General features: G+C 42.3%; 1 protein-coding gene across 1 annotated transcript; it reads left to right on the forward strand.

The window, feature by feature from the left end:
- The first annotated feature begins 41,445 nt into the window (after window positions 1–41,445).
- Window positions 41,446–119,314, forward strand: xpnpep2 (X-prolyl aminopeptidase (aminopeptidase P) 2, membrane-bound). Its single transcript, XM_055643744.1, has 22 exons — window positions 41,446–41,610; window positions 44,011–44,107; window positions 53,446–53,531; window positions 55,502–55,612; window positions 56,986–57,049; window positions 65,008–65,115; window positions 65,200–65,277; window positions 69,283–69,429; window positions 71,131–71,232; window positions 72,080–72,161; window positions 78,413–78,608; window positions 80,564–80,653; window positions 81,728–81,837; window positions 82,614–82,691; window positions 92,325–92,396; window positions 97,016–97,076; window positions 98,416–98,485; window positions 101,573–101,677; window positions 103,674–103,736; window positions 109,808–109,884; window positions 112,042–112,140; window positions 113,708–119,314. The coding sequence occupies exons 2-22, from the start codon at window positions 44,059–44,061 to the stop codon at window positions 113,906–113,908; spliced, it is 2,049 nt and encodes a 682-aa protein (XP_055499719.1). The 5' UTR covers window positions 41,446–41,610; window positions 44,011–44,058; the 3' UTR covers window positions 113,909–119,314.
- The last annotated feature ends 10,872 nt before the right edge of the window (window positions 119,315–130,186 follow it).

Raw genomic sequence — 130,186 nt, forward strand, 5'->3', positions numbered from 1 at the left:
TGGTTTGTAGTTCCATTGGATCCTTTGCCTCACCTGATACCCACCTTTCTTCCTTTCACACGTCAGAGATTGCAAATTTCAATAACTTTCACTTTATTTTAGGCTGTCTTTGCTGATCTATATCTTTGTTTACTACCCATTCTGACTTTATTGTCTGATCGTAAATAATAAATCCTTGCCAAAGATCTCACACAACATCCCCAACAATGCCCCCACCTCTTGCTACCCGGCCACAACTGGCCCTTCCTGGCTACAACCACCCCTTACAGTGTTTCAGCAATTCTAGCAGTTGGCATAATAAGAAGAGCTTCTGTCGCCTTCATCTTGTCATATTTATGTCCACTTCTGAGGCTAGAATCTGAACCCATTTCAGATATTCAGGATATTACTTTATCTGCAGGACAACCTGCCCCCACCTTGGAGTCAAGGTGTCAGTGAGTCTTAGCTTCCCAGTTATGGGATCATTCCAGGTCGCCACAGGACATGTGTGCCATGTTTCTCAATTTTCTTGATTAATAAGGCTGTCAGGGGTGTTTGTGGGGAAGGCAGGTGAATGGGGTTGAGAGGGAAAGATAGATCAGCCATGATTGAATGGCAGAGTAGACTTGATTATCTCAACTTCAGACACAGGCCAAATGGCCTAATTGTGCTCCTAGAATTTATGAATCAATGAACTTAGGAACTTGCTGCTTGTGGTAGCAGCAGAGAGGTCACTGAGGTTCTTTACTCATGAAAGGAATATTCAATTTTTTTGGTTTTAACCGAGGAGCGAATGGAATGGTGTACTGTGAACTGCCAGCATATTTTGCTTCCCATGTGCACTTACGTGCACTTAAGAGCTCCATTCAATAATCTATGCCCATCAACAGCAGAGGACTCAATTTCCTAAATATCACTGAAGATTGGAAGAATTTCATGCTGGTGAATACCATTGTCCTCCTAGCACCTACAACTCCCTCACCAGTTCAGGACACGCTGCTGCTCACTTTCAGTGGTGTCAACTGCCTTGTAAGTTCTAGCTCTCTAGAAGTCAAGAGCTTTGGACTGGTGTTCAAAATTAATGGTCAATATTCACAACAGATTGCAATGCAACTATTGATCAGATTTACATATATTGGATAGGAAGATACATTGGAGGGAGGGAATTACTTTTTCAAGGCAATGAAGTCAATACTCATTGGACAAGGCAAACTCCATTGTGTAACTCCAAGTGTAGTTCTGTTTTAAACATAGCCCCAATTGACCATTTAGATCAAAAAACATAATCATTGTTTCAATCTCCAGACCTGGATCAGAGATGGATGACACACCCATCTCACAAGAGTCTGGTCCCTTTTGTCTACACTTTTATTTTCAGAGTTAGTTGTCTGCTCAATAAAAGATGACCCTGCTTGCAATGAACACGAGTGAGTGGTGGGAGCAGGAGATAGAGAGGTTCACTATGTTGACAAATGAAGACCATTGAGCAGGTTGGGCCTTGGAATTTACAAAATATTAGGCTGGCTCCATTAACCCAGTCAGATGGAGAGAGTAGCCCTTCTTACATGACTTATCTCAGGCCATTCCCATTGTATTAACCTAAAAGGAGCTGAAGACCTCATGTCACCTGTTCAATACCTGTAGAAGTTTGAAACCCAATGATTCTTATGCCCCATTGCTGCCCCCTGTTGCACCACATGGCCAATTGTAATGTAATCCCTCTTGCCTTTTGCCCCTTCATAACTCCCCTCTGTTCCCAACATCATAATAAATGTTTTATATCCATTTTTGTATCCAATTCTGATGCAGGGCCAGCAACAAGAAATATTTATTGTTTTCCTCTCCACAGGTGCTTGATCTGCTGAGTATTTCCAGTCTTCCTTGTTTTTTGTTGAAGATTAGAGGATATCCTGACAATTATTCTGTCCCATTTCAATCTGCTTCCTGATCCAATCCTTCCTTTAAACCAAACCTTTGTTGTATTTCTGCTCCTTCTCTCTGTTTCCATTTTTGCCTCTTTCTATTGCAATTTCTTTCTCTGAAGCCTTCAACCTCATCTGTATCCTAAATTGGTCTTTGACCAAGGCATCTGCATGTAAAATTGTACTCCTATGTCTTCCCATCCATTGGCTTTGTGCTTCATTCATTAGCAATCATTAGAAACATTTTGAAGTCAGAGATAGATAGATTCTTGATCAGTGGAGGTTATAGGGAGAAGACAGGAGAATGGGGTCAGAGGTTATAGGGAGAAGGCAGGCGAATGGGGTTAAGAGGCAAAGATAGATCAGCCATGATGAATGGTGAAGTAGACTTGTGCTCCTATCACATGAACTTATGAGCTCAGTAACTATCTACGTTTTTGATACAGGCTCCTTCCCAGATCAAGGGTTTGGTCTTGTTTTGAGCAAATTCTTTCTTATTTTTTCCATGGAGTCTGTTTATCTACTTCTATCACTCAGTCAGTGAAGTATGTGAACTGATCATGTGTGAAATAATCACCACATAGTACAACTGATACAGCGAAAAGCCATATCAGTTGGCCAATACTACAGTAAACCAGCAAATGTGAACCAACAGTGTTCTTCCAGGGTAATGTTATGAACCTTTACTTTGAAGCTGGCTTTCAGCAGAATGAACAGGGATTGAGTCCGTGGGATTGCGAAACACTTCAGGGATCAAGATGTTTGAAGGAACATGACGAATATGAAGATGCATGAAGAATGGCCACGCTTTAGGGAGAAGCAGAGGGTAGAGACCAAAGATACATAATGTAGAGCAAGAATAACACGATCCACATTCAAGTAAGAAATGAAATTACCTAGAGCATATGGTAGATAACCATAAACTATAATGAGTTAAATGAATAGCAAACGTTTATGAAAGTAGTAATAGATGGTTTCTGGGAACAGATGAAACAATAGTGCAACGATATTATAATGTCCAAAAACAAAACAATTAAGAAGCAACGGCATAAACATCTTTCCTACTATAGAAAGGATAAATTATGCCATGAATAGCAAACATTATAAAGCAATAATGTAAAAGGGAAACATAAATGAGTTTGAACTAATGAGAAAATGATCAACTCTATAAAACAAAACAAAACTATCCAGAAAATATATTTTTTTCCCCCTGTGAAAGTTGCCCTTGGAGTCCAGTAAATAGTATGTGAAAGGCTGACTTAAAGCCAAGTTCAGTACTCAACTCATTTGAACTATTGTATAATTAAATTGTTTACTTAAATTGGGCTCAGAGTTATAAAGTTAGTGACTAAAACTAAGACAACGTTTGCAGTTGTCACTTGGTGCAAATAGAACATGTGATAAATCTCTCAGACACTGCAAAAGACTGTTGAAGGGTAATAATATTATATATGATGGCTTTTTAAAAACACTGACAGACCACGTTTTATTGCATTAAGTTATTCACAGATTGTACGCAGATGGAAATCATTAAAACCAACTGGAAATAAACCCTGAATTCCATTTGTCAATATTGTGGTGGTACTGTGGCCTGAACCTGTGTATCTACATTGGAGTGACAAATGTTCATAACTTCATGAAAAACTGCTTCTAACCATGATTGCTGCCAAGCTATGCCTTCCAAAGAATTTGACCTAATCCTGCAGTGAATATTAAATTGATAAGTGTTGTTAACTTAATGCTACATGGATAAATATTTATAATAATAAATGTATTTTAAAGCCATTTATTTGTGTTATCTTTCATCCATGCCTATAGCTTGAATGATGATGAATTTGGAAAAGTTTGAAGATGATACATTTTGAAGTTGTTAATGAATGATTTTACTTCGGAGTCACGTGAGTGACTACGTGAAGAACCCCGCCAGGACGCATGCGTGTCATATCGCGACACGCATTGCGAAACAGTCATGCAGGTGGAACGACGTTCCCCCTCAGCGGCAGAATTTAAAAGCCGGGAACTGCAGGTAAGAAATACTCTGCGTTTTTTTTGTTCCACTTACTGTGTTACAGGTGGAGCCAATGGACAGGACAAAGAAAAATAAGAAGGCTGCGACAAAGCTGGCGGGGGAGGACCGCGGAATTGCGGGCAGCCAGCAACGGCCAATGGCACACGAATCGCCCGTAATGGGAACAGCGGTGCCCGACTTCGCCCCCGCACCGGCCAGATCTACACCGCGGCTGGGCGGTAAGGCAAAGCAAAAATCTGATATAGTCATTGACTCCGATGAGTCCGACTTTCAGCAGCCGCGAGCGGCCAGCGATCGAGAGCATTGGAGCCGGTTGGAGCGGCTTAGGGAGCAGCCGCGAGCGGACAGTGACCGAGAGCATTGGAGCCGGTTGGAGCGGCTGATGAAGCAAATGCTCCAACGTGACAGGCTCCGGGAGATGGAGGCTAGTCACTGTGGGCAATTTGTAAGTCCTACAGCAGTACCTCTTGTAGGGCTGCACAGTGCTTCTCCCTCGTCAGAGGGGAGTACTGGGGGTCAATTCTGGGCTGACCCTGAAGAGGGGTTTGCAGAACAAACACCAAGTGTGCGAGGGGTGCAAGAAAATGAAAATTTACTGGACATGGTGTCCCAATTCATACAACCAGACCTAACTGGCCAAAACCTGGCTGCCAGTATTGACTATATGTCATTTAAGCAGCTACAAGGACAGGCATTAATGGACACCACGGCAAGACACTTACCACCAGGGAACTGTACATCACTGAATGTTCCCATTGTAAACCAGTGCATATGGAAACACGTCGGAGCAGCAATTAGAGCCAGGGACTTGAAACTCCAAAAAGTACTGAAGGTCCTAACAGCGGGAATTACAGCTTTCGCCCGCACAATAGATGAAAAAGACATGTCACAGGATCAACAGGATGCACTTGCTTTATTCTGTAACACCCAATACGAAATAAACAGTATTAGGAAGAGTGCCATCCAACCCGCTTTAGACCCTAAATTTGCAGGTCTGTGCAAACCTGGAACCCCCAAACCATCAATTCTACTATTTGGAGGTAATCTATCCAAACAAGTGAAAGAACTCGATGAGGAGGCAAAAACCCTGGGGCTCATCAAAGCAACATCAGCTAAAACCTACTTCGGCCACAAACAGCACCCTTATGCACCCACCAGTCGAACAAAACAAACTGGTGAAAGCTCGAAGGCCAGGTACACCGAACGTCGGTCTTTTTTAGGCCATGGCCCAGACCGGCCTTCGTGGAAGATGCACAAACCCCCAACACCAACCCAACCACAGACCCAGACACCGGCGCCTCAACGTCCATGAAGGATACCGAGAAAGAAGTAAACCTACCACTGGTAACCATGGAGGTAGGTAGGTCTGGTTCCTTATGAATTAAAGGGAGCATGGAGGTTGGTGGGAGATTACACTTCTATCTGAATGCATGGAATAAGTTAACTACCGACACTTATATTTTAAGCAGTATCCAGGGATATACCATAGAATTTATACATAAACATAACCTTCCAGTTCAGCATGTACCGAACCGAATGCTCGTGCTTTCAGGCAAAGAAAATCAAAAGCACTCGCTGAACTGGAGCAGCTTTATGAAAAAGGGTTAATTGAAAAAACCCAACACGAATCAATGGAATTCGTGTCCAATATCTTTATCAAAAACAAAAAAGATGGTGGTTGTCGCATCATCATAGATTTGACTAATTTGAATACTTTCGTACAATATATTAATTTCAAGATGAAAACCTTTGTTACTGCTAAGCAATTGATTTCCAAATGTTACTACATGGCAAGCATCGATTTAAAAGATGCTTACTATTCAGTACCTATACGAGGTGACCACAGATGTTACTTAAAATTCAACTGGATGGGTCAGCCCTGCAAGTACAGAGCACTACCTAATGAGCTAACATCAGCCCCCAGGCTGTTCACAAAAATTTTGAAACCAGCCCTAGCGTTTCTGCGGAAACAAAAACACATGGTGATGGCATATCTAGACGACATACTTATTGTGGGCAAAACTTTGGAATTGGCTAAACAAACGGTAACAGCCACAAAACAATTATTTGAAAAACTGGGTTTTATCATCCATCCAGTTAAATCTAAATTAACGCCTTCTACCACAATGGATTATCTGGGGTTCACCATGACTTTGCCTAAGGAAAAGGTTACAGCCTTAACAGAGACTTGCAGTAACCTCATTGACATCAGTAAACCATCCATCAGATTGGTAGCAAGAATAATTGGCAAAATAGTGGCTGCCTTTCCAGCCACACAATTCAGACCTTTACATTATCAAAATTTACAGAGGGCAAAAATACGAGCACTCAAAATTAATGGTGGTCATTTTGACAGACCAATGAAGCTACCAACCGAGGCCATAATGGAACTAAAATGGTGGAAAGATAACATTCGGCATTGTTCCAACCCAATCATTAACAGCAACCCGTCTATGGTACTACAAACTGATGCCAGTGCACTTGGTTGGGGTGCTACCAATTCCATCTCCAGCTGTGGAGGTAGATGGAATGCACAGGAGGCATCATTATTACAAACACTGGGCATAAACTACCTGGAAATGTTGGTGCATTCCATGGCCTTAAATCATATTGTTCTGGGTTATATCACCAGCATGTTAGACTATAAATTGACAATACCACCGTGGTAGCATATATCAACCAAATGGGTGGAAACAAATTGACATCATGTGACAATCTGGCCAACACAATTTGGCAATGGTGTATCCAGAAAAATATTAGGATATCAGCTACCTACCTACCAGTTAAACTAAATTTAGTGGCAGACAACAGGTCACGCAAATTTAATGAAAACACAGAATGGATGTTGGATAAAAAAGTATTTGCTGATATTGCAGCACGGTATGGAACACCAGATATCAATCTATTCGCATCCAGGCTTAATCACCAGTTATCAAACAATGTTCATGGGAACCAGACCCTGGGGCAGCGGCGACAGATGCATTTTCGCTGCATTGGGGGAGATTGTTTATTTATGCATTCCCTCCTTTCTGCCTCATCAGTCGGGTATTAAGGAAAATACAGCAAGACTCTGCGTCTGGTATTTTGGTAGTACCCGATTAGCCTACTCAACCATGGTTCCCTGTGATACTCGACATGGTATTAGAACCATGCATCACCATCCGGAATAGACCAAATTTACTGGTTCATCCCGTAACAAGGGAAAGCCACCCATGTCATAACGATATGAACTTATTAATTTGTAGAGTTTAAAAGCACCTCTACTGCACCTGGGACTGACGGACCGAACAGTGGACATTATTTCAGCGGCCCACAGACAGTCCACCAAAAAACAGTACCTGGTGTACATCAGGAAATGGGAAATGTACTGTCACAACAACAACATCAACCACAGCTCAATGAACATCCCGTCTGTTCTGGAATTCCTGGCAGGCCTCCATTACGATGAGGGGCTCAGTTATAGTGCCATCAACTGCGCCAGAAGTGCTCTGTCAACCTACCTATGGCAAGGAACAGAGCGGCATTCTGTTGGGACACACCCATTGGTAACTAAACTTATGAGGGGAATTTTTAATGTCAATCCCCCAAGAACCAGGTACTCTCAAATATGTGATGTGAGCATTGTACTGACCATGCTAAGGAACTGGTCTCCAGCTACAGCTCTGTCCCTACAGAAACTGACACTGAAAACAGTCATGCTGATGGCCTTGGTCACAGCACAAAGGGTACAGTCGCTACATAAATTAAGACTGGACAACATGACTTCTTCATCTGGAAACTTAACTTTTCACATCAATGAATTAGTCAAGCAGAACAGACAGGGGTCAGCAGGCCTACAAATAGAATTTAGGGCCTACCCGACAGATGATCGTCTTTGTATAGTAAGACACTTACTTTTATATATGGAGTATACAAAAATCATCAGATGCAAAGAAATGGCACTTTTAATCAGCCACAAACAACCACACAAAAAAGTGACAGTCCAGACCATCTCGAGATGGCTGAAACAGGTCCTAATAAAGGCTGGAGTGGATACTAACATTTTTAAATCTCACTCCACCAGGGCTGCACCTACATCGGCAGCTATGCAATTGGATGTTCCGCTGGACCAAATCCTCAAGACAGCAGGGTGGTCAATGGAGAAAACTTTCCAACGATTTTATCACAAACCAGTAATTAAACCTGGAACGCTTGCAGAAACAATTTTAAGTTCTGTAATATAATTTTACCCCATAAATAGAGGCTATAATTTGGTGTTAATAAATTTATCGTTAATTTCAATGTCGAATTCATGTCTAATAATGTTAACACTATTCTTCCCATAATCATCAAGGCAGATGTGATGCATGGACTTGTTTCAACGGCATGAAATCACAGAGCTTTAAAATCTTCACGTAGTCACTCACGTGACTTCGAAGTAAAATAGTAAGATTAAACGAGAACTTACTGGTAAGTTCTCGTTTAATCTTATTATTTTGTGCATTTCTTTTGCATTAAATCAGAAATTATTTTAACCTGACACAAAACTTTTCTTCTGAGAAATGCTTAAATTTAAAGTTATTTTAGGTCAGAGAAAAAAAGCAAGAGGAATCACCTTGGCAGACTTGCCAAGGAAAATATCATCTCTCTCCCTCTCTCTCCCTCCCTCCCCCCATCCTTGTGTCATTTTGTGTCTACCTTCAATTTAAATCACCATCTGCAGTTCTTTCCTACACATGTCTGTCTGTCTGTCTGTCTGTCTGTCTGTCTGTCTGTCTGTCTGTCTGTCTGTCTGTCTGTCTGTCTGTCTGTCTGTCTGTCTGTCTGTCTGTCTGTCTGTCTGTCTGTCTGTGGCACAGTATTTCTAGTGAAGAGTGGGGTTGAGTAATAGCTTTCAGATCTCTCTCTGAAAACATGCCTCCTTTGGAAATGAATAGATTATTGCCAGATCCCACAACAATAACATGATAAAGATATGATAACTTTTATTTAAAGCTGATGTGTGAAATAGAAATATATAAACCCATTTGAAATATTGTACAATTAAATTGTCTATTTACATCAGGTTTAGGATTACAGTAATGATACATTACAAGGAGGGCGGATCAGTAATTAATATAGTCCCATAAGTAGAAAAACAATGTGAATTTATCTTATCAATGAAAACATACTGATATTTGTGAATAAATAGAGGTATCAAATATAGTTAGATAGAGCTCTAGGGGCTAGTGGAGTCAAGGGATACGGGGAGAAGGCAGGCACGGGTTATTGATAGGGGATGATCAGCCATGATCACAATGAATGGCGGTGCTGGCTCAAAGGGCCGAATGGCCTCCTCCTGCACCTATTTTCTATGTGTCTATGTTTCTATGTTTCTATATATTTCCTTGAGAATGAAACACACTAAAATATTTTAAAAGTCCAATGATATTTTGTGTTCTTCCAACATGCATATATAAACTACCGAGACAGATGTGTACAGCAATTCGTTCTTCCCCCGCACAATTAAAGCATAGAATAATCTTCACCCTACCATAGTTACCCAACCAGATACAACTAAATTTAAGGTGGCTCTTTCTTCCCAAATACCCTTTCTGGCTTACGTCTTCCCTCCACCACCTCTAGTTTAAATTCCATTTGGAACATTTTGGAGGACCAAGAAACTAAGAAACAAGAAACCAATAACAGAAATTATATGATATGGCAAAGATCTGTGGATACAGAAAAGACCAACTTCAAAGAAAGTTGCCCCCAAAGATCTTACATTTCTCTGTGGTTTGGACTTTCACACCAATTAGAGTCATAGAGTGATCCAGTGTGAAAACAGGCCCTTTGTCCCCAACTTGCCTACACCAGCCAGCAAGTCCCACCTGCCTGCGTTTGGCCCATATCCCTCTAAATCTGTTTTATCCGTGTACCTGTCTAACTGTTTCTTAAATATTGGGATAGTCCCAGCCTCAACTACCTCCTCTGGCAGCTCGTTCCATATACCCACTACCTTTTGTGGGAAAAAGTTACCCTTCAGATTCCCGTTAAATGTTTTCCCCTTCACTTTACACCTATGTCCTCTGGTCCTCGATTCACCTACTCTGGGCATCTACCTGATCTATTCCTCAATTATGCCTGAACAACATTTCACAAACCCAGAAATTCTACCATTGAGGAAATAATCCCACATAATAACATGGGAACATGCCACCTCCAATGTTAATGCCATCATGGCAAATGAGGGAGAACCTTCTTATAGAGGATAGAAATGGATGTAGCACACTCACCCTTATTTAGTTTATTGTTATGTGAACCGAGGAGCAGTATAAAACTTTTGTTGTGTGCTAACCAGTCAGCGAAAAGATAATACAGGATTACAATCGAACCATCCATCATGTATAGAAACATGATAAAGGGAATAACATGAATAATGTTTAGTTGGATGTTGAGAGTAAAGACTAGAAAACGTTTGGTGACTTTATCTATTCCATTTGGCAGACTTTATTCTTATTTAGAGTCAACTCCAGCTATGGCTATAAGATGGGAAGGATATTATTTGGCCTCTAGTACTCTACAGTTATTAGTGTCTCTGCTCTCTTTAAGAACAACTATATATGTTTAGAACTAATTTGGGTGAGAATTCAGTTGACACACTTGATAAGTTTGCAGATGACACCAACATTGGTGGGACAGTGGACAGTGAAAAAGATTATCTAAGGTTGATCAACTGCCAAAGTTGGCAAAGGAATGACAGATGAAGTTTGTCAGCTAAGTGTGAAGTGATTCATTTTGATAAGTTAAACCCCAGCACGACATACAGTAAATGACAGTGTCATGGAGAGTGTTGTAGAATGGAGAGACCTAGGGATATATATGAGATTGGTGAGACAGATAGACAAGGTGGTGAAGAAGCTGTATGACATACTTTTCTTCGTTGGATGGGGCATCGTGTACAATAGTTGGAATGCCATGTTACAGCTGTACGGGACGTTGGTGAGACTGCACCTGGAATATTATGTTTGGTTCTGGTCACTATACTATAAGAAATGTGATTATTTTAAAGAGCCCATAGTAAACATTCATAATGCTGTTTGTGGAACTGGAGGGCTTGAGTTATAAGGAGAGCCTAGGAAGACTGGGGCTGTTTACCCTGGAACTTTGCAGTCTAAAACTAAAGGGCATAGGTTTAAGGTATGAAAGAAGGGTCTAAAGGGGAGACAAGGAGAATGATTTTCACGCAAAGGGTGGTGGGTATATGGAACAAGCTGCTGGTGAAATGGTGCAGGTGGGTGGAAATTACAATATTCAAGACGTTTGGACAAATTTATGGATAAGAAACGTTTAGAGAGATGTGGGCCAACTGAAAGGAAGTTGAACTAGCTCAGGAAGTCATCTCAGTCAGCATATTCGAGGTGGTCCAAAGAGCCTGCTTCCACCAAGTCTCCATGGCTCTAATTGCTACTCAACATTTAGCTCTACATTCCTATTCAGTTAGCTGCCGGCAATAGATCCAATCCACCTCAGAGCTCATAGTGAATATAATTAGGTGGAGTCCTAGTGGACTTGATCATTCCTAAAACATAAGCAGAAAGTTCACAGACTGAGCATTTGGAATCTCACATTAAGTTATCATTATTTGAACAGTGATTTACCTGCAAAATAGAATGCACTGACCCACTTCAGCATGTCAGGCATGTCATTAATGGTAGCTCCTATGAGTTCTCCACCACTTTGATAATAAGTTAAATATCTGATGGAGTGAAATAGTTTTTTTTTCATTCCTCACGTAATAATGCAGCTGCCATCAATAGCATACGCAAAGGAATTGTTCAATACATTGAAAGTATGCATTCTTTTGAAAGAATGTAAGTCAATGACGCATTTCTTTAAAAATAATTATGTCTGTCTTTGACAGCTGCCAATTCCTTTCTAAATTATTAATTTAATCTTTAGTTAAATCATAGAAAACTATATTCCTAGGGACAAGAAGAATTTGCAGGAAGTGACACTACATCCTCAGTAGCTTCCAGGACGGCTGTGCAGCAGTTTGCAGAGACAGCTAGTTCCATGTGTCATAAACTGACTTTAGTCCTTGGGAGGCAGATTTTTCCGATTTTCACTTGCACATGCTGCATTAGAAGCTGTTGAATTCCTCAAAGGAAATCCTTAAGGAAATGCTTCAGCGCACGATTTAATGTTTCCAAAAGAGTCACTGATCAAGAATGTCATCCTGCTATGTCCGATGCCACAGATGTTGTCACTGTCAACACACTCTGGAAAATCCTCAGAATATATTTAATCAGACTTTTCTTGCATTAAACGTTATTCCCTTTATCCTATACCTGTACACTGTGGACGGCTTGATTGTAGTCATGTATTGTATTTCCGCTGACTGGATAGCACACAATAAACGCCTTTTCACTGTACCTCTGTACACATGACAATAAACTAAACTAAACTAAACTAAACTAAACTAAAGTTTATATTTCACGCACCTCAAAGCTTCTCTTCTGCCTGTTAACTATTTTTGAAATTATGTTACTTATTCACCAAATTAAAAAAGTGCTGAAGATTGTATTGATGAAAATGGTGCAGTTATTATAAAGCTGCTGCCTCACAATGCCAGATACCCGTGTTTAATCCAGACCTCAGGTGCTCTCTGTGTGGAGTTTGCATGTTCTCCCTGTGACCCCATGGGTTCCATTTGAGTCCTCCGGTTTACTCCCACACCCTAAAAACGTGTGGGTTTGTAGGTTGATTGGCCTCTAAATTGCCCCTCGTGTGAAAGTGAGGAAAGATGAGGAAGTGGGACAACATAGAACCAGTGTGAAGGGGTGAGCGATGTTCGGCGTGGACTCGGTGGGCCAAAGGAGTCTGTTTCCATGCAGTATCTCTAAACTAAACATTCCCCCCAAGCACAAGGTCCTGTAAAGTAACTGATCCTACAAAGGCACCAACTGGGAAATATTATTCAGTTAGCTGGTTACAACAAAGACTTTATATTGCATTTATTTACTTTCTTCTCATGGGTAGCTTTTAATCTATTTAAATACATTAAAGGCAGCCTAAATATAGCAGAAAGCAATGTGGTTCAAGAGTATTGCATGTTCATGCTTTGACCTTGTCTGTTAGACTGTAGACTCAAATTGGTGTTGTTGATTACAATCACTGTCGGTATTCCTCCCTGCTGAAAATATAGAACATTTATCGCCACTAATAGATATATCTCCCTGCAAGTCAAAGAGCTGATGACAAGATATAGTGCCATTTCTTTCCTGATGACCCAAGTTAAACGTCGGAACACCCAAGAGCACACAAAGGAGTTTTATTTTCCCATCCCTTTTGGCACAATCCAAGTATGTTTGCAATCTGTAAGAGTGTAGTTGAGTATTTTTCTTCAGGAGTTTTGTACAATGCCTGTTTGTCCATGGGCTCATGTGATTCTGAACTGATCTTAAATCCGTGTGCATAGAAGGTAAGAAAGGCTAAAATATATAATCAAATAATTGGAAAGTCACCAAGGCACTGTGGCGCAGTGGTAGAGCTGCTGCCTCACAGCGCTGGAGTTCCAGGTCCGATCCTGACCTCAGGTGATGTCTGTGTGGAGTTTGCATGTTCTTCCTCTGACCATGGGGTTTCTTCCAGGTGCTCTGGCCTCCTCCTGCATCGCAAAGATATGTCGATTTGTAGGTTAATTGGCTTTTATAAAGTGCTCTTTCTTTATAGGATGAGAAAGTAAAATAACATAGAACTAGTGTATGGGGTGATCAATGGTCAGTGTCGACTCGGTGGACTGAAGGGCCTGTTTCCATGTTGCATTTCCAAGCTAAACTAAACTTCAAATAAGTAAAATGGCCAAGAATAGTTCCTCTTGTTGCTCAACTGCTGCAGAGGGGAGGCTGAATTATTTCTTTAAAGTTGATGTAGGAATTTCCAGGGTCCTCAGTGTAAATTTTACCTGGACTTAACCATAGTAATTGCATCAGGAAGCAGACCCAGGAAACTCAAGCATGACTCTCTCCAGAGCTATTACGAAGTATGTCACTGTCTTAAGCAAAGCAACAGCGCTTTGAAGAAATTCCAGAACCTTTGGCTACTTTTTCAAACAATAACATAACTATTTTCAGAAACTGCAAAACAGACCAGGGTTTCCGCTTTGCCTGAAGTCAACTACGCCAGGCCAAAAAAACTGAAAAATTTGTGTTTCCATGATTTATTGAAATGTGTTAAAAAACATTACACAGATGCTGGCCCCACCTACAAAAACTGGCCGTGACCCCAGAATGAATTCCACTCTTTTACAGGCTTTCAAGGAAGCATTTATCAAACAAACCATTTTATTAAGCAGTAAGGGTTTGAACAAATTACTTTAACTGAGATCCCACCAAATGAATAGTAGTTATAGTTTAAATTAATTTAGAGTTACATAATTGAGGTGGTGGAACTTAATGGATCAGGCAGCATTTGCGTGGAATAAAAAAATGTCGACCTTCTTCCCCTCCCCCACCCCAGAGATGCTGCTCCACCCATTGAGATCCTCCAGCAGATTGCTTGTTGCTCCAGATTCCAGCATCTGTAGCATTCTCTTAAAATTACTTATTTAAAACCAATAATCAAACTGCACTACTCTTAAATTTGTCAAAGAATAATTGAAAAATATCCAACTAAAAATAACTTGAGACAGATATTTAGACTATTAAGTGAAACCACGCTATAGATGTGTCTTTGATTTATTAATGTCTCATTGGTGCCAAATATTTGTATCTACTGCATTCTAAGCTTGGCCTTGTGATTAGCAGTCTTTGTGTTATACAGGCCCGGATGTTTCACATCCAGATTCTGATCTTTTCTAAGGTCAATGCTTAAAGTTAAGACATAACAATTGACCTCGGTGCACCGAAAGTGCAGAGGGGAGAGAAATCACTCCATGACTCCACTCTTTATCAATGCCCTCTTTTAATGTGCATGTGGTGTCATCCAAGGACAGAAGTGGTATTTCATCTACAGCTGAACCATATAACCATATAACCATACAACAATTACAGCACGGAAACAGGCCATCTCGGCCCTACAAGTCCGTGCCAAGCAACTTTTTTTCTCCTTAGCCTGTCTGCACTCATACCATAACCCTCCATTCCCGTCTCATCCATATGCCTATCCAATTTATTTTTAAATGATACCAATGAACCTGCCTCCACCACTTCCACTGGAAGCTCATTCCACACCGCAGCCACTCTCTGAGTAAAGAAGTTCCCCCTCATATTACCCCTAAACTTCTGTCCCTTAATTCTGAAGTCATGTCCTCTTGTTTGAATCTTCCCTATTCTCTAAGGGAAAAGCTTGTCCACAGCCTGTTGCTTTTTCCTGAGCAAGGTCACACATTAAATTAATCACAATCAAAACAGCAATGTGATCAAGTCCAGCACAAATACATACCTCCAGGAAAACAGATAGAAGAATTGAAATCAATGAAGTTTTGATGATATTTCAATCATTGGAGTTCAAAAGAAGAAATCTTTGAGTTAGACACTTGAACTGTGAGGGATCATTTCTATAAAGGATGTTTCTGCTGGTAATTGTGTACATTTATTGCTGGGACATTATTTCAAACAATTGTATTACTATATTAAATCACCCAGTAAGTCCTCGTGTTTGCTGCTCAAACTTGCAGTGAGTCATTTGATCTTTCAAACGCCAAGTGAGTTGTTACACTGATAGTGGGGAAGGGCAGTGAATGTCATGTTTTATAAAGCAGAACCTTTTGTGTTAACACTGCACCAAGTTCAAATCACTTTCGTTGACACTAAAGCAAGCCATAGCCATATCAGGCAAATTAAATTCCTGAAGTTACCAGAACCTCTAACACGATAGCAAGTGGAAACAACTCTATGAAAGGCATCAACAGCACATAATATATGCCTAAATTTAAAGCAGCATACAATAAAGAATATACTCCAAGGACATGCAGTGCCACATGGTGATGAACAGAGGAAGGAAAATAGGAACAGGAAGAAAGTCATAGTTTGTTTGGTCACTTTGTTAAATTTGTCCCTTAACTCTATCCCTTCCCAATTTACCATAGTGTATCATTGGAATAAATGTAAAATTGTTGGAAACTATTATGAGCATTAATATAGTATTTATTGTCACCCAAGATGTGAGATTGAGGTTTTCATGTTGTCTTTAATCTGAAATTGTTGGTTGAATTCAAATATATTAATTGTGTGTAATTTAACAGTTTAATTCAGCACTATGGAATGAGCAGACCGAATATAGAATGAGCATTGATGACTAATGATGTCTTGGAGCTTTTGAGAAGTTATTTTATTGAAACATATTGATCTTGACATTTAATAGGGTAAATGCTGGAAGTTTGTTTCCTCCAGAGGAGGAGTCTAGATTTATAGGACAGAGACTTGTGATAAGAAGGCAACAGTCAGAACCCTTTTCCCAGGTTGGAAACGTCTAACACTAGAGGGCATAGCTATAAGGTGAGAAGGGGAATGTTTCATGAAGATGTGTAGGGCAAGTTTTTTACACAGAGAGTGGCGGGGGTCTGGAATGCATTGCCAGGGTGGTGATGGGGGCAGATACAACAGCGGCATCAAACATTGGGGACTGAAGGCCTGGGCTGCACTGTTCGATGTTCTAAGTCTATGTCCAATGGCACATGCATTGGAGACTGAGATAAAGAGGAATTTATTCTCTCAAAATATTATGCATGTTTGGAATTTTCGATCTCAAAACACTGTGTAGGATGAGCCATTAAATATATTCAACTTTGAGAGAAATGTTTAGGTGACTGAAGGTTTATGAGGACCAGGCAGGGAAGTGGAAATGAGGTTGAGGTCCGTCCAGCCACTGCCTTATCGAAAGGAGGAGCAGATGTGAGGTATGGTCAACTAGTACTTAAGTTGCTTTCTTTCATTTTTGGGGGGACATGGTGGTATCAGACTATACTTGTGAAGTGAATTTAAAAGGTTACCATCAAGATTTACTCTAAGTAAGACTTAATGATTCTTTGCTTAAGTTGAAAATAATTTAAATTTTCAACATAGCGTAAAAATCATTCATATTAAAATGAAAAGGATGAAAATAAGATTGATCAAGTGGCACCAAGAGAGAAGGAAAATTTAGCAGAATCCTACAAAAAAAAAATGAGAAGACATGGTGAATATCAGTGAAGTGCACATCAACACGTTAATATGGAAATATCATCCTTCTGTCCTCGGTGAAACAGAAATATTATATTGAGTTTTTTTCCACATACCTGCCTAAGATTGCCTGCAGTATTAATAGAGTCATAACTGAAAGCCTGAGAAATTGATTTTATTCTGGGCTAGAGAGATTTTGTTTACAAAACTAAATGTGTTTAAAAATAAATTAGATAGGCATATGGATGAGAAGGGAATGGAGGGTTATGGTATGAGTGCAGGCAGGTGGAACTAAGGGAAAAAAAGTTGTTTGGCACGGACTTGTAGGGCCGAGATGGCCTGTTTCCGTGCTGTAATTGTTATATGGTTATATGGTTAAAATTCAGCCTTGTAGCATCCAGTGTCTTGTGTTATGGGTATTATGTTGATTCCAATACAGTGCCTGATGTGGGCCAGAGTATTCACAATGTAAGCTATGCTAGCTGCCAAATGTGTAAGAGTGTTCGCATCTGCATGACCAAACTGTGCCAGAACTGTGCAGAATAAATGAAGGGTTGAAAGATTTGCACTGGCTGCTGTGTGGATTTAGTGTTGTTTGAGTTATTTATGTTGATAAAGTCTACAGGGAATGTTGTGGCAGGGATTGATAGATATTGTCTTAGCCTCAAACTGTTAGTTTAGTTTAATTTAGTTTAGAGATGCAGGCTGGAAACAAGCACTTGGACCCACCGAGTCGTTCCAACCAGCGATTCTCCTATACACTTGTTTAAGCCAATTAACCTACAAACCTGCACATCATTGGAATGTGGGAGGAAACCAGAGCACCTGGAGTAAATGCATGTGGTTTGCTATGTCGCTCTTCAAGGGAGATGCTAAATGCATTTCGTAAATGCATGTGGTCACAGGGAGAATGTACAATTTCCATATAGACAGCACCCGTGGTCAGGATTGAACACGTGTCTCTGCCGCTGTAAGTTAGCAGCTCTACTGCAGTGCCACTGCGCCGCCCTTCTATGCAAATCAATTGCTCTCTATCATGGATGTATAACCACCTTGGAGCATGGCATGCTGCAAGATAGGGCATGTGGTGCTAGATTAAATGCTGCATGCAGAAGGAGTGGGAGAAGGAAGTTATAGCAGGAAGTTATATCCATCCAAGATGTTCAGAGCGGTTTTGCAACCGGAGTATCTCTGTTTCAGTGAAGGCAGCCCCACTGAAACGTGCAGGATGGTTTGGCACTAAACCTTTAGCCCACAGGATCCTTCCAGACAGAGGCAGCAAATGCTAACAACAGTTCAGAGTTTGCTGTCAGCTCACACAGAAGGAAGGTCCCTGAATCGCTGCATATTTCAAGACAGAGTACAGTATGTTTTCTTCAGTCTTGCCAGTTTTCCGGTAGTGGCGGCACTGTGAAACGGCTGCGGCTCACCTGCAGTCTGTCTGTTTTTACTTTTTTTGTGTTGTTTTTTTTTGTTTGGGGGGGGGCTGAAACAAGGCTTTCTGTCTCTCCCTTCGGGGGAATGCAACTTTTTTGTCGTATCCCCCTTCTCTTCCCCCGCCTGAGCTGAGGCCTAATGGCGGAGCTGGCGGCCTCCAACCTGCGACTGACCTCGAGGCTCAGGAGGTAGAGCCAGCCAGGACTTACCAACGCGAGGCTGGCCGTCTCCGAGCTGCGGTGATGTTCGGGCAGCGGCACAACTCGGCGCTCCAGTGAGAGCGGCGCGGGGCTGAGACACTCCTGTGTGGGCGGCCCGGCTACCGGCTGGAATGCGCTCCCGTGTGGGCGACCAGGGTCCCGGCTGGAATGCGCTCCCATGTGGGCGGCCCGGTGCGGGGCTGAGACGCTCTCGTGTGGGCAGCCCGGTGCGGGGCGGAGACGGTGCTCCGGTGACTGAGGCGGCGTTCTGGCAGCGGCGACCTGAATCCGGGGCTGGCCGCGGGCCAGTGGACGACATCGTCGGGAGCTCACGGGTCACAAGCTGTTGCCTGTTTTCCGGAGCTCCCGTGGCAACAGCTGCGTCCGCTGGACTGGAGGGCGGCAGCTTCAACCACCCCCGGGCCGCGGAGCTTGAACCGCGGGACTGACTTACTTTCGCCCGGTGGGGTATCGCCTCAGTGCAGAGGGAGAAGAGGAGGGAAGAGACAGTAACTCTAAGACTTTTGCCTCCATCACATTGAGGAGGTGCTTGGTGAACTCACTGTGGTGGATGTTAATTTGTGTTTATTGTGTGTTGTTATTATTACATGTATGGCTGCAGGCAACACCATTTCGTTCAGACCGAAAGATCTGAATGACAAATAAAGGATTCAATGCAGACAAAGCAACCAAATGGCTTCACAAAGATTGGAAGGTTTGCACAATGCAGGGTGCCACACAGGCTGCCAAATGGCAACCATGGTGAACTGCAACCAGAACTCTGTCAACTACTGTATGAATGGTGTATGATCAAAGGTAGTGCATCATGCAGCTAACTCCCAGTGACCTTACAGAACACATTCTGGAGTGCCTGATGTGTCTGATATATTTCAGCAGCTGTGGCAAACCAAGTATTGGGTACAAGGTATATATCACTTCTGCCAACAATTCTTCTTTTAACTCCTGTACCTGCCTTGTAGGAAGCCTACACATAACAAAATATACAGTCTCTTCTGGATTGCTATGGCATTTTGCCACCCACTTTGAATGGTGAAAATCCTCAGCTGTGATGGCTCGAGTCTATTCTTGCATGACAAAAACCTTAGTCAACCGTATGTAGCACCAACATTTTGGGTGACTTTAGCATGGCACAATGGAAGCTGAGACATTGGGTCCACATGCTCCCACTCTTGTGCTGGGAATGATAGACTAATTACTGGGGGAACTCTGCGAGTCAGGCAGCATCTGTGGTGAGAATGGACAGACTGTGATTCCACAGATGCAGCCTTTCCGCCATTTGAGTCTCTTCCACTATTCAATCATAGCTATCTATGTTTCCCTCTCAACCCCCTTTTCCTGCCCTCTTCCCGTAACCCTTAATCAAGAACTTATCAAACTCCATTTTACAAATACCCAGTGTCTTGGCTTTACAGCTGACTGTTGCAATGAATTTCACAGATTCACCAGCCTCTGGCTAAAGAAATTCTTCCTTATCTCCATTGCCAAGGTGCGTCCTTTTATCCTGAGGCTGTGCCCTCTGGTTCTAGACCCTCCCATTACTGGAAACATTCTTCCCATGTCCATTCTATCCAGGCCTTTCGTTATTTGAATGCCAGGTAACATATCCTTTCTTTGCAAATTTGATGTATTTGTTTGAGTTTAAAAGGTTAATAAATGACCTAATCACTGTCTTTAAAACTGTAAAATGATTCAAGAGGGTATTTGCAGAGAACTTATCTCTTCTGGTGCCAGAATCCAGAAAGAAATAGTTCAGTCAAAAAATTAATTTGGACCACTTAGGAATGAAATCAGGAAGGCTATTTTTCATGTAAAGCAATTTGAAATTGGCACTCTGCCATTATAAGGCTATGACTGCCAAGTCAACTGAAATCTTCAAGACAGCGATAGATATTTCTGTTAGCCTGAATTTTTATCTATGATAGCTGAACTTTTCAAGGAGCAAGGATCATGGAAAAGCATTTTGTGGCACAGATCAGCCACAGATTGCCAGAGAGAACAGACCTACTCGAGCAAATTTGATCTATTTACATCCCTTCGAAACAATATCACGGTGCCTTTTACTACCGCGCTGAAAACGTTGATGTAGTTCTCCCTTGGTTCTGTAGAGATACATTAGCCTAGATTGTAGATTTAACGCATGGAACATGGGTTGAATCCAGAACCATCTGAAGAGTGTCTGCTACTAACTGAGCCAACCACAATTCAATGGAAAGAAAAGACAGCGAGAAAGGAATAGCGTTGAAATTCCAGACCTCAGACCGTGTCAGACACGACAGAAAGGATATCTCACATCTCTGTTCAATACAAACCTGCCTCTCTGAAACAAATTAGTGCCAGGACACTGGGAGGACATAGTGTCAGGTTGAGGCTAAAGATCAGCATTGGGGAATCAGTGGGGGGGGATGAGCAGATCACAGGTTCAATACAATGTTGGGAGGAAGGTCTGGAACGATAACAGGTAAATATGGAATTTACTTCTAGTGAAACCTTCGATTCTCCAGCATCTGCAGTTCCCTCTTAACCACATTGTGAAGCCTTATTTGTCCAAGGAATGCCCATTGATAGTCACTCCCAATAGAGCTTGGTCCTCTTTCTCCATTATTGTTAGAAATGCATGGGGAATAATAACATGTAATGGATGCGTGGTGTACTGTATTGGTTGGATTTCTGGCGTGACTTGGGTTAACCTGGCTATGTTGTTATTATGTTATACTCTATGTTCAATCATTTGGCACTGAAATAATCTCTAGGTACATGTGAACAAAGGACAGAAAAAATAAATTAAATAGTAAAAGCAAGATGTGGATTTGTACGATGCATGAGGTTTAGAGGAAATTGTAAGTGCTGTTTGTTCTGGATGTTTTAAGCAGAAACTCAATTTTTAGGAACAATTCCTGGCATGTGATAGGAATGTAGAAGTGAATAGAAAGCAGTAAATTAAAGCTTTTATGAGGTTTCAGTGTTTCAAACTTATTGAGATGTTTGGCAGTCTTACACATGTAGTGAAAGGAAGGATTTGGACATAGTGCAGTAAGTTTTAATAGACAAGAATAATTAACACTATAACTGTGGATGCCTTGAAATTCACTCAGTGATTTTGTGCACGGTATAATTAACTTTTATTGAATTCATGGATAATGACTCCTGCGAATTTTTTTGTGGATCCACCATACCTGTGAAATGCATTTGTAGTGGGATCACCAGTTACACACAGTGATGTTAAATAATGTGCAATACAACTTCTCACATCATGCAAAGTTAGAATGTACATATGAAGGCCACAAAACAGCACATACCTTGCACACTGAAGAAAACCTTAACTGGAACATTGAAGCCTATCTTACTCTTAGGTAAAGGACCTCACTGGTTCTTTCAAGGCAACAAAAATAGTGTGGGGAAAAAAAGGCTTACGGTACGCTTGCCTTCATCAATTAGGACATCTAGTAAAAGATTCAGGAAGTGATGTTGCAGCTTATGAAACATTGGTTAGGCCACATATGGAGTTTCTATTCATTTCTGGTCAACCTTTTATAGGAAGTTCATAATCGTAATTTATTAGCCAAATATGTTTTGCAACATACGAGGAATTTGGTTTACCAAACAGTCATACCCAAAAAGCAACAAGCCACACAGCTACATAAAAATTGACATAAACATCCACCACAGCAGCTCCTCCACATTCCCCACTGTGATGCAAGGCGATAAAGTCTTATCTTCTTTCCAACTTTCCTCCCGCGTTTGGGGGAGTCGAACCATCCGCAGCCGGCGAGTGAGCTCTCTCGTCGGGGTGGTCTAAGCTTCCCCTATTGGGGTGGTCGAAAACTCCTGCAGCTTGGAGTTCCTGAAATATGTCCCTAACCAGAGACAGTGAGCTCCATGATGTTAACGTCCGCAGCTCTCGCAGGTTGGAGCACCAAAGGCTGACACCCTGGCAAAGGGATCGCCCGCTCTGAGATGGTAAGTCCGCAAGCTCCACGGTTTTGGAGCTCTATAAGTCCCAGCAAGAGGCTGCCAACTCCTCGATGTTAGGCCGCAGTGCGAACGGTGATACAACATGGTAAAAATGGCATCTCCGTCGAGAAAAGAGATAAGAAAAGTTTCCCCCACTCCCCCCCACTAACCCCATATAATCACATGTGCCTGGATTAAGGATTTCCTCACAAACCGTGCCCCAGACTGTGAGACTCGGCCCCCACCTCTGCCTCCAATCGCAGGTTGATTACCGGTTCCCCACAGGGCTGTGTGCTAAGCCCCCTCTTATATTGTTTTCTCTGAAACTTCGGAGGCTGAAGGACAACATTGTCGGGGGTGGTAGTGGAACCATATACAATAGTGACATTTAAGGGGCTTTTAGGTAGGTACATGAATATGCACGATTGAGGTAAATGAGTCACATGCAGACTCAGGAGGTTAGTTTAACTGGGCATCATTGTCAGCACACGTATTGTGGGCCGAAGGGGAGTTGGAGTCATCCATATCTTTCTCTTGCTACCTTTATTACTTTTCTTACGGTTCACTTCTTTCAGTTCTTTCTCTTGCTGCCAATGTCATGTCTGACTTCCTCTGGACCACTTTACAGGCGTTCATCAAGATTTATCAGGCTTTTAAATTCTTTTCTGAGGGTCTTTATTCTCCACTTTACCATCTATCATTCTTTTTAACTGCACCAATTAATCGCTCGTCCATCGAGAGCCTGCTGACAAACTCCATTACAGCATGGTATGGCAGCTGCACCATGGCCAGACTATCCAGAGGCTTCAAACTGGGTAAAAATAGGGCATTAGGATCATTGATTTTCCCTCTCCCCTCCATGATGGACTTCAATTATCCATAATTCTTCCATAAACCAAGATGCTAAAGAACACAGCTGCCCATCCTGTGTTTCTGTACAGAAACTAGAGGGATTCCCCTTGCCTTTTGCTATAGAATGGATCAAATCCAGGAATAAAAGACTCAGTAATAGCTGCTTTATGAAATTCCCAGGTTTCTACCATAAAGTCAATCTTCAGACATGTGATTCTGGGATCTGCAATTTACACTTCCGATAGTATATATATATATGATGAGAGGCGTAACGAGGGTAGAAAGACAGAGCCCTTTTTCCCCCGTGGAAATGTCAAAAATTTTGGGCAAGCTTTTAAGGGAAGAGGTGCAAAATTGTATATGCAGAGATACGAGCAGCTTTCAGTTTCACAGTAGCGGTGGGTGGCTGGACAATGCCATGGCATATCATATATGCATATATATAAAAGTGGATGCAGATAAAATAGTGGCATTTGGAAGTACATAGGCATTGACTGGATGCAGATTTGGAAAGCGCTGCAGATCAGGTATAGGCAGAATGATTAGTGTAAAATAGAGGTTCTTGACTATCGGAGAGGTTGGACATTTTTGTGTCCATAATCCCTGAAACTTCAGGCCTTCTGAAAATCCAACATTGTCAGGGGTGGTAGTGGAACCATATACAATAGTGACAATTGCTGGTTACAAATTTTTAGGTAGGTACGTCAATATGCACGATTGAGGTTTCACCAATCCATGCACACTCAGGAGGTTAGTTTAATGATCATTGTCATGCCCACGTCCTTAAAGGGGAGTTTCATCCATATCTTTACCTTGCTACCTTTATCAGGCTTTTCTTACATAGTTCACTTCTTTCTCTATCTTTCTCTCCTTCCTTAATGTAGTACTCTTCCTCTGACCATCTTTACAGGCGTTATAACGATTTATGAGGCTTTGGAAGATGACTTTACCTCTTCAAAGTCTTTATTCTCCAGTTTTGACCAGGGTTTTCAGGTGATAATCTATCATTCTTTTTAACGCACCAATTGAATCTGTAATGGTCACAGCACATAGAAAACTCATTCATAATGCAGCCAGACTATCCATCTATGCAAACTTTGATGAAAAATAGGGCATTAAGGATGTGATTTTCCTTCCCCATTCTTCAATTATCCATAATTCTTCCATAAACCAAAATGCTAAAGAACACAGCTGCCCAAGTGTGTTTCTGTACAGAAACTAGAGGGATTCACCTTGCCTTTTGCATTAGAATGGAATATAGATGTGAATAAAAAACAGAAATTTAAAGCTTTTTATGAAATGTCCAGGTTTCAAACCTATTGAGTCTATCTTCAGAAATAGTAATTCTGGGATCTGCAATTTACAAGGCGATAGAAGGATATAAATGATGAGAGGCGTAACGAGGGTAAAAAGACAGAGCCTTTTTCTCACCGTGGAAATGTCAAAAATAGGAGGGCAAACCTTTAAGGGAAGAGGTGCAAAGTTTAACAGAGATATGTGGGGCGTGTTTCTTGCACAGATAGCGGTGGGTGGCTGGAACGTGCTGCCAGCAGTGCTAGTGGATGCAGATAAAATAGTGGCATTTGGAAGGTTTTACATAGGCATTGACTGTGCAGATATTGGAAGGCTGCAGATCATGTATAGGCAGATGAGATTAGTGTAAAGAAGGGTCTTGACCCGAAACGTTGCCATTGAGTGTCCATAATCCCATGAATGGTTACAGGCCTTCTGAAAATCCAAATACACCACTTTCACCGATTCTTGTTTATATAATCTGCTGGTTACAAATTCAAAAGACTAATAGGTTCGTCAAACACAACTTCTCTTTCACCAATCCTGAACAATACAATGATAATTGTAATGAATAAATGCCCTACTACATCCTTAACCACAGATTCCAGCCTTTACCCTGCAACTGATGTCAGGCTAACTGATCCATAGTTCCTTGTTGTCTCTATCTCTCTCTCTCCTTCCTTAAGTAGTACAGTTACAATGATATCTCACATTGTGAGAACCATTTTAGAGTGAGTGGAACTTTGGAAGATGACATTTACCTCCTCCAAAGACTTGGGTTGCAGGTCATCAGGTTTTGATAATTTATAATTCATGAAGCTGAATATTATTAGAATGCATATTATCTGCATATTGACACAAAAAGCTGGAGTAACTCAGTGGGTCAGACAGCATCTCCAGATATGCCGAAACATCACCTATTCCTTTTCTCCCAGAGATGCTATGTGACCCGTTGAGTTACTCCAGGTTTTTATGTCTAGCTTCGGCAGATGAGATTAGTTTGTCTTGGCACCAGATATTGTGGGTTGATGGACCTGTCGCTGTGCCACACTGTTCCACGTTCGACATACCCAATACTTGCCATAATTCTAAAATTAGCTACGGTGGATGGTTATTTCCATTGTTTGGTGCAGTTATCTAGTGCTAAGGCTTTTTATAAATGAATTTACTTATTTGTTGTGAAGCAACAATTAACATCGAATAGGAAAACAGACAGTGTTAATTCCCTCAATCAGTAATACATTGCTGCACTGGAAAACTGACTGAGTTGTGTCAAACATCAGAGCAGAAATTATTTGTTAAAAGCTATACTCTTGGAAATGGATTCAATTTCCCATTTGCACAAATTTCCCATTTGCTCATAACACACAGAATAATGGTTTGCCCAAGGTAGATCATACCAATCTCAAAACTGGCACAATACTACCATGCACAATTCTCCATTGTACACCTGACATTTGTCCAGCTTCAAGCATGCACTTAATGGCCTCAGAATCACCACAACATACATTTCCTTCACTATCAGTAGATGCTGAAGATCTTGAGGGCAGCCTGCAATCTTGTTGCTCATTGATCGGAAAACTAGAAGCACATTGTACAGGGATCGGAAAGGTCATGGTGATGATACTGATGTCTTAAACATGGTGTCTGGCACCCTCAGTTTCCACTTGTCACCACTGATGTAAATGAGTCAGTGATGGGCCATTCACTCAGTGCCAGCTCTTAGTGCAAGTCATCTAGGGGGTAGCATGCAACAATCAATGGCTTCTAGATCAGTAAACCTCCCGGGGTTTGTCCATCTTGAACTGAACAGTTTTCCACAAAACCTGAGCAATATTCACAGTGGTGGAGGTCATTTCAGACCTTCCCCATGAAAGCTCTGAGGAATTAAGGTGCACCCTTCCCTGTCGCTGCAATATAGACATCCTAAGCAGCCTAGAAAACATAGTGGTTAGTGCAAGTGGCAAGACCACTAGGGGCGCCGCCATTGAAGGCAGCCTGGCTGATCAGCCAACAATCCTGTGCCTTTTTTTCTCTTTTTTTTTATTTCCCTTTGTCTTACAAGGGTGTGTTCTGGAGTTTCTTCTTAACTATAGCCATGAACTGGGAGGACTCAACTACCTCTCGGCAGAGAATTCCGAGATTCCCCCCTCTCTGCCTGCCAAAAATCGGAGTGACCTTTCTCGGCCGGGGACCCGGACCCCCCTTTCAGCAAACTGTGAGTCACAGCTCTGGAAATTGATGCGGAGCGGCCAGCGATGCCTTGCATGTGATCGCCGTTTGCCTGCTCTGGATTGCTCCCGCTGTTCCAACATCGTGCAGATGAGGGTTGAAGAGTTCCCAATGCGGGCCCAGCTGACCTCGAAATGTGCAGCCAGTCCATAACGAGCTGAAGGCCGCCAAACAAGAATCTCTCACCCTGCCATCGTGCCCCATGAACTCTTTCAGAGTGCGAATTACTTTGGAAGCGGCCGACTCGGTGGTCCAAGCACGGAGGTTGACTCCCGCACCACGTAGGAGTTCCACCCCGGCGAGCAGGCCCTGTGAATGACCGGGCACAAAGTGAGAGCGATTGCGGAGGGCTGGGGAACCCCTGTCACAGCATATGAACATTCCAACAACAAGCCAGCTCTGTCTGACTTTAGTGTAATTCCTCACAGTGGGAAACGTTGATTCTGCTGTGTGGGGATGTTCTGTGTTGAACTCTATCGTGTGTTGTGTACTTTATTTTAATTGTATGGCTGTATGGTGAACACACATTTCACCCTGTGTCAAGAACTGCTTTTCTGGATTTAATTGACAATGTGCCCACTTTAATATTACTTTCATTTGTTATTGGTTGCCTATTTTAAAGAAACAGTCCCTGCCTACCTTTTTATTTTCTATTCATCTAATTTTTCAATTCCAATGAATATTGCACACATTTACCCAGCACCTCATCCTATGAATTATCTTGGTTGATGGCTTATACCAGGGAATACCTGTCCTTTTTTGCAAGGAAAATATTGAATGCGCATTCCACATCCCCATGGTGCCACCAAGTGCTTTACATCCAGTGAACTATTTTTGACTAAAGGTTGATTTTCCAGCATAGGAAATGCAGTAAATTGGCTGTATACAGCAAGGCTCCACAGGGCATCCAAAGGTATCAACTGACTACACACATGTTTCCATTCATCTTCCCCATTCTCAGTTTGAGACCATTGCATGTTTTTTTTTTTCAGACCTGATATTGTTGTGTAATCTTTGCATCAAGGGGAAGATTTATACTTTTTTTTCCCAATTGACAGCATTCTTGTCTGAGTTAGAGGTCATTCATTTCAGAGAACTGTGCACAACATCTAGGGTGCCTTTGAGAGACTAATGCATTGTTAGAGGTGCCGGCTCTTTAGAATGAAACATTAAACCACATCTGGCCTCTTGGGTAAAATGCTACTCTGAAAGCCAATATCTATCCCTTAACCAAGTCCAAGTTCAAGTTCAAGTGAGTTTATTGACATGTGTCCCTGTATTCAGCACACAGAACATAGTAGGCATTTACTACAGAACAGATAAGTGTGTCCATATACCATGATATAAATATATACACACATGAATAAATAAACTGATAACGTGCAAATAACAGAAAATGGGTTATTAATAATCAGAGTTTTGTCCGAGCCAGGTTTAATAGCCTGATGGCTGTGGGGAAGTAGCTATTCCTGAATCTGGTTGTTGAAGTCTTCAGGCTCCTGTACCTTCTACCTGAAGGTAGCAGGGAGATGAGTGTGTGGCCAGGATGGTGTGGGTCTTTGATGATACTACCAGCCTTTTTGAAGCAGCGACTGCGATAAATCCCCTCGATGGAAGGAAGGTCAGAGCCGATGATGGACTGGGCAGTGTTTACTACTTTTCGTGGTCTTTTCCTCTCCAGGGCGCTCAAATTGCCGAACCAATTGGTGACCCCAACCTGTCTAGCCGTCGTTAGACAAGAGATCATGCAGGAGGACTACATCCCCGCAGAATCGGCTGGCACGAGGCAGGGCTCACCAGGCATCAAGCTACCTTCCTTATGGCCAGATCAACCTCAGGTGTGGTTCACCCAGGTAGAGGCACAGTTTCATCTGCATAGAATAATAGTGGATGACACAATGTATTTTCACATGGTGGGAGCTTTGCCACAGAACTGTGCCTCGATATACACAGGCTGCCGTATATCAGAGATGAGCTGATGATCGCAAAGTATGAAGGTTTGAAGGCCCTGCTGTTACATACCTTCGGTCCCAGCCGTAGAGACAGGGCGGCGAAGATCCTCCACGTGGACAGGGTTGACGACCGGCGGCCATCCACCATCATGGCGAAGATGCTGGCCCTGATCGATGGGCATCGTCCGTGTCTGTTGTTCGAGCAGGCGTTCCTGGGACAGATGCCGGACGAGGTCCGCTTAATGCTCGCCGTGACCGATTTCAGCGATCCCCAGCACCTCGCAGAGAGAGACGACGAACTGTGGACCCACAGACGGCGGGACATTTGCTCTTTCTCTAGCCCCACTGCCACGGCGCGGGTGCAACCAAGACGACATCGGGATGAAGGTCAGGATCCGCCCAGTGCCAAAGAAGCATCGCCGCAGCCAGAGGTGTACAGCCGACGGCGTTGGTGTTACTACCATCTCCGCTACGGTGTGGAAGCCCAAAGATGTCGAAGCCCCTGCTCGTTTCAGGGAAATGCCCCGGCCGATCGCCCATAGAGGCAAACGCGATCGGCCCGAACGAACGCCTCTACATCCATGATCGCCACTCCTGGTCGACTCCGGTGCCATAACCAGCATCCTGCCACCGACCGCCCGTCCAAAAGCAGGTCGCAGCATGGGCCTGCGCTTGTATCCCCTGTCAGACTTCCAAGGTGCAGAGGCATGTGCACCCGCCTGTGCAGGATTTCGCTGTTCCAGACGGCAGGTTCCAGCACATCCATGTTGACCTGGTGGGTCCCTTGCCATGTTCGTGTGGGGCCACTAACTTACTAACTATCGTGGATAGGTTCACCAGGTGGGCGGAGGCAATACCATTGACCGATACCTCCGCTGAGGCTTGTGCCCGTGCTATTGTCTCCAATTGGATTGCTTGTTTCGGGGTACCTTCAGATATCACTACCGATCGTGGGGTCCAGTTCACGTCCTCCCTGTGTTGTGGCATGGCGCAGCTATACGGCGCAAAGCAGCACCAGACCACCGTGTATCATCCGTAGTCGAACGGTTTCATCAAATGGTTTCACAGACACCTTAAGTCGGCGTTGAAGGCCCAGCTCACCGGCCACGATTGGGTTGACCAGTTGGGCGTCCGCCGGCTGTTTTTCCGCCCTCTGCACCTGTTACCCCCGGTTATGTTTCACCGGTCCCCTCTGTTACGCCCGTCACTCGTTCTCGTTTGTTGCGTCCCTCCGGTTCTGTTTTGCCGGCTCCAATGTTACGCTTGCGCCGCAACCTTGGACTATGCGTTCCAGTCGAACCGTCCGGTTACCCGGATTCTGTGGGGGGGTGGGGGGGGGCATGTAGCGGCGCCTGCTGGCGCATGCAGATATCGAACCTGGCGTTCGGAAGCCGAGGTCACGTGACTCGGGAGGGGCTGCTGTTTTCGCGTGGTTTCGCTTTTGCGCCTCAGTTGTTTTGCTGACCGAAGTTGAGATCAGACTTGTTTGCAGAGACCTGTTTGCCAAGGAGCGAGTGTGTAAATAAAACCGTTCAGAAAACTTGGTTGTCGTTTCCTGCATCTGCCAAAATGTCATATATCTTCAAGGGAGATATCCTGGGCATACTGACCAATATTTAACCAGCATAAGATATTTTCCTGAAAATTGGTTTGGTGTAATGTAAAGTTGGTTCTATCTGTGAGGAAGGTCTATCAGTAATTTTCTTAGTTACCCGTAAGTCGGGTGTCTTTTTCTTATTGTAATAGTTATAAAATATTCTCATTATCATTTGTTTCTAGCTCATTTGGTAGATCCTGTGGTTCAATTCTTGTAAGCAATGCTTGGGTGAAACAATGGGGAATATAACTAACAACGACAATCTTTTTACATTAAAAAATAATTTCCTTTGGAAGATTATAATTGTCTGCATTCCTTACTTAATTTAACACTCACTTTCAAGTTGCAAATATTCTCTCCATTTTAGCCCAACTACATTAGGGTGTGGGATGTATGCGATCTCTTGTGTGTTTTACTCCCACTCCTTGTGGATCCCTTTTGGCTACGTAGTTTCAATTTACAAGGCGTTTCTTCATTTTCACACTCAGTTCACCATAATTCGAGACACATTATCAATAATGACACTCTTTCTGGGCCTCTCCCTAATCACAAATGGAATTGAGCGCCTTGCAAATGAATTGACACACAGTATTATCTATGCCTTTTTGTGCGGATGGTACCTTCTCTAGTTAATTGCACTTTGCAGTAGTTATGATGCAACAGTGTGTAAATTAAACCATTGTATTGCTAAGAAGGAATAAAACACACAATTGATAGACAAATTCCTGCTGGCTTTCTTCCTAATTCGAATAAAAAACATTGGTTTCCAGATGCTAGAGGCCATGTTTGTTGAAGCACACTGCCATCTACTGACTGAAAACTGGAACATTATTGTTTATCACGAGGAAAATGTTATTGAATCGTTAATGAAACAATCAGCATTTTCAACCAATTCTTGATATTTTAGCCCAAGATCAACCAAATGATTTGTTTTTACATACTCCTGTTCTGTACTGAATTAAGATGGGTAATATGTGAACATTGCAATGGGCTCATCATTCATTTACCTGACCACTAATCGATAGCTATCAGGTGGGAATGGCTTGATGATCTGAAATCAATTATGGTTGAATAACTGTTAAAACTTAGGATTGGTTATAAAGGAGTAATTAAAAAAATAACTGCAGATGCTGATTTATACCAAAATGCTTGAGTAGCTCATCGAGTCAGGGAGGTTCTCTGGAGAAAATCATTAGGTGTTCTTTCTGGTCAGGCCCCTTCCTCAGGCTGATTGCATGTGTAAGTTTATAGAGAGAGGAGAGGGGAGAGGAGAGTTGAGAGAGGTGGTGGAGAAAGGAGAAGAAGATTCAAGAGTGGGAGGATAGGGCAGCCTGCAGCTGACGTTGGTCCATATACAAGCTCCAAGTCAATGTAAGCTCTCTGACTCAAAGGTATTCATATAAAAGAGATAGTTCAATATGCAACGGAAATAACTTATGGCGTTCATCTCTGAAGTATTTAGGAATTATCTTTAGTGCAGAAGTACTGAAGCTTGTAAGAATATTGTATTTTTCGACGAGGCCACCTATCATTCTCCTAAACTCAGAAGCGTCTAGGCTCAGTCTGCCTAATATTTCTTCATAGGACAATCCCACCCCTTCCCAGTAATCAATCTTATACTTTCTTAAACAGGAAATCTAAACATACACTATATCCCAAATGGTACCCAGACGTGGCGTCGAAGGATGAGAGGACGAAGCAAAGAAGTGGAAGCGAAATAACCGAACGGAAACAAAGTCGAAAAGCCAACTAACCGAAAAGGTGGGCCGCCTAAAAGCAAACTCACCGGAAGGCCTCTATGCCGAAACGCTAACTCACTGAAAGGCTGCGTCGCCTACAAACCAACTCACCAAAAGCCAAATAATGGACATGACGTTGCCGGGGGTGCGGGACCTGTCAGCGAATGGTCCAAACCCCGCGTCCATCACACCACTGGCTGGTGGAGACGGGAGTGTGGGGGTCATTTTCCCACGCAAGCCATAGGTGACTGGGCACTCTGAACCCGAGCACCAAGTTGTAAGCGGCTGAAGGAGCGCATCCCTCGGGACAGCCCCCACTCTCCAATGACCACGACTGCCCTCCGCCTCATCTCCCCCCATGCCGTCGCACTGTGACGGGCTGTGAGTCAGCAGCGCACGCACACACACGGGGCCGGGTGGAACAGAGGTGTGGGACAGGCTGGTCCCTCCCTCCGCACTCGCAGAGTTACGGACCGCAATGCACCTCCATCGGACCCCAACCTTCACACCAGGGTGATTCACCCCCAACACCCACATCGGGTGATTCACCCACCACCCCAGCCGCGGGGACAGACGGCTCGGGGCATTGGCAGCCATAGTAAATCGCTTTTAAAATATGGCGGGACACACACAAATTCCCTGGCAGGCCGATGACAAGTGTGCATGACAACAAACAATTTTATCTCCTCCCACTACCCCCCTCCCCCACCCCCCACCACCCTTGACAATAAGAAGCACGTTTTATTTATTGTTTAAACACAGTAATACCGTCTGGTTGCCTGTAACACCGTCTGGTAATGCACACAAGTTCAAAACACCAGATAATCTGTAATCTGTTTTAACCAAAGATGGACACAAAAAGCTGGAGTAACTCAGTTGAACAGCCAGCATCTCTGGAGAGAAGGAATGGGTGACTTTTCGGGTCGAGACCCTTCTTCAGACCTGAATGGTCTCAGCCGATGAAATGAGACAACAGTCACACCAAAGATAGACACAAAATGCTGGAGTGACTCAGTGGGACAGGCAGCATCTCTGGAGAGAAGGAATGGGTGCCGTTTCAGGTCGAGACCCTTCAAACTCAGTCTTCATGTCTGTAGAATGGTTTCGGCATATAGTTCCAGCATAGCGGCCTTTCAGTAAGTTGGCTTTTAGACGTCCCACCCTTTCGGTTAGTTGGCTTTTAGGCTTTGTTTCCGTTCGGTTATTTGGCTTTGTGGCGTCAGCCTAAACACGGGCCACTCATGCTCGAACCCTCGTCAGGAGATATGAGGGCGGGCACGTGACGTCATCGGCTAGAGGGAGTGTCCTGGTACTTAAGGTCTCTCACCTCGAGACCTTGGGAGGAGTCAACCGGTAGCTGAGCCCGTGTGAACAACCTCACTCAGCTACAGCAACACTGTTATTATAGTTAGCGCACCAACCTAACGTGTCACCACTGAATAAACAACTCTTTGAACCAGCCTGACGTCTCACCTTTATTCACCACGTTTGGTGCCGCTACAGCTTCCACTTCTTTGCTTCGGCATCTCGTCCTTCGACGCCACGTCGGCACACGATCCCAAATATGATCTGACCAGAGTCCCATGTGTTCACAGCAACATGTATTTACTCTTGTACTCAAATCATCTTACAATAAAGGCTAACACACTATTTGCCTTCATAATTGGCAAGTTAACTTCAGTGGAACTGAAGGGTTGGTACAAGGGAGAAGGTCATCCTTGTGGAACTGGGAACACACCTGGTGAAGGAAGCCGCCGAGCCCAGCCCTTGCTCATCCCCCAAAGACTGGGAATCAGAGAGGAGGCAGAGGGAGACAGCGATGGACACTGGACTAAAGGCCTGGTAAGAAGAATGAGGTGGGTCTTGCCTTCCACGCCTTCAAGATCGGCTGCAGGAGGCTGCCAACTCCTCATCCCCTTCCTCCTCCACCCCCGGGAACAAGGGCTGAAGAGGCCCAGGCAAGCAGAGGGACGATGGTTCATGGCATGACTGGAATGGAGGCAAGAAGTTGCCAACGAGCCAGTGTACCTGGGACTGTAAAATGGCGCCAACATTGCACCTTTTGCATATAGATCTAGTGTGTTGTTCTGTACATTCTGTACTAACCAGTGGATTGTGCTTATGTATGGTGATATTCTTGCTGATCTGTATGCAAAAAAAGTATTTCACTGTAAATACACTATTTTCCCCGATTCTTGTTTATCTAATCTGCTGTTTACAAACTCAAAAGATTAATTGATTTGTCAAACACAACTTCTCTTTGATAAATCCTGAACAATACAATGATAATTTTAATGAATGAACACCCTATTCCATCCTTAACCACATATTCCAGCCTTTACCTTGCAACTGATGTCAGGCTAACTGATCCATGTTGTCTCTCTCTCTCTCTCCCTCCTTCCTTAAGTAGTACATTGATAATTATATCTCACATTGTGAGAACCATTTTAGAGTGAGTGGAACTTTGGAAGATGACATTTACCTCCTCCAAAGACATGGGTTGCAGGTCATCAGGTTCTGATCATTTATAATTCATAAAGCTGAATATTATTAGAATAGTTATGTCTGCATATTGATACAAAAAGCTGGAGTAACTTGACGGGTCAGACAGCAGATCTGGAGATGTCGAAACATCACCTACACTTTTCTCCAGAATGCTCTGACCTGCTGAGTTACTCCCAGCCTTTCGCGTCTTTCTTCGGTTTAAACCAGCATCTGCAGTTCCTTCCTACGCAGTAATGTCTGCATGTTATGGTCAATTAATTTATTCTTTGGTAATCTCCTTACTGTTATCAATTAATATAATAAATTACCTTTTTCAATAATCCCCAATTGATGAAAGAACTTTAAATTTTTAATTAAAAGTGAGACAATGTTTAGTTGAAGAGAGACTGATAAGCTATATTCAGAGACACCACGTTGCTTGGGACCTGGCTTACTAATTGTTTAAGGAATAGGATAATTAGGTGATATTGTGATACGATACGTGGAAAGTTGTCCGGATCGGAGAAGGGGAATAGTCTTTGAGCAAGATAAAGCATGATGTGCGAATTGTAAGTTTATTTTGAGAGCCTTGTGAAAAATTTGCATATTCTCTGAATGATTAGAGTAAAGGCTTCAATCATAGAAACCACTGCAAGGTAAAACAAAGATCACAAAAACCCAATCAATGGAATATTGGAGACACGATGTCACCCATTTGCAAATAATCCTCACAATATTATAAAGAAAATGATATCTATTACCCAGGGCCGGCCTTAGAAGGTGCGGGGCCCAATTGGGAGCAACTTTGGTGAGCCCCAGGTTCCTAGCCAAGGTCTGTCAGCCCTGTTATTTAGTATATATTATGAAATTGTACACTGAGGTGCTATGGATTATACACTGTCTTAATCTCTCCTGCTCTCGTCTGACTGTCAGTACCTCCGCTGGCTTCCAACCTTTACCATAGCTGCTAATTACCATTAAACTGCATTATTCCACGCATTATTTAACAAGGGTTTACTAATATTCTGTATGGGCTCTGCGGTTGCAACCAGCTCCTTGCAATCAATGTTTCAGTCTGTTGTCAGGAAGAATGTCCCGAGGTTGATGATGGGAGGGAGCGGGCAATGTGACCTGCTGTCACTGCCGCCACGTTTTCGCCGCACGGCTGCTCCCGGCAGCATCTCAAGCTTCAGCCCTGTGAAGCTGATATTGACCACTCTTTTTCCGACACACTTGTTAGTTACTACACGTATCAATTGCAGCCGTGGCTTACCACTGGGTTCTGTATTATGCACACACACATGTTTTGTGTGCGATTGGGGGGAGAAGGGGACATGATGTTTCTGTTGATACGATGGCTACAACAGGCCTTCATAACCACCTGCAGTTGGGACCATGAAATGGCGCCAACACCTGGTAACTATTGTATATAGACTCAGTGCCTGTTTCTGTGCATTATGTGCTAACCTGGCAGTGTACTTGGTTACGACAATAATCGCACTGATCTCTAGGCAAAATAATTTCACTGTACCTTGGTAGACGTGACAATGAAGGAACTATTGTGTCCATATGTTTATGCATGTGAGTGTGTGGCATAAATCAAACGCTATGTCATTTGGTAACTGCTGCTTTTGGGAGCGGATGGCGCTGTTTGCCTCAGATGCACTTTGACTGACTAATTCCAGATAAGTAAGAGTCAGCTGCTCCGTCAGTGAATATCCTGGTAACATCTGGCATGTGTACACATCCGCTGGTGGGATCACTGTAACTGTCTGAAGTAAAGTTGTAGTAAAGGGTCCCCGGTGCCTGCCCCGGGTGTAAAACACCGGTAAGTGTGGGTGCAGAAAGGAATATGGGAATAGTATCCCGGAAAGTGGTGACATTTTTTAGAGTTAACCGCGGCGCAGTGTTGTTGTCGGTGAGGAATTTCACCTGCTGGGGTCGCTGCTGAGGGGATAGAGTGTGTTGCCCACCAGCTTAGCGCGGGGGGCCCTTAGGCGCGGGGGCCCAATTGGGAGCAATTGGTTTAAGGCTGGGCCCATTGATAGTAATATATAAAACACAAGGTACAACTGCAATAAAGACACAAGAGGTGGATTTTGCACTGTTCAGGGTGGTTGAACAGTGATAATCCAAATGGTTTTCCTCATTGGTAAATTTCTTGTGAACATTAAAGACATGATATGGTTGTGAACAATGATCTTTGTTCACACCTCATTATTTGTGCTATAAGGAAGTTGTAGCATGTGCAACAAGGATCAGGGTAATGACAAGCAGCTGCAACGCTTGCTGTTTTTGCAATCTTTGAACTTTGTACAATTGCCACTCAGTCCCTATTACTACATAATGAAATGTTAGGCAGAGTTGGAAGGGTTCTGCAATATCAATATTCCATTGTATTTAATAGTTCATTAGTTTGTTGGTAAATTTCAAGAACTAAATGGTATTAAATTGTCGATTTATGAAGACCGGGTTGCTAATAATGTTGGGACAGAAATTAAACATAATCAAATATTCATAACTTAGAAATTAGCTTACCTGCCATTGTTTATCTCAGTGTTATCCATCTGTAATTGTACCTATCTTCCAATGAAACATTTAGAAACATTTTGGGGCCATTTTGAAACGCTCCAGAAATTCTGCCAGACTTCAGACATGTTTCCAAATCCAAACCAATTTCCTTGTTACATCGCGTCCAATTACTTTATTCCCATACAATATTTTATTTTTAGAGCATTGCAGATGAAAATAATCAATGCTGCTTTGATATTAACCATTGTTGAAACAACCGTGTCACCATTGCAGCATCAATCTGTGGTAAAATTAGGATTAATCCTACCCCATCCCCACTAACCACTCCCCAGCCATTCAGCTATAATACTGACTCACTGATTGTCCTTGTTCAGTACAGGAATCTCCTTCCAATTGGCCCAGTCCCATTTCCCCCATCTTCATATAATGTGCCCTCCATTCAGTTACAACCTTCACCCTGCCTAACTGCTTATCTGTTCCCTAACCTGACTCTATTCCTGAACCAGATACTAATTTCTTCCAGTGACCAGGCTTTGAGGAATCAAGAAGTGACTTAACACTGTGACAACATTCTAGCATGTTTCATGTGCCACGTTATCTATTTGACGAATGCTGTAAAGGCTCAGGTCAATGGTGTCTTCCAATGATGTGGGATTCAGCAATGTTAATCTCATTGAATGTCAAGGAGAGGTGGTTAGTCTCTACTCTGGAGATGATCACTATTTTTCATATCATCCAGTGCCTTGATAGATTTTTTCTAAGTTGTGCATGAATCTGAACATTGAAACTATCCACTTAACACTAATGGAGGAAGGGCCACAGATGAGCAGGTTTAATGTATTTGGTCTAGGATACTACAATGAGGAACTCCTCTAATGCTGTCTGCTCAGATGGTTGCCGACCAAGAACATTAAATGCCTTGCTTTGTCGGAGCCAGAGCAGATTTTTCACAATGACTTAAAAACTGCTGGGACTTTTTGATGTAACACTCAAACCAATGTTGCTTTGATGACATGAGGAATCACCCACTCTTTTGGATGAAGGTTGTTACGAAGAATGGAACCGAGTGATCTTGGGCAACCCAAAATCTGCATTGTTGAAGGCAATTGGTAAGCAAGTGGAACATTGTTTGTGACTATTTCCATAATTCTGCTAATTACTGCATTAATTAATGCATGCCCTTATATTCATTCCCTTCATTACAAACATGATAGGTCTGGTTGTCTCGTGCTTTGATTGGGAACTGCTGGCACGGGTCAGCCAAACCTGGGCACAGGCCTGGACCAGTTCCCAGAGGATTGTGTTTTTTGAGAGTCAGCATTATTGAGGTCCAAACTCTCAGCAAACACAACAAATCTATAAACATGTACATAAGCCGTATTTTATGTTTATATTGAGTGGTTATAAAATTAACCCTCGTAAATTGCTAACAGTAAAGTAAGTCACACTATTAAACCAACAGTTGAGTGACTTCTAACTGCTGACATTTCTAGAAATGGGAATTCAAAACGGCAAGTTTCATTGATGGTCCAGTCCAGCATGAATCTTTTTCAGGCAAACATCACACTGCCGGAGAGAATGTACTGGTTAATGCCAAATTGGATCCTATTCGAGTTGCAGGAATCTATTTGCTGATTTATCCCAACGGATAACAACAGATAATCCTCTGACATTTTCGCCACCTCTAACGGCATCCCACATCTTCCCATCTCCTCACCTTTTGGCTTTCCACAGAGACCACTCTCTCCATAACTCCCTGGTCAATTCGTCCCTTACCACCCAAACCACCCTCTCCCCTGGTACTTTCCCTTTCAAATGCAGGAAATGCCATACTTGTCACTTTACCTCCCCACTTGACTCCATTCAAGGACCCAAGCAATCTTTCCAGGTGCGGCAGAGGTTCACCTGCACCTCCTCCAACCTCATCTATTGCATCCACTGCTCTAGGTGTCAACTGCTCTACATCGGTGAGACCAAGGGCAGGCTTGGCGATCGCTTCGCCCAACACCTCCGCACAGTTCGCATTAACCAACCGATCACCTGGTGGCTCAGCAATTCAACTCCCCCTCCCATTCCGTATCTGACCTTTCTGTCCTGGGCCTCCTCCATGGCCCGAATAAGTCCCACCGCGAATAGGAGGAGCAGCACCTCATATTTTGCTTGGGCAGTTTGCACCCCAGCGGTATGAACATTGACTTCTCCAATTCAGGTAGTCCTTGCTTTCCCGCTCCTTCCCCTCCCCTTTCCAGCTCTCCCACAACCCACTGTCTCCGCCTCTTCCTTTCTTCATCCTGCCCCCCCCACTCCCACATCAGTCTGAAGAAGGGTCTCGACCGGAAACGTCACCTTTTCTTTCGCCCCATAGATGCTGCCTCACCCGCTGAGTTTCTCCAGCGATCTTGTCTACCTTCGATTTTTCCAGCCTCTGAAGTTCTTTTTTAAACAAAATATCCCAATGGATGAGTTTGAGTAATACATAGAGGGAATACCTGAGAATTCTTTCATTGGTATATTAAGTGAATATGCCAAAGAAAAGGCCAAAAGGTGCCTTGTGTATAGTTGTTCTAAGGCCAGTAGTCTTAGGGGAACATCTTCTGGCTCTACCACAGTACTGTGGTGTTATTTGAGTTTCCTTGCCAACCAACGCCAGGTACTCCCCATCCCTCTTAAAGCTTTGAGGTGTGAGCTGGTCCGGTATGGGAAATAAATGAGAGCCCAAGTTCTCGGACAGCGGTCGACCACATCACACGGACAGCTGACAATGAAGTCCACAGCTGATTTCTGGTCAATACCAGCAGCCTTCTGCCAGCAGTTAGGCTTGACAGTAGACATCTAGAGCGGACTCAAGCATTGAGAGTCATGTGTGATTGGAGCTTTTTTTAAATTGCACACCTGCAATAGGAGGACTGTGAAGATATGCATTTCTGTTAGTGGTCAGCTGATGGTCTGGTGTGAAAATAATGTGACCCATTTTATCCAGAGATTAATCTAAAACAGCCCTGTGTGATGCCACTCTGTCTGCCTCCTTTGCATTGAACAATTGATACATTACCACTCTTAAATAAGATGCCAAAAGAATAATCATGTTTTTTTAATGATTCCCCTCACCCCTCCAAAACGGCCGCTTTCATTCACATGTACAGTGCCAGTGACCCGGGTTCGATCCGGGCTGTGGGTGCTTATATGTATGGAGTTTATACACCCTCTCTGGGTTTTCTCCAAGATCTTCGGTTTCCTCCCACACTCGAAAAATGTACGTTAATGAGCTTCGTAGAGGTGTAAGATTGTACCTAGCATGTGTAGGATAGTGCTAATGTGCGGGGATCGCTGGTCGGTGCGGAGTTGGTGAGCTGAAGGGCCTGTTTTCACTCCGTATCCCTACACTAAACTGATCTTAAAAAGACAAGCCTACCGTCCCTCCTGTTCACTTATTTTTAGATCCAGCTAAAAGTGCCATTGCAACTTATGTAATAGCTGTAAAGCAGGCATCAACAGGTGTAGATATTAATAATTTGGTGTACAGTGCTCCTTCTCCTCAACCCCCTCCTTCCAGATATTGCTCAGAATTTTCCCTCCCAATCAGCTCTCTGTTAACTCTTTAAATACCAGATGGTGAATAGCCAGGTTTAACTTTGGACAGAAAATATTGAAAGTTTCTGTCAGACTGGTAGGGTTAATTGTTTTTATCATTTGCATTGAACTTCTTAATCCTTAATTAGTTTTATTTGCAATTTTATTAACAATCCTTTGGATCTTGCCTGCGAAATGTCTAATAAACGTAATAGATAGCAATATCTTAAAGTAATGGCATTTTCTGAATTTTCACTCAGATATTTTTTATGGTCTTTTAAAGCATTACTTGGGGGTTTGATGATCAACCCAGGATATCATTACTGCTGGGTTTTGGAAATCACTTCAACTTAATAATGCTGTGACCATTGCAGAATGAGCCATTGTCTTCCTTCACGTATACGCTATTTTAATCACAGGCTAGGATAAAAGGAATCAATAAACATTTCACATGATATGCGGAATATGTCCCCTCCTCCAAAGCACTTCCGTAATAGAAATACTCTCTGAGATTTGAAATGGCGAATAACAGACCTCCCACTTTCTACATCCTTCCTGAGAAAGAAGGACGTAGCCAGTAGCCAGCTTTCACTGTATGGATAAAACTGGTCTAATATCTCCAGTGGATTATCTTTGTGGATTGGAGTCCTGGCAAGCACGGCAGTGAAAGAGTGGAGACAAGCAGTAAATGCAGAAGCAGTAAGTTGAACCTACAATTCTCATCCCTTCAGCTACAGAAATACAAATAATCAAGACGTTTTATGAATCCCTCATTTTTTTTCTGTCACCGCTCAAAGTTACTTTTGCCCTGAGTCTGCTGTTTCAAAATGTTGTCTGCTTCTTATAAAATGTTTTTTTTTGTGGTGTCCAGTGAATCAGGCATCACAGAAAGCAGGATATCAGATATCAGGTATTTGATAACATGGTGCTATTTAAATGTATTTTAAAAATAGCTGCTCTTTTTTAATTTACATTTTTATCCTCACCATCATTTACAGCCGAAAAAAATATAATGCACATTGATAAAAGTAGGGAGGTAATGTGACCCTGATCTCCAGCAGCCCCCAAAACCAGGCAATGAGAAGTGAAAGATTCAATGGTTCAATTGTGCTTTATTTGTCACGTGCAACTGTATAGTGAAATTCTTTTGGCATATTTACACGTCCAAAGGCCTGTCCGTCGGCGCACTCGGTCTACTGGGGATGTTTCAATTCCAGATAGGCCTCAGGCTCCTGCAGGGCCTCCTCCATCGCCTTCGATCAGATCGGCCTGCCATCTTGGTGTCCCATGGGTGCTTCCTGTAGGCGATCTTGAAGGTGCTGGAGCCATTACCCCGCCCCTTGCTCCTCGCGTCCGACGTCTCCAGCGGTAACACGGTCCATCGAGACTGGGTCCTCCGGGTGGGTTCCCAGTTCCCCAGACCTTCGCGCCGAGTCTTTGGGTCTTCCAGGCACGCATCACGGCTGCAGCACCTAGGGAAGTTGTAAGAAGGAACTGCAGATGCTTTTAAACCAAAGATAGACACAAAAAGCTGGAGTAACTCAGCGGGACAGGCAGCATCTCTGGAGAGAAGGGATGGGTGATGTTTTGGGTCGAGACCCTTCTTCAGACTGCTTAGGGATAAGGGAAACGAGAAATATCGACAGTGATGTGGAGAGATAGAACAATGAATTAAAGATATGTAAAAAAAGTAACAATGATAAAGGAAACGGGCCATTCATTGTAAGCTGACGGTGATGTGGTGAGGCCTTGGGAAGGCCTCTGCTGCACGACACTTTCCTCCACACGATTAAATTCCTAATTCTTGAGTTGAACGGCTCTCATGGAGAGAAGGCAGGAATATGGGATTAGGAGGCAGAGATGATTGAATGGCAGAGTAGACTCGATGGGCCGAATGGCCTAATTCTTCACCTATAACTTGTGAATAACCTGTACTTATTCAAAGCCTCATCAGGCAAGAATTATTCATGGTCAGCCCATCCAATCTGCATTTACCACAGTGAAACTGAGAAAGCTGCAGTGTTAAAAAAAAATATCTGTTCCTGAGATCTTATCAGATGAATTGTAAATTGTTAGTTTAAATGAAAATGACAAATTCATGTCAAAATAATATTACAACATGATGGCACCAAGTTACTAAAAGATGTCCCAAATGTTTATTTTATAATTATCCTAATAACCGATGAGCTAAATATGTCATTCCTTCTGTCATATGAAAACATATGAGCATGGAATTAGGAAAAAATGCTGATTGCAATAAATTGATCAATGGTCTGATTATCCTGCCCAACCTGATAAATCCTTTGGAGTTCTAAATTCAAGTTTAAATTTTTAGAACTTCAGCTAAGTTATGGAGTATTCCCAAGAACTGTATCTCTGGCTTGTTCCAGTTCTACGTTCAGGGGGTATGGAGAGAAGGCAGGTACAGGATACTGAGATGGATGATCAGCCATGATCATATTGAATGGCGGTACAGGCTCAAAGGGCCGAATGGCCTACTCCTGCACCTATTTTCTATGTTTCTATGTTTCTAACTTTGCACAGTTCTGATTTTAAAAAAAGTCAAAAATCAGAAACAATAACTTTCTCACTTCTTCTTCCTCCCTCCCCTTCTCCCCCCCTCTCTCCCTACCCATCCCCCATCTGTTGCTGCCTGATGTATTGCATTTACTTTTCCTTTCTCTAGCATTTTCTAGATTTCTGTTCTTGTGCATGACGCGGTAGTCATGGCTTATAATTCAACTGCTTTCCCATCCTTCTCTATTTATTTTACATCATATAACTGGTTAAGTTTGGCCTGATCATTCATAGTTCACTCTTTGTGCCCTGTTGAACTTGTTACACGAGGAAAAAAATGAATCCTAAATGTGTAAAGTCATAATATCTCAGTGGTGATTTGAATCTTTACACCTTTACTCAATCTACTTTTATTTCATCATAATAATCAGACTAGATTTTGCCTGATCTTCCTTTTACAATGCAATAAATCTTAATGTAAGTACTTCTAACATTAAGTACATGTTTATCACCTGTCAACAGCATACCTACGTGACCTTGGCATGTCTTATACTCAGTTTGACTCATTGTATTTTTTCTCAGTTGACTGTGCTGACTCCATTGTGTAAGCTAGCAAGCTTCATTTAAAGTATGAAACTTTTCTGGATTGCAGTCTGGACATGGATTCTGGTACTAGAAGGTGAATACATTCATTTGTTTAAAGCTAAGTTGCAATATTATTTCATTCTTACCATGATAATGTTTTTCAGCTAAGATTTCTTAAGAGTTTTAAAAATTCCTTTTTGAAGAGAAGTTGCGAATAATGTATGTTCCTTATTCGAAATTCTATAGAGTGACAGTACGTACTGCAAATTAATGTTCTAATTGATAAAGTTTACAATTATTTAAAATTATTGCAAAAGTTCCTAACTGCTGAGTGCTTCATTGAAGCTAGAAAAAAACAACTGATATTTTTTTACTTGCTGTGACAGCTTTCAATAGTTTACCAATTGGAATGATCTTTTTGGGTTAATTGTTCTGTATGAATAGACTGGGTTGAACATTGTACTAGAGATGTTATTTATTATTGTCTTAGTCAAAGATTGTTAATCAGTTTTACTCAATTTAACTTTACTGAACCAGGCATACTGGAATCATTCTGTTATCTATGTTATGACTTGTAGCTTTTGGTGATATTAGCACAGCCGAAAAAATGTGTGCATTTGTACACATACTTCAAGGTTGTTTTCTGTTCAGTTTCCAACTTGCATGAAACATTCAGCACTGACACTGGATTCACCACAGCATCTTGGGACAGGAATTTAGGTTAAGAAAAACAATAGGGGACAGAAAAACAGTGGAATACTGTGGTGACATTTTGCCAGCAGCACCACAGCAAAGGATCAATGACAACAGTTCTGAACGTATTTAGATAAAATAAACAACACAAACCAGTGCTGTAACTGTCAAGCTGCTGGTCCATTTAAATGGATTAGCAGTATTGCGAAATACCCACAGCAATGGAGTTACCGATGGCAGGGGATACCCCGGTCCCACGGATGATCGTGAGTATAGTGTCAGGAAACACCGCGGAGGCCTCCATTGTGTTTGGATATGTGGTCGACGGGTCATCCTGTAAGTAAAACTGAAGCGCAGGGGACTTGGTCCCCGCACCACCCTCGCTACCATTGTACTGGCCAATGTACAGTCCCTGGAAGATTAAATTGGGTACTTAAGGTAGACAAAAATGCTGGAGAAACTCAGCAGGTGAGGCAGCATCTGTGAAGCGAAGGTAATAGGCAACGTTTCGGGTCGAAACCCTTCTTCAGACTGATGTGAGGGTGCGGGGGGGGGTGAGGAAGAATGGAAAAGGTAGAGCCAGAGGGCCGAGGGAGAGCTGAGAAGGGGAGCAGAAAGTAAGGACTATCTGGAATTAGAGAAGTCAATGTTAATACCGCTGGGGTGCAAACTGCCCGAGCGAAATATGAGGTGCTGTTCCTCCAATTGTGTACTGAGGATAAAGCTGTTTTATCAAAGGGAGATGACGGATTGCTGTGTGCTCAGCCCTCCAGGCTGAAGCGTTCTCCATTCATCCCCTGGACCAAACAAAGAAAGGGAGAGGAGGTGGCGTTTGCCTCATGGTAAACACTTTGTGGTGCTCAGATGTAGCGATCCTGTCCAATTCCTGCTCTCCGCACCTGGGACAGCTGGCAGTGTAGTGCCATCCCTTCCACCTCCTGAGGGAATTCACCCCCATCATCATGACCGCGGTGTACAACCCACACCAGACAGACGATTGTCTAGCACTGGAGGAGCTGCTTGCCGTGGTCAACAAACAACAGACAGCTTACCCCAACACATCTCCTCTCATAGTCGGGGACTTTAACAAAGTCACTGGAAGAAATCACTTTGAAACCACCACTATCAAAGGATCCAACACTCTCGACCACTGCCTTTCCACCATCAAAGATGTCTACATCCCTTGCTCCCACACAGGGAAATCTGACCACCTGGCTGTGCTCTATCTTCCTGTGTATAGGCAGTGACTAAACAATACAGCCCCAGCGGTGACGACTGCACAGAGCTGGCCAGTGAAGGCAGAGGAACAACTCTGAGGTTGCGTGGAGTTGAAGACTGGGCAATGTTCAAAAACTCAGCAATCACAGTTGTTACTGACTTCATAAGGAAATGCATAGAGGAGTGTGTTCCCATGAAAACCATCCGAGCATTCCCCAACCAGGAGCCTTGGATGAACCGGGAGGTCGTCAATCTTCTGACCAGATCTCATGCATTCAGGTCTGGTGATGCAGATTCATATAAGAAGTCCAAATATGACCTTGATATGGTCATCAAAATGGTTAAATGGGAATTTCACTCTAAATAGGCAGATGTTCGGCAGCTGTGGCAGGCAGGGCTTGCATGCCATCACTTCCTACAAGGCAAAATCAAGTGGTAGTTCAAGCAACAAAAGCCATCGCTCCCAGGATGAGCTCAATGTGTTCTGTGCATGCTTCGATCAGGAGAACACTAATGTACCTTCTCCGGCTACCGTAGCCCCCAAATGGTCTTGCAATATCAGTCACCGCAACCGACATCAGAAGATCCTTCAGGTGGGTGAACCCTCGGAAAGCGTCCGGACTTGATGGTGTACCTGGTCACATTCTCAAAACATGGCATGAGTTTTGTATTCTTGCTGAAGGCTTTCTGACAACAGCCGTTGCCCTCTATTCCCAAGACAAACTCTATTTCCTCCCTACCGATTACATCCCTTTCTTTGTCAAGCGTCTAAGATTGATCCTGGCACTTCATAAACCCAATGCCATATTTGATCCAGAGTGTGATCCAAATGTGTTTTAAACTATTTATTCATGCAGTCACTCGGACAACCTATTTCTACCTCATAACATCACTTGACTTTGTGCCTCAATTCTTCTTTCACACAAATGTTGCAGAAATATAGCATGATTTTACATTTAGATAGTTGAGTCAGATGATTATTTCAGCGGTAGCATTGTACAGTGCTGTGGGAGCTCCTTCATGTTTGTGGATTGGGTATTGCGTCTTGTGTTTCCTATGGTCTTTCCTGCACGGACACTGTTTGGGATGCGAGTATTCCAAGCAAAGCCATAATTGCTTTCCATCTCCAAGGGACAAAGAGTTTGTTCTTGTACTGCATTAAATTTTCCATTACTCATTCAATTATCTACATCTCCCAGATGGCACGGGTGTCATTTAATGCTGACCCTTGACAAAATGCACTGCGGTTACTCACCTTGACTACTAACCTCCATCTCTAGGAAGACCAAGGTTATCAGACTATCGGCTGCAGGTCCACCTCCATTTTGTGCACCATGCTCTTGGAAATATTGTGCGACTGTTTTATCATTGTTAAGTTCAACTAGACTAAGTGGGACCCATCGGTTTCCAGTCACACGGGAGGCCTGGTCCCCCAACGCAACCCATTCCCCCAACGCAATATTCCACCACTCACCTATAGTCCCTAACTGTGCAGGCATGGCCCCTTTTCCCTCATCCCCGAGCACTCCCTCCCCCTCCTCTTCATATGTGGGAGCGGAGGAAGGGAGGGAAGGGAAGTGGGGTGTGTGGACGGGGAGGTGTAGGAAGGGGGGGGGGAGGGTGGTGTGGGGGGAGGGCGAGTGTGGAGGACGGGGGTGTGTGGTAGTTGGGGTGTGGGGTAGTTGGGGGGAGGGGAGAGGGGTAGTGGGTGAGGGTGTATGTATGGGGGGGTGTTGGGGGGGAGAGGTATGGGTGGGGTGTGGGTGTGTGTGTGGGGGGTGTGTGTGTGTGTGTGGGTGTGTGTGTGTGTGTGTGTGTGTGTGTGTGTGTGTGGGTGTGGGTGTGTGTGTGGGTGTGTGTGGGTGTGGGGGTGTGGTGGGGGTGTGTGGGTGTGTGGGGGGGGGGGGGGGTGTGGGGGGGGGGGTGGTGTGTGGGGGGGTGGGGGGGTGAGGGGACGTGAGGGAGCGCGTGGGGGTGTGTGTGTGTGTTGGTGGGTGCGGGGGGGAGTGGGGGGGGGTGTGGGGGGGGGGGTGGGGGGGGGGGGGGGTAGGGGTATGTGGGCGGGGGGGTTATGGGAGCGGGGGGGTATGTGGGCGGGGGGTGGGTGTGGGGGGGGGGAGGGCTAGTGGGCGGGTTGATTAGTGTGTCTCTACTCTATATATATCACCACGCCGAGTTTAGAACTCACAGTTTTTTATTTGTAATTCCACAGAGGAAACACCTTGTGCTTTCGCCTCAAAGGCATACATCTAATCTAAGAGAGAGAGACAGGGAGAGACACGCAGGCTTATGGACGGGTTGGGATGAAGATCCGTACTGGATTGCATAAGGAATGTGCAGCATACATAATCAGTGTGGTGATATATATATATAGTAGAGACACATCAATCTACAAGAGAGGAGAGGGGTGTGTAGGCGGTGGGAGTGCCACGGGGGAGAAGGGGGGCATTACGGGGAGAGGGGAGGAACCAGTGAGGGGGACCAGAGGGGTAGTGGCTGGAATTGGCTGGGCGCTGGTCGTTCTCCTCCGCCGGAATCAGGGTCTCCGCTTTCCGTTTGGTGACATCTCTGATTCCGGGCTGGGCTGGGTCTCCGACACTGGGCTGGGTCAGGTCTCTGACCCTGTGCTGCTTGAGGCTGTGCTGCTTGGGGCTGTGCTGCTTGGGGCTGGGCTGCTTGGGGCTGGGCTGCTTGGGGCTGGGCTGCTTGGGGCATCGCTTTGGGTTGCTCCAAAGATTGTATCCGGTTGGAAACCACCGCCGGCCATCCTCAGCTCCAGTAAAGAAGTGATGGCGCTGAAAGGGGCAGATTGTCATGCGTTGTAACAGGAGAAACGACCAATCCACACGGCGCCGACTGGCAGAAGAGATCAATCTGCGCACGCACGCACGCACAGAAGATTTTTAAACCTCGCTAATTTTTACGACATTCAACTGATCAAAACGAAACATGGTGCACTCACAGCACAGGAGAACGGTGAGCGAACTGGTGAAAAAATCATAGCACTATCATGAACCGTTTTTGCGCCAATAGAAAGACCGCCAAACCGGAAGATAACAAGATCAGAGTTTTAGTTATGTATAGATTTTAGAATTAGCAGTGTGGGTGCACCTTTGCCAGAAAGACTACTGTGGTTCATGAACGTGGCTCACGTTCATCTTCTCAAGGGCCTTTGGGGATGTACAACCGATTCTGGCCTTATAACCATATAACCATACACCAATTACAGTACGGAAACAGGCCATCTCGGCCCTACAAGTCCGTGCCGAACAATTATTTTCTTCTAGTCCCATCTATCCGCACTCAGACTATAACCCTCCATTCCTTTCCCATCCATATACCTATCCAATTTATTTTTAAATGATAAAATCGAACCTGCCTCCACCACTTCCACTGGAAGCTCATTCCACACAGCTACCACTCTCTGAGTAAAGACGTTCCCCCTCATGTTACCCCTAAACTTCTGTCCCTTAATTCTGAAGTCATGTCCTCTTGTTTGAATCTTCCCTACTCTCAATGGGAAAAGCTTGTCCACGTCAACTGTGTCTATCCCTCTCATCATTTTAAAGACCTCTATCAAGTCCCCCCTTAACCTTCTGCGCTCCAGAGAATAAAGACCTAACTTATTCAACCTTTCTCTGTAACTTAGTTGCTGAAACCCAGGCAACATTCTAATAAATCTCCTCTGTACTCTCGCTATTTTGTTGACATCCTTCCTATGATTGTGCGACCAAAATTGTACACCATACTCCAGAATTGGTCTCACCAATGCCTTGTACAATTTTAACATTACATCCCAACTTCTATACTCAATGTTCTGATTTATAAAGGCTAGCATACCAAAAGCTTTCTTTACCACCCTATCTACATGAGATTCCACCTTCAGGGAATACAGCCTTGCCAGTGATACATCCCTAATAAATACATGCAAAGAAACAAGCATTTCACCCACTAGGTAATGTTTACTTGTGACGTATTGTGAACTACGACGTATTACAAGCTTCATCATTGTGGTAGATTAAGAATGTGGCCCAGAGCTCATGCAGCGATCCTTAAGGTTCCCTAAGGAACAATGCTCTGGTTTTTGGTGGATGGGAAACAGTTATTTTCCTACATTTGCTGAATTGTAAATTAGTAAGCCCCTTGGCAAAATGCAATGCAGATACTCACCTTGACAGACATCCCAGACAGTGTTAGTAAGCAGGTTTAGTATGAGTTAATACACATGAACATCTAACATAAGTATAACTGAAATGCAGAGTTTATTACTTTTACATTCAGTGTAGTGGAGTCTGAAATAAAATAATTATAAAATACCCTCTGGTCCCACCCATTGGTCAGAACCTGATACCCCCGTGAAGTTATAGACTGTTGAACTATCTTACTCTATAAAATGCTGTTGAATACCAGACTGAATCTCTGCCATGGATTAAAATAAAACATTGTGCAGTTACAGCAGCAATAAAAGTAATTACTGGATTTGATTAAATTTGTAAATGATTAAAAGATCACCATCACTTGCTATCTAGTCTGATAGTGCATGACGACTGAAATATTCTGATCTGTGATCTTAAATTAGAAGGCAAAGTACTGTTTACAAGTTAATTCTCTAAAGGGCCTGCCCCACGGGCGATTTTTCAGTGGACTGCCGGTGAGTGTCAAGCTCGCACAGTTGCTGAAAAACCGGGAAGTGGAACGGTGACTGTCAGAGTGGAACACACAGACACAGGCACAGGCACAGACACAGACACAGGCACAGGCACAGGCACAGACACAGACACAGACACAGACACAGAGCCAAGGCGGGGGCCAGGGAAAGCGGGGGAGCACTGTCTGAAATTCACACGGCGCAAAGCCAAGGTGATACAGACACACACCGCGATGAACAGCAAGGTTAAGACGGCTAACGGTATGTCCTTTAACAGAGCGGGGAGGGGAGAAGGGGAGAAAAGTGGGGGGGAGAAGGAGTGGAGACACTTGTAAGAAGCCAGACAACTTGTAATAATCCAGAGATACACAGCTGTGAAGTTCGGTGGGCATTTAACATTATCGGCGGTTTTCCTTGGTTCTGAAAACTCGTGCTTACATTTTGTTTCCCACAATGAGCCAATGAAAATGCCCGGTCAGCAAAGGAGATTAACTAAAACTACCTACGACTACCTCGACTACCTCCAACTACATGGCGACCCCACTATCACTGCACCTATGACTACAAATGTATCGATTTTCTCCATGGCGACCAATTTTTAGTCGCAGAAAAATTTTCAACATGTTGGAAAAATTTGCTGCGACCATACTGAGGATGCGACTAGTTCCCAGAATGCGGGAACTCCTCGCAACCATGAAGGAGACTCACCAGAGACCACCAGCGAACATGTGGCGACCATGTTGCGATCATGAGGCGAGCGCAGAGTCTCCTGCACTCGCCTAAAAGGTCACCTGAGTGGGACAGGCCTTTTTATGATAGCAGTTCCTACTAAATAAATTTAAATTCAAAATTATACACGTGCAGTATGTACGAATGAGTACATTGATCCCTATCCCTGCAATCTTAAATGTAACCCTTTTTTTCTACAACTGCAGTACATTTTACTTAAATAATGTTTTCTTAAAGGAGTCCATTGCTGCAAATTCAGACTGACATCCGAACAAATTTTCAATTTACTATAATTGGGAATACTATTTTATTTCCAAAATAAAAGATGTTTTGCAGTTGAAAACCCATTGGAAAATTCATGTTCTTTTTGTAGAGCATGTATGTCCCTTTATGAGCTGGTTGCAAGCATCAGATCTGCTATAAAGTGCAAAGTGTGAGAGGAACTTAGCAGGTAAGGCTGATTCCAGGGGGAGAATGGACAGGTCACATTTCCGAATGGGATTCCAACATCCGCAGTTTCTTGTTTCTCCATCATATCGTCTGTGTTGTCTTGTAACAAAGTAGAGAACTTGCAACACTTCCATAGGAAAAGTCAGACACAGAAGGAGAGGGAGAGAGGCACAATATGACGGAGGGATAGAGGTGACAAATAAGGGAAGTAATGTAGCTTTTGTGTCTAAGTGCCAGGGAAGGTTTATTGGAAGAAAATGTATTTGCTGAGTTTAAATAAATGAGGGTAATTGCATCAGGCTCACTTTGACATATCTGGTGAGATCAGAAGATTTATTGTAGCTGCTCTGCCAGATGAGTGTTATTGCTTCTGATGGATTCATTCCTAGCAACCTCACTCTAGTAGTACTCACGAGAGGCTCTGCAGGGTCTGCATGGATCCCTTGGACAATGGTCAGCTATCCTGCAGGTGAAATTATCCATCTTGCACGCCAGTTCCCTTTGACACTGCCTGGGAGCATACGACCTGCTTTCTGCTATACCTGCTGCAACCATCTGCAAGAAATGAACAATCTCCGGCAGCTGGAAGGGAGCTGGTTATTTTGCACCCATACATTTTTAAAGGCTGTTTAAAGAAACCAAGCAATCTTTTAGTGCCAACAGCTACAAGGAAGTCAAACGGCTTTTACATGACATGCATGAGAAACCTTGGCTAGCTGCTGTTCCTGTTTCTGCTTTCCCTTTTTGAAACTTTTGCAAAACATTCCAGACGATTTCTGGATCGTGTACTTTTCTTGTTTCCAACGTTCTCGGCCTCTGGCACTTCCTTCTACAACTGAAGGAAAGGTAAAAACAATTCCTTCACCTCCACCCTCACCACCATCCAGGGACCTAAACAGCCCTGCCTGTTCAGCCACACCTCTCCATCCTGGCCTCCTGCATTCTGTGCTCACACTGTGGCCTCTTCAACACTGGTAACCCATGTGTAGACTAGGTGCTGTGCAGAGTTCTGCGACTGTTTGTGTGTCATTGCAGACAGAGCACAAGTCTGCTGTGGCCATCTTGAACTTTCAGTTTCATGTCAGTTTGACTTTCCTTCCCATCCCCCCAATGACCCGTCTGTCCTCGTACTTTTCGGTTACTGCAGAGAGACCAAACACAAAATTGAAAGGCAACATCTCACACCACTCTTGGGTAGCTTATAGCTGATGATATAAACATTGCATTTTCCAATTTCAAGTCAGCCACATCTACAGTGCTCTTCTTCCACACACATTCACCTGCCCACCTTGTTTTCATCTCCATTTATTCATCTTGCCCATTCACTCATTCCCTCCCTACAATTGTTTCCATCCACTGATCATCCCCTCCCATCTGGTTCCATCTATCACTTACCAGCCTCTATCCACCCCTCTTAACACTGGTATATACTAGTAATCTTTCCTCTTCCCTCGCAGTCTTACTGCAGGCTCTCAGTTTTTAACAGATGCCCTTGACCCGTTGTTCTTCCCGCTTTCTGTCTGTCATTCCAGATACTAGGATTTGCAGCCTCTTTGGTCTACTGATTTAATTTTCTCATTACCTTATCAATTGTACATTTAGCTATTTCCTAATTCAACATGGGTATCATCAGTTAAATCGATTGCTTTGAACATGTGTAAATCACATTAATGCATTGATGATCATTTTTCTAGGTTTGCTCTTGTTGACAAGCAGTCATCCTGTTCATTCAGATGAACGCAATGCCGCTCTGATGAGAAATTGCACTGCAAAGCCTCCCGTAAGTAGCCAAGATAATTATCTCTTTGAAAAGAGAGCCACATTAAAGCTGCTTCATAAGTGCTAGGAACAGAATTAGGCCATTCGGCCCATCAAGTCTACTCCACCATTTAATCATGGCTGGTTAGTGTGTGATCTGCAGTGATAAAGTTGCAAATTGAGATGATATGAAAAATCTGAGGTACCATAGTTCCTATGTCTAGGATACTTAGAAATTATGGCTACTATCATCAGTCAAGGGTACATTAGTACTGGAATAAGGATAGATGAAATATCCTGGAGTTCTATTGGATTGGGTGAGGATGTCCATGGAAATTACCAACCTGATGTTTATTTTGCCTTTTCTGATTTCATCCTTCTTGACTTCTATATTATCATAAAACATTAAATAAATTATGTCATTGTTAGTTAACATAATTTAAAAATTGAATCCAAAAATTCTAAATTAAGTTTATCACATAATGTTTTATCACTATTACACAAAGTTTATCACTATGACACAATGCCACAGAAGATGTTCCAGGAAAACTGATAAATCTGAGCTTCCCACCACTTCCTACTTCTGCGGAAAATTGAGTTTAGTTAATTTTAGAACAAAACAACTGGGAGAAAGATATTTCATGGCTTGCTTTACAAGCAAACAAATGGCATAATAAAAGCCCTGTCCCACGGTACGATTTCATTCCAGGAGATCTCCCGAGTTTGCCCCGATTCGAACTCGGAGATTTACGGTAATGGCCACTCATCGGTACTCTGGGCTTTCGTAGACATTTTACAACATGTTGAAAAATCTTCACGAGTCTTCACGTGCTTACCTGCCATTAGCGAGTCTTCCCAAGTACCTGCTGTTAGCATTACGAGCCGCTAAGAGACGTCCCCAAGCTCTGACGTACCCGTTACGTTCATTCTCCGTGCTTACCACGAGTTTGATTTTTTTTTTTAACTCGAGGGAGCTCTTGAAATGAACTCGTACTGTGAGATAGGGCTAAAAGAAATTCCTGTGGTTCTGGGGTTTTGCAGGCCTGTCTGAAATATAAAGGGTGGGGGTGGAGCACAGTGAAGCTGGGAAAATGTATGTCACAAGCAAAACATTTTCCACCCATTGGTTTCCTCTGTTTGCTCCCACATCCCAAAGGCATATAGGTTTGTAGATTAATTGGCCTCTGTAAATTGCCCCTAGTGTTTTGGGAGTGGATGAAAAAGTGCAATAATATCGAGCTACTGTGAGCAAGTGATAGATGACTGGGGTGGATGGTGGACTGAAGGATCCGTTTCCTTGCTGGATCTTTCAAACAGAAATTAAACTATTCTGATCTGAAATTCTGAAGATGCTTCAATGTAACATTTAACATTAATGCCCACACAGGAAAATTGCAGCATTTAGGTCCTAATGAATTCAGTTACATAATTTTCAGCAATGACATTAGTAACAGCAAAGTAAGTGAAACGATTAAGCAAATGATCTTCTCTATATATTTAAGAAAAACACCCATTGCAGGGCATTTTTTAGCTGTGGTCATTAGATAATGGTCAGGTCAGAAATCTTGGCTTACTTTCACCTCTTTGACTGGAGAGACTGTGGCCAGAATTGTCCGAAATCAGTTATTCACTATACAGAGGATCAAAATCTAAATTCATTGACTGAAGTGGCTTTACATCACATCATATCTCATATGAACCCATTAGAACAATGTGGGATAGTTGCAAAGGGACAGCCATATTAACAGAATACTGTAGTTTTTGTTTCAATAAATGGTAAATAGTTTAGGCTAAAATATATTCCCCATTTTGTTTAATAATATTTCTGCACAAACTTTGGTTTTATCTCATAAAAGGAATATATAAAGAATGCACGATACTGTGAAATAAAAATTTAAACTTTGAGAAATCTGACTACTTTATCTGACTTTGATAAATCAGAATTGATAAATTCTTAACTACTGAATTTATGTTGTATTCTCATACATTTAGTACGTGCCTTCCAACATAGTCAACACCACAGTCCGTTTAAATGCTCTCAGGAATTTGATGGATGGACACAATATCAGTGTATATGTGATTCCTGCCACCGACCCTCATTTGGTGAGTTTCCAGACCATTATTTAAAAGATTTATTTGTATCTATTTAATCTGAAACGATATAACAGGCTGCACTTTCCACCCTCCTCAAATTATGCTTCCTGTAATAAACCTTGGTGTCATCTCCTCAAGGTTGTTACACTGGCATTATTTCTATGATTGATGGTTAGCATCTATCGGTCAAAATGAAGAATTTGAAAATTTGAAATACTCTCAACACCTTACCAGTTCTTTCAAACTCAAAACATATTTATTTGGTCCTATATGTAAATGTAAATTAATAGCATTTTCATATTTGGTGATTCTCTGCACATGCTTAAATCTATAATTCAACTATTCATTTGGTAAATCCATAATCATTCATGGAGATTGAAGTCCACCCTATCAAATGCTTTGCTTAAAACAAATTAGTTACAGCAAATTACTGCTAACAGACAGCCAATTTTAGTTTTTAATGCAGTTCATAGATTGAATCCAACTTAAAATATAGCTAACTACACAAGTTTTTCCCAACGCTGATCAGTACTGACATTGGAGTGAACTGATGATAATGTACGATGATGCATCATTGACTTCAGAGGCCGGTGACTGGTTGCACTGCCGTTAGGCTATTACAGCCCTGGCACTGCTCAATCAAGCTATTTGTCTAGCTGCAACGTCTGATGCTTGACTGATATCAAGGGAGGGTGTGGAATTATGTCTGATACTGAGACACCACTGATTAGAGATATTCGTCTTCTGTCACATTGTGTATAATGCTGACACACTTCTCATCATTACAACACTGTCAAAAACGACTACCGATGTGTTTTTTAACTCTAAGGAGCCATGTTTCAGTTCCAACGGTGATGAATTAACTAAATATAGACACAAATTGCTGGAGTAATTCAGCAGATCAGGCAGGATATTTGGAGAAAAGGAATAGGTGGTGTTTTAGGTCGGAACTCTATTTCAGACCTAAGGTTCCAACTCGAAACATCACCTATTTCTTTTATCTAGAGTTGCTGCCCAACATGCCGAGGTACTCCAGCATTTTGTGCCTATGTTTGGTATAAACCAATATTTGGAGCTCCTTCCCACACTTTAATTAACTAAGTTTGGGAACATTGCAACAGCATCCATTGGTTTTAGTCATTTAAATGTCATGATATGATGGAAGGAATTAAATGTAACAATTTTATTTTTCAATAAATCAGACCAATTGAATTTACAGTAATTTTGGCAATGTACATTCACAAAATGTTGTGTTTCTAAAGATACTCAGCAGACAATTGGTTTATGTCCCAATCAATCTTGGCAACTTTGATCTAAACCCAGTAATCCCTGGGGGTGTTCTTCATAACTGGGGATTGAGTAGGATTTATATTCTTTTTCAGAGTGAGTATATTAGCCCTCGGTATGCACGAAGAGCCTGGATGACGGGATTCAATGGATCTGCAGGTATTATTGATAAACAAAAATGGGTATTTCTGTTTGGCTGTGGCGGTTTTTACATTTTGGGAGGAATGGTTTCATTCTTTATAGAAATTCTACCTTCTTCCATGAATGCACCAAATGCATGGACAAGCTTAAGAGCTTGCATAGCTAAAGGGTCAAATTATTATAGTCTGATAATGTAAGGTGGTGCTACAGTGTGGGCTTCAGAAAAGACTGATAGGTTGACAGTGGAAGTAGTGAAAAGTACCATCGTATAATCTCGCAGGAAGATAGACATTGTCTTACTAGAAAACCTACAGGTAACTTCCAATATATCAACCTGATCTCTGCGAGCATCATAATGATTAGGATTTTATTGGGGTTCTTCTTCACAAAGTACTTTAGCTAAAATTGTCTCATTTCTGGAACTCCAGTTTCCCTGACTAACAAATTCAGATAAACCTCATGGATTCCTAAACAAACCACCACCTGGTAGGATGTTTCATCACTGACCAAAAACAATGCAGCAATAAATGAAGCTGAATCCTGATTCACATCTTAGCAGAGCTTGAAACGTAATTAACTACGAAAAGGTGTCATAAACAGGTTTTAGGTTTGTAGAAAAGGTCAAAGGTTTCAAAGGTCTTTTATTGTCATGTGTACCAATTAAGGTACAGTGATATTCAAATCACCATACAGCCACACTAAAAAAAAGCAACAAGTCACACAACTACATAAAAGTTAGCATAAACATCCACCACAGTGGACTCCCCACATTCCTCACTGTGATGGAAGGCAATAAAGTCTAATCTCCTTCCCTCATTTTCTCCCATGGTCGGGGCAGTTGAACCATCCGTCGGGGTGATCGAAGCTCCCGCGTCGGGGCGATCAAAGCACCCCGTGTCGGGGCGGTCGAAGCTCCTGCTGCTTGGAGCTCCGGAAGCCGGTCTCTAACCAGAGACCGCGAGCACCACGATGTTAAAGTCCGCAGACTGCCGCCATTGGAGCTCCGAGGGCGATCCTTGGCATAGGGATCGTGAGCTCAGCGATGTTATAATCCGCAGGCTCCCGCGGTTGGAGCTCCCGAAGTTGGTCTCCAGCAGAGGCTGCCAACTCCACAATGTTTAAGCCGTAGTGCGGACGGAGATACGATACGGAAAAAAAATCGCATCTTTGTCGAAGTAAGATATTAAAAAAAGTTTCCCACCCTCCACATAAAACAAGCTAAAGAACACTAAAACATACATTTAACACATACTATTAAAACAACTAAGAAGGAAGGGACAGACAGACTGTTGACAAGGTTGCCATTGCTGGCGCCACCTGGACCTATTGATTAAAACACCTAGTTGTAGTTAGCAAACTGTCACAACTACAGCTGCTCAAAAGTATTTCATTTAATTAGTCATGACCAAGAAACATTTCAAAAGTTGTGATATTTCATTAGTTACATTTCATTAGTTACTAGGACAAAATATGCATAGTCTCAATTAAAATACCTCCTTCTCCACCCACACAAAGGGCAGAGGTATGAAAATCAAAAGCATGAATCAGCAACCATTTTTAGTTATTACAATGCTGGGCATAATTATAAATTAAAAGGAAAGATTTGACATTATAAAGTATATATAATGAGGAAGTGTGGATATAATAACAGGCAAAGAGGGTGCATTCCTTTAATTGTAGCCTCTCTACTTCAGGGTTGCCTACACCCTGTCTTAGAAACGATACTCCAGATTTCATCACAATAGTGAAACAAGAGACTGCAGACACTGGAAACTGGCACAATAACAATCTGTTGAAGGAATGTAGCAAGTGGGTGAAAGGAGTTGTCAACATTTTGGTTGAAACCTTGCATTAGGACTAGGGGGTGATAGCCAGTATGATAATTACTCGTTTCTAAGCATCCCCCCAGTCTAGTTTCAGTAAAAACGCTAAATCAAGCATTTGAAACAACTACATTTTATTTTACCAAAAGCGCGTCACAGATCACACACTGTACCTATCCCATCGTGGGTTCGATCCTTACGTCTGCCTGTTCAAGCCCTCCAGGCCTCGCTCAAACAGAGGCACTCCAGAAGTTCACGCAGTCCTGAACGCTCTTCCAGAAGATCGACGCTCAGCCTCATGTTCGCGGACTTTTATATGTCCCGGGACCTCGAGGGGCCAAACCACGTGGGGGTGGTCTCTCAATAACCGAATTACAGATATCAATTAACCCCATGCATAACAGGCCTTTCCCTAAACCAATGATACAACAGTTCATTACATTGTATTCACACCGGACTTCGAGATGAAGTCAACTTGGAAACATTTACTCTGCTTAACAGAAAACCCAGACAAGGCTCAACACCTCATCCAATCAACACTTACAGTCAAACACTGCAACATTATTTACAACTATATACAAGGTGTATGCCTAGTTTGCAGCCATCCAATCCATTCGATGCATTTTGCACCAGATTGATAGGGTTTGTAGATCTTCCCATTCTTTGCTTGCAAATTGTATCTAAGCTCCAGACACTCTGGCACCTCTCCTCAGCTTGTCCCAGCTGCGCAGAGAGTAATTCCAATTTGACCAGATCTTGCAGCAACCCTGAAACTTAACCCAATTTTGAAGTCTTAACTGCTACAAGTTAGCCAGGATTAATATTCCTTCCTTTTATCATAATGATAACTCATCATTAATGATAACCAAAGTGGCTCAATAATCAGCTAACCAGATATATGTAAGTGTGCTTTACATTTCCCATCTGTCAGTAACACAAGATGATGATGTTTCTTCTCAGAATCTTGTCAAGCATCCCAAGTTTCATGGGCATAACTTCACACGTTTTGTCCGAGGAGTCTTCACCTCCCGAGTTTTCGTGGGCGCGAATTCCCTCCATCTGTGTTCCTGCACAGTCTTCCATCACCTTCCACATTCAAACCTAAACTCCATAAAATCCTAAGAAGCTTGGGACAAAGCAAGTTACCATCATGCACTCATGCTTACCCACACATTTGCTATTCCTATTTCACTTGATCCTATCCCTATTCTATTATCTATCAAACATATTATATTGTACTCTATTTTGTTCCCTAATATATTATTTATTATTCTAGTATTGAAACTAATTAGCCTTCTTCATACTCACACGATGTTATACTATGGATATCTGATGCCAGGTAATCATATAATTTCAGCTAGGTTCGGTCCAGATTCCCCTACAGGCATGACTTTAATTTGGAGCAAACCATGATAATGTTCCAATTTAACCAAATTCAGTCTCAGCCTTCAATTTACTTTTTCGAATTTCAATGCCCAATTCCTCTCTCATTCCACAGCATTGTAGCCGCCAATTCCTGTGCAATTCCCAGCTGTTCAAATTTAAACAATCAATTTCTTTTACTATTAATTTTATCCTAAGTCCAATCAAAAATGCCAAATCCAGGGACAATTTCTTTCCACCTTGATAATATAAGCCTCTTTACCATCAAGGGTTAAACAATTCAAAAACATCGGGCAAATACACATCGGCTCCGCTATTCCCAATACAATTCAAGTTTCCCCTACAGTTAACCAAGTCTTTCCTCCAGTGCTTCTTATTTATGTAAGCACTCCTCACTATGGTAACTCGTTACTATACTGATTCTCCACTATGTTGGTTCTTTACTCGATTAGCTCTTACTATATTACCATGTTGGCTTTGTTCTCTGTCTAGGGGTTCTTGCTTTTATTCTATTAACTTTGTTCCTTGTCTAGGGGTTCTCATCTCTAAGTAACTCTTCTAGATGGTTAGTTTTGGTTCATCCGTGGGGAACATACATTTTCGATCTACCTCGTCATTTTATACTACCACCTTACGTTTCCAGGGTATATCTTAATTCCTGACATCTGCTAGGGTCTGTCCCTTCCTTAATGGTAACTAAGTGATCCAGTCCTATATTCGACTATCTCCTGTGGGTGAGACAAAAGAAGAATGCTAAATTAACAGTCAATTCTCTAACAATTCTAAGACTGCATCTCATAAGCCCTCTTTGAATTAATTTACTTATAACTAAGTTTTGGCACAAAGTGAGTATTTTGCCCCAGATCACAGAGAAATTCCTTTTTATTCAGATCCAATTCTAAAGAGGAGCCATCCCAACAGTCATTATAAGTTGTCATTGTTATTTATTTTGGAGATGATTGAAGTGTCCTTTATTCTCCTTCCTTTTATTCCTCCAGTAGCAAGGTGATACTAAAGTTGGGCACTAGGGTAGGTCCTTTTCTTCCTCCTTTCTGCAGATGGTATCGGTTACTAGGGAGTGGAGATACGGAGGAGCATGTCGCTCTGCCTGCTGGCCTTCCCAAATGTCTTAAAGGGGCAGGACAGTATCAATTCTTCCTGCTGGTCACCTTTTTCTGGGGAGCTGCATTACCTTTCCCTGTCTTCTTCACATTCTTAGGGGTCTGTGCATTCTTTTACCTCACTCCCCAGATAGTCTCTTGTTAACACACTGTCCTGCAGGCACAAAACTTTGCAATACAATAATTCAATATATTTTTTCCCCACTCCCAATCCTCCTGCACGAGTAAGCTTGTTGCATCTCTCCCTAGTGCCATTTCCATTTCTCAGCTGTTATCTCTTTTTACGCTAGCTACTATGTTCCTTTTCTTACTTTCTTTATTGCCCCTTGGTTTTTCTTGTATCCAGCTAGGTTCTGCCTTCTCGCTGGGCACTCCATACTCCAGTGATGTGATTGGGTGCAGTTTAAACAAGCTCCTTGATTTACAATCTTCTTTGCTTTAAGGGGTTTTCTGGGGTAGTCATAAGAGGGTTTATAATTTTCTTCCATTCAATTTCCAGTTTTTGCTACAATAGTACATTCAATCCGCTCATTCTGGTAAATTATTTGAGAGGGATCTAGGGTAGGGGTCATGTCTCCATGCCCACAATTCCAGGGTAGGTTGGTGAGTCAGGACGGAGAAAATGGGTTGGATTGAGTGAACGGTGTGTGATTTCTCAGTTCCTGACATTCGGGCCGTCTCTCTCTCTGATTTCTTGGGTCCCAGTAGTTCCTTGAATTAAAGGACCTCCCATAATTCCTTGGATTTCGGATGTGTCTATATTCTCTCGGATCTCTAAATTCTTCTTAATCCTGGAAATCCCTTCTTTGACCCCTCTCTTTCATCCGTTCCTTCGTTGGACAGATGTGATTCCAATGTCCCATCTCTCCACAAGTATAGCGTTGGTTAGGCAGCATTGTTGGTCTTATTCTAGTTCGAGTTTGGTGGACTTGCACCCTGCATGAAGTGGTATGAAACTGTACCTGAATTTGGTGGCCTTGCACCCTGCTTGGAGTGGTAGGAAACTGCACCTGAATTCGGTGGCCTTGCACCCTGCTTGAAGTGGTAAGAAACTGCACGTGAATTTGGTGGCCTTGCACTATGCTTGAAATGGTAGGAAACTGCATTTGAATTTGGTGGCCTTGCACCCTGCTTGAAGTGGTATGAAACTGCACTTGACTTTGCTGCCCTTGGACCCTGCTTGGAGTAATATGAAACTGCCCTTGAATTTGGTGGCCTTGCACCCTGCTTGAAGTGGTATGAAACTGCACATGAATTTGGTGGCCTTGCACCCTTTTTGAAGTGGTCCACTGCCCAATCCATCATCGGAAACTGCACTTGAATTTGGTGGCCTTGCACCCTGCTTGGAGTGGTAGGAAACTGCATTTGAATTTGGTGGCCTTGCACCCTGCTTGGAGTGATAGGAAACTGCACCTGAATTCGGTGGCTTGCACTCTGCTTGAAGTGGTAAGAAACTGCGCTTGAATTTGGTGGACTTGCACCCTGCTTGAAATGGTAGGAAACTGCATTTGAATTTGTTGGCTTTGCACCCTGGTGGCTTTGCACCCTGTTTGAAATGGAATTTCAAGGAATAGCAGTCAGTCAACTGCCAGCCCACCAGCCGTGTGATACTGGCCAGGAGAGAGAACCTCAACATTTTTTAAACACTAATAACTCTTTTATTTTTCATCGATGGGAACAATCCCCTTGTCCTGCACAGCGGAGGGGAACTTAGAGTAAGATGCCCCAAAATCACAGCCGTAAGTGGCAGCGTTTTTGTCTAAAATCAATATACAGAACCACAGGAAGTGGTCAAGATCAGACTTTTAGTAATATAGATTACGAGTTCAAATCGCAATCTGAAGATGGCAGCACCTAATTGATGTTGATACTTCAGGGCGTCCTGCACTGTTGGAGATACCATCTTTTATGAGTGGTTCAATCCAAGCATCTGCTTCACAGGCGGATACTGGGATGTTACGGCATTACTGAAACAATAGCAACAAGTTTTACTGGGCTATATTTGTCTCTCAAACAGAATTACTTTCTGTGTGGATAAATGTATAAGATTACTAGACTAAGTGGGACCCGTTGGGTCCCTGTCACACGGGAGGCCTGGTCCCCTAACACACCCATTCCCACAATGCATCCCGTTTCCCCCAACACAATATTCCACCACTTATACCTACCTCCCCCCCTCCAAATCCACCCCTCCCTGTCCCGCTGTCCCTCTACTCCCCCCTCTATCCCACATTGCCCACCTTGGAGCCCTTCTACCCCCTCCCTATCCCCTTGCACTCCACTGCCCCTCTACTCCACTCCCTCCCTCTCTTACCCCCCTCTCTCTCTCTCTCTCTCCCCCTTCCATCCCTCACCCCTCTCTCCTCTCTCCCTTTCCCCCCTCTCATCCCTCTCTTCCCCTCCAACCCACATCCCTCTCTCCTCTCTCCCTCTCTCCTCTCTCCCTCCCCCCTCTCCTCTCTCCCTCCTCCCTCCCTCCCTCCCTCTCCCCTCTCTCCTCCTCCCCCTCCCTCCCTCATCCCTCCCTCCCCCCCCCTTCGTCTTCTCTCTCCCCACCACCAGAACCTACCCAGGTCGTAAGGTAGCGCCAGGGCCTGGAACTCGGCCTGGTTCTCATACTCGGCCCGGCCCTGGCTGTAGGCGGCCGAAGCACTCGCGGACTTGGGCCCCGATGGAGCTGGACTCGCTGTGCCGGGGGCGGGGTGAGAGTGGCGAGCGGCTGAGCCAGAGCTGCCCACAGAACAGAAAGCGGAGGCTGTGCTGCAGGATGGCGGTGGCCGGATGGCCCTCGAGGCGCTGGTACACCTTGACCCAGGCCCTGGGCTTGGGGACGACTCCAGCCCTCAGCTCGGCCGCCACCTGGGCTCCAGTCCAGGCCCAGACTTCATTTCCGGGCTTGTCCCTGACCCTGGACCCAGGCTCGTCCTTGTTCGCCCATTCCTGAGTGACAGGAGAGGAGACTCATTTGCGTGGCGGCGACTGACAGCAATATGCGCATGCGCGGTATTTATGATTTTTAAATCTCGATAACTTTTACAATATACCATCGATCGGAACGAAACTTGTTGCACTCGCAGCATAGGGGAATGGTGAGTAAAGGGATGAAAAATCACAGCGCTATCACGTATCGTTTTTGCGCGAATAGATAAACCCCGCAAACCGGAAAAGCACAAGATCAGAGTTTTAGTTATGGATGGATGGATGGATAGATAAGTTTATCTAGACATTTTTCCAGGACCATTTGCCAATTGCCCAGTTTATTATGTACTGTACATAACAACAATGACTGACATTCTAGGCCATTTCATTGTGTGTAAAACAGGTTGACCTAGCCTGCATTCAGAAAATGAGATACAAATCTAACTTCTTGTTCTTTGAAAGTACAAAATAACCTAAACACACAGGGAGCAAACATTAATTCTTGATCAGAAGCCATACGCATATGTTTTGTGCCACTAAAATTTGTTTGTATTGAAGAACATTTTGGAAATTGATTACAACATGAAGCCACCTGCAAATCTGTATAATTAACATTGGCAACTAAAGAAAAAAAAATTCTTTAGTAAAATGCTACAATTCACTGCAGGGTACAAATCAAACAGCAACAGGTTGCCTACTCAGGAGTTGTGTCTATCTGATTTTTTTATAGGTATTGCAGTAGTCAGTATGACAAATGCCGTACTCTGGACAGATGGACGGTACTGGATTCAAGCTGAACGCCAGATGGACTGCAACTGGGAGCTCAACAGAGGGGAAAGTGAGTTAAAAAACAATGTGACTTTTTAGTGAATATTGAATGGCCTGGTTTCATTTTACTGACGTAAATATTGTTCTTTCTTAGCAACGATTGTCAATTGGATTCTGCAACAAACAAAAGAGGGAGAAATAATCGCTGCTGATCCCTTTCTGTTTTCAGTTGGTAAGCGTTCATCATTAAAAAAAATTATTTGCAGTGCAGGCACGTCACGTTTTACACAGGGGCGACGTACTTGAAAAGCAGCGTGTTTGTCAAAAATGCGTAAATTAAACATATCCACGACTATGTTCTCTGCAGTAAAATTTACGCATTATTCCAAAGATATGAGCATGTAAATCAAGCTTTGGTATTAAATGAACTAAAGTGTTATTTCTACAATGCATAGATCAAACACAGATAATACGCAAGGTGCCTGTACTCTGTTAATTTCCAACGTATTTAATCAAGATTCTGTTCAATCTCTAATTCTAACATACTTTCCAAGGACTCCCAGCCTGCACATCATACGTTGTCTAACCTTCTTCCTGCAATCACCAAAGATTGAGGAACCCAGGGTGGAACAGTGATTATATTCTCTTGCTTTTGCGAATTTCATTCATTGGCTGGAAGCACTTTAAAGTATCACGTATTCCCAGGTGCTATACCTTTCTTTTTATACTTCTTATTCATTCCAAATTGATGTCTTTCCACATCAGAATCCAACACCATGTCCAACAATGAAGAGCATATTTGTTTCTGCTCCTCACCTTGACCCGTCCATGTTCTGCACCTTTTCATCATTGATAACTACAACTGAAACACAGCAAGGCCTTAATTCCCACCAACAATCCCCTCCTGCCCCTTGCTACTGTATTCTATTCCAGTAGCTGCACCACTGATGGCATGGACAGTGTTGAAGCCAAACGATAGAATGGCAGTGGGACAAAAAACACTTAAGAGCAAATAAAAATATGTCTGAAGCTGAGAAAGTCTGAGGGAAAATAAGTGGAATAGGTGGCTCATTGAATACAGACGTTACCACCAGGGGGCGCCGCATGATGCCAGCCTCACAAAAAGTCTGTATTTTCGTCTTTTTGTTTGTTATTTTTAATGTGTTTTAAACGTTTGTGTTAATGTTCCCTGGTTTGTTTTATGTGGAGGGTGTGGGAGGGGGTCGAGGGAAACTTCTTTTCAATCTCTTACCTTGCCGGAAATTCAATTGTTTTCGTATCTCCGGTCGCTCTGCGGCCTAATATCATGGAGCTGGAGGCCTTGCTCAGGGCTGACTTTGAGCCCCACCGCGGGGATGTGTGAACTTACCATCAGAGCCGATCTCTTGCCTGCGACCTGCGGATTTCACCATCGAGGAGCTTGCAGTCTCGGATGGAGACCGATGTTGGGAAGCTCCAAAGTTGCAAAAGGTTCGACTACAGCCCCAACCCGGGTTTGATAGCCTGGCGCGGGGAACTGACATCCCCCCCCCCCGATGCAGGAGCTTGATCGTCCTGATGGGAAGTGATTCAAAGAGTTTGTGGCCAGGGTGAGAGGGGTCAGAGATGATCATACCCGCTCGCTTCCTGGCCCTTGCAGTGTACAGTTCATCAATGGCGGGAAGGTTGCAGCCAATAACCTTCTCTGCTGATTGGACGATTCGCTGCAGCCTCCAGGTGTCGTGCTTGGTGGCTGAGCCAAACCAGACCATGATGGAGAAGGTGAGAACAGACTCTACGATGGCCGTGTAGAATTGGTCCATCGTTGCCTGTGGCAGATTGCGCTTCCTCAGCTGCCGTAGGAAGTACATCCTCTGTTGTGCTTTTTTGACTGTGGAGTCGATGGTCGCCCCCCACTTAAGGTCCTTGGAGATGATGGTTCCCAGGAACTTAAAAGACTCCACAGATGTGACTGTTGTGTTGTTGATGGTGAGTGGGATGAGGGGAGGGGGAGCATGATTATGATTATGATGAAACAAATGATAGTTGATTAACAAACGGGCTGACACAGAGTCAATAAAATGTCAGGAATTAAGAAGCAATGGTACATTTTCGCAGATATAAAGATCAACGGAGAAAATGCATAAAACATAAATTTAGTGTAGATATTTGAAATAATTATTTTACTGAGTGGAAAGCTTTGGAAGTAATTTTGAGGTCAGGCCATCATGAAGAAAACACTATTGAGATTCAAAAACAGGACAAAAGATGTAGGCAGTAGAGACTTTATCAAATCCAATTGGCCAACATGTACTGTCCTTCCCTCATCGCCAGGGTCATTTCCCAGTACAAGGCCCATTTTAGTCCTCAAGTTGTATTATCTAGATTATCTAATAAGATCTACTATCTTTTTCAGAAAATCCTCTTGGATACACCAAACAAATTCTGCCCTGTCTAAGCCTTATGCACACAGTCCCAGTCAATATTGGTGGTTAAAGTCACCCACTATGACAATCCTTTTGCATCTTTCCGCAATCTGTCTACATATCTATTCTTCTATCTCCTGTTGCCTATTGGATGAATGCATCTTTTTTTTTAACTCTACTCCTATTTCCCCAGAGGACAAACCCTCCAATATGTCATCTCTGAGTGCCGCCATGACAATCTCCCTGATTTGTAAAGCCTCCACTTCTTTTACCTCCTTCTCTATCACATCTGAAACATACTGTCGAAACCCTGGAATGTTGAACTACCAGTCATGTCCCACACGCAACCAAGTCACGACATCATAGTTGCAAGCATTGATCCACACTCCAAGTTCATCTGCTTTACACACGATCCTCCTAGCATTAAAATATACATATTTCAACCCATCAGTTTCAACATATCCCTTAACCTCTTCCTGCCTATTCTTCCTTTAAGACTTACTGGTCATAACCTTTACCTTCTCATCAGTCCTTATTCTGATTATAATGGAAAGATATAATATTAGAATGGTAAGTAAAGATCTGGCACAGCAAGAAGGGACAAGAGATGATTAACCAGAAAAAAATTATACCATAGAAACACAGAACATAGGTGCAGGAGTAGGCCATTCAGCCTTTCGAGCCAGCACCGCCATTCAATATGATCATGGCTGATATTCCACAATCAGTACCATGTTTCTGCTTTCTTCCTATATTGCCTGATATCAGCTGTAAGAGCTTCAGTATATCCAACTCTCTTTTGAATTGGCCTCCACTGCCTTCTATGACAGAGAATTCCACAGAATCACAACTCTCTGGATGACAAGTTTTTGCTCATCTCAGTCCTAAATGGCCTAACCCTTATTCTTACACTGTGACTCCTGGTTCTGGACTCCCCCAACATCCGGAACATTTTTCCTGCATCTAGCCTGTCCAATCCCTTAAGAATTTTATATGTTTCTATAAGAATCCCTCTCATCCTTCTAAAATAAATGATTGAGAGAAGACCTGACATGCTCAATTACTGATAGAAAAACTTCAAAATTCAATTTCTGATTTTTAAAAATGGTAATCAAGTTGGAAACATACTGTGATTGTATATATTGAATGGGAAAAGGGTGAAAAAATAGCAAAGTTGCTCTCTGCAGGTAACTAGTGTTGATATTTATCATCCGATCTCATATTTCAACAAATGGAAGAACAACCATTATCTTTGAGACTATGTTTCTGCAAATGGCAATATCCTCATAAAAAAAAAGAGAAGAGAATGGGAGAAAGGAGTGACAGACTGTTATATATGGAATACTCCACTAGATGATCTCACGTTAAATAGTGGCAATAAAAGTGTGTGAAATATATCCTGTGATTTCATCAATGGTGATGTTTGAAGTTGATACATTAAAATAAAAATATTGAGGACAATTTAAGGTATATCATTGAATTTAATAGCATGACGATAAAATGTCATAGTTAGTAATTAGGATGAAGGAGTGTCTTCATGTGAGATGTGTTATGCCAGAAAAGAAATCTAAAATTGCAATTCCACCTTGTTGATTCAAGAGACATTAACAATTCCAGTACACAAACCTAACAGGAACAGTGAAAATCTTCAAAAACAAAAGAATTGTTGCCTTTTCTCTAGCTTTGCCTTGATACTCCAGAATGTAATGCACTTGCAATGAACATTGTGATAAAGTGTTGTCAATTTTCTTGATTTTATTTTCCACTATAAAGACACATTTACTCTATATTTTCAGAGCAATTAATACATTGTGATTTTTTTTTTTAAACAGACCTGTGGATAAGTTATGAAAAGGCTTTGGTTCAAGGCAAACGACAATTTGTTTCCAAAGAATCCAACTTAGTAGATATTATCTGGGGTGAAGAACGACCACCTGAACCGACAGACAATATTTTTAAAATTCCTTCTGAATTCCTCGGTAAATTATTTCTTTCATTTTTATGGATGAAAACGATACTCTTACTTTTTTGACTAATTTTTAAAACAAAATTCATTTTAGCTCTAACCTGTAAAGACATAATTATGAAATGTACCCCTTGGCATCCAAAGGCAAGTCAGATGCAAACAACCTAACAGGAGTTTAATGAGCAGTTAGCACTAGGTGAGGTGAGCCAAAAGCCTGTTTCTGTGCTGTGTTTCACAGTGACTTCAAAGTTACCTCAAGTTTCTGCACAAGCTGGGAAATTTGCTGAGCCATTGAGCATCAGAAAAACTCTGGAAGACAGCTTATCCGCATGTAGGTGAACTTAGGTTTGATCTTATGTGATGCCAGATTCCTGAAACAAATACTCCACACTAAGCAACGGTGGCATAATGGTAGAACTGCTGCCTCACAGCACCGAGTCCCCGGTTTGATCGTGACTACGGGTGTTGTCTGTGTAGAGCTTGTACGTTCTACCTGTGACCATGTGGGTTTTCTCTTAGTGCTCTGGTTTCTACCCACATTCCAAGGACGTGAAGGTTTGTAGGTTAATTGGCTTTTGTAAATTGCCCCTAGTGTGTAGGATGCAAAACTTGTGCAGGTGATCAATTGTCTGTGTGGACTTGGTGGGCCACAGGGCCTGTTTCCACACTGTATCTCAAATAAAAATACACAGAATAGGAATAGAAACATAGAAAATAGGTGCAGGAGGAGGCCATTCGGCCCTTCGAGCTAGCACCGCCATTCATTGTGATCATGGTTGATCGTCCCCTATCAATAACCCGTGCCTGCTTTCTCCCCATATCCCTTGGCTCCACTAGCCCCTAGAGCTCTATCTAACTATCTCTTAAATCCATCCAGTGACTTGGCCTCCACTGCCCTTTGTGGCAGGAAATTCCATAAATTCACAACTCTCTGGGTGAAAAAAAAAATTCTCACCTCCCCTTTATTCTAAGACTTTCTCCTGGTTCTGGAATCGCCCAACATTGGGAACATTTTTCCTGCATCTTGCTTGTTCAGTCCTTTTATAATTGTATATGTTTCTATAAGAATCCCCCTCATCCTTCTAAACTCCAGGGACTACAAGCCCAGTCTTTTCAATCTTTCCTCATATGACAGTCCCGCCATCCCAGGGATCAATCTCGTGAACCTACGCTGCACTGCCTCAATCACAAGGATGTCCTTCCTGAAATTAGGTATCCAAAACTGTACACAATACTCCAGATGTGGTCCAATAGTATCTAATTACTGCAGGGAGGTTACATGGAAACAGTATTTTTTTTTCCTCTTGACTGCTTTACCTGAAGCCTCACCAGGTCTCACCAGACCCCTATACAACTGCAGAAGAACCTCTTTACTCATATACTGAATATTGTGCAAAATAACTGGTGAAGGTAAAATTAGATGCTCTCTGGAAAAATATCTTCATATAAAGGACCATCATCAATGAAATTATCTTTAAGACATTTAAAAAGGTTTGTAAGTTTTTCCTTTCCCTACATGAGTGATTGATTCAAATATAACTTACCTTGTATGTGTTTATGTTCTGGTCCATGAAAGCTTTTCCCAAATAATAAAATATGGAATTAAGATGAAGACCTGCTTGAGAGCAACCCTTTCATTTTAAGACCTGACTGTACTGAAATGCAAATACATACAGGAGTGGGAGCTTTTAATCATTTGTACATTGTATTGCAGGAAGAACATGGCAAGAAAAGGTGAAAGAAATCCGTGCAGAGATGAAAAATAACCTTTACCAGCCAACGGCACTGTTAATCTCAGCACTGGATGAAAGTGCATGTGAGAGCTATTCCTTTAGATAAATATATTTTTCTCAGTTTAGAAAAAAAATTGAGATAAATTATGATGAACAAATGCGGGCTTTGGATATGTAGAACATTTGGTGAATGAATAAATATCCTGTGGTGGGGCTTGAATTTATACACGATGTTAATGTATACAGAGCTTTAATCTGGCAGGAACATAAAATGCTGGAGTAACTCATTGGGTTAGGCAACATCTCTGGAGGACATGGATAAGTGACGTTGCAATTTGACTTCTTATACTAAGTGGTTAAATTTACTTCCCTTTAATGAATACAGCATTTCATAACATTTTTCTAATTATCATTCTATTATTAGAACAAATTTTACTGCTGACTACTTTTGCATAGTAACTTGATTTCTATCAGAATCTTTGGACCCAGTTCCAATTCTGATTTTGGGTGCTGTCTGGGTTTATTTTCCATGTTATCTTTGTGATCACGTTGGTTTCCTCACACACCCCAAAGACATGCTGGCAGGTCAATTGGCGAGTGTAAATTACTCCTTAGCATAGGTTAATGTAGGACAAAATCAAAGGTATATTGATGTGCATGTATAAGAAGGTATAAGTTGTGGGTATAATAGGGAAAATATGCAAACAGGGAATGTGACTAATGGGATTGCTCCCTTGGAACCAGCAATGAGCTGATGGGCTGATTGGTCTCCGTCCGTGTCGCTAAAAGGATAGGATCAACTAAGGCATTCTCTGTAGAAGGGGATAAGAATTAAAAATTTGCAAAAGCAAATACATGATATATCAATTCTAACAATTGTGCAAATACTACTTGTTATTAAGATAATGTTTCCTGTACGTTTTCATCCAGGGCTGTTCAACTTACGAGGGAACGACATTCCATACAATCCTTTCTTCGAATCTTACACATTGTTGACTGCAGATTGGATAAGGTAATGTTCACACTGTGGCACAGCTAAACTAAACTTGAGTTAAAAGTAGAGATATAAGGAGTTGCAGATGCTGACTTGCAAAAATAAAATGCACACAAAATGCTGACCTTACTCAGCATGTCAGGCAACATCTCTGGAGGATATGGATCAGGACCCTTCTTCAGACTGATGTGATGGTGGGTGGGGGGGGGGGGGGGAGAAAGCTGACGATCCCACCACCCCTTTCCCCTTCCTCCCGTCTCCTTCCATCCATATAACCATATAAACCATATAATCCTTCCATCCATAACCCATCCTCTGGCTTCACATTTCACTCCTCTTATCTCACATCCTGTTGTCTCCTTTTCATCTCTATCCTTTGTCCACCTATCTGTCTATCAAACCCCCCTCACTTGTGTCCACCTATCACTTGCCAGGCTTTGCATCACTACAACCTGTGAAAAAAAATTACTATTTACTATGAGACATTGTTTTCTATTGAGCTCAGAATTCAAAGGGAGCCTCCACACCCGCTACCAGCTTTCTTTCCCTTCCCTACAACAATTGGTCTGAAGAAGGGCCCGGGCCTGAAACGTTATCTATCTATGTCCCGAGTTACTCCAGCACCTGATGTGTTTTGTTTTGAGCTAAAAATGATCAAGCAACTGAACAAAACTTACAAACAACCAAAATTTTGCACAGGAATTACTGCATTAAAAGTACCAAATTAAGTGCATTAAGCACACACACACAACACTCACAATAATGCTTTAACGTCCATAATGGTCACTGTATGGATTCGGCATTGTCCATGTGTATGCCGTAGCAACACGCTAATGATGTGCATCAAAGTGGCATAAAAACTGAAATATTGTACACACATAGAAGTTAATCATTAATTACTTCCGTAATGATTAGTCATGAGGGCATAAAAGGGTGGGGAATGCAACTTCCACCCCGACATCCCCAATTGACATGATCAATGCAAGCCTGGACTTTGTGCCCTATAGAAAACTGGGTGTTGCTGTAAATGGTGTTTAGTAGAACATGTTTCTGCATTTATGCAAAGGGTGCTGTTATTGCTACAACAGCCTAGATTTATTGGTGAGCCATCTCTTTGAACAAAGGTGCTTTAAGGAACTTTCACTGTGTTATTCAGTGGGGAGTTTAGGATTCATACCCAGCGATACTGAAGAAATAGCAACATATTTCCAGATCAGAAAGGTGTGCATACAGGAGAGAACATTGTAGGTGGTGGGGAGGGTCCCTTTGAATTCTGAGCTCAATAGAAAACAATGTCTCAGAGTAAATAGTATTTTTTTTTAATTCACGCAAAAGTTGTGGAAATCTTCAGCTCGGCCAGTAATTATTGACCATTCCTAACTGACTTCAGCAGAGGTTTTCTAAGTTATTTCAGGTACCATCACCTACATTGTTATAGTTCTGGAGAGACACTGAGTTCAGCCTGAATAAGGACAGCAGATGTACTTCCCTAAAGTAATCTATCTTGGTTTATTTGACAAACCCATGGGCGTTATCATTAATACCAGAATTTTTTATTCTAGATTTACCAAATTCAAATTTAACTTCTCAAGCTGGCAGAGTTATTATTGGTCTGGGAGGGCCTGAATAGAGTAGAAAAATGGCAGATCTGATTTAATACAAAAAGTTTGAAATAGTGCAAAACAAGATATGAAGTATGAGCAGAGGGTCCTGGAATTCCCCTTTATTGACCGTGAAGGGGCAAGGCAAGATGTATTGGATACTTTACTCCATAGACGGGGTGATTCATTAGAATGCTTTGTTTTGGCATCACTTTAGGCTATGGAAAGAACTTAAAAGAGGCTTATCGGTTACGCCAAGGAAGAGGGCCTGGTGCAAACTGCTAGTTTACATGCTCAATATTGATCATTTAAAGTAATATTTTCTGGTTAAAAAAGGGAGAACATTATTTTCTCTAGATGGGTCTCTAGATAGTCTAATTGGTACCTTAATCCCTTATATGAAATTGTGTCATTGCCTGCAGCCATCCTTACAAGGCGAATGAATAAGCTTGTTTTTGCCAATATCATACTCCATGTGTGAACTTTTGCCCACCCGTTTAATTTATCACTACAGGCTCTGCAATCTTCTCACTATTTACCTCATGCCAAAACTAAATTCGACAACATCAGCAATGATCCATTCATCTAAGTAACTAATATAAATTGCAAATATTTGAAGATCCATCACTGAAATACAGTGGCAATTAACTCGTAGATAGACACAAAAAGCTGGAGTAACTCAGCGGGACAGGCAGCATCTCTCGAGAGAAGGAATGGGTGACGTTTTGGGTCGAGACCCGTTTTCAGACTGGTTAGGGATAAGGGAAACGAGAGATATAGACAGTGATGTGGAGAGATAAGTTACTGCCTGCAACCTGATAATTCCCCTTTTACCCTAATCCCTGATTTTTGTTAACTAGTCAGTTCTCCATACATTGCCCGAATCCTATAAGTTTTTAGCTTATTCTGTAATATTTTATATTCACCCTCATCGACAGTTTCTGGAAATTTGAGTATACATCTACTGATTACTCTTTATTTAGTCAGCACATTACTTCACCAAAGTAACTTGCGGAACCAATGTTTAATCTTTAACCATTCATTGCTAGTCAGTGTTTATAAATAAGACATCACGCCTTAGAAATTCACTAGCATATATTTTTTCTTTACAGCATTATGCAATTGAAAATTAATTTTAATTACCATGTTGTGCAATAGCAACATTTCTATGCATTGTTTCATTCCAGAAATGTGACCATATACATGACTGTATGAGTCACCCTTGCATATCCCAGCCAGAGACCACACCCTTCACAAAGAGGAAGATATTATTTCCATTTTTAGATCATTGCATGGGGACTTGGTCTAAGCTGCTCCAACAACAACCGTTGTTTGAGCCTCCCAAGCCAACTATGGTTTACTAATGTGTAGGAAGAAACTTCAGATGCTGGTTTAAACCAATGAGTTTAAACTATAGTAAACCATAGATAGGCACAAAAAGTTGGAGTAACTCAATCGGTCAGACAGCATCCCTGGAGAAAAGGAATAGGTGACGTTTTGGGTCGAGACCCTTGTCTGAAGAATGGACTTGTGTTTATCCAGCTCTTTGTGCTATACTGGATAAACTAATGCTATACTGGATAGGGATTCTTGCAAGACCAGCCCCATCCTTACCTTCAATCCTTCTTGATACTCAACCCAGTACCAATCCAAACATCCCACTGCTCCCTACAAACCACAATTTTGGTACCCTGATCTTTTGACATTCTGATCCTTCATGATCCCCTAAATAATGCCCTCTCCACTACCTTGAGACCACAGTTCCTAACCCCCAACAATAGTTCTCCCACTAATACTTCAATTAGACTAGGCACCTATCCCAGCAATCCCCAAGGCCAATTACCTCATCGGCACCCTTAAACCTTGTCAAATATTCCACATCCCAGGCCTGATCTTCAGTGGAGATCTCCAGTCTGATCCTTGCCTCATAGATCTAATCTTCAGTGAACATCACCACCCGCCCACTCTCCACCAAACAGACATTTACCTTTCTCAGCAACTTAACCCCACAACCCAATCTTTGTCCTCTAGTCTAGGCTCTCTCTTTCCACTCTCCTCAATCCTGTCCCCTACACAACCTACAATCTCTACAACGTAGTCACATTTTCTATTGCAGAAAGGTGCAGCATAATTTCACGGATGTTTCAAGCCTCAGGCTTTTAGTACAAGACTTGAGTGTGCCTTTAGTGTATAGTTGTGGGCCAAAAACATTCTACTCCAATGTTTAAATTGCACACCATTTGGGTGCACTAGAATTCTTAAACCAACATTTTCACAATTTCTTCCACTTCAAATAGTGCCCCCTCATTTTGGGATATCTTATGTATGTGGTAATAGAAGGTTGTTCTTCTTTCCCAAACCCTATCCAATAAATATCTCCACACCAATGTGAAACTAATATTTTAATTTATGTTTGTTCTATTATTGTCATGTGTAATGAGGTACAGTGAAAAGCTTTGTTTTGATGCTATTCAATCAAATTATATGCTATACATAAATATCATCAAGTCAAACTCAGGTGTAATAGGTAGAGCAAAGGGGAAGTTACAGAGTGCAAACTATAGTTCTCAGCATTGCGGCACAACAGTGCCAGAGACAAAGTTCAATGTCCACAAAGCAGTAAAAGTGAATCGGCCAGTTCCCTAGCTAATGGAAGGAATGTTCAGAGTACTAATAACAGAGGGGAAGAACCTGTCCCTGAGTCTAGTGATTTGCACTGTCAAGCATCTGTATCTTCTGCCCTATTGGAGTAGGGAGAAGAAGGAATAACTGGGGTCGGAATAGGCTTTGATTATGTTAGCTGCTTTTCTGAGGTAATGTGAAGTATAGATGAAGTCTATATGGTGGGAAGTCTGATCTGTGTGGTGCATCCATATTTCTCTGCGATCTTTGCAGTCTTGGGCAAAGCTCTTTATATCTTAGTACCATCACTAGAAACCTACGTTTGCCCTATCCAAAGGGTGTTTTGATGATGCTTGCTTGTGTAAAATGTTTTCCTTGAAAGCGCCGATCTGCAGTAATGGAACAAAATAGTTGGGTTACAGAATCCTGCTGGGTGCTTATGGCCTGGAATAACCAATGGCTGGATAACAGTGTTTCATTATTTAGTTTAGAGATTCATCATGGAAACAAGCTCTTTGACTCACCGTCCATGCCGACAATCGATCACCCATTCACACTAGTTATATGCTATCCCACTTTTTCATCCACTCCCTACACGCTAGGAGCAATTTACAGAGGCCAATTAAGCTACAAATCTGCACATCTTTGATATGGGGAGGAAGCCAGAGGAAACGCACGTACTCACAGGGAAAACAAGCAAACTCCACACAGACAGTACCTAAGATCAGGATCAAACCTGGGTCTCTGGCGCTATGAAGGTGTTCTTATTAAATTCTGGAATTATATGTTACAATACCATTTTTGGAAATGACCGTTTGATTTTTCCCTCATTCCCGCTTGAGGATAAGGCATGTTGGAAGATGCACAAACAGCCAGAGGAGGTAACTGTATTAATCCTTTTCTGACATAACCTGCCTCCTTCTCCACATTGAACAATAATTTGAACAAGAATAGCTCATGTATCTTCTTCCCCCCCACCCCCCATCTGGATCAAAGTAGAGACCACATTCATGTTCTGTCTGGGAACAATAGACTCCTGTACATTGATGCCCAAGGTCTTCACAGGCTGAATCACAATGTTCAAGAGATGGTTTCTATAGAGGGTAAGGAAAACAGAAAATGCCATAATTGGTCAGGCAGCAACTGTGGGAAGTGGAAATGAGTTAACATTTTATGTCACAGACATCCCATCAGTTCCACAGATGCAGCTTGATCTGCCCGTTTATTTCCAGCAGTTTCAGAACTTATTTCAAATTTCCCACATCTGCAATTTGAATTTTAATCACTTTCCCTGCATTATAACAGTGCATTGGAATAGTGCTGCTTTGCATTATTGTTTACACTTAACTATTTATAATCTGGGCATGGAGAGAGGATGTCACATTAAGAACACACAAAAGATGTGAAAAATTATCACTTAATTCTTATTTTCTTCCCATTTCAGGTAATCCATTAGTTTGACATCACTGTGATGGTTTACCCTCCAATAAGTTCAAACAATGTCTATGTCATTCTTTTCTCTGTGTTTGGGCATACAACAATTCAAAATTGATTCAATATATAATCAATGGGAGCACAGTGGCACAGCAGTAGAGTTCCTGCCTCCCAGCGCCAGGGACCCAGGTTCTCCCTGTGATTGTGTGGATTTCCTCCAACATTCCGAAGATGTGCAGGTTTTTAGGCTAATCGGCTTCTGCAAATTGCTCCTATAGTATGCAAAAGGTGGTTAAAATAGAACTAGTGTATGGGTGATCGATGGTTGGCGTGGACTTGGTGGGCCAAAAGCCCTGTTTCCATGCTGTATCTGTAAACTAAATTAAAAGCAGAAAGCACTGGCTCAGCTCATTTAATCTTGGAAAATTAAATGTTTCTGGTCACTACTGTACTGAAAACTATTGTATGTATGTGTACAAGTATTGAGGCAAGGATAAGGTATTAATATAAACAAATAAGACAATTTACAACATATATAAATGATCTAACTAACAGGTTAAAACTGATGCATTGTGTCCTTTTTGTTGTCTGAATTTATATTTTAATGACCAGACTGTTTGTGAATGAATCACGACTGCCTCCAGACATTAAAGAATACTTGAATGCGCATTGTACCACAGCTGAGTGCGTTCAACTGAAGCCCTATGACCAAATCCAACAAAATGTGGAAGAATATGCTAAAGGAAACGTTACCATCTGGATTGGTCAAGAGTACACAACCTATAGTGTTTATAAAGTCATTCCTGAGGTAAATTCAATGCATTTTTCAATAAATCCTTCTGCAAATACAAACTGAATATACTTTCTACTTCCTGAATATTTGCAATATTGAGATCACTGTTCACTCTCCTCTTAACTAAATTTCTCACCATCATCTTTCTCCTGTAGTATTCCGAGTTGAAATGGTAGTTGATTGCAGCATCCAGGCGTTTAGTTTAGTTTAGTATGGTAACAGGTCCTTCAGCCAACCCAGTCCACACTGACCATCCATCACCCATTCGCGCTAGTTCTATGTTATCCCACTTTCTCATCAGAAATTTACAGAGGTCCTTTAACCTACAAACCTGCACAACAGTAGTGTTGCTGCCTTACAGCAAGGGAATGCAGCGCCAGAGACCCGGGTTCGATCCCGACTACGGGTGCTGTCTGTATGGAGTTTGTATGTTCTTCCCGTGATCTGCGTGGGTTTTCTCCGAGATCTTCGGTTTCGTCCCACACTCCAAAGACGTACAGGTTTGTAGGCTGTTGTTCAAGAAGGAACTGCAGATGCTGGAAGATCGAAGGTACACAAAAATGCTGGAGAAACTCAGCGGGTGCAGCAGCATCTATGAAATAGGAAATAGGCGACGTTTCCGGCCGAAACCCTTCTTCAGTCCATAGATGCTGCTGCACCCGCTGAGTTTCTCCAGCATTTTTGTGTACCCAGGTTTGTAGGTTAATTGGCTTGATAAAAATGTAAAATTGTCCAAGTTGGCGATATGCAGAGTACTGCCCCACCGACTACAAAATTCAGAAGGTTCACAATAATGGCCCTTTTTCAGCTAGGGTCTCGGACCTGAAACATTAACTCTTTTTTTCTTTCCAAAGATTCTGCATGATCTATGAATATTTTCAAAATTTTCTGGCTTTATTTCTAGCTTCTGAATTTTATAATATTAAAAAAAAAACTATTTCAGGTTAATAATCATTCATCAAAACCCACATGTACTGTAATATTTGCTGTAATCTTGACATTTTCAATATCTCTGCAGTCTTTAGCACTGTTGATTACAAACATTATTTTATATAGATCAGTGCAATAGCATGCGACATAGGAGCGTCAGCCCATTGAGTCGGAATCCCCATTCAATCATGGCTGATCTATTTTTCCCTCTCAATCCCATTTTCCTGCCTTCTCCCCATAATCTTTGACAACCTTACTAACCAAGAACCTACCAATCTCTGCTTTAAAAATATCCAGTGATTTGGCCACCACGCTGTCTGGGAGAATGAATTCGCCAGATTCACCAAGAGCAATAGACCTGTCCTTAACTATTCTTACCCATCAACAAGCATCTCCAGCAATGGTTTCTCAATGTGCTCCATGTTCTACCTCTAATGTCCCCAAAGATAAATTGTGATCCTCTTCTCATTCAGTCACATAATAATTTACTGGCACTTAATACATGAACAGTACTTCACAGAATAGGTATAAATGAATTATTTTCTTGGAAATAATTAGTTTCTACAATAATATAAAAGATACCCAGTTCTTCCACTAAAGCATTTGATATAATGCCTTCCTATTCGCTAAACTCAGTGGGCCAAAGGGCTTGTTTCTGCATTGTATAAAAGTCTAAAGTTTGGCACAAGGAATTCAACATGTAACATTCAAGAGCTCTTCACAAGCTGTCTTTGGAACCATCTATAAACTTTGATGCAGCCCAAAGAGCAGTTCATCAAATGTCACAATTCTTAATAGGGTGACAGCCTTATGGTAATAAGTAATGTTCACATTAACATTACATATGCTTCAAGACTGCAAACTAACAAATATTTTGAAATAATATGAAAAAAAATATTTGGATTCAGATTTGTTCTCATTTCCATTCAATAGAAAAAAAAGTTTCATGCTAATTCATTTCTAGTTTAAAAATTACGAATTCTACCTCACGGTGATAAGTCTGAAAATCAGTAACTGATGTAATTTCCCATTTTTTGCAGTCAAAATTAGTAATTGATAAGTACTCTCCAGTTCAGATTTCCAAGGCTACTAAGGATGCAACGGAGCAGAAAGGGATGAAAAGAGCCCATGTAAGTACAAAATGACCGAAGCCACTAGGGTGGTTGAGCTGGGATCTAAATTCCAAGATGCCATGTCAATTCTGTGCATGTATCAGTAATGATAAATGATGGTGTTTAAGGGACACATTTATTAGGCCAAATAATTAATCAATGCAAATCGATTTTACTAGAGACTGGTAAAGAAATTTAATTTCTACTCATAAACAACCTTACCAAAACTAAAAGTAGTATGAATTTATTTTACTTTGAACTGAATATACTTATAGCCATTTTCCCCTGAGTACAATACTGAAATATCAGTTTATATCAGGGGTTCAAGTCAGGTTGCACCCTAATCAATACCTTAAGGTTACTGACCTTTTTGTTGTTTTGTACTTAATGAACAAGTCAATGAATTATGTGTAAAACTGAAATCCTGCTTGGGAAATTAGATGTGTCCATAACCAGTATAAATTACTTTCACAAAACAGCTGAAACAGAGGAAGTATTCACAACGGGATAATCCCAGCAAAACTATTTGTCTTTATGATTCAACTTCAATGATGCATTGCCTGCATCCAAATCAAATCCACCCAGAAAAACAACGGATGGGAGAGGAGGGTGCTTTGAAGTTATTTTCAGCGATACTTGCTGATGAATGATTTGATGAATTCACATGTAAAAATTGCAGTGTGCGTTATTTTAAAGTCTGGTAAACTACTTATATTTAAGAAATATTTAGACAGGTGCACGGATAGGACAGGTATGGAAGGATATGGGCCAAACACAGACAGGTTGGACTAGTGTAGATGGGATATGATGGCCAGTGTGGGTAAGTTGGGCCAAAGGGCCTTTTTCCACACTTTAAGATCCTGCCTCTACTAACAGATTGCTAAATTGGTCAGAGTAATTTCTATGCATAAGAGGAAGCCATTAAAGAGCTGGAAAAGTCCATTTCAATTCTGGACTGAGAGAGCGGGATTGTGATTGTGTTGTTGTTGATAGTAGGAGACTATGTGATAACAATATTGGTATTCCTTTAGGGGATAGGAAAGGTTGGGATAATTATGATATACTTGCCTTTATAGCTGCTATTTTCCTCAGGTGCGTGATGCAGTCGCTGTCATTAGTTACCTTGTGTGGCTGGAAAAAACTATTCCAAAAGGAACCGAGACTGAACTCTCAGGTGCACATTACTTAAACAAGTTGCGCAGGTAAAAATCTTACATAAACTTTATATAGAAATACAATGTATGTGCATTGGATGATCCCCAGTTTGAATAGTAGCACTAAAATATTTAAAAAAGGAACTGTAGATGCTGGTTTATACCAAAGATAGACACAACATGCTGGAGTAACTCAGCAGGTCAGGCAGCATCTCTGGAGAAAATGGATAGATGATATTTCAGGTTGGGACCTTACTTCAATCTGTAGAAGGCTCAATATACCCAAAAAAAATCTTTGCACATATTTTATTTTACTGAGATATTATAACTACGAAAAAGCATTGGAGATAACGAATCCTATAATTTGCAATGTGATCATTTGTTTTATGGAAATACATGAAAGGCCAGTATGAAAGCACAGACTATATCTTGTGAAGTCTAAACTCTCATCCCACTGTGATATGTTTCAGTTTTTACTTTTTATGAGAGACATTTCTGAGAGGCCTTAATCTTTAGCTCCAAGAGAAAAAAAAAATGATTGTAATGTTATCAGTATAATCCCAGAATCGAGTGGTGGTAACGCTACCATTAAAATTACCTACTATTGTACCACAATACAATATTTGAATTATCTTAATGTATTGTCATCACCCATTTAAAATAGTGATCAGAGGAATCTCATGTAAATGAATGAAACTTCTAAGTCCCATAATTATCAACTAAAATGTTCAGATCTTGGATAAGTGAAAATAATTTTACTGTGTTATCATCACGTTAACAATCAGTACTAAAACTGAGGATTGATTTCTCCTGCACCTTTACAGTGAGCAGAATCATTCCAAAGGGCCCAGCTTCGAGACCATCTCAGCCAGTGGGTTGAATGCAGCTCTTGCACACTACAGGTCAGTGGACAGGAACCTGGGCTGTCAGGATAAATAATTAACTGATTCTGACGAGACCACTTGATCAGCTCAGTACGGCAACAGGTATGATTCATTAGCATTGTGTTTCCACACTAGCCATATCTTGTTGGCTGCAGCTGCCAGCTCAGAAGGTAAGTGCAGCTTCAGTGATTTGAACTGAAACATCCCAAAGTTGGGCACATAAAGTCATAGGCATGAAGCTATACAGCACAGAAACAGGTCCTTTGGCCCATCTCATCCATACTGAACAAAATGGCCTGATCAAGCTGTCCCACTTACCTGCACCTGGCCCATTTCCAGCAGTATATGGTTACTTGGTCCAGCAGCATAATCAAGGACAGGTCGCACCCTGGTCACTGCGCCCCTCTACCATCAGGCAAAAGGTATAGAAGTGTGAAAACGCACACTGCCAGATTCAGGGACAGTTTCTTCCCAGCTGTTATAAGGCAACTGAATCCTCCTACCACAACCAGAGAGCAGTGCTGTACTACTATCTACCTCATTGGTGACCCTCGGACTATCCTTGATCGGACTTTGCTGGCTTTACTTGCACTAAACGTTATTCCCTTATCATGTATATATACACACTGTGAATGGATCGATTGTAATCATGTATTGTCTTTATGCTGACTGGTTAGCACACAATATAAGCTTTTCACTGTACCTCGCTACACGTGACAACAAACTAAACTAAACTGAACTGATATTCTTCCCAACCTTTTTTGTTTATAAGAGGCCTTTCACATTTCTGTTAAATGTCGCAATTGCACCCACCTCCGTCACTCCTCTAACAGCTCGCTCCAGATACACATTCCTTGTGTGAGAAAATGTTACCTCTCAGATCCCTAGCAAATATTTTCCCTCACTACCCTTGGGGAAAGACTATGCCCCTCATGATTTTATATATCACTATAAAGTTACACCTCAGCCTCCTACTCACCAAGGGGGAAATACTCAGCTGACAGAGCCTCCAGACCCAGTAACATTCTCGTATATCATTTCTACAGCCTTTCAAATGTAATGACATGCTTTCTACAGCAGTGCGATCAGAACTCTGCACGTTACTACAAATGTGTCCTTACCGCCATCTTATAAAGCTGTAACATGATGTCTCAATTGCTGCACTCAATACCCTGACCAATGAAGGCAAGCCTACCAAACACCTTTGAATGTCATTGATAACTTTCACAACAGATACAACTCGACCTTTCTCTCCTCAACCCAAGGTTTCCAGCTTTCATAACCTCACAGGGGGAGGGGGAGGGAGGGACTTCAGGGACAGGGCTCGATGTACATCCAAACAACATTCCTGGCACCGTAAATTAGTTTTGAAATCTCATTTCTTCACCACTATTTTGTCTACCTGCTCACAATTTGCTTTTGAATTAGAACGTCTAATTCACACTTCCTGGATCACATTTTACACTGCTCATTGCAAAATCTTCAATTTGATTGTTGAAAGAGACCAAGTTGTTTGCCCTGTTCAAACAGGTTCCAGGCACTTGTCAAAGGGCACCTGCCGTTTGCATGATGCACTGGCCACAAATTACAATTAAAAAAATGCCTTAAAAATACCACAGGCAGGTGCAAGCCTTACCAAAAGTGCAACCATGGTAATATTCAGCTCATTTTATCGTCAAATCAAACTATGCTATTTCTTAACCAAATTTGCACTATTTTTTTTAATCATAGAATGATTTAAATCCAAGGGAAGCTTTTCAGTTTCAATTATTTCTGTGGTAGAATTAATTAATCCCAGTTCCCTGCTCTTTCCTCACAGGCATGTTTACCCCCTTCAAATGCTCTCTTTCCCAAAGTCACTGACATGAGTTTGCTTCCACCCTTTCAGACAGTACTTTTCACACCACCAGCCGACATGTAAAAGGTAGCCTGTACTTGGCTGATTAGGATCACACTTACATTGTCTTCATCTGAAAATGTGATCCCGCTTGCCAACTCCCTGGGCTCTGATGGCAATGTCCTGCCTGCTGAAGTGTAATTCCGCAAGGTCTTGTCTGCTGTATAACTCCGTACGGTCCTGTCTGCTGTGGAATTCTACCAGGTCCTATCTACGGTGTAATTCGGTGATCCTGTCTGATCTGAAGGAGGTTCTCGTCCCGAAGCGTGACCCATCCATATTTTTCCAGGGATGTTGCCTGACTTGCTGTGTTACTCCAGCACCTTGTGTCTGATCAACCTGTCTATTACTGGACATGACATATCCCCTGCAGATGGCGCCAGATGACAAGTGATGTTGGGAAGGAGACGAGCAGTGTTCTCAAACCTGTAAATGTACCTGGGAAGTTTCTCTCCAAGGTCACTCACTTGTGGGCCTACCTCTATGAAACTGTTCACAATTTGGCAGTCATTTTTTGTCCTGCCACCTGCCAACATTTTTTAAACCTTGCTTGGGATGCAAGTTATGTTACTTTCTAGCCAATTATCAATTGGCTTTGCGTAGGAACTGCAGATGCTGGTTTACACCAAAGACAGACACAAAATGCTGGAGTAACTCAGCGGGACAGGCAGCATCTCTGGAGAGAAGGAATGGGTGAAGTCATCCATTTCTTCTCTCCAGAGATGCTGCATGTCCCGCTGAGTTACTCCAGCATTTTGGTCTATCAATTATCTTTGGTTACTTTCCTATTTGCAAAGATTTCTCACCGACTGCAGGGCTATTGCTGCACCAGCTTTGATGTATTACAATCATGGTGTATTCTCTTTTACCCTTGATTCTTTGTATATTTTTCGCACTTCTTAAGATGGATTTGAACCTTTGGATCAAAATATATTCAAGGTTTACCGTTACTCAATGAGCCAAATAAGATAGAACAGTACAGTACAGGAACAGATTCTTCAACACATAAGATCTGTGACAAACATGATGCCAAGTTAAACTTATCTTCCTTGCTTGCATGTGATCCATGTTCCTCCAGCCCCATGTGCCCCTTTAATAGCCATTTGCATGTCACTATCATACATAAATTCAGACATACTGTAGGAGCAGATATAAGCTATTTGACCCATCAAGTTTGCTCCAGCATTCAATCATAGCTAATCTATTTTCCCCTCCTAACCCGGGACTAGGGGAGATTATGTGTTCAGCACGGACTAGAAGGGTCGAGATGGCCTGTTTCCGTGCTGTAATTGTTATATGGTTAAATGGTTATATGGTTATAACCCCATTCTTCTGCCATCCCCCCCATAAACTTTGACACCTTTACTAATCAAGAACCTATGGATCACCGCTTTAAAATGAATACCCTCTTCAAAGCCTCCAAATACTTCCTTTAATGGGGCAGCCAGAACTGCACACAATACTGCAAATGATTCTAACTCTATATCTTTAGTCTTGCTTATCACAATTATATACGTTTTATACTTCTATTCTGCCCTGATAGTCACTTTTGGTGCTGTAAGTAAAGGACAATTATAGATGAAAACATTAGGAATAAATTATTTAAATGACTTTGTTAATCATTAGTACTAGTTTACCTGATTATGAATTGCAATTTCAAAAAATAATGAGGATTTTGATACCTGTGTTGCTGTTTATTTCTAGTGCCTCTTCCTGCCGTAAGCTGGATATTTGAATATTTTGAACAATATTTATGAGCTAATTTTCAACCTTATCAATGCAGACCCAGAAATTAGGTTGTTAGCGCTGTTTCTTTCTGTACTCTGCACTTGAAAATATTTTCTTGTGCACCTTACATAATGTCATGCATCAAATAGCACCCTTTCTCCCATGGACCAAAGGAACAAAGTTCATATTCATATGGTCCTATGACTGTCAGTCATTTGGGTATTTTTAAGGCAACTACTAACACAATATTGGCCTAGGCTGGGCAATGATCTACTTACCTTCTACACAGGCACCAACCCTCACTTCCAATCCACTCATACATAGATGATCTTTAACTACAAATCCCTCCACCTGCCCCTGCAATTCCCTAACTCACTGATTTCCCCCCCAACATTTCTGAGCACTGCCCCCACACAGTTCCAACCATCCCCTTCTTCCCTCCCCTCACCACTTCCCCTCAGTAAGGTAGAGATTTTCTGCCAGCTTTATCTTAGACTTTAGAAGTACAGCATGGAAACAACCCTTTCGGCCCATCAAGTCCCTGCTGACCAGCAAGCACCCGTACACATGCAGAGTACTACACACTAGGGACAATTTACAGAAGTAATTAACCTACAAACCTGTACATCTGTGGAAAGTGGGTGGAAACTGGAGCACCTGGTCACAGGGAGAACCTGGTCACTACTCGGTCACAAGGAGAACGTACAAACTCCGAACAGACAGCACCCCTAGTCAGGATCGAACTCGGGTGCTGTAAGGGATCAACTCTACCGCTGTGCCACTGTGCCCACCCAAGCTAATACAATCCAAACCAGCCTCCATTGTCTAAACCCATCCTGGCCCAAGTCCCAATAAAATCTCTAACCATGTTCTAGTGAGCTCACATCCCCTCTCCCTACCAGATTAGTCCTCGATCTCAGTTGTCATACTTTTCTTTATCTTTTTGGAATATGACAGAGTTTAATGGCAGCAGTATGGAAAGTGCATAAGACAGAAACTAATGTTCTTTTTTAATATACTAACTAGATGATATAATAATAATAATAATAATAACTTTATTTATAAAGCGCTTTTAGACAACATCAGTTACCACAAAGTGCTGTACATGGGAAGTCAACAAAAAGTTATTACAAACTACTAAAACCATTAAGACGACAGGACTATAAAAACAGTAAAAATTAAAAGACATTAAAAGCACTAAAACAGGAACAATGTCTCAGCCAGTGTCGAAAGCCAGTGAATAAAAGTGAGTTTTTAGGGAGGATTTAAAGATGGACAGTGAAGGGGCCTGTCTGATCTGCAGCGGCAAGGTGTTCCAGAGTGCCGGGGCAGCAACAGAAAAGGCTCTATCCCCTCTGAGCTTCCGCTTTAGACCTTGGTTAACCATTACTGATACTATGGGTAATTAGATAAAATACACTATGTTACAAAGCACATAATTGCCAACTGTCACATAAATCTACAATTGCACCAGAGACATTAAACAGGTGAGTTGCTATAATTTGAAGCACGTGGCCCTTAATAGTCCTCTGAAGGACTGACAAGAGCGGTTAGTGGAAATATGTCATGAAAGATTAACAGTCAATTAGTTTAGAGGTACAGCATGAAAACAGACCATGTCCACCCCAACCATTAATCACCCGTTCAAGCTAGTTCTATGTTATCTCACTTTCACATCCACACTCTACACATCAGGGACAATTATAGAGACCAATTAACCTACAACCGTCTTTGAGATGTGGGAGGGAACGGGAGTACCCAGAGGTCACAGGGAGAATGGGTAAACTGCACACAGCCAACACCCGAAGTGGGGATTAAACCTGGGTCTCTGGTACTATGAGGCAGCAGCTCCACCAGCTGTGCCACTGTTTCACCCTACATTGCTTTTAACATGAAGTAAGTTGGCCAAATGTCCCAGGTCTCTGGAAATTAGAAAGTCTAATGACATTGAGGGTTGAGGCCAAGCAGGAAAATTGTAGCAAAACTGTACCAATGCTACGTGAATATCCAAATATATATGTCAATAGTCAGTGTGGTGGGGTTCAATCCATGTGAAAATATTAGGCATATATAGAGAGATAAAATATGCATGTTAAACTCACCTTTCAAAATTTGATCTCATTATTTCAACAATATTGAACTTCTGAAACAAACTTGCATGTGCATACATTACTTTTAAAATATTTAGTGCATGCAACAGAGGATGACGTTCACACCCATTCTTCTCCCTCGCCTCTGCTCCTGCCAAATCCAGCGTTAATCAATAGTGTAGGAAGGAATTGCAGATGCTGGTTTACACCGAAGGTAGACACAAAAAGCTGGAGTATCTCAGCGGGTCAGGCAGCATCTCTGGAGAAAAGGAATAGGTGACATTGGGTGTCAACATGAAACGTCACCGTGTCCTTTTCTCCAGAGATGGTGCTTGACTCACTGAGTTACTCCAGCTTTTTGTGTCTATCTCAAGGCTCCAGCATTAATTAAAACTGATTTTCTCTCCACTGTACCAATGCTACGCAGGAATCATCAAAAGAACAGAAAATCTGACCTCTGCAACTTGACATTTAAAATAATTTGCCTTTGGACTTTTAAACAATAATGGAAAGGAAGATTAAAAAAAGAGAATATCATAGCAACTAAAAAGTAGTTTTAGAAAATGGGAGCAACAGCAGTGCAACCTGCCCATAATGTCCCATAAAATCAAAGAACTGTTGAAATAAAAGAAAAGCTAATTTTTATGTTTCCCTAATATACTCTTACTTTAATATGCACTAAATATCATTCCACTTAGGTTTGACAAGTTTTTAGCCTTGCCAGTAACCAAAATAGATGAAGTTATTCTAACCTTAAACCATCTCCCCATCTGTCACAATAGAATGAATCTGGAGGTCAATGGTTGAATTCTAATCTTAACTTTCAAAGCAATTAACTTAAACAGCTTAAAAAAAAATCCCCGACCCTCATGCATATTTTCATGGGGCACTTTTTAACTAAAGTGGTCAAAATGTTTAAAATTTGTAACGCATACATTTAAAAGGGGTTGATGACTTTCTTTTTAATTAAAAGTGTGAGAATGCTTGTTTTCTGATAATAAATAGTCCTCTAATGCATTTACACCCTTGGAAATTGGATATTTCTGAGCACTTCCTGCAAGATAATTCATAGGCTATTAATCATAAGGAGTAAAATGTACATTCCACATTTTTCTGTTAGAAGAGGAATATTATCTCTTGCTGATATTATCTCTTGTGATTTGTGGTTGGCCTAGTTTGCATGGAAGTCAACGTTTTTATTACCTCTGAGACATTTTATACAACTTTGCAACACTTGGGCAACAAATTATATCATGGGCAGTAAATCACAGAGTCAAAGAGCTGTACAGGGCATTCAGCCCACCTTGTCCATGAGAACCACATTGACATGCTGGGATATTCCTATTTCCTTGAATTTGGCTCATCAACCTCCTAACTCTTCCTAACCAGATATCTGTCCAAATATATTTTTAAAGTTGTAATTGTATCTGCTTCTATAGCTTCCTCTGGCAACTCATTCCAGATACAGACTACCATCTGGGTCAAAATGTTGCCCCTAAGGTCCCTCTTAAATCTCTCCCCTCTCACCTTAAGCCTATGCCCTTGAGTTTCAGAAACCTCTACTCTGTGAGTGTTTATTTTATGCATATCCCTCATGATCTTGTACACCTAAATAAGGTTACGCCTTTGATCTCCTACATTGCAATAAAACAATCCCATATTATCCAACCTCGTGCTATATCTCATGTCTCAAGCCCAGGCACCATTCTTGTAAATCTTTTCTGCACCTTTTTTCAACTTCCAGACACTTTTCCTTCCTATAGCTAGGCAACCAGAATTGCATACTATAGTGTGTTCTCACCAACAACTTTTACAACTGCACCATTATGTTCCAAATGTTTGTACTCAATACCTTTCCCAATGAAGGCAAGCATGCCAAAGGATTTCTTCACCACACAATTCACCTGACTTGCCATTTTCAGGGAACCATGCACCTGTACTCCTCGATCTCTCCGTTCTGCAAAATTCTCCAGGGCTCTACTACCTTGTCCTACCTTGGTTTGTTGTACCAAAGTACAACACCTCATACTTGTCATACTTAAATTCGATTTTCCATTCTTTAACCCTCATTCCCAACTGACTAAACCAGAGTGATACAACACAGAAATAGGCCCATTGGCTCACAATGTCCATGTTGTCCATAAAGTACACATCTATACTAATCTTATACTATATACACATCTATACTAATCTTATTTACCAGCAATTGGTCTGCGGCCTTCTATGTGTTGGCAATGCAAACACTTGCCAGATATTTTTTAAAGTAGAATAAAGAGGACATATCTTTACTAAATAGCTCAAAATAATCCCAGTGATTTATTGTAGGTGCTAAATTGATAGAAAATAATGTAAACTTTCCATTTGTGGAAAGTCCTGGACAATCAATGATGGTTGGAAACACCACTGTCATGAAGTCAGTTCCTTGCTCCCATGGCCAATAATTGTTTGCCGTCATACTAGGTTCACTGTAGTTGTGAACCAGGGGAAATTTCACTTTCAGGCACTATTTCAATGTTGTTTTAACACGATAAGGGCAAAGTTCAGATGTTAGGTGGTTAGTCAGCATTGTGGTAGGCATACAAAAGTGAAATACTGGCCTTTCAAAGAAGTTGTGATCAAATTCAAAACAAACACATAGTGAAAGACAAAAAGAAGCGTATGCATTTTGTGTAGGTTCCTCAGATACACTTCCTCATCGTATCACATCAACAGATATCTATAATAGATGATATTGAAATTGGGTTTGAAAATGGTTATTAGCAGATCGAGTTAATAATAGAATTAAGCATTAAAATTCCATGAATTTATTTCATTCATTCTTATGTTATAGCATCCCTGGCAATAGATTTGGTGTCTATTTATTATTACTGTTGAGAGGGTGGTAATAAGCTGTTTGTTTGAACCTTAGTCCTTGTGAGTAATATAACAACATATTGCTTTTGGATAGTAATGTCCAGAATTCAAATCCAGGAAGAAAAAGGGAACAATTCGGTATTTCCAGGTCACAATGATGCGTGACTTGGAGATGAACTTGTAGATGGTGATTTTTCCTAATGACTGCAGCCTTTTAAGTGGTAGAGTTTATGAGGTTAGACGGTAAGAATATCTTTGGCAAAATACACCAACGCAATTTGCCAAAACTTATCTTACCTTCCAGTCTTGCAACCTTAGTGCCTTAATGCACCTAGTGCTACCACAACCTAGTGGTAGACAGAGTGAATATTTAACACAATGAATGGAATGACAATGAAGCTACTGCTTACACTGAACTTCCTGAGTGTTGTTGGAACTGGAGAAAGGTGAAAGCTATTCCATCCCAGCTCATTGATTCTGCAAAAGATTTGGATGGGGCAAAGGATACCCAGTCTGCAATGTGTTCTTGGAGCTACTGTACTTTCATGGCTGGCCCTATTAAGTTCTAGATAAAGGCAGACCTGAGATGTTATGCAAATGTTGTAAGGAGGAACTGCAGATGCTGGTTGACACCGAAGATAGACACAAATGCTGGCGTAACTCAGCATCAGGTCAGGCAGCATCTCTGGAGAAAAGGATAAGGTGATGTTTCAGGTCAAGACAGACTGATGAAGGGTCTCGACCTGAAACATCACTTATTCCTTTACTCCAGAGCAGCTGCCTAACCTGTTGGGTTACTCCATCATTTTATGTCTGTTATTCAGATGGGTTCAGTGGCGGTAATGCCATGGCATGTCAACAAAGAGGGCCAGAAATGTGTCTGTTGAATTAGAATAAGAGTACCATTTAATGTCTCAATTTCAATATTTTGAGGATGTAGAGGAGGAAACATGCATTTCCTAGAAATTCAAAAAGTATGCTACCATATTTTAATGCAGTTTAAACTCATTGTTCAAATCTGAGGTTGTTTTCCTGGATCACAGTTACCAGTGTCGATAATGTCTTATTCATTTTTTTGGCTAGTCCCAATGAAGAAAACCAAAGAAAGCTGACACCAGATGAGATGTACTTGGTTGATTCTGGAGGACAGTACCTGTAAGTTTCAACATCCACAAATGATTGTATAAATTACCAATCCATCTTCAGCTAATCTCATTTTTATATGATAGAAATAATTCATGTTGGTAAAGATTTACCGTATCTGTGCTGCAGTGTAGATTCAGCAATAAAAGGTCACCTGCTTATGTGAAAAACTGAGGCATGATCAAAATCTGTGAATTTATCTTAAAACAACAACACAGAATCATCAGTGACTATAGCCAAGGTTACACAGAAAAGCTGGAGAAACTCAGCGGGTGCAGCAGCATCTATGGAGCGAAGGAAATAGGCAACGTTTCGGGCCGAAACCCTTCTTCAGACTGATCAGGGGTGGGGGTGGGTGGGGACAAGAAAGGGAAAAGGAGGAGTAGCCGGAAGGCTGGAGGGTGGGAGGAGACAGCAGGGGAGCTGAGGAAGGGGAGGAGACAGCAAGGACTAACAGAATTGGGAGAAGTCGATGTTCATGCCCCCGGGGTGCAGACTCCCCAAACGGAATATGAGGTGCTGTTCCTCCAATTTCCGGTGCTGCTCGCTGTGGCCATGGAGGAGACCCAGGACAGAGAGGTCGGAGACGGAGTGGGAGGGGGAGTTGAAGTGCTGAGCCACCGGGAGGTCAGCTAGGTTATTGCGGACCGAGCGGAGGTGTTCGGCGAAACGATCGCCCAACCTCCGCTTGGTCTCACCGATATAGATCTGCTGACATCTAGAGCAGCGGACGCAATAGATGAGGTTGGAAGAGATGCAGGTAAACCTCTGTCGCACCTGGAACGATTGCTTGGGTCCCTGAAAGGAGTTGAGGGGGGAGGTAAAGGGACAAGTGTTGCATCTGCTGCGGCCGCAAGGGAAAGTGCCCGGGGAGGGGGTGGACCGAGAGGGAAGGGAAGAATTGACAAGGGAGTTATGGAGGGAGCGGTCTTTGCGGAAGGCAGATATGGGGGGAGATGGGAAGATGTGGCCAGTAGTGGGGTCACGTTGGAGGTGGCGAAACTGACGGAGGATTATTTTTTGTATGTGATGGCTGGTGGGGTGAAAGGTGAGGACTAGGGGGACTCGGCCCTTGTTGCGAGTGCGGGGATGGGGAGAGAGAGCAGTGTTGCGGGGTATGGAAGAGACCCTGGTGCGAGCCTCATTTATGGTGGAGGAGGGGAACCCCCGTTCCCTGAATAGTGAGGACATTTCAGATGTCCTGGTGTGGAGGTGACTATAGCCAAACAGGTTCCTGGTCAATTTTCACTGCAAACATTGTATCTTGACTGTCAAGCTTCATTGGAAATCAAGCTCAAATATTAAAGGGCCTGTCCCACGAGCATGCGACTTGCATGCGGCAAGCGCGACCTAAAGGGCAGGTCCCACCAGCATGCGCCTGCATCCGGAAAGTACGACCAAACCAGAAGTGGGAGGTCGCATGCCCGTGGGACAGGCCCTTAACTCATCCTACCCCATAACTTCAAAACATTGGAAATCCCTTTCTTTGTTGGTCATTCAGTCCAACTTTTTCTCTTTTTATTATCTCAATGAAGCTGGTATTACCCAATATTTTAATGAAACACGATGAAATGAACGCATCCAATGATTTAATCTGAATACTGCAGTCTAATGTGGATAAATGTGAGGTTAACCACTTTGGTGGCAAAAACAGGAAAGTAGACTATTATCTGAATGGTGGCCGATTAGGAAAGGGGGAGATGCAACGAGACCTGGGTGTCATGGTACACCAGTCATTGAAAGTAGGCATGCAGGTGCAGCAGGCAGTGAAGAAAGCAAATGGTATGTTAGCATTCATAGCAAAAGGATTTGAGTATAGGAGCAGGGAGGTTCTACTGCAGTTGTACAGGGTCTTGGTGAGACCACGCCTGGAGTATTGCGTACAGTTTTGGTCTCCTAATCTGAGGAAAGACATTCTTGCCATAGAGGGAGTACAGAGAAGTACAGAGAAGGTTCGCCAGACTGATTCCTGAGATGTCAGGACTTTCATATGAAGAAAGACTGGATAGACTCGGCTTGTACTCGCTAGAAATTAGAAGATTGAGGGGGGATCTTATAGGAACTTACAAAATTCTTAAGGGGTTGGACAGGCTAGATGCAGGAAGATTGTTCCCGATGTTGGGGAAGTCCAGAACAAGGGGTCACAGTTTAAGAATAAGGGGGAAATATTTTAGGACTGAGATGAGGAAAACATTTTTCACACAGAGAGTGGTGAATCTGCGGAATTCTCTGCCACAGAAGGTAGTTGAGGCCAGTTTATTGGCTATATTTAAGAGGGAGTTAGATGTGGCTCTTGTGGCAAAAGGGATCAGGGGGTATGGAGAGAAGGCAGGTACAGGATACTGAGTTGGATGATCTGCCATCATCATATTGAATGGCGGTGCAGGCTCGAAGGGCCGAATGGCCTACTCCTGCACCTATTTTCTATGTTTCTATGTTTACTGATTTACTACACAATATTTTGGAGCTTCAAATGCACACTAGTAGTTAGGAAAATAGAAAGATGCCTTTAGACAGTAGAGTTAGTGGTTGGGGTGACACAGATTTTGCTATGTTAATCCTCCATGAGCTTAAGGAAGTTATTTCAAATTATCAACAATTTTCCTTAGATTCCATTGTAAATAAATATAATTTATTTTGGGTTAATTGAGCAAAATTTCACTCCATGATTAAATACATTCTTTTTTTCCCCATCTAAACCATTCTAAAGAATGCACCTGCAGCATGGGTCTTTTAATTGATGAAAGCAATGGACAAATATGAGTTGACTAATGAAGAAACGTGGTGGAGATAGGTTAGCATTTACTCCTGGATAGAAATAGCATCGTGTTAAGATCTGTGTGTTTATTTGGTGCTGGAATTGTAGCGATATTGATTTTTTTTTTGTCATGTGTAACAAGATACAATTAAAACCTTTGTTTACATGCTATCCAAGCAAATTATAGTATACACGGGGACAACTTTGTGTTGAACAGGGCAACAGGGCAATATATGTAAAGGATAGATATCTAGATCCTGGATCTGCCATGTTTTTGTTCCAGTGCAATGGGATCCAATATGAGAGGATAATTGACAAAACAGCAGTTGAAATGTATTTATCCACTCCACACATTCATACCTGGCTGCTCCAAGAATGTGCAACATTTTTGGGTCTCACTATAGTCCCAAGAACTATTTCAACGATGAGTCCATGACCTAAATAGTAATGAGTAAATGAAGTTACACTTTTGCAGGCCATACAGCAGCTTTTCCAATATCTAGACCAACCTGCTTACCATTTGGTAGGAACAAAAAAGAATAGTAGACAACTAGTTTTAACCATAAGTAAAATATAGCCAAGTGCAGATAATTGTTCTTTTTGACTGGACTGCACAAAAACAGTTTATCAAATACTATACAGTGTAATATTATCAAACAATATCTCATTTAGTCAATCACAAACATATCTTTAGTCTCAAGAAGGAAATGCAGATGCTGGAAGATCGAAGGTACACAAAAATGCTGGAGAAACTCAGCGGGTGCAGCAGCATCTATGGAGCGAAGGAAATAGGCGACGTTTCGGGCCAAAACCCTTCTTCAGACTGCGACCTCTCTTTAGTCTCATGTATATTAACTTTACCTTTTATCATTCAAACCTTATCCAATGAAGACACATAGAAATGCATTACATGATGCTCTAAAGTATTAAATAATGTTCTTAAAGTTAAAAAACCAACAATGAGATACCTCATACACAGGGAAGGGGTTCAGTGGTTGTAATGATTTAGACCCAGGAACATTTCCCATATTCTGAATCTCTTCATGAACTTCCCCATTTTTTCTCATTCACTTCATTCCAATTTGCAGGATCTAGCTTTATAGAAAGCAGCTGCTATGTTTGCCGAGGAAACAGCATGAACTGGCAGTATTTCAGATTTATTGTGTGGAAAATGTTTTGGGATATTTCCGAAAATGGGAAATAGTTGGAAGGTTACAAGGGCAGTTGCCTATTCCAGTACAAGTTATGCTCATTGTGAAATGTTTCCTTTGCTCCTGATTTCCATTTGACCACATTTGCACATTGTATTTACAAATGCTTTAAAATACAAAAAAAAATTAAATCCTGTTTTGGTTTAGATAAAAGTAATGACTTTGTAAAGATTGATTTATCAGAGTACAGTTTTAGCCCTTGCAAATAACGTATAAAACCATTTAAAGTGACTTAAAAAAAAACTACACAATGCTATTGACTGACTGGATTGGTGAACAGTATTGGTAAATTTAGTAACATCAATATGTCTCAACAAAGGTCCTTGGACTCATAGAGATCCAGTTTATTTTTTGAGTCTTCCTCAAAGATCTGCAAATATTATCAGGAAGGTTCTAATTAATCCTGAAGGTGGTGTATGGTCCTGGATGAGATACATTTTTAACATAATATTTTTAAAGCTATAACAAAAGAATGGTAAAAATTCTACTTTGCTAAACATAATTTGTGTCTTAAAATTCAATGGAAAAATGCCCAATTGCTTTTGCTGGAAACACTTCTGAGAAGAAATCTAATTGGAAGTGGAAGAGATGGTCAGGCACTTTGGGTCTTTGTTATTTGAATGCTTTGTTTTAAACATTCTTGCTTTGTATTAAAAACTCAGAGATGGAACAACAGATATTACCCGTACAATACATTGGGGAACACCAACTGATTTTCAAAAGGTAGGTGAATTTGGAATTCTACCAATCTAATCATCTGATGGTGTTGATTTCCACGAACACGACTCCAATTTCATTGTATCAGTCTGAAATGAAAAAAAAAAATTACCTATTGAGCTTGCCAATAGACCAATTTCAAACTTCAAATGCCTTTGGGTTATTTTGATCCCAAATAAAGAACCGATAGATTACTAAAATTGTTCTCAACATCCCCAACAGTTCATACATATCTTGCAAAAGACAAATCAGTAAGCTTCTTTTGTCTTCTTCCCAATATCCGATAAAGGATCTTTGATCTGAAACATTAACTTTGCTTCTCTTACCATTGTTTTAGTCAAACCTGCTGAATACTTTGACCACTTGCTGTATTTATCTGACGCCCGACCTACTTGATGCCATGAGTACCTACGACTAGCATCACAGCCTGCTACGACCTACCTACGACCTCCTACGACCTCATGACGACCATGCTGCGAGCATGAGTCAAGGCAAACTCGGCAGAGGTTGTGAATTAGGTTGTGAAACTGGGACAGGCCCTTTAAGTGGATTCTCAGAGTTATCAATAACTCCCAGACAGTAAATACTACTTACATGTGCAGGATTTACTGAGCCGTTGGTATTGGACAAATTTCCACCCATAGTCGCCCATTTACTGCATGTTGTATTACATTTCCAAACTTCCATTAAAGAACAAAATCCCTGTGGCATTATCAACCGGCAATTCAAATAAAAGAACAGTTTTTTTTTACATATTATTTCCTTGGTTTCCAATGTTGTACATTGAACATTCACATCAAGAATCTGCGGAATCTGTATTAACATTTTTTAATTCTTGGTGAATATAATCTCCATAGCTGCAACAAATCTACAAAAGCAAGGCATTCTAAATCGCAATGATAGTGGCGTCTTCATCCTAATTTTGAATTGATATTGTGTCTGAAATATACATTTTTTGTGTCCACTTTATGGCATTTTTATCCAGAATCCTTATCATAAGGATTTGTGTAATTGTCTCCAAGTCTTGGTCTTTGTTCCTCTATTTAAAGGAACCATTATTATGTTTTTACTTTCTCTTATATAAGATATTACTATTACACACTGAAACTTTAATTGAACTGTAATCATTTTTAAAGTTTTTTTTAAATTATATCTTTATTCAAAATATTCCATTGGAGTAACTGTTCTATACTTGTGTATTGAACAAAATTCTGAAATTGGGCCAAATCATTTAGAACTGTTGAATTTAATTTAAATGAATAGAGATCCTCAATTAAACACAAATTAAACTTTCATATTAGCTTATGGATTTAGAATGAATCATGTACTTTTAAATCGTTATCAGGAAGCTTACACTCGCGTGCTAATGGGACAGATTGACACGGCTCGATCTATCTTCCCTGCCAGAACAAAGGGTAAGGCAGTGAATGAGTGAACAAGCCCAGTTTATGATTGCATGCTTTCAATATAAGGTGTGTCTGCTGGTCATTTTTATGATTAAAAAACTGTGTGTATGCTGACAATAACCAATTAAGTCGAAACAAGGAACTGCAGATGCTGGTTTATCAAAATAGACTAAAAGGTGCTGGAGTAATTCAGCGGGTCAGGCAGCATCCCTGGAGATTAGAATATAAAAAACAAGGATGTAATGCTGAGGCATTTATAAGGCACTGATCAGACGGCATTTGGAGTATTGTGAGCAGTTTTGGGCCCTGTATCTGAGGAAGGATGTGTTGATGTTGGACAAGGTCCAGAGGATGTGTACGAGAATGATTCCAATAATTATTTGGGTTAACGTATGATGAGCGTTTTAGGGCGCTGGGCCTGTCCTCGCTTGAGTTTAGAAGGCTGAGGAGAGACCTCATTGAAACTTACTGAATAGTGAATGGCCTGGATAGAGTGGATATGGAGTGTATGTTTCCACTAGTGAGAGAGTCTAGGACCAGAGCCCATTGCTTCAGAATAAAAGGACATACCATTAGAAAGGGGATGAGGGGGAATTTATTTAGTCAGAGGGTGGTGAATCTGAGGGATCTATTGCCACAGAAGGCCGTGGAGGCCAAATCAATGGATATTTGCAATGTGGAGATTGACAGATGATTAGTATGGGAGTCGGGGGTTTTGGGGAGAAGGCAGGAAAATGGGGTTGAGAGGGAAAGATAGATCAGCCATGATTGAATGGCGGAGTAGACTTGATGGGCCAAATGGCCTAATTCTGCTCCTATAACTTATGAACATGGATAAGTGATGGTTTAGGTAAGGAACCTTCTACAGACAGATAACTCATTAACCTCATTTTTGCAATAGATAGCATTAATTAGTTTATTTCTGTGTCCACTCCAGATAGCAACTTGCCCAGTTCTATCCAAATCAGACATGTTTGATTAGTTTGGATATTTTCCATTCTGCTGCAACAATAATCAATTTGAATGATGTCCCTCCCTCCATTCTATGGCAAGAATCATATTTCTCTGGTTTAAATCTGAGATATTTTTCGTCACAAACCCATTGCAATCAGTTGACCAAGAAGTGCTTCAGTTAACTTACTTAGAAAATGTAGAAATGTTATTGACTGAACAGAGTTAAAATATGTTAATATTGGCTATGACTGACATTTGTAAATCCTCTCGATCTCATCAGAAAGCAATATTATGTGTGCTTTTAGAATTTTATGCATGATGTTTAGGGTCTTTTTAATCTGTGATATCATGCATCAGTCAACCTATTCTGGCATTTCCAGTTTACCGCATAGATTGTTACACCACACACAGATACAATATTGTGCTTAAAACCTCCCTTACTTTGAGTTTTAAACAGGCTACTCAGTTAAGGAAAATCTTGTTTTATTTTTCTGATTTAATCAGTAAACTGGAGTGGTTTATAATATTACTGAGGTTATGCTAGAATTAAATGCAACACTAGGTAGGTCACAATTTGAGTATATGTACAGTTCTGGAAACCTGAATGCATGAAATATATGATTGTGTTGGAGAGAGTCAGGATGGGGAACATGTACAAGTAAGTTGTCTGAAATGGAAAGTTGTGCTCTAGGGAATGTTTCATGAACTAAGGTTTTTTCTTTGGGTCAAAAAACTCTGAAGGGAGACTTAAAAAGGCGCATAACAAGGTTAAGAGCAGCTTTGATAAATAGAGAGGGCATGTTTCATAGTGTTATTGAGGCATAAAGTCTGGAGATGGTTGGTGTGGATCTAGTGAGCTAAAGCCCCTGTCCCACTTACGTGTCCTTGGCAAGCTAATTACGCGACCTTGTCGTCGCGTGCAGGCGCGACGGTCCTGCGAAGGTCGCGCGCGTCTTCATGCTCCCGCACAGCCGTCTGGAGCACGTGACGTCATTTGAAGATGGACACAAAATGCAGTCTTGACCCACAACGTCACCCATTCCTTCTCTCCAGAGATGCTGCTGGTCCCGCTGAGTTACTCCTGCATTTTGTGTCTATCTTCAATTTTCTTGGCCCCGCTCTGGGAGTAGAAGTGGGGGCGGACCGGATCCGCAACAGCCGTGAGCCCCAGGCCGAGCTCGGTGATCGTTTACCTGCTTCTGCTGCTGTTGGAGGTGAAACGTTGCGTCACACCATGAGTTTGGGCCTGTCCCACTTTGGCCGTCAGTTACTCGACAGGCCGGTGGCGCGCGAAGATTTCGTTCGGTACAAAATCCTGGAGCGCCGCCCGATACCACGCACAACTACATACCCCTCCGCGCTTCTCAGTGGGACCGGCCACACGATGCCCATGCGCCACAATGCGATGACGAGATTGTGTAATTTGCGTGCCAAGGACACGTAAGTGGGACAGGACCTTAAGGCTCTTAACTATTTAGTATCCATTTACATTGATCTTGCACTGATACCATTTGTTTTCTCCCAACATTCCTTTTACTCTCCACAGATTCAACCATTCATTGGCACACATTCTACAGTAGCCATCCAACCTACCAACTCGCATGTCTTTGGAATGTGGGGGAAAACTAGAGCACCATGAGGGTGCTTACATAGTCAAAGAGAGTATATACAAACTACACATAGACAGTACCATGGGTCGGGATTAAACCCAAATCACTGCAGCTTGTAGGCGCCACTCTATCATCCTAGTGCTTCCTTGAGCAAATGGGTCGATGCTTTTAACAAGGGAGCTTATCATTTCGCAGTTATTATTGTCCACAGCCATAGTAATAAATACCAGTTTTACCAGTGAACCCAGCCTGCCTGAGAACAGATATCAAATAAAGTGAATTTATCGAACAATAATAAGATTAAGAGCAACCTAGATAAATAGGGAGGGCATGTTTATTGAGGCATAAAGTCTGGAGATGGTTGGTGTGGATTTAGTGAGCTAATGCTCATAACTACTTAGCACCCATTTACACTGGGTGAAAATATTTCTCAAAAGTACAGCGTTCCATAGGGTATTTTGGAAAAGATGTGTACTCCCGTTAAATCTATAACATTCTGTTTATGCCTTAATAATAATGTGTTTGCCATCAGGAGATTCACTTGATGTATGGGCTCGACATTCATTGTGGGAAGTAGGATTAAACTACAGGCATGGAACTGGACACGGAATTGGCAGCTTCCTTGGTGTTCATGAATGTGAGTGTTGTTTGAACTAATATCATTGCACCTCTGCATTATAAAGTAAGCAAGCATTTGCCAATGATCTCCAACATCAAGGTAGGAAATGTTTAGGAGTGGGCCTAAGGTGGTGAAAGCTGCAAAAGTAATGTGAGGATTTCTCCTGCTGTGTTTCAAAGTCCTGAAAGAGTTACAGTTTCCATTTAAAAGCATTTGTGTGCAAGAAATGTTTAGCATTGTAAAGAAAATTGACATAGCATTATTCACTGTGGAAAGTCCATAAAACCAAACTGACAGGTTGAGATTAGTTTGTTAGTAACTGGATGCCAATTCAGATACGAGTCATAATATGATTGATACAGTGTGGAAACAGGCCCTTCGGCCCAACTTGCCCACACTGACCAATATGTCCCATCCACACTGGTCCCATTTGCCTGAGTGTGGCCCATATCCCGCTAAACTTGTCCTATCTGTGTATCTATCTAATTGCTTCTTAAATGTTGTGAATGTTCCTTGCCTCAACCACTTCCACTGGCAGCTCATTCCATACAGCCACCACGTTTTGCATTAGAAAGTTATCCCTCAAATTCTTATGAAATCTTAAACCAATGCCCTCTGGTTCTCGAACCCCCCCACTCTGGGCCCGAGATTCTGTGCGTCCACCTGATCTATTCCTCTCATGCGGAATAAGTTTTCAGTAAAGCTATTGAATCTATCAATATTGGGATACATTTACAGCTAGCCACCCTTTGAGGAACTACATCCAGAGGAGCAGATAATGCATGCAATTTTCCGATTAGAAAATTATCTGTTTGAAGCAAAATTGAATGGGTCAAGAAATTAAGAGGAAAGGTAAGAACGAGACAAATTTTTTTTGTAAGGGAGTTTCCCCAAAATATTAAAATGTTGCCCTTGTGCTCGTTGTGCATTGTTGCTTTGAGCATTGGCCAATATGTTAATATTTGTCAACCAGAATAGCAGGCATCAGAGTGTTTTGGGGGTTTCCTCAACAAACTATTTAGTCTTGAAGCTATCCTGCTTGATTAGGTACAAATACCCAATGCAATGGTGTCATATTCTTATCTCCTCTGATTTAGTGGAGATGCTAAAATATCTATTGCCCCTTAAACTTTGAGAAAATGTGATTTCAGAGAGTGCATTAAAACATTGCATGCTACCATTACACACACAGACCTTAAGTCTTTTGTGTATTAACACACAGAAACTGGTTCACAAGCATCTTATTTTAGTGCTACATGATCCAATATTGATTTTACTTGGAATAAATCACTAGTAAAATTGCACCAGGCACTTCCAGCTGCATATTGTATGTTTCAGGCTCTTGTCACAAAACCTGGAGCTCCCGCATCCAGGAAATTACATTGTTAGTATATATATTTTAAACCCCAAGGGAACAATACTGCATTTTTCACTCTGCCAATACTGCATTTTTCACTCTGCCACGTTGAGAAAGGCTTGCCTCCAAACTCACCAGAGACTGCCTTATTAAATTTGGCTCAAAACTATAATCCCACAGGGATCAAGAGTATGGAGATAGGTGTACTAGATGATGCTAGTGGAGTAATTAGTTAATCCCGAGAGAGGAGGCATAATTGCAAAGACTCTTTCCCTTGTATCTTCCCTTTTCCCCAGGTCAGCTGGTGCCTTGGGAATTGTGCCTTAAGGGCAAACATTTTTTTCTAAGTGGGAAGCAGGGGAATCCTGATTACAATGGTACTTGCTCCCATGAAGGCCCACGCACATCACATTCTCCAAGGTGCAAAACAATTCTGACATTATTGTAGACTTATTTTCAACCAAATCAGTGCAAGCACTGTACAAAATGACGTTCTAGAAAACAAGAAAATGTGTAACCCAATTTCTAGGTAAGTATTGTTTTTAACTGCATAAAACTAAAGAGTGCCTTGAGAATTTGTGGAAAACAACATAAAATGTCGAGGAAGCACACTCCTAAGAAATACTTTTACGTTGATTATTTTTTATTTATGCACAGGGCCAGTTGGAATTGGGAGTGGTCAAACTTGGTTATTGGATGAGGGAATGTTTACATCTATAGGTAAGCATTGTTTTTAAGTTTAATAGGATCCTGTCAAACATATAGAATTTGGATATTTAATAGTAAATTGTGGAATTCTTCCATTTGAACTCCACATTGAACTGGGGGAAGGGATACGCTGATTTTTCAAGTAAGACTAAATACTTAATATTTCAGTGTTAAGAAACATAGAAACATAGAAATTAGGTGCAGGAGTAGGCCATTCGGCCCTTCGAGCCTGCACCGCCATTCAATATGATCATGGCTGATCATCCAACTCAGTATCCCGTACCTGCCTTCTCTCCATACCCTCTGATCTCCTTAGCCACAAGGGCCACATCTAACTCCCTCTTAAATATAGCCAATGAACTGGCCTCAACTACCCTCTGTGGCAGAGAGTTCCAGAGATTCACCACTCTCTGCGTGAAAAAAGTTCTTCTCATCTCGGTTTTAAAGGATTTCCCCTTTATCCTTAAGCTGTGACCCCTTGTCCTGGACTTCCCTAACATCGGGAACAATCTTCCTGCAAGAAACTTCTTAAGGGCCTGTCCCACTTTGGCAAACTAATCCGCGAGTTCTGGCGAGTTTGCCCTCGACTCATACTCGCAGCATGGTCCACACGAGGTCGTAGGAGGTCTTCGTAACTCTCCTTCATGCTCGAGAGTGGTCTCCGCGTACTCGAGGCCTCAGCTAGGTCGCGGCGTTTTTATCAATATGTTAGAAAATGTCCGCGAATAAAAAAAGGTCGCCATGGAAAAAATCTATACTTTTTTTACTCGTAGGTTTAGTCTTAGTAGATCGTAGTAAGTTTCCATGTTGGTCGTAGGTAATCGAGGGTAGTCGAAGGGAGTCGAAGGCAGTCGTAGATAGTCTTCATCATAGTCGAAGGGAAGTCGAAGAAGATCGAATGAGGTCGTCTTCACTCTCCACTATTCGGTGTCCAATTTTCCCGAAGCTAGTCGTAGCTAGTAGAAGCTGGTCTTCAACATAGTCGAAGGAGGTCAAAGAAGGTCTTCTACATAGTCGAAGGAGGTCTTCAACATGTCATTTTTTCAAACTCTTCTAAACTCGCCAATTAGGTCGCCCAAATGGGACAGCCACTTTAAACAGCAGCAGAAAAGATGGAATTTGCATTTTTATAGCATCTTATCAGATCCTCAAACATTTTACTGCTAATTATGTAGACACACAGCTACTGTAGGTCTGACCTGCAACAAATTATACATCTGTTTCTTTCGCATCTGTTGAGAGACTGATGTGGGCAGTTTACCAGCAGGACATCCTGCTGTTTAGTGAATGGGCCTTTTTAACATCCTCCAAAATAAACAGAGCCTGAAGTTACATCTCATATGAAATGTAACATCACTGACAATATAGCAACATTAGCTTCATTGTGAAAGGTCAATGTTCTAGTCCAACCAAATGTACCAAGCTGGCATTAACGTGAAGGAAGGAGCAACCTATTCACCGGCTTTGAACGTAACTAGTGGATAAGGAATCAAAATCCAATGGAGAACTTAGGTTAAGTAGGACAAGAGGACTGAAGAATAAATACAATCCAACAAGACAAGGAGAAGGAGGAAGAAGGAAGTACAGAGATAAATGAATGAAAGATCAGAGTGTGACAAAAGTGACAATGCATCAACAGATTCAGGTTCCAGTATTTTTGGGAACCGGGCCATTATTTTCCTCTGTGGGAAGGGCCAAGACACTTTGATGTGACCCTATCTTTTTTTTTCTTGTAATAATTAAAAAAAAAACACAGATAAGCTCCTGTTGATTAGTGGGTAGGACAGAACTGCAGATGCTGGTTTAAATCGAAGGTAGACACAAAATTTTGGAGTACATCAGCGGGACAGGCAGCATCTCTGGAGAGAAGGAATGGGTGACGTTTCGGGTCGAGATCCTTCTTCAGATTGATGTCAGGGGAGTGGGCGGTACAGAGATAAAATTTAGTCAAAGACAGTAAGACTGGTAGTAGAACTAGGCAGGGTAGGGAGAGAGGGAAAGCAAGGGCTACTTGAAGTTAGAGAAGTCACTGTTCATACTGCTGGGGTGTAAGCTACCCAAACGAAATATGAGGTGATGTTCCTACAATTTGTGCTGGGCCTCACTCTTGACAATGAAGGAGGCCCATGACAGAAAGGTCAGTGTGGGAATGGGAGGGGGAGTTAAAGTGTTGAGCAACTGGCGATCAAGTAGGTTTAGGCGGACCGAGCGGAGGTGTTCAGCGAAACGATCAGCAGGTCTGCGCTTGGTCAGTCTGAAGAAGGGTCTCGACCCAAAAAACGTCACTCATTCCTTCTGTCTAGATATGCTGCCTGTCCCGCTGAGTTACTCCAGCATCTTGTGTCTATAAACAGTTCATTGTGTTCAGTTCTGGGCACCATGTTATAGAAAAGATGTTATCAAGCAGGAAAGGATACAGAGAAGATTTACAAGGATGTTGCCAGGGATAGATGGTCTGAGCTATAGGAAGAGGTTGATTAGGCTGCGACTCTATTCCTTGGAACGCAGGAGGATGAGGGGCGAGCTTATAGAGGTGTATCAAATCATGAGAGGAATAGATCGAGGAGATGCACCGAGCCTCTTGCCCAGAGTAGGTGAATCGAGGACCAGAGGGCATCAATTTAAGATGAAGGGGAAAAAAATTAATAGGAATTTGAGTGGTAACTTTTTCACACAAAGGGTGGTGGGTGTATGGAACAAGCTGTCTGAGGAGGTAGTTGAGGCCGGCACTAACCCAACATTTAAGAAACAGTTAGACAGGTACATGAATAGGACAGGTTTGGAGGGATATGGACCAGGTGGGACTAGTTTAACTGGGACATGTTAGCTGATGTGGGCAAGTTGGGCCGAAGGGCCTGTTTCCATACTGTTTCACTCTTTGGCTCTATCTAGAATGGCTGTGTGACACAAACATTTATGTCCTGAGCTGCCTCCCACTTGTCCCAACCTTTGGAATAGAGTGCAATCCGAAAACACTGTGAAACAGAGATTGTACCTAATTAGGACACCAAAGTTCACACAGTCTAAAGCTGAGCACCTTATTAATTCTTTTGTTTGGAAAACCATCAGCTATTCTTCATCATTGTATCAAATTTCTCCAATGGCTCCAAGGTTTTCTTACTTCAACTATCATATGGAAAGTGTTAAGGGGCTGTCCCATTTGGGCGACCTAATCCGCGAGTTCTGGCAAGTTTGCCCTCAACTTGTACTCGCAGCATAGTCGACACAAGGTCGTAGGAGGTCTTTGTAACTCTCCTTCATGCCCAGAGTAGTCGCTGAGTACTCAAGGCCTCGGCTAGGTCGCGGCATATTTTTTTAACATGTTGAAAAATCCTCGCGAGTAAAAAAAGGGCGCCATGGAAAAAATCGATACTCTTTTTATTCGTAGGTTTAGTCGTAGTAGGTCATCTTGTTAGTCGTAGGTAATCGAAGGTAGTCAAATGCAGTTGAAGGTAGTTGAAGGTAGTCTTCATCATAGTCGAATGGAGGTCGAATGAGATCGTATTCACTCTCCACTATTCGGTGTCCAATTTTCCCGAAGTTAGTCGTAGCTAGTCGTAGCTAGTAGCAACTAGTCGAAGCTAATCTTCAACATAGTCGAAGGAGGTCGAAGGAGGTCTTCTCCACAGTCATAGGAGATCTTCAACATGACATTTTTTCAAACTCTCCTAAACTCGCCAATTAGGTTGCCCAAGTGGGACAGCCCCTTTAGCAACACCTTTCCCTAGGAATGAGTGCTCTATGCATATCAATACCAATGAAAAATAAATGCAACAGAAAAATACGTTCAAACTGCAAGTTGGAACCTATTGTTCCTTTGGATCGATCATTGACGTGGACAGGGGGGATGTGCTGAATGGGCAACAGCCTGTCCTCCATATCACATCGCCTGTCCTCCATATCACATTGCCCAGGCTTGCATCCGACCACACATCACCTGCAAACTTGGATGCATCGCCCATGCTCAGTTACGACCTGGGGGACTTACTAACGGCAAGTAACGCAAAATCCTTCTGAACCCTCCCTTGCATCTGATATACATAAAGGATACCAAAGGTGTCCTGTGGCATCCACAAGAACAACATATAGGCCGGCTTCAATACCAGGATTTTCATTCACCCACATGTACCTGCAGATAGCGAAATAATCAGTGCAACGACCAACACGATAAAGTGTGCTATCCGCTGTATTTAAGAAGGAACACAATTGAATCTACTTTCTGGTGGAACCTCTTGAGGGATGGAGCTAGCTCCAGGCTACAATTCTGTTAAATACTGATTTACTTTTGCAAAAATTTTTCTTCTTGAACACTTCTGTTCACATAGTCTCATGCCGGTGATTCTGGAATAGATATGCATTTGTAATCTGGCCAGGATACTGATTCTGGAGGTGAGCCATCTTCTGCAGGAAGACCCTGGAGACGACTCAACCACCACTGTTTAGAACCAGTTGTCCATGGCCTCGAAGACAGATGGAGCACTCACTCAGAGAAGGATGAGATTCAATGATGGTTCCTCAAGCTGTCCAACAGCTACAGAAACTATCGTGGCCTCTGACCTCCTCAGTGGCCTCATTGCCATCCGCATAGCCCATGGCCTCCATCAATCTTATCTCAAGTACTTCTGCCTCTATTGCCTTGAAATACTCCTATTTATACTTCTTACTTTTCCCTCTGAGACAGTCTGTTGGGAGGAAAGATGATGTGGCTACTCCAGTTTTGTGGGTTCACAGGTGATTTACGAGGCCAGGAAGAGTCTGCAGATGAGAGAGGGGGGTCCTGGCAGAATGTGCAGCTGAGTAGCTTGTGAGCCGATGCCATGCATAAGTTGAGCTTCCATTGGTGCAGGAACTCAAGCTTCTAAATACTATCCAAAATATTCCTTTTCCAGTTTAAGCTATTGTGGGTCAGGACGTTCAAGGAATAAGTGGGGGTTATTGAATTTTCTTTTAAGGAGACATTGCAAACATCCTTGAATTTTTTCATCCATCTATCTGGTAATCTTTCCCTGTGACCGAGCTTGGGATGGAGGGTGTTTTGTGTAACCAACGAGACTGTAGATGTGAGAAGTATGGTTACTAATCTGATCTTAAGACATAGAACATAGAACAGTACAGGAACATGCTCTTCGGCCTACAATATTCCTGCCGAACATGATGCCAAGTTAAACTAATCTCCTCTGACTTCACATGATCCAAATCTCATCAGTCCTTGCATATCCATGCGCCAATCGAAACAGCCCACCATCACCACCCCTGGCTGTGCATTCCAGGCACCCACCATTTCCTGCGTAAAAAACATGCCCCTCGCATCTCTTTTAATCTCACATGAAACTTCTGCCCTTTAGTCATTGACATTTCCACCCTGAGGAAAAATGTTCTGGCTATCTATCCTATATTTGCCATCGTATTTGTATATAAATCTATCAGGTCTCTCGCCAACCTCCACGTTCCAGAGAAAACAATCCAAATTAGTTCAACTTTTTCATATAGTTAATACCCTCTAATCCCAGCAACACTCTAGTAAACCTCCTCTGCATCCTTTCCAAAGCATCCACATCCGTCCTGCAATGGGGCGACCAGAACTGTACACTATACTCCAAATACAGCCCAAGCAGAGTCCTCTTAAGCTGCAAGACATATAATGCGGCAACACTTATCTACTTCATAAGCTGGCATCCTCCTGCCATGTCAGGGCCATTATTGATGGAGCTCTCAAACCTATGCCTGAACAGACTTGACTGAGTCCACAGCTGTCACTGGGCAATGCTGTGCCACCCTGATAACATCACCTCAACAGAGATATTTGATTGGTAAGTGATTTACTGCAATGGATAATAAGGAAACCACTTTACTGGCTTAAGGCCTGTTCAATAGTGCACAATGCACTGGACACCATGCGCTACCGAATTTTCCAGATGTGGGCCCTTGCACTAAATGTTAGTTGGTCTGCTAATTTCTGGCAGGTAAAAATGATGCAACCACTATGCATGATGTAAAGGCAACAATTTCAGATCTGAATTTACATCCCTGGTTATATCCTCCTGGGCGACCCTCTAAGGCATATGTACATTTTTCTTTTCCAGAACCTGGCTATTATGAAGATAATGAATTTGGAATTCGGATTGAAGATATTGTCATGGTAGTAAAGGCAGACACTAAGGTAAAACTTGTGAAAATGGTTGTCTTACAGCTCAAACACTCCAGTCAGACAAGATATTTTGGCAAGCAGAAAATTACTATAAATACATTGTTTTTGGAACGCATCAAAACTTTTAGCATTTTCAGCACCATTCAGAGCTTTTATGCATTCATTTAAGAACTGCACGGAAATACATTCTTGTGCAAATGTATGGCATAGAGTTGAAAGCATATTGCAACCATATAGATTAAAATGTATTCTTTTGAAACTAAAATAATATTTCACGTAATAAATAAAGCCCAAACTGAAAAAAAATTGAATTCTGAAATAAAAGCAGAATTTCATGGAAAGACACTGCATCAGCATGCAAGAAAATAAATTGTCTAATGCTGGTTTTTATTTCAAAGGTGTTCAGAAATAAAAGTAAGGAAGTGAACTGTACAAGGCGCTGGTGAGAGCATGTGTTGTGGACACTTTCAATCCTTATGTTGAAGCAAAGACATATTATCATTGAAAGGAATTCAGTGAATGTTTATTCAAATGATCTTGAGTATGGAAGGATTGTCATTGAGCAAACGTTGACTAGATTGGATCTGAACTCAATGGAATTTAGAAGTATGTGAGGTTATCTCTTTGAAACATGTAAGATTCTTTGCGAGTTTGATAGGTTGAGTAACGAGTAATGGTTGTGTCTTGTCATAGAAGAGCCGAGGGTCAGAGGCCATAGTCTCTGAATACGCATTTAAGAGTAAGTGGGCACGCATTTAAGACTAAGATGAGGAAAAATTACTCCTTTCAAATTGTTGTGATTCTTTGGCCCCAGAAAGGTTTGGGAGCTGAATTCTTGAATATATTCAAAAATGAAATATATATTTTAATCACAGGGGAATTAAGGGTTATAAGGATAAGCAGGAAAGAGGATGGAAACAGATGGATCAGCCATTGTCTTAATGGATAGTGGAACAGACTCCAGGGGGCAGAATGGCCTATTCCTGTTACTATTTCTCATGATCTAATAAATGGGTGGGTGAGAAGATGTCACATCAAGTAAAATGCGGGCACATGTGAAATTGATAACTTGGATAGATATTAAAAAGAAAATGTTCTCAAATTGGTGATTAAACAGTAGCTCAGAGAGTCTTCAGCGCCTTTGTATGTGAATAAGATTGCAACATGCAGGGCAGAAGACAATTCAGAAAACACTTGGCATGTTGACCATTTATGCAAGGAATTGGAATGCACTAATTAAAAGTTTTGCTCAATTGCCCAGAGATTAGTGGAACCATACCTGGAATGCTGCGTGGAGGTTTGGGCTCCTTATGTTAGAAAAAATGTACTTGCTTCCCTTGGATATGGTGAAAAAACGGTTTTCTAAGCTATGCCCCATGAGCTTAGAGCAAAATGGATCTATATTTTTGTACGGATATATAGAATGAAAGGAGATCTCATTGAAGCATAAAATATCCTCAACGGCCTTGGCAAAATGGGTGCTTAGAGATTGTCAATCTCAGCTGGAGAAAATAAAACTAAGAGGTATTGTCTCAATTTAAAAGGTCAGTTTAAAAGAATTTCTTCACCAGAACAGTTGGAGATATTTGGAATTCTCTATCCCACCTGCTGTGGATGCTCACTCATTGAACATGTTCAAGGTTCAGATTAATAGATTTTAGAATCCAGGAGAATGAAGAGATGAGGATCAGGCAGGAAAATGAAGCAATGATAAAAGAGTAACCATGATCTTGTAGATTGCTGGGGCAGGTCAGAGAGTCTTGGTCCAGTTTACTGCTGTTCCTTTTTTCCGATGTGCTGGTGTAATCCGAATTTATCAGCAAATGCTTATTTTATTTGATTGAAAAAAAAGCTTCACATTAACCAGGACTGCATTTGATAAAAAGACAAGCTAGACTACTTGCTATTTTATCTCCGTTTGTTAAACAATTAAAAGCCTTTCAGTACCCATGGTGCCATAATCTACTCTATTTGGATGTCAAAACTTCTAGGACATAGAGTTTTGAATTTGATCAAAACATTTTATTTTAAAAAATGGATTAAGATTAGTTGAATGAGTTGATGCTGAAATGCGATTTTAGAGGAAATACTTGCAATGCCACCATATATGATTCATGTTGCATTCGAACTGCAGGTGAAATAAGAATTGTTAAACATTTTTTTGTGCAGCATATGTTTGGTGGAATACCCTACCTGACCTTTGAACACGTATCTCTTGTTCCTTATGAAAGAAAATTGATTGATCTGTCCATTTTGAATGAGCAGCAGGTGAGTGATTAATTGTTTCTTTACTGCTGACACAAAGAATCGCAGATGCTGGAATGTTCAGCAAAATGCAAACTGCTGGAAGAACGCAGCAGGTCAGGCAGTAGCTAAGGATGGAATGAACAGGCTCTCCACATACTGTGACCTAAAGAGAGATCCCGATCCGAAATGTCATCTGTCAATTCCCTTCACCGATGCTGCCTGACCCAATATGTTCTTCCTGCACTTAGTATTGTGCTCAATGTATTATTGCTGATCCCTAGGTCCTATTCATTTCCCAATCTCTCACCTGCCTATCTCTCATTCCTCTTCAAGACAATTCTTAAAATTAATGATTTTAATCAGGCTCTTAAGGTTCTCGTCCTAATACATAATTATTTCTGGTAACATTCATGTGATGCTTTTTAGGATGTGTTTTGCATGTTCTAATAGAGAAAAGTTGAATTCTTTGTGTTTATTTGACATTCAAAACATTTATTTGTTGAGAGCGTCGGGCATCTCATTTAGATATTTGTAAATTGCTGAGAAAAGACTTGCTTGTTGTAGCATAATTGTTTATCTTTGTCATTATGTAGGACACCACATAGATTATCCAAATCATTTCTTTCAAACAGGTTGAAATAGCATTGATGGAAAATATATATGCTTTCTCCTTTTCGATGCTTTGACTATAGAGGTCTTCACATGACTTTGAACATCTCTCTGCAGTTTTATGCACCTTATTGCTTCAATGACATTTATAACAACAATATGTGGGCCAGACAGTGCATTACTAATCCAACACGCTTTCAGAATTTCTGGGCACTGTTTGGGAACGGCTCCATTCAAGACTACAAGAAATTGCAGTCATGAACGTAGCCTAGACCATCACTCAAACCAACCTCCCTTCCATTGACTCCATCTACACACATTTCATGCTGCCTCAGCAAGCCCATCAGCATATTCAAGGACCAGTCTCACCCATGGTCACTTCCTCTTCTCCCCTCTCCCATCAGGTAAGAGGTACAGAAGTGTGAAAATGCACACCTCCAGATTCAGGGACAGCATCTCCCTAGCTGTTATCAAGCAACTGAACCATTCAATTAACAACTAGAGAGCGATCCTGACCTACCATCTACCTCATTGGAGACCTTCAGACTATCTTTAATAGGATTTTGCTGGATTTAATCTAGTTCAAGACATTATTCCGTTTACCCCGTGTCTGTACACTGTGGATGGCTTAATTGTAATCATGTATAGTTTTTCCGCTGACTTGACAGCACACAACAAAAAAAGCTGTTTACTGTTCCTCGGTAAACGTGACAATGAACTAAATTAACTAAATTGAACTGAACTAAAAATGTGTTCAAATTCATTTAAATCAATGCAATGGACTAAGTTGTGATGAACATGTTATTGATTGTAACTGTTAGTCCTAGTGTGGTAACTAGATATCTATCCACTACAGCTTAAGTCTGCATAGCAAAGCATAGCACAATACTGCAGCTACCACTGAAAATGAATTTGGAAATTATATTATTCCTGTTATTATGACTTGCATTTAATTTTTTTTCAATATTATCTTTTCTAGATTCATTGGCTTAACAATTATTATAACAAGATCTGGAAGATAGTGTCCCCTGAGCTATACGCACAAAACCTAATGGAAGAATATAACTGGCTTCAGAAACACACTCAACTATTTTCACACAGTGCTTTTGTGACATTTTCATTTCCTCTTTTGGTTGGAGTCTTGTTGGGAAATTTAATATTACAGGGAAAACTTCAATAGCAATCCATAAAATTCACAAACCTAACCTTTTTCACAGACCTTTTAGTTTTGATTAGTGATAAAGTGCAGAAACAGCCCATCAGGTGACCGAGTCCATGCTGACAATCAATCACCACACACTTATACTATCCTACACACACTAGGGACAATTTACAATTTTGCCAAGCCAATTAACCTGTACATCTTTAGAGTGTGGGAGGAAACCAGAGCACCTGGAGAAAAAGCCACACAGGTCACAAGGAGAATGTACAAACTCCATAGAGACAGCACCCATAGTCAGTCTCAAACCCTGGCCTCTGGCGCGGTAAGGCAGCAACTCTACCACTGTGACACCGTGCTGCCCCTTAACAGAAAGAAATCCCATGAATTATTCTCATTGCAGGTTATTCCATGTATTAATGTGAAAACTAGGTGTCACTTGTATTATACGGCAACAGTGAAATGTTGCACTAATAAACAAACATACTACAGAAATATAAAACACATACTAGTGTGTTCAATTAAACAAAAACACTGCGCTATAGGAACCTAGAACACAGGAACTGGCCCTTCGGCCCGCAATGTCTGTGCCAAACATATTGTCAATATAAACTGATCTCATCTGCCTTCAACAAGATTCATATTCCTCCATTCCCCGTATATCCAAATGCCTATCAAATAGCCTCTTAAACTCCACTATTGTATCTGTCTCAACCACTACAGCGAGCAGCATGTTCCAAGCACCTAGCACCTTCTGTATAAAATAACTTGCCCCACACATCTCCTTTAAATTTTGCCCCTGTCATTTTAAAGCTATGCCCTCTGGTCTTTGACATTTCCAAGCTGACAAAAAGCTTCTGACTATCCTATCTACGGATCTCTTCATTTTAATATATTTCTATCTTTTTATAAATTTATAATCATATATTAGAGGAAGTATCATCAGTTTTTATGTCAATTTCCTAACAAGATAAACCTGACATTTTTAGTTCCCCCACAACCAGAGCTGCTCTGCTGATGTAGGATATTGCATTCTTCATATAGTTCCATTCACTGAGATTCAGGCTTTCAGGTTGGTCTCTATCTATGGCAAAATAGAAGTTTGTTTTATTTTATAGCATAACAGTTCTCTGCTCACATTAGGGACACTTTCCCAAGGGTTATCTTTTGCTGCAAATGAGAATTACACTTGAAATTAAAATAAGGGTAGCATATAATAAAATAAAGCAGGGGGAAAAAAAGACACAATGTGCTGGAGTAACTCAGCGGGTTCGGCAGCATCCCTAGAGAACATGGATAGATGAGGTTTTGGGTCGGGACCCTTCTTCAGACTGAATAAGTGACTTTGGGTGATTTTTTTAATTTAGTTTAGTTTCTAGATACAGGCCTTTCGACCCACCAGGTCCGTGCCGACCAGCGATCTCCGCACATTAACACTATCCTACACACACTAGGGACAATTTTTACATTTACCAAGCCAATTAACCTGCAAACCTGTACGTCTTTGGAGTGTGGGAGGAAACCGATCTCGGAGAAAACCCACGCAGGTCACAGGGAGAACGTACAAACTCTGTACAGACAGCACCCGTAGTCAGGATTGAACCAGGGTCTCCGGTGCTGCATTTACTGTAAGGCAGCAACTCTACCGCTGTGCCCAAATACAAAAGAAAATCAGCATTGATAATATTTGCCTTAACTTTCTTAAATCGTAAGGTCATAAGAAATAGGAGTAGATTTAGGCCATTCGGCCCATCAAGTCTATTCCGCCATTCAATCATGGTTGATCTATTTCTCCCTCCTGACCCTATTCTCCTGCCTTCTCCCCATAACCTCTGACCCGTCTAGTAATCAAGAATCTATCTATCTCTGCCTTAAACATATTCACTGACTTGGCTTCCACAGCCTTCTGTGGCAAAGAATTCCACAAATTCACCACCCTCTGACTAAGGAAATGTCTCCTCATCTCCTTCCTAAAAGAATGTCCTTTAATTCTGAGGCTATGACCTCTAGTCCTAGACTCTTCCATTAATGGAAACATCCTCTCCACATCCACATCCATTTAGACATCTCCGAAGCTGAGCAAAATAATAACTTGATGTAATACTGCCAAGATCAAAGTTGCAGAGCTGTTGCTATGTTTTATGTGAACCACAAACATAATATTAAGTGACTGGAGGAGCTCCAAGTGTCAGGCCACCCAGATGACAGTTCTCCATGACATGGATAATGATTTATAAAAAAAATAGCTCTATCTCTGCCATGTAGTCTCTGCAGAATAGTTTGAAGAAAATACTTTTAACCTATTTTCAACTTCGTACTCAACCTTCTAGCGTTTTTCAAGTGTTTACTACGCATAGAAGATTGTAAACATAAAACCTAAGAAAGCTTTGACCTAGATAAACTTCTTGCTTCCACTAAAGTACTAAAAATGATTATTTCCTTCATCTGTCAATGTTAACCATACTACGCTGTGGCAGAGGCCATACACTCTATGCCAGCTCTCACCCATTAACTCTCTATCCCATTCCAAGCAACACCTTCGCTGTTATAACAAATTCCTCTTTGAATTACTGTGAACACAAAACGTTATCACTTAATTTCAGAATTGCTGACATCAAAAGCACCCAGATATTCTAGGTTATATAATGTCTGCCTTCCATGTCATTTACCCCACCTGCTCTGTCCCAAATGAAGTTGGCCAATTCGACCCTCAATATCCACACAACAGCAAGCTGGCCTATACTCCAATCGGGCGTCTGTTCTGTGAAGACTTTGTTTCCTTCATTTCACGGTTCCAAACGCTACATTTTTCTTTATACTTGCTGCTGAGCAACACAAGAGCTTGTAACAGCAGCTCAGTGGCACCCAAGGCCTTGGCATGCTGCACATTGACAACATAACTCACGTTTTGCAACTCACATCCACATCTAAACCAGTAAAAGCTGGATATGCTTAGCAGGTCAGGCTGCATCTGCAACATTGAAGACCCTCTGTAGATGTGTTCTGATCTGATGAGTATTTCCAGCATTTTCAGTTTTTATTTTAGATTTCCAGCATCTGCAGTTTGTTTTTTTACATGTTCAACTATTTCTAAGGCCACTTTCTCAGTTTGATATGATAATGTTCCTGTTTCCAATTTTTATACACTAACATAATGCCAACTTAATGCCAAAGCACCCACGTTACAATTTGCAGTAAGTAGTGCCTTTCAACTTAAAGCCAAAGCACCCAAGCCACCATTTGCAGTAAGTAGTGCCTTTCAACTTCAAGCCACAATTTGCAGTAAGTAGTGCCTTTCAACTTCAAGCCAATGCACCCACGCCCCCATTTGCAGTAAGTAATGCATTTTAACTTCAAGCCATTGCACCCAAGGAGCGCTAGTATGAACCATTTTAGAACCAATAGACATTTTTTTTGCAAGCTTTAGAACCAATAGACATTTTTTGCAAGCTTTAGAACCAATAGTCATTTTTTTGCAAGTTTTAGAACCAATAGTCATTTTCTTTGCAAGCTTTAGAACCAATAGACATTTTTTGGCAAGCTTTAGAACCAATAGACATTTTTTGCAAGCTTTAGAACCAATAGACACATTCTGCAAGCATTTTAGAAACACTAAGGGCACTTACATTTGAGTAGACATGTGTTCAGTGTTATTCACAGCTCAGAGAAACGTGACCCTCTGCCTTCCTCCATCTTGAAGAGACTGTGTGGCACACCACTTCCTGGTTTTATAGTCCCTCCCCCCTGCCACCAGCGGGGGCAGCAGAGAGAATGGGGAATTTTGTAAAAACATTAATATCTCTGTCATTTTTAATCAACGGGAAAAATCCTCGGCACACATGCGGCGGAGGGGGGCTCTGAGTAAGGTGGCCAAAAATGACGGCCGTAGGTGGCGGCGTTCTCTCGGAAATCGCAGCACAGATGGCCAAAACCGGTCAAGAACAGACTTTTAGTAATATAGATGGCTAAATAATTTGAAACATTGTTTGGAAAATTAACTAAGTAACAATGCATTTATTCTATCTTGAATCAAGTTCTGTTCACCTGCAGAAGAACACTGGTAACTTCAACTGATTTAATATAATATTTTTTTTTCATATTCCCCATGGCTGTGTTCCTCTCTCTCCCGCTCTCTCACTCTCCCTCCCACTCTCCCTCACTCTTTCTCTCTCTTTCTCTCTCTCTCCAATCTTACAGTTCTGCAGCTACAATAAAGCTTAGCTAATTATAGTCTTCTGGCTTTCTATCTCCCTTACTTGAAATCTAGCTCTTTCAGCAATCTTTTGATCATGAATCCTAATACCTCAAAATTTGTTTGTTATGAAGTGTGAAATATTTTACTAAATTATTGAGTATATACGTGTTATTGAGGATAAAACACTAATAAAATATGCATCTCAATCAGCTATGATCTATCCATTCGTTTGTTTTAATGTCTATAAATGCAGAAGAGCTGCAATGTCCTTTGTGAATAAGGATAATATTTGTTTTATAACAATGCAAATTCCATTTCCGTGCAGTACACTTCAGGAAAAGAGATGTGTTTGCATGCAGAAAGGTTATAATTCACTCTCTGAATCGTTACGTCTCATCAATAAATTATTCTCTGCAGTAGCTGAGTTGTAGAATCCTACTTCTGCAGTAGAAGTCACTTTTCTTGCACCATTCAAGAACTTAAAAGATTTTTTAGTATTCACAAGAAAGCAATCATACTCTAAAAGATATGATATAAGCACTAATTTCCCACCTAGCTATCCCTTGGTACTTGATTCCAACAACAAACTATTCGACACAGCTTTTCATTTTGATTCATCAAGTTTTACAGAATTAAATTTGAAACACAGCAGCTACATTGCCATAAGAGAGTGTCTAGAAGTTTGAGTATTTTAATGCATGATGGAAAATATACCTACAGGGATAGAAATATAACAGTAAGTATGAGTCACTTCACTCTCCAGAAATTTGACTGCATTTGCCAGCATGAATCGTAGTTAGGCATCCAAAGTGATTTCTACGTTGTTCCTCCCACTGTCCAAAGATACAGATTTATAGGTTAATTGGCTTAGTAAAAATTGTAAATTGTCCCTATTGTGTAGTGTGCAGGGTGATCGCTGGTTGGCGTGGACTTGGCGGGCCGCAAAGCCTCTTTCTGCACTGTATCTCTAAAGTCTAATGTCTAATCTGGCAGACCTCAGCAATAACATTTAGAATTGGTCATAAAATTTCCTCCATCCTGACTACCCCTTAGGGTTGTGTGCTCAGTTCCCTGCTCTATTCCCTGTATTGTGATTGTGCACAACCTATCAGACTAATTGGATCTTATTTCACCTCATTGTGATTGTGCAGCAAACTATAGTACCTACTCGATTTTTAAATTTGCCGATGATACCACTGTGGTCTGCCGGATAAATGACAACAATGAGACAAGGTACAGGAAAGCGATGGAAAACCTTGAGGCACCATGGTCTCAGTACAACGCCATTTTGCTACCCCTTAACGGTAGCAAAATGAAAGAGTTGTATGTTGAATCAAGAAAACAAGGAAGTGAGCTCAACCCTGTCCTCATCAGCTGACGTAGAGATGGCTGACAGATTCAAGTTCTCTGCAATTTCTAGGCACAGGTCTCAGGTTATGCCACACTCGGGTCTTCTTATCGAATCCACATCACAAGATTAGAAATTGTTCAGCCAGAATTGAACACACTTCACGGCATCTGCAAACAATTGCTTCTTGTGCGCGGTGGTGGAAAGATTGGTGGAAACAGGGCCGCGACGTGATCGTTCTTTCCTTGATCCCGCTACTCCGGTGATTCATGAGAATGTTTTAGTTTTGATAAAAAATATTGGTGCAAGAATGCAACTGGATTGATTTCTAATTGCGAACTGTTGCATAAGGCTTGAGGTGCTGAACAGTCTGCAGCTGTGACCCATATTTTTGCATGAGAATGCCAGCTCAACTCCTACAGGTTAACAATTGTCAAATACAACAAGAGAACATTGTGGCTTGGTGTGGGGTTTATTGCTGCATTAAACCCTTTGCTAGAGCTGTACCACTTCAACCTCAGGTAGCTAGTGATTTTTATCTAGCTTGCACATTTCCTGGATTAAAATCTTCAAAATACTTTTCGTATGCAAAAAGTATTTGGCTGAAGCTACACTCTATGCAGATTTTTTTTTTGTTGATAAAACAATTTCTGCTTTTACATGAAAGCTAATATTATTTTGCTGCTTTAGTAAACAAATTCACCAATAGGAATGATACAGTATCTTTCAGAATATGGCAAGATGCCTAATTTTACTTCGGAGTCACGTGAGTGACTACGTGAAGAACCCACCCAGTGCGCAGGCGCGGCATTACGTCAGCAGCGCAACAGCGGCGGCAGCTGGAGCCAGGCTCTCCAGCAGCAGGATAAAGACAAGACCTCAGGTAAGTGAGTCTTTTGTATTACAGAGAGTCGCTAGCATGGCTACCCGCAAGCGACCAACGAAACGGACTGCCTGCCCAACTCCCCCCGAGGAAGGGTCAACATCTGGGCGGCAGCCACTGGCGGCGGAGGAGTTATTTCAACGCTCCCGCACACCCGACGCCGAGCCGCTCCCTGTGCCGCCGACCTCGACGCCCCGCACAGGGAGGAAATCTACCCGTAAAACGGACCGGCCGGTGGTCTCCGACTCGTCGGAGGAACGGGAACGCTCTCCACCGGCTAAACGGGGAGACAGCCGCTTAAGCTGCATGAGGCAGCTCCTCGAGCAGATGCTTGAGGAGGAGATGCAGGCAAGGCATCTCCAGGGAGGACGGGCTGTGGCCTCCTCCAAACCATCACCTCACCCTTCTGTTCCCTCCTTGTTTGAGGTCAGTAAGGGAGGCCAGGACTGGGCTGGCCTATCGCAAGGGCAGGCGGACGACTGCACAAGCATGCCAGGGGAGCTGGAGGAAGAAGAGCTGCTGGGTGTAGTTAGCAGGTATGCGGCGCCCCCGAGGACCGGAAGGATGCTAGAACCAAAAATGGCGGCTAGCATAAACCGGCTCTCCAATAAACCATTACAGGAGAAAGTCCTTCAGGAGGCCCTCGACACATACACGGCGCCTGAGAACTGCGAAGCGCTTCGAGTGAAGACCGTAAACGGCCAGATATGGAGCCAGCTAGGCCAACATATCAGGACACAAGAGCTGAAGATGCAGCGCATCCTGAAGCTCCACACCGCAGCCATCACCGCCTTTGCTCGGTCCATGGAGAACGTGGAGCTCACCACACCTCAACAAGACGTGCTAGCCCTGATGTGCAACACGCACTTTGAATTAAACAACTTGAGGCGTGAAAACATCAAGCCTGCCCTCAACCCCAAATATGCGGGGCTTTGCAAAGCTCCGGCGCCAGAGAAGGAGGCGCTGCTATTTGGGGCCGACTTGGGGAAAAGGCTCAAGGAGCTTGAAGAGGCTGCCAAACCCGTAGGCCTCATGAGGGCAGGACCAGGGCCGAGCAGGGTGAAGACACCCAGTTGGCAGCACGCCTCGGCATCCACCAGCAGATACCGAACTGGTGAAAGCCTGGTGACCGCTTCCCACTACCCCCAGAGCTCTTTTTTAGAGCGGGGCCCAGAGCGGAGCCGTGGGAAGATACGCCGCCCCACCACAGCACCAACAAGGACGCCCTCGAGCCAAACCCATCAACGGAGACGCTCCCAGAAATGAACATGGAGGTAGGTGGGTCTGGTTCCTGTCAACATACACAGACAAAGGGTGTTGTACTAACAGGAGGGCGTTTACGGTTCTTCAAACATGTTTGGTGCTCTATCACTAATAACAAGTTTATACTCAACAGTATTAGAGGATACAAAATTGAATTCAAACCAGGCATAAAACCGCCGGTTCAGCATATACCCCAAAGGGTATTCCTTCCCACAGAATTAGAAAAGGTGGAAGGACAAGCTGAATTAGAAAGGCTCGTGTCCAAAGGAATCATTGAAAGGACCAGACATGAGCCATTGGAATTTGTATCAAATATATTTATCAGAACCAAAAAAGATGGTGGATGTCGCATTATCATTGATTTGACATCACTAAATCAATCTGTTGAGTATCAACATTTCAAAATGGAGACATTTGTCACTGCCAGACAACTGATCTCCAAGGGATACTTCATGGCAAGCATAGACATTAAAGATGCTTACTATTTAGTACCCATTCATAAGGATCATTTTAGATATCTGAAATTTATCTGGATGGGGCAACTATGGCAGTATAGAGCATTACCCAATGGTTTAACGACAGCTCCCAGATTATTCACTAAAATCCTTAAAGTGGCCATGAAAAAATTAAGAGAACAAAAACACTTAGTCATGGCTTATTTGGACGATGTTCTCATAATGGGGAGAACCAGGGAACTAGCTGTCGCAGCAGTTTCAGCTACTAAACAGCTCCTTGAAACATTGGGATTTGTTCTACACCCAGATAAATCAATATTGAAGCCAACAACTAACATGGACTATCTAGGCTTCACCATCGACTCTGTCCATATGACTGTCACTCTGCCAAGGGATAAAAAGGCTGCATTAGCGCAAGCATGCAACAATTTAATTACAGAAACACAACCAAGGATCCGGCATGTTGCCAGAGTCATTGGTAGCATAGTTGCAGCATTTCCAGCTGCACAATATGGTCCCTTGCATTATCAAAATTTACAGAGAGCAAGGACATATGCACTACGTCAAAGTAGGGGGCATTATGATCGAACCATGGATTTACCCGCTGAAGCCATATCAGAACTTCAGTGGTGGGTTGATAACATTTGGCACAGTTACAGTCCTATCGCCGTCACTAATCCTAACATAGTCATTACGACGGATGCCAGTGCCTTAGGCTGGGGAGCTACTAACTCTATATCCAGCACAGGTGGCAGATGGACTAATTCAGAGACATCGCTACTACAATCACTAGGCATAAATTATTTGGAGATGCTGGCCGCCTTTTATGGGCTAAAAGCATATGCATCCAATATGCGGCACGTGCATGTCAGGTTAATGATTGACAATACAACGGTGGTGGCTTACATCAAGCACATGGGTGGCATAAAATCAGTATCATGCGACAAATTGGCTAATATAATCTGGCAATGGTGTGTCGAGAGACATATTTGGCTATCAGCTGCCTATTTACCAGGCAAGCTAAACACAGTGGCGGACACCAGGTCACGAAAATTCAATGATAACATCGAATGGATGTTACACCCAAAAATATTTGCAAAAATTGTTAAGCAATATGGTACGCCAGATATAGATTTGTTTGCGTCTAGATTGAATCACCAGTTACCCATGTATGTGGCTTGGGAACCAGACCCAGAGGCAGCAGCGGTAGATGCCTTCACGCTGGATTGGGGACATTTCTTCTTCTATGCTTTCCCTCCCTTCTGCCTCATCAGCCGGGTACTCCAGAAAATACAGGCAGACTCAGCTTCAGGTATTTTGGTCGTACCCGACTGGCCTACCCAACCATGGTTCCCAGTTTTCCACGACATGGTGGTAGAGTCACCTATGGTTTTTCACAGTCACCCACAATTATTGACTCACCCGGTATCCGGCATAAGTCATCCATGCCATCAAAATTTGAAACTCCTGGTTTGTAGGTTCTGACCAGGCCTTACCAGGGATTGGGGTTATCAGAACGAACAATCACCACCATGTCGGCGTCCCTGCGAGTCTCAACCAAGAAGCAGTACTTGACATATATCAAGAAATGGGAGCAGTACTGCTTGGATGCAGGGACATCATACAAGACAGCCTCGATCACGGACGTGTTGGAATTCCTGGCCCACTTACACCATGACCAAAAGATGAGCTACAGTGCCGTCAATGCAGCACGAAGCGCCCTGTCTGCCTATCTCATGCCCACAGGACACCATAGCATCGGGTCCCACCCGCTAGTCATAAAACTCCTCAAAGGGATTTACAATACTAAACCCCCTACACCCAGGTACACCCATGTATGGGACATAAGTGTAGTTTTATCACACCTTAGAGGGTGGCCTCCGGTGGGATCCCTTAGTCTAGAGCAATCCACACTCAAGACCCTCATGCTCATGGCGCTCGTCTCTGCACAAAGGGTCCAGTCACTTCATCAACTAAGACTGGACAACATGGTAACCACCCCAGACTGCATCACATTCACTATGCCGGGGTTGGTGAAACAAAGCAGGCCAGGTATGCCCAACTCGCCGTTAATCTTCCGGGCCTATCCTCCAGATCCTAGGCTGTGTGTAGTGACCCATTTATACAACTACGTAGACACAACCCATACGCTTAGAGGGAGTGAAAAAGCCTTATGGGTCAGCCACAAAAAGCCTTTTGGACGGGTAACCAGCCAGACTATATCTAGGTGGTTGAAACAGGTCTTAAAAGCCGCGGGGATTAACACGGATGTCTTTAAATCCCATTCTATCAGGGCAGCATCCACGTCAGCGGCGGAACGGATGGAGGTTCCCATAGACCACATCCTAAGTACAGCAGGATGGTCAAGGGAATCAACGTTCCGGAAATTCTACCACAAACCGCTGATGGAGAAGGACTTGTTTGCGGACAAAATTTTAGAATCTGCAAACTTATAATTTAAGCCCAGGGGAGCTATTTTTTGTTATTGTTTAAATAAACATTTTTGTTTTCAAAAAAACTAACAAATTTGTTGGTCTTTAGATACCACTTCCTCCCTCGATAAACTTCGGCAGTGAGTGATATAGCTGTTACACGGTTTGAAATCACAGACCTTTGAAGTCTTCACGTAGTCACTCACGTGACTCCGAAGTAAAATAGTGAGATTAAACGAGTACTTACCAGTGCGAAGTTTGATCTGTATTTTATGAGGAGTTACGATGAGGGATTACGTGCCCTCCGCTCCCACCCTCATTGTATAGATCAAACTCGAGCTGATGTCTCTTTAATCTTTACTATCTTTACTTCAAATATTGTGTCTACCTGTGATTCCACACCGCTGCTTGGAAGTATGCCGCGCCTGCGCACTGGGTGGGTTCTTCACGTAATCCCTCATCGTAACTCCTCATAAAATACAGATCAAACTTCGCACTGGTAAGTACTCGTTTAATCTCACTATTAAAATTACGAACTGTGATTTAACTGATCCGAATGCAGGCATTCTTTCTACTTGATCAGATTCAGATTCAGATTCAGATTCAATTTTAATTATCATTGTCAGTGTACAGTACAGAGACAACAAATTGCATTTCCCTTGACTCCTCTTATAAATATTAATGATTTAGACCTTATTGTAGTGGAGGGGGTGGGGGGAGGGTACATAAGGAACTTTGCGGGCAATACGAGTATAGGTCAAATCGTTGACAGTGAGGTGAAATAAGATCCAATTAGTCTGATAGGTTGTGCAGAAAAGTGGCAATTTAATGTAAAGAAGGTAATGCATTTGAGGAGTTGCAGCAGGGCCGGATTTACGTATAAGCTGGACAAGCTTAATTTTAGGACCTCGAGATCTAGGCAGGGGGCCTACTATCCTCGCTGCCTCACCAGACCCGTCGAACCTCGAGGCTCCACCAACCATCCGCCCACCGGGACCTCCTACTCTTTGCCCGCTGACTCTGGCCACTCCACCGCCCTCCAGCAGCCCGCAGCCATCGCCTTACCTGCAGCCTGGACTCAGCACCGGGCCTGAAGTTTTCATGCTGCAGATTCCTACTCCCCTGGGTTTGACTGTGCTGGGTCCTAGCGCTAGTCCCCCTTACTCTGGTAACCTCAATGGCTGTTCCACTGGGTCTTCCCCATTCCCCTCAAACCATGTGACCACAGCTCTTCCCCACCCACACTACAGTCCTCATACCCCCATACCCCCTGACCACCCACCACCCTTCCACCATACATCGCCTTGGCCTCAGTCTACTCACCTGCCTTCCTCTGGCACCAACCCCCATCCCTGCTGTGTGTTCACCATCCCCCCTGACCTCCCCCTCTCTGATACCGAATGGTCTGTCCTCAGCAGAGGTCTCACCTTTGTCCCCCTCCGTCCCCGCCTCAATGAGTTCCGCGCCCGCCACGATTTGGAGCTCTTCTTCCGTTGCCTCCGCCTCACACCGTTATTCCATGGGAAGGAGTCCTCGCCCCCATTGATGATCCCTTTTCCCGTCTCCAACGGACCCCCTCCTCTTGGACCTCCCATCATTGGTACAATTAAATTTGGGGGTCACCATCCAACATCCGAACGGGAGAAAATTCTCAGCGGCTTGGACTTCCGAATCGGCCACTTCCTACCGGAGACCGTGGCTCCCGAAGTCCACAGGCTGAGCTGGGCGGAGAGTCACGCTGGCGGCCCTTGGCAAAGAGTTCCCAGGGCTCCGCGATATTAAAATCAGCGCGGCCCGAGGCTGGGACCTCCGCAAACCACAGCTCCATGATGTTGAAGCAGCAGGCCCAACACTCAAGAGCTTCAAACGGCGATCCAGGTAAGGCATCGCTCGCTCAGCGGTGAATCCAATATGTATTTTAAAACCAACTGTTTATTGACATCATACAGTAGGATCTAAAAGTGTCACACTGTCACTGTCGGGTAGTCATGGTCCTCTAGTCGTGGGGGTGGGGGATTGGGAGGGGGGGGCCCTCACAAGTGAAATAGCTTAGGGCCTCACTTCATCTAAATCCGGCCCTGAGTTGCAGCAAGGTACGGGAGTGGATAAATGGATGCATCTTCTGTGGTGTGGCATAATCAAGGATATTGGAGTGTGCATCTACAGATCCTCAAGGCAGCAGGGCAGGTTAATAAAGATGGCTAAAACATAAGACTCATGGGTGCTTTTCTTTATTAGCATAGAGTAGGGAGGTCACGAAGGAACTGTGCACAACTGTAGTTAGATGGGAGCCAGATTATAAATTATGCTTCTTCAGAAGATTAAGGAGATTCAGCATGAATTGAATTGAACTTATACAGGCGTATAGTGGAGAACATACTGATTAGTTGAATCACTGCCTGGTTCGGTAGCTTGAATGACCAAGCACTAAGGAGGTTGTAGAAAATGGTGGACATTTCTCGATCCATCATGGGTACTGATCTCTCCAGATTCAGATTTAGATTCAGATTCAATTTTAATTGTCATTGTCAGTGTACAGTACAGAGACAACAAAATGCATTTAGCATCTCCCTTGAAGAGCGACATAGCAAACGATTTGAATAAAAAAATAAATAATAAGTGTCCGGGGGGGGGGGGTGATTGGCAGTCACCGAGGTACGTTGTTTAGTAGAGTGACAGCCGCCGGAAAGAAGCTGTTCCTCGACCTGCTGGTTCGGCAACGGAGAGACCTGTAGCGCCTCCCGGATGGTAGGAGGGTAAACAGTCCATGGTTGGGGTGAGAGCAGTCCTTGGCGATGCTGAGCGCCCTCCGCAGACAGCGCTTGCTTTGGACAGACTCAATGGAGGGGAGCGTGGAACCGGTGATTCGTTGGGCAATTTTCACCACCCTCTGCAGTGCCTTCCGGTCGGAGACAGAGCAGTTGCCATACCATACTGTGATGCAGTTGGTAAGGATGCTCTGGATGGTGCAGCGGTAGAAGTTCACCAGGATCTGAGGAGACAGATGGACCTTCTTCAGTCTCCTCAGGAAGAAGAGACGCTGATGAGCCTTCTTGATCAGAGTAGAGGTATTGTGGGTCCAAGAGAGGTCATCGGAGATGTTGACTCCCAGGAACCTGAAGCTAGAAACACGTTCCACCTCCGTCCCGTTAATGTGGATGGGGGTGTGCGTGCCACCTCTGGACTTCCTGAAGTCTACAATGAGCTCCTTGGTCTTCTTGGAGTTAAGGGCCAGGTTGTTGTCAGTGCACCATGCTGCTAAGTGCTGGACCTCCTCCCTGTTGGCCAGCTCATCGTTGTTGCTGATGAGGCCAATCACCGTTGTATCATCTGCATACTTGATGATGGTGTTAGTACCATGTACAGGTGTGCAGTCATAGGTGAAGAGGGAGTAGAGGAGGGGACTCAGCACACAGCCCTGAGGAACGCCGGTGTTCAGGGTGAGGGTTGATGAGGTGTGCTTGTCTAACCTCACAGACTGGGGTCTGTTGGTTAGAAAGTCCAGTATCCAGTTGCAGAGGGAGGGGTCGATGCCCAGGTTACCGAGTTTGGTGATCAGTTTTGATGGAATAATGGTGTTGAATGCTGAGCTGTAATCGATGAACAGCATTCTTACATAAGTGTCTCTGTTGTCAAGGTGGGAGAGGGCGGAGTGAAGTGCCGTTGAGATGGCATCCTCCGTACTCCTGTTCTTGCGGTAGGCAAACTGATAGGGATCCAGTGTGGGGGGTAGGCAGCTTTTGAGGTGTGCCAGGACCAGCCTCTCGAAGCACTTGGTGATGATGGGGGTAAGTGCAACTGGGCGGAAGTCGTTGAGGCTTGCCGCAGTGGAGTGTTTTGGCACTGGCACGATGGAGGTGGCTTTAAGGCAAGTGGGGACAACTGCTTGGGCAAGTGACAGGTTGAAGATGTCAGTCCAGACGTCTGTCAGCTGCGCAGCACAGGCCCTGAGCACGCGCCCGGGGATGCCGTCAGGGCCAGCAGCCTTACGTGCATTAGTCCTACTCAGTGCCACGTACACGTCGTAGGGGGTGAGTGTGAGGGGTTGGTGATCGGCAGGTAGCACAGCCTTGATGGCTGTCTCTAGATTGTCCCTGTCGAAGCGGCCATAGAAGTGATTCAGCTCCTCAAGGAAGGAGGCGTCGCTGGATGTGGGGGTGATGTTGGAGGGTCTGTAGTCCGTGATGGCCTGGATGCCTTGCCACATGCGTCGGGGGTCGGAGTTGTTGTTGAAGTGCTCCTCAATCCTGAGCTTATGGCAGTGCTTGGCCTTCCTGATGCCCCTCTTCAGGTTAGCCCTGGATGAACTGTAGGCTCGAGCATCGCCTGACCTGAAAGCGGTGTCCCGTGCTTTCAGCAGTAGCCTGACCTCGCTGTTCATCCATGGCTTCTGATTCGGGTATATGGTCACCTGTTTGAGGGAGGTGACACTATTGATGGTGGAGTTTATAAAGTCCAGAACAGAGGATGTATAGGAATCAATGTCCGTGTGAGAGTCAAGGGTAGCCTGGGCTGCAAACGCCTTCCAGTCAGTGTTTCCAAAACACTGCTGAAGTGTGAAGTCCGCTTCCTCTGACCAGACTTTAACTGTCCTTACAGTTGGTTTAACCCATCTGATGAGTGGGGAGTACTTAGGGAGCAGGAACAATGAGACGTGATCAGACTGACCAAGGTGGGGGAGGGGGATGGCTTTGTAAGCTTCAGCCATGTTGGTGTAGACTTTGTCCAGTGTCTTGTCTACTCTAGTGGGGAAGGATACATGTTGGTGGAATTTGGGGAGTACAGTCTTCAGGTTGGAGTGATTGAAGTCACCCGCAACTTTATTTTAGTTTCCACCATCATACAGTCATAGATGATACAGTGGAAACAGGTCCTTTGGCTCAACTTGCTCATACCGGCCAACATGTCCCAGCTACACTAGTCCCACCTGCCAGCGCTTGGTCCATATCATATTGTTTTCAACAATGGTGCAATATGAGGTATCTTGCAATCCTCTGACGCACTCTGTAGTCAGGTAACACTGAAAAATTCGAGTCAAACCCTTTGTAATTTCACTCCTTTGTTGGTCATGATCGAGTGAAGTTTGAAACGGACATGTTTTATACCAGAGAAAGCAATTTTTACTTACAAACAAATAATAATTAGTTGTATTCATTAATAATATAGCATGAATGAACATAACTACACAAAATACAACATGAACATCATGCCGGATCAGGCAATGGCTATTTCTTGACCACCACAGACACAGTGAGACAAATTGTACATGAGACAAATCCTGTCTATACAATATCAAATATATTGAAATCATGAATTATTATATTTTCACTTGTATCTTTGAATTTTAGAGGAAGCACATACAAAATATACAAAGCAAAAGTGTTGTGAGCAGCAAATTTAAATGCAATTTGTAATTCAAGTAGAAGCAGAGTTTGTTTCAATTTTGGTTTCCAATTGATACTAATATCGTCAAACAGAAACCAATACAGTAGTTACTATGGCAACCGGGCCCATTCAGTTGGAGGAGGCGCAAATTGAAATCTTAAGAAATCAGACTTCCTCATGGTAACAAAAACAGAAAATGCTGATAATTCTCAGCAGGTCAGGGGGTGTGGGAAGAGAAACAGGGTTAATATTTCAGGTTGGCGACCCATCTTCAGAATTGTGCAGAAACACAAGAAGCTCAGAAGGGAGGGTGGGGGAGGGGTCTGTCTCCGATAGAT

This window comes from Leucoraja erinacea, chromosome 12, assembly GCF_028641065.1.
Source record: "Leucoraja erinacea ecotype New England chromosome 12, Leri_hhj_1, whole genome shotgun sequence".
NCBI classification, from domain to species: domain Eukaryota; kingdom Metazoa; phylum Chordata; class Chondrichthyes; order Rajiformes; family Rajidae; genus Leucoraja; species Leucoraja erinaceus.

What these genes read in the sequence shown, in the direction of transcription:
- xpnpep2 (XM_055643744.1), top strand. Translation starts at nt 44,059, where the DNA reads ATGAAACTTTTCTGGATTGCAGTCTGGACATGGATTCTGGTACTAGAA. An exon ending in GGGATTCAATGGATCTGCAG is followed by an intron (nt 57,050 to 65,007) that starts GTATTATTGATA and finishes ATTTTTTTATAG; the next exon opens with GTATTGCAGTAGTCAGTATG. An exon ending in TACTTAAACAAGTTGCGCAG is followed by an intron (nt 81,838 to 82,613) that starts GTAAAAATCTTA and finishes GCACCTTTACAG; the next exon opens with TGAGCAGAATCATTCCAAAG.